The sequence below is a fragment of the Cygnus atratus genome, chromosome 1 (assembly GCF_013377495.2).
Source record: "Cygnus atratus isolate AKBS03 ecotype Queensland, Australia chromosome 1, CAtr_DNAZoo_HiC_assembly, whole genome shotgun sequence".
NCBI lineage: Eukaryota > Metazoa > Chordata > Aves > Anseriformes > Anatidae > Cygnus > Cygnus atratus.
Window position 1 is genome coordinate 172,658,722 of NC_066362.1, and position 144,179 is coordinate 172,802,900.

At 37.7% G+C, this 144,179-nt stretch overlaps 1 protein-coding gene across 4 annotated transcripts; it reads right to left on the minus strand.

Annotated features, from left to right (window-relative positions):
- Positions 1–1,398: 1,398 nt before the first annotated feature.
- On the minus strand, positions 1,399–109,784 carry TDRD3 (tudor domain containing 3). 4 transcript variants are annotated; one of them, XM_035553366.2, is made up of 14 exons: positions 109,599–109,784; positions 68,389–68,473; positions 64,669–64,734; positions 53,888–54,048; positions 51,920–52,061; positions 46,167–46,238; positions 45,427–45,576; positions 44,584–44,724; positions 40,987–41,143; positions 40,489–40,614; positions 26,492–27,330; positions 24,693–24,818; positions 6,143–6,279; positions 1,399–1,645 (listed from the first exon to the last, which is right to left on the minus strand). In XM_035553366.2, the coding sequence occupies exons 1-13, from the start codon at positions 109,637–109,639 to the stop codon at positions 6,160–6,162; spliced, it is 2,226 nt and encodes a 741-aa protein (XP_035409259.1). In that variant the 5' UTR covers positions 109,640–109,784; the 3' UTR covers positions 1,399–1,645; positions 6,143–6,159. The 4 variants fall into 4 exon arrangements, with proteins under 4 accessions (XP_035409259.1, XP_035409261.1, XP_050565241.1 ...); XM_035553368.2 differs by having other exon boundaries at positions 64,669–64,730; positions 109,599–109,624; XM_050709284.1 differs by lacking the exon at positions 109,599–109,784 and adding an exon at positions 109,309–109,429 and having other exon boundaries at positions 64,669–64,730.
- Between the last annotated feature and the right edge of the window lie 34,395 nt (positions 109,785–144,179).

The following is a 144,179-nucleotide window of genomic DNA, read 5'->3' on the forward strand; positions in this document are numbered from 1 at the left end:
TTATGACTGCATAGTTTATGAAACTTGAATAGCTGTTTTAAGTGGTCTTAGCAATAATTCTGGAAGTAAAGCATCCAACATCCAATGTATTAGATCTACAATTTATTTATTTGCTGGTACAATTGTGCAGAACTGACCAGGATGATTCATAGTGTTTGGGAAATGGTCTCTAGCTTAAATGTAACAAACTTTATAAAATTTGTTGTACGTCAACTGGTAGCAAAGAACTTCAACATTGTGCAGCTCATGTTCTAAGCTTTCAAGTTTCTTTGAAATTGTTAATGAGTTGCATTACAATTCTCAAGAAGCTGCATTAAGGCAGCAAAACATTTCCTTCCTTACTATTCTGCAAATATTAATGTGCTTGCTACATCTGACTGCGTTCAGACAGCAATCCATATTACGTACTGAAAATACAATCAATTACATCATCAACGCATAACTTCTTTTCATCCACACAAACAAGTTTCTGTCCAGAGTTTTGTATGAGTACTCAGAAATCCACTAGAATTTATTGTACAATTTATACCACCAACACATGTCTCAGGTAAAACTCTGTCTTTAGAGAAGACAGATTTTTTTTTTTGTCCATCTCAAAACATGTGCCATTTCAATCTTAATTAAGCCATCAAAATAAAGCTTAAAAGGGACTTGCAAGGTATATAGATCTTCTGGTGTTTCTCAGTTAAAGAAATGGTGAAATTTCAACTGTCATAATCACATAAAGATTCAAAGATATAGCTTAGAAGGAAAAGTACAGTTTGACTTTTTTTTTCAAGCGTCAACAATAATTGAGAACAATCTAGTAACATGAAGCAATAAAAGCAGTTTAAAGCTACAGGAAAGTCAAAACCTACTATTCTACAGGTTGCATGTGTATGTATATACATATTTATGTATGAAATATTTATATGCATCTTTCAGTATTTTTTGTTTAAATTACTTTCCTGTACCTTCTAGAATTGTTTCTATCCCCATAACATAAATATTCCTAAAAAGAAAATATTTACCTAAAATTATTTAGAAAATGTCTTTTGAAAGCACTGAGTTTAGCTCCCTTTCAAACTTTTAGTTACACTTCAAAAAAAAAGAGGCAAATTTTTTAATTTTGGCCTTTAGCAAATTTGAAAAAAAAAACAACATAGAAAACAATCAAAACATTCAGAATTTCACTGTACAATAATTAGCTGAAAAATTTTAGCGTTTCACTAATGCTAGCCTAAAAATCTAAATTCAAGGCCCAATCCTGTCTGCTTTTGAGAAAATAGGAATTTTACTTCTACTTCACTAGAAACAGGATTAGAACCAAAATAAATTCAAAATGAATAAAAATAATAATACACTAGTATTACCTTTACTAACGATGGAGGCTCAGTAAAAAGAATACAAGGCAAAGAATAGAATAGTGCACTGTGGTTTTATTGATGGCAGCAATGACAATTTGCTTCTTTCATATGTAAAAAGTATTCAGCTTCATATAACTAAGAACTTTAAAAAAGTCTCCTGTGGTATCAGGTCCAAATTCTTTCTGCTCACACCAGCTTTCTTTGTTCCACCCTGTTGCCTGGAAAAAGCCAGAAGTTCTTCTAGAAGTCTTCAGCAAGTTGAAGCTGCCAGTGAATTTCCCCTCACCAGGAGAAGATTGCTGAACAGGGGAAAGAAAAAAAAAAAACACAACCAATAAGTACAAGAACTCTGCTCTTTGTGCAACATACACTTTACTGCTACTACTTTTTTTCTCCTCCAAAAGGGTATACATCTGCTTTTCTGTACTTACAGAGATATGTATTTAAAAGAATAAGTCATAAGATTGCACTTCAATGCAATACATATATGATCACTATACTACAAGAAGAGAACACTTTCTGGCAATGACTTCTTACAAAAATTCAATTTCTCCATTGGTAAGGACTTTAATACAAATTCCATAGTAAGTTTGAAAAGGTGTAGATTAATCCTGTCACTGCACAAAAGAAGACCAAGAAACAGATAATGACCAAGTACTTATAGGTTCACACTCTTACGTTCTTTCAAGCTCCTCCAAAAGCCTTGACCCTTCAAAAAACACATTTCTGATTACTGTTCCCCTTCTTTTTCATACTATCATGACATTCTACCCAGCAAATATAAGCTCAGGACATATTTTTATTGCTGTTAGACTCTAATTCTTGTATCTTTATTCTCTAGAGAGAATATCTTAACTTACAGACCCGTTAAAACTAGTGTTTGACTAGTTTGACCCGAAACAACCTAGACTGAGTTCAAAGGGTCTCTGATGCAGTGCTCTGATAAAATTTTGAGTTAGTGTCCTCTACCTCACACTGCTGGATATTAATAAACCACTTCTAGGCCAATTGCATCTACAGCGAGGTATTGACCTTAACATGATTACTCTATTGCTCTGCCTTCATAGTAATCACCAAGTCAGGACTTCCCGTAAGTCTGCAGTAATTGTTCTTTATACTTGAAGAACAGCACGGAACAGCACGGTGAGCTTTTCAGAAGGACACAAATTATATTAAAAATAATAATAATAAAAAAACAAAACACTCAGGAATTTAGTATTTGTCAATACTAATTCCAGATTTGCAAGGGCAACTTCAACACCTAAACAAGTATGCTGAAAACTAATCCAGGAAGCAATAAAGCTTTATGTCTGCATTGTTGTACCAGTGCTAATACGCCCTTCCTGTCAAGTGGTGCAACATTGTACAGGTACGTATACAGTTTTGGGGTATGGGATATGAACTACTGTATGAACTTCATGCTTCATCTTTGATATGTCCCTATCATACTCAATACAAACATGGCCATCAGACATTGTTTTTAGAACAGCCTTATTTGCTTTTGAAGACAGGGCACCTTGGCATTTTTAAATGTTAAATATTGCAATATGACAATTTGCAACAAATGATTTATAATATAGTCATCAACAAGAGCTCTTCATCTCTTTTCAGGAAAAATCGTTTAAGTTACTTTACATGATGGAGAGGTATAAGGGATATAAACCCTCTTCTCTCAAGCAGCAGGTCAATGATCTGGTGAAGCATCCTTCAGTGGAAAGCTGTGGTAAGATTATTTCTCACTAAATTCCTTAAAAACTTCCCCTGATAAATCATGTCATCTAACAGGTTATTGAAAACTTGAAATAAAATATATATAGAGAGAGATGCCATGTTCTCAGAAGCTCTTGGGAATACAAAGGAAGAAACCATATAGAAATCCACTTCCAGGAACTGACATTCAACATTTTTGAGCTTTCACATATCATGACGCTGTCATGCAAGTCTAGATAAGCTGAAAACAAATTAGAAAAGGACTATGTTCGATTTTCTGCCTACACTTACAATCAGAGAGAAACTGACTACATCCTCCACTTACTTTTGGCAAAGTTTAATAGATTTTAATTCCTGGTTTCTCTCTAGTTCAGCTGTCTTCAACCACCTCATTAGGTCACGTAATAAATACATTTCTAAGTTCAACTTAGTATAAAATCTATAGCAGCATGAGATGTACTATGGGGAACTGTAAGACATATCTGATAAATATAATCACCACAGTGTCAGGATGAACATTTCCTCACACCACCTTACCTATCAAACAAGGCAAATGACATCAGCTATACTGGACTCTACACAAACTTCAGGAATCAAACCTAGCAGGTGAAAGCTGCTCAGTATCACACAGAAAAAACTTTTAAAAATAACATTGCAATATTTTTACCATCAAAAAGACTGGTGCATTCTTAAACCGAGGGAGAATTTCCATTTTTTGATGCTATTGAGCAATAACCCCAAATGCTGCACTAAGAGAAGGGAACAGGATATTTAGCTGTTCATATATTGTTCATATATTCACTACAGCACTGTGGCAGAGGGTTGGGGTAGAAAAAACAACACATTACAAATCCTTTATAAAATTAAGGTTTGCCTTGACTAGAACTAATATAGGAGCTAACTAACCTTAAGTAGAGACCCCCACCCCTGTCACCACCCAACCCTTTTACAGAAAGCATGTTTTGCCTCTCCATTTTCTTCTTCTGAGTGATCCTAGCATCAAGAATCTAAGACCAATATATTTAATTTCATCTTGTCAACTTCTTTTTGGTGTCAACATCCCATAGCTGTTATATTATTTCATGTTGAACCGCAATTGAGCTTAATACTGGAAATTTCCTAAATACAAACTTATGTCTGATACAGCAGATACTTAAAATAGCTAGATATATCAAATCATTTTAATATAAAATACACAAATATTCTAATTGAATAACTTTTACCCATTTAGAGATAGCTTCCACTTAGTTAAAATGGAAGACAATTCAGTTATTTCAGCCTAGGAAAGCTGCATTTAGTATTTGGATTCAGATGGAATGAAATTTCAATCAAGAAGTAAATTGCATTTTTTCCATAATGAATTGCTGTTTACAGTGATGACTATTTAAGGTACATACAACTCTTTCATATTTGCAGAAGATGAAGTGCATAATATTCCAATAAAGTAAGGCTTACAAAATTAGTCAAAACTTAAGCAAAGGTTAAGCTGCCAGTGATTGCACATTGCATTGGGCTAATAAGCTCGGTTTTTTGGATGACACATTGGTACTAACTGTATCTTGAGTAGAGATTGAAGAAGTAAACAGTCCTGGGCCAAAAGAAGACAGATGAAATGCCTTATCTAATCACCTGAGGAAGAGTGTTTTAAATTTGGATTAAAAAAAAAAAAAAAAAAGAAAATATTTTGAAGTATTCTCAATAACAGATGTACTTTGTAAAGCAAAATAAGTAGTTGCTGAAAATATTTATTTAGCTTTATGACAGCTGCTACTTGTTAACAAACGTTTTTCATTTAACTGACAGTATTTACCATCTGAATCAAACCCCTTTATTTAGAGATGTCTGACAGAAAACAATAGCATTTGAATGGGGTGGAAGACTAAAACGTTTTTCTGTTGTTGTTGCTGTTTTTACACAGCTGGTAGATTTTGATCCTAATCTGCTGTCAGTTTAAATCAGGATCCTGCTGGAACTTTCAAAGCAAGGTGCAAGAAAACCCACACAGAGCAACCTGTGCCTTATAAAAGTTGTTCCCTACTTGTCAACCATTTATTCACTCTTCTTGAGGTACACGAGTTACTATTATTCTCTCTGGATGTCTTTTTTTCCCCTCTCTCCCAACCTGAGCAAAGCCAAACACAGTTTTCCAGATTTACGCTGTACATTTTGAAAACATAAAAATTATTATCTGAAGACAAAAACAACAACAAAAAAGGTTTTGACTGCCCTCTACACTGAGCACATTTCATTAGGCTGATCACACTGACACCCCCCTGCGCTGACATAACTAGTTTAGAACTCAGCTCAGTGCATGCACCTGAATTATTTCTGCACACTTTATAATTATCTCATGACACATTTATTGATAGCGACTGATACACTTATTAAAATAGAAAATTTAAGGATATGTACAAAAATCAGAATATTATCACCTTGACAAGAGTCAAGAGTAAATTTTTCTCCTTATATTGGTAGTACTCCCTCAAATGAAAAAGTTAGGTGAGCATATGATCAAAAAAGTAAAGTCTTATATTATTGCATGTCAGAAATATCAGAAGCTGCAGAGATCAGCAGCACCCATTAAACCAGTTGGAAGTGAAGGAATGGAGAAATGAAACAAACTAAAAAGAGCCTTATAAAAAATAAACCAGCTAGTACCTAAAAAATCAGATGCAAAACAAAGACACTGAAGATGTAAACCAAGTAACATGCATCTTTGCAATGATTTATTAAGAATAGAGTCAATGAACTCTTGAGAATTAAGGTATTAGAAAATCCAGAAGTAAAATGAATGCAGTACAGCATATTTGATTTTTTGTTTGTTTGTTTTTAAATGAGAAAAAAACTTTTTATAGTAATTGAGATCTATATTTGTTTGTATAATGGTAATTACAATAACTTATTTATTCAAGAACACTCATGGTCTACTACCCAGTGCCAAGGGCTGTTATACAAACCAACTACTAGCAAGTTGTAGAAAGTTCTCTCACAAACTTCAGAGACTGAAGAATTAAGTATACAAAAATTCAGATCTACTTTTCTTGAAATCAAAATCCATAAATAAAATGTCATTAGCATATATTTACCTTTTAATTCTTATTAATCAGTTTCTAGCTCTTGGGGGTTGATAAAATTGTTGAGTAGGTCGTGTGGACCGCCTTGGCTGACCATCACCTCCTCTGCGGAATTCTAGAGTTTGCTCATAAGTTTCTTCTTCATCCTCCTGCAGGTAAACAGCATTATTTTAAATAGAAGAGTAGTTAAATGCATTATACATGAGTAGGCATATACATATATACACACACATATGAATGAATGCATACATGCATAGAAACTGCTGCTTCTGTATGGATGATCACTTAATAAAGGAAGTGAATAGTCCCTTTTTATAAACCTAAGAAAGCTAACAAAAACAAAGTGAGTAATCTCAAAATCCAGTCCTCAAGGCAGCCACAGAAGTTTTAAATATTTGCAGAAAAACGGCATATATATTAAAACAAAGTTATTCTCCAGGAGTTATACAGGCAACAAACTCAAGAAGCAAAGTAACATCGGTAACCTGCCAGAGCAAGAGAAATATCAGCTTTCAGGAGTTTAGAAATGTGTGTGAAATGAAAGAAAAGAATAAGGGAACGGAAATGGAAGGAACAAAAATCAGGCAATATGCATTCTACAAACACATATCTGAAACAGCAGATACAAATCTGTGATGCAGTAATAATCAAAAAGCCTACAAGTATACTGGACAGCAATTTAGCCATGAATTTTCTACATGCATCAATAATAAAAATAACCTCTGAATAATGAGACAAGAGGTAACTACATGTTTGCAATATTGCATTCACTCCTGGTTATCTCAGCGCCAGAAAGATACTGACAAATTACAGGGAGTCCAAAAACAATAGAAATAATTAAGAGACCGAAGAACAAGTAGCAAAGAAAGACTAAAACAGACATTTTTTTACTTTAGCCAAGAGATACTGAAAGGAAAAAGATTCCTCTGATGGAGTATTTGAAGGTGGTACAGAGTAAAGAAGATTTTTAAGAGAATCACAATTTCTAACAAAGAGAAATGCAAAAACAAAATTATATGCTGAAAGTAGAAAAAGTGTTATTGAACAGGAAGGAGTATGATTATCAAATGGTTTCTCAGTCATAATTACTTTTTTTTTTTTTTTTTAATTTCTTAAAACTAGCTTCTAGCAGACACCAGGTTCCCTCTAGAACATGGTGCAAGAAATCTATTTCTGGGAAAAGTACTGAGCATACAACTCTTAATTTCCCTTTACTCACAATGTAAGAATGTACAGGAACAGAAACCAAGAATATTTAATGATTGATTATAAATTCTGCAACAATCTCAACACTTAGGAACTGTCATAGAGTGCAACATGCATATAATGAAGAACAAGCAAATCACAGCAGTAAGATATTTCATTACAAGAGGCAAGAAAAAAAAGACATCTACAGCCTAGGTTTCTTTCTTTTGTGAAAAATGAAATCTTACTCAAGAAACAACAGCTCATTCTGAATCAGCTTAAATGTTGATAAACATGCATTTTGAAACTGACAGGTTCACACAACGATATTCTTCGTGATAAGGTCCGCTATTTAAAGGGCTTATCTGTGGTCACAGCTAAATTTCCAGAACAGACACGGCCCTACTAGGGAGAATCTGCAATAACTGTAGAAGAAAAGAGAATTTCGGCACAATCAAATGGGGCATAATCGATTTAAATCTTTTTGTTTCACTGTAGCCAAAGGCTGAGAACGATGGAATTCTGCAATAAAACTTACTTTTCTCAGTGTACCTCTTTTACTGCTTGCAGCACTGTTCCCTCATACGAAGAGGTTCAGAGACACTACTTATCCAAAGGAAATAGAAAAGTAGAGGTCTAACCAAAAAATCCACACATTTTGCAATAGTTAGCCCTAGTACAAACCCTGAGTATATGAAGTAATCTCCCATCATTGACAAGGCAAACAATACTAACATCAACACTTCAAAAGGTAAACTAGGTGCCTGAAGCAATGTCAATACCTCTAGCTCCTTCAGTACACTCAAGAAACTTCAAGAGTTGAGAATAGTTTTCATATTATTTGCCCAAAGCAAACAGCAATTGCAAGTTTTCTTAAAGATTCTTTCCAAAAGCTTCTAACTAAAATAAAAGAGCTTACTCTTCGAGAGTAAAATTGTAAACCATCAACTGCTTGGTATCTGGATTCTCCAGAACTGGAAGACTAATTGACATATACACTACAGAAAAATTAGCAAGCATACTGGTATTTTCAAGAGACTGCAGTGAACCAGACGTAAATTGATCCTTTGTAACCTTGTTAGTCTTAGCTCAAAAAGATCAGAAATTAAATAGTTTAGCGCATAGTGTCTCACCTGTAACAAACAGCCTCTTTCTGAGGGTAAGTATAGCAGAGTAAATATCTACATCAGCAAATCTTCATCAAACTTCACAGACAATGTTGTTGATCCGCTGAACTCAGTAAAATCAGATTAAAACTAGAATTTGTCTTAACATGTGTATTTTCGTATAGTTGTCTTTACATACAGAATGAAAAGCTTCAGATGCATTCCAATTCATGTATCTTCATTAAAAAAGGCAAGAGCAATGTGTGAAATCACATTCACTTTCTTGAGACTACGAATAAAATGAAAACAAGCATTGCAGTAAATCTTACAAGCTAGCAACAGAATGCCTTTCTATTATTCCTTCCTTCTTATGTACTGTTGCTCTCCACAAAGTTACCGAGTCTTGATGAAGTCTGCCATCTTCCTATCAGATGATAATTTGATGTTGCTTGTGTTTTACCTATTCATTTGAACCCTACTGGATCTAAAATTCTCAAAAATAGTATTTGGCCAAACCGTAACTTTATTAAATACTGCTTCTTGTTTTACAATAATTGCATCTCTTCCACCATTTCTCGTTCACTAACCCTCATTCACCACTGATGTTTTATCTCTTTTTATTGCCATTTTAGTTTATTTCCATCTTGCAATTTTTTTCTGGGTCTATGTCCTTTATCTCAATTTAATGCAAAATCTCTCTAACCCATGCTCAAAACTGTCTTCGCTATGCTGGAATAGCATCCAATCTAGGCAAAGCTTAAAGATCACTAATGTTTACTTCCATGTTCCTTCTATTCTCCTACCTAACAATTTCAACCTCTACATATCTTCTGTTACAAATCTGTAGTCACTTAAGTCATACATCTAATTATCAACTCTATTTTTCCAGCCTTAGCTGTTCGTGCTCAGTTTATAAGTTGTTTGTAACTCATTATAAATTATACAATTTCCTACCTCCTTATACATGTAATATCTGGATTACATTTTATAAAGCAAAGGTGGCCACAAACCTCTGATACCGGCCATCTCTTCTGTCAGAAGATTTTCATTCTCCAATTACCAGCAAATGTTTTATACTACTGGCTTTATCCAAAAACTTGTATTTGATTATCTCCATCCTTCAGCTTACATTATTTGTCTAATGTTCTAGGATCAGAGACGGAGTTTTCTAGTACTTGCACAATGGCTACCTAGGGCTACATACCATGAACTGTCACTAAGCTTACAGAATCACAGAATCGTCTAGGTTGGAAGAGACCTCCAAGATCACCGAGTCCAACTTCTGACCTAACACTAACAAGTCCTCCACTAAACCATATCACTAAGCTCTACATCTAAACGTCTTTTAAGGACCTCCAGGGATGGTGACTCAACCAATTCCCTTTCTTTCTGCTTAATTGCAAAAATATGGAAACTGGAAGATTCATAGGAAAAAGCAAATAAAGGTTTACAGTGCAAACAATCAAATGCAGAAAAATTACTGCAGCAACTGGTAAAAATGACATGAGTGGTGGATTTCAGCAATTTTTAGGGATTTAAAATAAGATAGTGAACAAGGAAGCCTAAGTCATTGGGAGTTTCAGCATCTATTCAAAGTTTTGCCATAAGAATCTATTCTTACCATTCCTATTTTAATTACCTCTCGTAAGACAGACAAGAACTTAGTAAGTGTAAAACAGGAATAGCATGCTCAGTGCTTTTACATTGGGCCCATGTATTCCAAAGAGCTTGTACCACCACCATACTTTATCAGCTGAGCTTAGTGAATCAGCAAGTAACTTCAGTCCAGCCAAGTGACTAGCTGCATGCTTTTACATAGACTTCAGTGGATTTCACAGATGCATAACGAAATAAATCCAATATTTAAAATATTTTTAACAGCTAATTTACTTTTAAAATAACACTATTAGAGCAAAGTAAGCTTGCATTTCATAAAAGGCTTTCTCAATGGATTTCCATTGAAAGACTTCCCTACATTAAAAATAACAGTTTAGAAACATATATAATGTGAATACTTATTCCAAGTCAGATCCAAAAAATACTTTTCACATTCCATCTATTTTAATAAGAGTTCAGTGCTTGAATGACTTGTCTTGAATGACTTGTTCTGAACATTTTTGAGAAAGATGAATTTATAGTGATACAAATATAGCAAGTCTGCACTTAGGCTTGGAAAATCATAACCAGAGCAGTTATATTTTAAGTTTTATTATAGCTTGCATAACTTCTGAAAACAATGAATATATGGATGATGGCAAAGAGCATGACAGAAGTCACAGACTTTGACTGCTGCATACTCTGCCCGTGTATATTTAGGATTGCAGTTACAAGTAACAGCTGAGCAGCTCCATCAGTTTGCTACCTAAAAACATGTTTCCTCCATCTATTCCTGCTTACCAACAGAAAATTCTGTTCTGTTCACTGGGCTCTTCTGCTAAAGCATTTCTATTTGTTAATTGATGGAAAAATCTTCCAACAACAAATCGGTGTACTGCTCTCTGTGGGATACTACAGTTGAGCAACAGAGCCTGTGCAAGGATGAATGAAGGAGCAGCACGAGGCCAGGAATCACAAGAGAGAGAAGAGACAGGAGCCAAAGAAAGCATACGACATTTTCTCTTTCAGTAATGTCAAACCACTGTTTCAGTTTAAGCTGTGATTTTAACTTCATCCACATAGTCAGAGCATGGAAAAATTGCGGGAACAATTCAGTAGAACAGTGTTAGTTTCTTTGAAAAATGAACTACTCTTTAATCTGCATTTCAGCTCCCGTCTCCTGGCCCAGATTTTACACTTCTCTCCACTGCTCACTTTGCTGGCAACAGCTTCCTACTGCTGTTAACACACCAAGTGATCTCTTGCTTTGTTAGTTAAATCAATTTCTTAAAAACCTATTTCTTTTGCCTAATCGCAGTGTTGATCTCCTTGAGTATTTTAAGTATTGACTTTGCAGTTTCAAATCAATCAAAAATAGACTGTAAGGTTTTCCAGATATATTAAACAAACAAACAAAAAAGCCACACTAGAACAATAATGAAAAATTCACAAATTTCCTCCAAAAAGCTAAGTTTAATCTTTAAAATTCCAGTTTATTACGTATCTGATATTTGGAAGAAAAAGCATTGTTTGAAGTGCCTATAGTATTCCCATAAACTTCTAATAAGGTTCTACCTGAATATTTAAATGGATTCTTCGAATTCCAGAACTAAGAATGAAATCAGAATTTTGTGAAAAAAAAAATTGTCATTTAATAAACACTTGAAGTTGTATCTTCTTAGAACAGGGGTAGGACAATTCCAAAAATTGCTATCCAGTGAGGTGTGAAAAGTACAAATAAAAGAAATTACCAGTGATGCACATTTTTCAAGGATTTTAACCAAGTACTGAAATCGTGACGAGCATTTTTGAAGTGTCTGTTTCAGAATAATCCAACATATTTGCTCATAATCAATTTTCTTTGCAAGTTATGCTTATTACTTAAAATAACATTTCCTTTTGCAAAGTAATCTTTGAGAGGGATAATCTCTGTCAGCCTGCAGATGTTCACAATTTTTTTTTCCATAGCAACATATCTACATTAGACTGAGCCTATAACCATACTGATTTCTCAGTTAAATTATGAATAAGAAGGACACTTGGGATTCAAGGTTACACTGCCAAACCTGCATAGCAATAACCCCTCATTGCTGTCAGATGCTCAATACACAGTTAGCCCTATTAAAGTGTCTTTAAATGAGTCAGGGTAGCATCACATTTCTGGAAAAACATACTTTTAGTATGCTTACACAGATGGTGTAATACATTACAGTAGTGTATCACTGATGACTGAAACTACATGTAACTAATTGTAAGGATATGGATGTATTTAAATCAAATAATATCTTTTTAGAATGTTGTATGTAGTAATTACCTGACAAAGATTTTTTTAATTAACCTTTTAATTTGGAATATTAACGCGAAGTTGCACAATTATTATTTTTATTTAGCTCCTCCCTGGAGGACTTCAGCATTCTTAAATTAGCCCCCACTATAATTCATATCCTTATAACATAATCATTTTCATCGTACAGAATCCATTGGTTCTACGTTTCAGGATTTTACTTCTCCTAGCAAACATGAGCTGCTCTGATTTCTTAAAAATTAAACAATATTACAGTTTTTAAATTTAAAGGAATTGCAATGGATTGCAAGTAAATTTAGAAGTCAAAATAGGTTGTCCAGGTTTCTAATTAATTTTAAATTATTTTTAAGACCAAAACCATTAACTCTTACTAAAACAGGTACCTTTATATGGCATCTGTGAAAATAAAGTGAGCAGAAGGCAGAGATAATTAGAACAATATCAAACCTGATACTTCTTCATTCTTGAATCAAGAATGAATGTGGAAGAAAAATCACAAGACACATGAAAGGCAATACACATTTCCAAACTCACAAAACCAGAGCAATGACACGTAAGCTAAATACACTCTTCCATCCTTCCCCACTGCCTCCATTGCTATCTTTCTCCATAGGTATATATAGATAGATGTCCAGATATATTTTGCGGAATTGATGAAGAAAGAGCTAAAGTAAGCTCTTTTTCTTCAGTTTTGGATGAGAAAGTTTTTTCTGAATCTGGTATCTAGAATATTCATAGAAAAGCTTAAGGAGAAAAAACCCTGCAGAACATACAGAAAAAGACTCTAAATTATTCAAAAAAGCGCAAAACAAAAATCCGTGCTTTTCCACATTTTTCCTCTCTCCCATGAAGAAAGTACTGCTACAGTATTGACTTCTGGATAGACCCACAGAGCTGGTGAACTGCAGGATATTTAATCAGTAGACTAGCCAAGACCTATTGTAATGTATGGAAACAGTTGCATTATACTAAAAACAGCATCAAGAACCAACACAGAACAGAAAAATTGTAACAAAATGGAAGGATCACGTATAGTGGATGTGTATGGCCTTACAGTACAAATGGATTTTTTTTTTTTTTTAAAGCCATAGACTTATCCTGAATTGGTAGGAATCTGTAATTAAATTAATCTGTTAATTGAATCTATCTATATATTTTTTCCTATTAGTACATGCCCCAGGAAATTTGACTTTGGCCACTTCTGATAATGAAGTGCACCTTCATCAGCAGTAGGGACTACACAGGGCTTCAAAGGTATTTCTTAGCACCTGCAGTGTTCCAGTGGCATTATTTTCTGTCTGTAAAGGACATGCAGGTTACACAATTGTAAAGCATATATAGAGTATACAAATCCTTCTTGCATTGAAAGCCATGAGCCCTTAAGCATCTAGCTCAACAACCCCATAAACACCTAGCTACATATGGGACATTTACACGCATTAGGTAACTAGTACAGATGACATACGTGTCCATAAACACGTATATACTACATATATATATATATATATACATATACAGATTGTAGAATTCCGTAAGTAACTCCGACTCAACTTTTTATGACTCAACTGCTTTTATAAGCAAAACCATCAATAGGTTTTCTGAAACTTTTAGATTTAGTTACACTACAGTAAAATTATACAATATAAGACAGTGGTAACAGAAATAGCAATGTTAAATGTATTACAAAAATTACTGAGAGATTTGCTACAAAATATTACAATAACTTTGGTTTTCCTTAAAGGAATAAAATTGAAGTGCTATATGTTACTGTATGATTTAATAAAATCCTCTTCCCCATTTAAACTGTAATTTTATAATTATTGTTTGTTGTCATTCTATACACAGCCAAAATAATTCCTGCCCATTTACATATACATTTAACCTACTATACTAGGGCTATCTTTCTCTCATCTGCTTCTCAAATTATGTGAGATTTTGATTTACTATACAAATAAAACACTACAATCTACTTTCAAGCTCTGTATAAAACCTTTTATACAGCAAATTCAGTTAAGAGTATTCCTAGCGTGAGAATGGTCAAATTCAAGTTACTGACAAATTCATTAAAAGGAGGTTGACATAATACCATTAAACAATAATAACAACAACATACAAGCCATTTGTTTCCCTTACTTACATTTAGGGAAAGGATCTTTATGAGGGTGTGCCTCAGTCTCCACTTAACACACATAAGCCACAAAATAAGTAAGTTCTAGCTTTGGTACACAAAACTAAAACTACATAAAACATTTTTTTCTTTTTTTCTGCTGCTGAAAATATAAATTGTGACAAAACCAGCTGAGCTTTAAACACAGCTGATTTTCAATACACTGTGGTAGGACAATATACATCCTGAGTCTTGAATCAAGACAAGAAACATGTGATAACCAAATGAAAAAAAAAATCGTAGATTCTTCAGAAAAAAAAATAAAAAATGCAAAACAGATGGGTGGACAAGGAGGAGAATTTACATACTTGGATCTGAGACTGCTAACCGCAACACAACAGTTAACTTGGACTCAGACATCAGAACTTCTTGGTACTTCATTGCTTTTCTTCAACTCTGAAGACAAAGCACTCATTTAGTTTCTAAACAGACTACATTCCCATTACATTTCCATAAAGCTAGGATTGAGTAAACCTGGGGCATGATTATCCTACAGATAATTCCCTAGCTTATCTGTTCCCTTTAAGGGTATCATGCAGGTTATTCAAACTTGCCTTCATTCCCTATGGCATATAAAAATAAATCTGTAACTTGTTGTGAAGTTTGGGCTTATGATGCAAACATTCTTTTCTGCAGGCTGGCATTATGTTCTCAGTAAACAAAACATTAATGAATTTTAAAAGTTCTTTAGAAATACATATTTAAGCCACTCACAACATATCCTAAAAGCAAAATAGAAATACTAACTTCTATTAGTAATAGCTCCTTCACATTGAGCGGTATCAATATAAAACTATGAATGTTCATTTTATTTTTAACAGTTTCTAAAAGAAAAGCAGATACACTGAAGTGATCTCTACTATAGAAAGAACATTCACCCAGCAGACATATCAAATTTTTAGCAATTCAGCAAGAAAAGCCACAAACTGACAAACTGAAAGTGTTTTAAAAAAACAACATGAAATCAGTTAGAGTAACTACTATATGGAGCTGTGTTACTATAATGAGTAACTATGCTAATTTTGGGGCTACAACAGCAAATCAAGTGTCCATTTCCCCCGCTTCTCCTACATACAATGCCTAGCCCTTCCCTCCTCCTTTCCCTTTTTTTTTTTTTTTTTTTTTTTTTTTTAATAAATTATACATCCAGTTTTTCAGAACATCAAGTTGAACTGTGCTCTGGAAAGGTCTATTTTATGCTGGTTACACAGAAACAGACCTAAACATATTGCCAAAAAGAGTACTTGCATAGACTTTCAGCATTCAGTTTCCTTGCACTAAGTGCACTCTTAAACAAAACCACATACTTCTGGAGGGAAAACGAAGCATTTGCTGTACTGCTAAACCTATTTTGGTATGTAAGCAGAAAATTCTGCCAACAAAATTTAGGAAGAAAATGCTAAATGGTAGTATGAGTGATTGTCTATGCTTTTCTGTTGGGGCACAAAACCAGTATCAAAACCCGACCAGAAGGAGATCAGTGAGTTTCAGTGACCTTTTATGCAAACCTTTTCGATTTTCAGCAGATGCTACAGGTAACAGACACTGGTTGCATTACTATTTTATACTGCATTATGTATTTATACTACTTTTTTACACTGCATTATGTATTCTTCTGCATATGAATTTAAAAACAGTTTTCATGGAGCATGCTAAGCATTTCAAGGATTATGTAGTATAAATGTTGGAAGTCTACGTCTCTTAGATGTCAGACATTATTCATAAAAAAAGAAACCTACAATGTAATAACAAAGGCCTTCTCTCTGGTGCTACTATTAGGGAAGATGATAGCTCTGTACCTGCAATGCCATAACCTAGTTCAAGTATCAAAATTTAAGTGTATACTTCTCAATGAGGGTTCAAAACAGCTATAAAACAATGTAATGAATTGCTAACAACTGTAGTAGTACAAAAGCAGTAGCTTTGTAGTAAAAGACTTGAAAAGCTCCTTCCATTCAGTTTATTGAAAAAGTTAAAGGCTGTCCTGATCACAGTCTAGAGAAAAGGCTTTGACATAAGGCTCTCAAGTCTAACAGCTGAACTCTGATGGCCAAAAAAGTTACATTAGGTAAACTAGAAACAACGAATTAATTTGAAATAGTGAAGATTATGAGTGACTGTAACCACTTACCAAGATATGTGATGAATTCTTCATTTCTGTAACTTTCAAATTATACATTTTTAAAATTAAATTATACATTTTTAAGGAAAGCTTTCTATATCAAATAGAAATTAAATTCAGCAGAATTCTACATCCTGTTTTATAAGGTATCAGGTGAAAAATCAAGTCAGTTTTTACACATTTCTTTTTAGTCTATTTTTTTTAAATCTGAAAGAATGGAAATGTTAGAAAGATAAGGAAGGCACAGAATTGAGAAAGGTAATTTAATTACAAAAGCTTCATTCTGAATCACTAGTCTTCTTAGCATGACTTCAAGACTCCTACGCCTTGTTTGCTTTGAGAGTTTCCTTTAAAAATCCCCCAATTACAGTTACCACACAAGAGGTTCAATGATAAAACAAGGTAAGCCTTTCTCATGCTCACACCACGGACAACAGAGTTGCCTCAAACACAGAAAGGAGAAAGTTACATTTGCACTACTAATACATACATAAATACATGTAACTTAAACTGAAGCTAGCATCTAAGGGAATAAGACTAAAATGACTTCTATCTCCTCCTGACTCAGGCTTTTTGTAAAAAAAATAAATAAAAACAAGAGGGAAATGCATATATATATATATATATATGCACAATTAGTCAGTTTTACACTTACAAAAAGACAACTTGACTAATTTAGCAAAGACATTACTTTGTGTAAGTTTAAGCAAATATAACTTCTCTAAAACTTTGAAAATTTAGATATACCAACCAAGTTCTGAGAACACTTTTTTTTTTATTTTTAAGGAAAGTTGTCAGACAAAACCATTTCCTCATCTGCTTATGCTCTTCAGAGATGTTTCAAGAAAATCTGATTAACTTCTGCTATTCTTCAACAACATGAACAATAATATCCAGCTCAGGTATACACACTCATTTAATAATATTTAAAATGTCTCTCTTTGGCATGAAAGAAGCTTGCAAATGACACTATTAACATGAAGAAAAGAAAGTACCACTAGAGTCCCTGTTGTTGTTACAAACCTTACAAAAATTTACCCTACCAGAATAAACCAACAGAAACAGAAAAGCAGAGGAGTAATTCCATATTCTTTTTAAAATTATGCAGAAAAAAAAAAATCACTCTTCTGCAAACAACTGCTTTCACACTCCATGTGTTGTTACATTATGGAAGACTTCTTGTTTACAGATATTATTATGGGTAATGCTTGCAAGTCAAACAAGGAGAAAAAAAATTAAAAAGCCTTGGACGTTAGCCATGTCTGTACAACAAAGCCAGTGCAAACATAATGCTTCAATTCAACATGTACTGTACACAGTATGAGGGAATATGATGTGGAATCATATACACATACTCCACTACTAATTAGGGTTGTCATAGCTTCTCTTCTGCAATACCAAGCCTTTGGTACCATGTCTCTCTTCCCTAGAGAACAATCAGTGAGGAATACTATGCCAATTTCTCCAGTTTCCTCTTTAATTTATATCCTTTGTATTAAGTATTAAAGGTGGACAAACTCAGTACACTGAAACATGAACGAAGCAGGGAAATCAGAAGAGAAACAGACAACAAGTCCAGTCCAGACATTTTTACACATCCAACCTCTTGAACACGCTTCAAGATGCAGAACGGCACTTAAACGGGAAGAACTTGTGTTCAACCTCAACAAATTCAATACAGAGAAAGTCTCAAAATGAGAATGAATTTTTAATCACATGGTAACAGGATCAAACGTAATACTTAAAACAGGTTAAGCCATGCTATCCCACAACAAAACCACAAGTCACTTTGAAAGAAGGTGTTTAGTGAGGAACAGAACAAACAACCTAATGAGCCCATGTGGTGTGGTTTCCAAGTAATCATCGCTGTATGAAGCCACATTCAATAACAAAAGGAAAAAACAGCAGAACAGCGTGATGCTTAAAGTATCCTATTGAAACTATCACAAACGTTTACAGTAACAAACTCCAAAAAGATTGCATCTTTAATCTGATTTGTACAGCTGGCTATTCAAGAGGATAGGTCATAATGAATATGAACTGCTTGAGTGGGTGACTAAGACATATTCTGCAATGCCTGATAAGCATTTGCCTAATGATACAGACGGAAAATTGAAAGCCATTGCTTTATGACCACTTAGTGTAAATTACCTCCACTCAACTGAAATTTGCCTGCTTTTAGTTTATTAAAAACTAAAATTTGCTTCCTTAAAGGTGGTTACGTTTAAGTGTCAGTTATTACATTTCAGCCAAGGGCCAGTAACTTTCAGAGGAGTAGTTAACTTCAGCTGTAATCACCTGTCTGAATTCAGCACAGATACATGAAACTGAAGTCTGAAGAACTATGCACTTTCTCAGAGGATAGAGGTGCTAAAGAAAAATGTGATCGATTTATTACAATAAGTGCTTTCCACAATGCTTGTCTCCAAATTTAAGGCAATATTCTCAATAAGTAAAAAAAAATAATAATAATTTTTAAAGAAGATCGGCTAAGTAATGTTTCATACTCAGAGGACAAAGGCAACTGAAATCACCATATATTACATATATGGAAAATGAGACCCATCACTACAAAAGAACAGCCTAAATCTAAAAATGCTTTAGTAAAGGGGAAAGACAACCCTTTGTGGAAACTAAATCCACAGTAGTAACTTTTTAGATTAAAATGAATTGATAAATATGTTTCACCACTCAGAACAAAGAACAGTCCCAAATCCTCAAAAACAGAGTCTTCATTTGCTTACATTACTTCTATAAGTAATTAGAACTGTAAAATGATTCTAGACACTTTCTTACAGCACAGAAGTCAAACAACTATAAATACAGAATTGTTTTGATGCAACTATTTATGGACAGCTTTTCTACAGTGGTATTAGACTTGGTTAAGTAGACTGCACAGTTCTCTTTGAACAGTCTGGTTTCTACTACAGACAATGAGGATAGATAGAAGCAAGGTAAGAGATCCAACCAAGACACATTTATCTATTGCACCTATTTTATTACTTAAATAGAAAGACTCCCTGCTTGACACAAAACACAATAAAGATCATGGTGTGATTTTAAGATCATCCATGTCGAAGAGCCAGAGCTGCCATAACAGACGGCAATGAATACTTCAAGTCAGTTGTTATTCATGATACTGCAATGGTCATGAACAACACTAGATTCAAAATCTTCATAAAACAGATAGGCAACAGCAGCCAGCAAAAGTCATTTCCAGCTAAGGACACAGCTACCATTAAGCCACCCTTTACCACTTAGTGTCTAGAGGGTGGGTGGTCCAACACCTTCATAATGTTCATACAAGCTTACTTCTTTACTTACCTGAAATGGGGGATGGGTATAAGGTGGTCTTGAATTACAGTTCTTTAAGATTTAGATTCACTTTTTTTAAGGATTTTAAATTTAAGATTTAAGAGAATTTAAACACTGTTAGAAATATTTAGAGCTCTGTGAGGTACAAGACACAACATTACCAAATTTGAGCTCTCAAATAAAACAAAACAGAACAAGATAAAACAAATCAACACAAAGTAAAATAAAATGTCTGCTAGCGTGAATTATCCATAGTTCAAGACTCCCTATTTTCTTTCAACACTTTCCTCATTGGAGAGCCTAAAACAGATGAGCTGAGAAGTGTTTTTTCAGTCTCCACAGAAAACAGATTACAGAAGAACTAGGATTTTACATACCTTAATAATATTTCTTGCCGTATCTCTTTAGGTAGAAATACAGTGCAAGATACAGGAAGAGGAAACTGAGCTAAACTACAGACTTCAATTTATAATTAACATTTTTAAACAAAGAGCTATAAAGAAAAGGCTCCTATGAATTCAACTCTAGCTTGTTTTGAGAAGAACTAGAATAAGGCCATAACATATGTAGGAGGAAAAACTAAAATCTTTATTTCCTTCATACAACAATAGAAAACAAAAAAACATGCAATCAGTGCAAATGGAGGTACAAGGCCTATCAAATCATTAAGGAAATACAGAATGCGAAAGGGAAAGCAAGGACGTGGTTTGGGGAAGAAGTGTCACAAGATTAGTTCTTAGGCTATATACTTTACTTACTAAGGAAAAAATCCTACATAATAGAGAATAAAATTAAGACTTAAGGTTTAAAGTATTATCTTGACTTTATTTAATTTTTTCCACAGAACAGACAATTAAGTCAGAAAGGCCCTTAATGCTTCATGCTTTTCAGTTGTTGGTATAATCTTACATCTTCTGTTGGTATAATCTTACATCTTTTACAAGAAAAAGCAAGCAGTTCTTATTTCTACTATGTTTTCTGGTGATATTTTTGTTGAGATTATAATATTTTCATTAAGTGACCCTTGCTACATCGAGGGAAATAGAAGGTTACAGTACTGTAGCGTTACACACAAGATACTAAAGATACTAAAGAACAGTGGAATCCAAATGTAATTTTGTTACTAAAAATACTATGAATTGCATTCCTTAGACGTATTTTGCAAGCACTAAGAAAAAACAGTTTTAGTGTTCTTATATACAATCATCAATATGGCTATTGAACGTGATTATTGAAAAAAAAAATCCCCACTTTTTGATTTAACTTATGTAAAATGAAGCTTTATTTTCTATGCTTCCAGCAGTCAGAAAGATAAATAGCAGCACACTAGCTGTCAGAGGGACTGAGGCAAGGAGTCAGGGCAAACTTGTGTGATGGACAGTATACAGTCAATTATCTAAGAGTCTTAAGATCACCTAGTAACACTTTTTCCATTAAAGCGGAAAGCTCAGTGTAACGCTGACAATGTCAGGCAAACAGGACCTACATTCAAGAAGGGGAAAACAAAAAAAACCACAAACTTTGTACTAATGCAGTCCAGTTCCATATTATAGAGTCAATGTGAGCAGAGAGCAGAATGTTAACCAGCTAGAGGTGAAGAGGAAGTTATTAAAAATGTAAAGAATTTTCATTAATTCCTTATTTTTGATAGTTATACAGGTTGCCAAAAGTATACTAGAAGCTCAGGATTATTGCTTAAATAATACATCATGTCACAAAAAAAGGGGGGTTGTGATATTTTGGTGGTTCTTTCAAGTGACTAGTTGAGCGTTGTTGTTTTTTTCCCTCTTATCCCACTGATAAACTTCCAACACTTTATTTTTGATTGGTCAAAAATTAAATTCTATATTTGAGTACCAAAAAGTGTGCTGGGAAAAGCAGCAAAGAATCATCTAACACAAAGTCTAAATTTAGGCCAACCCACTAAAGCTTTTCTTTAACAACTCTTTCAAAAAAATCACTCTGAAAATTAGGACATTAGTACTCACATGCATTATATTTCTATGTTAGTAACAACAAGGCTTCAGTACACATGGCTAAGAAGGACTTAGCCCTCTGGAAGTTACCTGGAAGTACTGAAATAAAACTCAGCATAGTAACTCTTAAAAATAGGAGGGGAAAATAATCAGAACAAGGTCATTATTCCTGGTAACGCTGATCAAAGAAGAGTAATTACTGAATTCAGTTTAAAATCTGTTTTGTTCTCTTGTAAAGAGGAAGCGTCAATGTTACTTAAATCTTATGACAAAGAGTTAAGTATTGAGCAGCACAAGAACCTCATTTTGCACTTGTGCGTGCTATCTAGACTTATATATTACCATGAACACTGAAACATGGAAAATTAACCAACAGCATTCAGCTTAAAAGACAACCCGGAGTATCAGAGCTCAACTCCAACGGGTAACTAAAAACCTTAAGTGCAGAACGAGAACTAGAGGTAGCACCTGAACACAGGAAAGTGAAAAAGCAAGATGCTAATTAACTTTCTCCTAGAAAAATCCTACAGCTGCAAGGAACTTTTAGCAAAAAGATGCCAGAAAGAAACCATAAAACTTTTGTTTACTGTGAGGATGTTGGTTGGCATTTATGTTGCATAACTTCAATGACCTAAATTTAGTTGTTTGAACTTAAGCTTTTCATCTAACCTCCCTTGAGAGAAAAAGCCCCTTGAGAATGGTACCTTTTATTTCTGATGAACTAAAAGGCTTTATTTTTTCCCAGCAACAACCGAGGAAGCCTCTAACGAGAACAGGATGCAGCATTACATTAAGACCATGCTATTTCAGTTGCAGAATCCTCTCTCCATGCATTCTCCCACCATCTTGTGTCAGCTTTAACAAACTCTGAAATAAAACAAAGCTGGGGAAAAAGCACTCCATCTGATTCAACTCATCCTGTGGCTACATGACTGATGATAAAATATGGGAGGAGAGGGAATTGGAAGAACAGGTAATTAGCTATCAGCAGAAACAGAAAGAAGGACCACTGCTTCAGGTTGGCACTCCACTCTTAGTTCTACTTAACACAAGGCCATGTTCTCAGACAGAGCTAATTTTCAGAGGGTTAAAGTAAAATAAAAACTATTCCTCAAGATTACCATCAAATACGATGAAAAAAAGCTAACAAGTATCCAGGGCTGCATTAGGCAAAATATTGCCAGCAGGTCAAGGGAGGCGATCCTTCCCCTCAACTTTGCACTGGTGAGCCCCTATCTGGAATGTTATGTCCAGTTCTGGGCTCCTCAGTACAAGAGAGACCTGGATGTATTACAGAGTCCAGCTCAGGACCACCTCAGTGGTGAAGGGACTGGAGCATCTCTCTTGTAAGGAAAGGCAGAAAGAGCTGGGACTGTTCAGTCTGGAGAAGAAAAGACTCAGGGAAGAAGCTCGTCAATATATAAATACCTGAAGGGAGGCTGGAAAGAGAACAGAGCCGGGCTCTTTTCAGTGGTGCCCAGTGCCAGGACAAGAGGCATCCATCACAAACTGGCACACAGGAGGTTCCCTCTGAACGTTAGGCAGCAAGTCTTTACTGTGCATGTCTGAGTGCAGGCACAGGTTGCCCCAGAAAGGTTGTGGAGTCTTCTCCTTGGAAATGTTCAAAAGACAGGTGGGCACAGTCCCGGGCAACCTGCTGTAGGTGTCCCTGTTTGAGCAGGGGGCTTGGACCAGATGACCTACAGAGGTCTCTTCCAACCTCAACCATTCTGTGTGCGTGAGCAAAAGCTTACTAACAACCCAGAAACAGGGTCAAAATATGTACAGTCATATAGTAGGAAGCACTGTATGATTGTAACTCAACTAGTGGGATATAAAGAAATAAAAACATTCATTTCCATAGAGACAGCAAACACATAAGCTGGGAAGAGCTTCAGATACCTATTTAAGTAGAAAAAGGCCATCTCAGAGGCCACATGGGCATCTGAGAGCTACAGGCAACAACACAAGTTAAAAGACCACTGGCAGAAGACAGTAGTTGACTGTTAAGCCTCTGCAGCAGTACTAACATGGCTATATAACCAGAGGTAAGAGCGAAAACAGGCACTGTCAGCTCCTCATCAAGGATTCAACACACAAAATATTAATACTTTCTGTGCAGCTTTTTATAACAGTAAGCAAATAACTATCCACTCCTGTTTCTTTTTTTTTTTAAACCAAGATGTACGTCTATTTCCATGTCATTCACAAATAAAGCCTTTTGAAATTCAACTTCCATAAGGCTAATACATTCTAAACCTTATAAAACAGATTGGAGGTGTACACCTCCACCATAATATTCAGCAAAGAAATTGTTGAAGCAAATAGAATCACGATACAAAATAAAATTGTACAAACAGATGTGTATTTTTAGCCATACATTCACACATAGTAAGAACCTTTTAAAAGACTGTTTCCTAACCTTTACAGAAGAAAATACAATGTACATGAAATGAAACAATAATAATCTTTGTTTAATAGAGTAAGCACAACTTTTAGAGAGAAAATATGCATAAAACTGTTTAGCTGACAGGTCAATTAAGATAGTCATTTTAAAACAATACAACTTAAATTTATTATACACGAAGAATACTAAGTGATAATACACTGATCAGATAGAAGATTCATATAGACAACTAAGAGTTGAGACTTTGTTTGTGTACTCCTCAACTATTTTTCTACACGTGCAATTAGCACTCTTTGCATAAGTAGGCATTCATTTGTGCAGGGTTACGTATTTTGTACAGACTATGCAGTTTATATCTTTGTATACGATTTGTTATCACATACCCATGTGTCTGCATGAACAGGCCTGATGTTGCTGAGAAGCACCTCTTCATAATTTCCATAATCACAGAACTTAACAACTGCAGTTGTCCCAGAAGAATGGAGAGCTTCAATTTCTGCCCGGTAGAACTTAAAAGAGAAATTTTCAAAGGTCATAAAATACTATCTGAAGTACCATAAATAGCCTGAAAACAGCCTTTTCACTTTTACTCTCCCCTCTACTCCCCACCTTGGTCAGCATTAAGTTTTGAGTAATATTTGTACCAGATACTTGTATATTAAACTTTTACATGGCCCATGACTGCAAGGATGGGGGCCATGTATTTAGAGTACTCATTGAAAATATATGCTGCTTATGACATTAGACTGAACATTTAAAAGACTTGTTTTAAAGGACAAATTAATCATTAATAAAAATGATGTTGTATACGTGAAGTGCTACTGTTTTTTTTTTTTACTGTTTTTTTTTAAATGCCTGATAGGCACCTACTTACATAAATGCACTGTACATATTAATATCAATTTTACCACATACTAAAATATGATAAAGTCAGTCCTTCAAAAAGCCTTCATTTTCCAGCACACTATTTCGTTTTTGTGACCTCTGCAAACTGATTTATATAAATATATGAAGATATTCAGTCACTTTATAACTTACTGGACACAAAGAAATCATTATCTCCTAACATGGTTAAACTCAGTACTGTATTTTATCACACTAGTTCAAAACCATCCTAGATGCGAGCAGCAGCATTTATTATACCTATCAACAAAATACTCTAATGCACTGAATACTTTTCAGGCAACACTTTCGTACCTACTTATTTTGCAAGTTTCATGCTTTCCAAAATCTCAACAACTCATCTCTCAGCAATACAAAGTACTTCTCAAAACAGGAAAACATTCCTTAATATACCATTATATTTCACACTAGTCCATCCATCCAAGATATACATTTTTATCTGATAGAGTTAATTCACTATATTTTACCACTACAAAAAATTGTTGCATGTTTTATCTTAGTCATACAAACAAAAGAGAGAAAAAAAAAAAAGAATTTAAAAAAAAAAAGAATTAAAAAGAGAAGATGATGAAAAGAAAGTCTTTTGCCATAAAAGAAAGCTTATTAACTGGAAAAACAGCTGAAGAGGAAGTATTTAAGCTTTTAAAAATTAGTAAAACAGAACTGTTATGCAACATAATTAATTTGTTCCACAAATTCTTCAGCTAAATTCTTCGGTTTACTAGTGATAATAAAAAGCAATCCTTTTGCTGTCTTCTTTCTAAAATGACTGAAACAAAAGAAAGAGTTTTTTTGTTGTTGTTGTTTCTTAACAGTTCCTGCAGACTCTGGTTTTCCCTTGCAGCAGTGAGGGCTGCACACTGACTTATTCTACAAAAAGTTTGCCACACATCTACCATTACAGACTGTTCTGGATAGCAGACCATCTTGGTTTTTGTTCCTTGGAAAATAACATGGACACCTAGATCCATATTCATTCCTTCAAATTTTAGGCACTTGGGTGAAATGCGTTAGTTACAAGCTCAGTCACCACATATGACAGAAACAGTCACCTTGTAGACTACTTAACTTAAGCACTTTCAGGAAATGAATGCAGGCCACCTACCTCATTAAAATAAAACAACAACAACAAAAAACAGAACAGGAAGCTAGCCACAAAGCACAAAACACACCTATGAACAAAACCCCATGTCTTTGTGCTGGTGTGCTAAGTCTCCCCTCAAGTGTCTAAGAAAACATTGAACGTACAATTTGAAGTAGTTATTTCATAAAAGCATACCTTGTTGTCTTCCCAATAAAGAGCGAAACATTCATCCCCAGGTCTCCAGCTTTTTCCATACTCCACGTGAATCGATGGTTCTGTTATTTTCTCTGGTTTGATAGGTCCAGATCTCCTTTTGGGTCCAGTGTTGTAATACAAAATTTTATCATCATAAGATGGAATCGTAGTGGGTCCTGATGATTTGATAGGACCTACTCGTCTTCCTTTCTGATGATGTTCTGTATCTCCATTTGGTACAGCATTAAAATTACCGGTTCTACCAGAGGTTTGGTAATCATTATTCACACCAAAATGTTGCTCACTTTTTACCATAAAGGTTTCGTTATTTATTGTTCGTGCCTTCCTATCGCAAAAGTTTTCAGAATTGTGTATTTGGTTTTCCCTTTTCCCACGTTTCTGGTTATTGTTGTCTGTAGTATCTTGAGCAGCAGAGTTCTCCTTGAGTTCTGTGAAGGACACCCCTTTTCCTATTCTGTTTTGCATGTTGTTATCCCTTTTTTTAAAAGAAATATCACTCTGGTGAGTGGCTATGGGATAACCCAAATCCTTTGGCCTATCATTTCTAGGATAATGTCTGTCACTTTTAACTTTTTCATCTGTCCAATGCTCTAAAGAGCTGTGCCTTTCAGGACCTCTGTTTCTGGGTAACCCCCCACTTTCGAAAGCCTGCCTTGAATTTTGAAAATCTCTTTGAAAACGAGGGGGCTTCTCATTCCTTGGCTGTCTCATATCATTGCGAGGAATATGTCTTGAATGATTTTCTCTGATGCCATTCTGTTCTGTATTCATAACTTTGGGCTGTATTTGATGTGGTGGCTGAAATTGCAATTTTGGTTCTATAAAGAAAAAAAATATTTTAATTATTAATATGTTTCACGTTAGTGTAATTTTAGACCCTAACTGATAAATCAGCAGTAGTATTTAGGAAAGTAAGCAGTATTTAACTTTGTGACACAGAAATGGAATTGTACAGACAAATTTAGCAGACATTTGAACTGTATTTTTTTGTTACTGGAAGACATAAGTACTGCCAAGACAAGTGTGCGTGTGAGTTATTATTAAATGAGTAACAACCACTTCAGAAAGGAAAAATAGAATTCCAAGGCAAAGAAAGGAAGAGGAAGGAAAATGAGGGAGAAAAAAAAGAAAGAAATACTTCTCATCTGAATTGAAATTTTCTGTAAAAATAACTTGTTAACAGCTATTCAGCATTAAAGGCAAGAAATAGAAGTGATGAAACGTACACAGCAGACAACCTAGAGATAATGGGAATAGTAACAAAGCCCAGAACTGTGACGACCCTGATCAATGAGCCATAGCAGGAACCGCTCAAGTGTTACCTTCAAGAGAGTCAGCCAGAACTCTAACTGATGATAAGGAAAACATAATTATCATGGACCTTATGAGAAAGAGCAAACTTTTCACTGGATGTTGGGCAGGACAGGAGGGAGGTGAGCAGGATAGAAAGATCATGGAGCTCTGTGAAGCTTTTTTTTTTTTTTTTTGGCAAATGGGGAACTTTTTGAGACATTTAAGGAAAGAGTCAAAGAATCTAAGAGGAACATGTATGAGAAAGGCATGAGATAAAACTGGACAGTTTTAAGTATAAGCAGGCTCCTGGTCGATATGCTCACAGGGCCAACTCCTGCACCTCATCACTGTAACATGTCTAATCTCCTTAATAAATTCTAACAATCTCCTGTGTAACTGAGCTCTCTGAATGGACATATTTTGGATCTGCCAGTGAACTTGAGACAGATAAGCTAGTAAATGGCACAAGAGAGACCTGGCAGCTGAATACCAGGGAGACTGTGGGTCTCTAGGCCATCCACCAGACAGACCATGGATCTGGACTCAGACACTGGACAGATCTATGTAAGTAGTTGTGTAACCCCCTACAAACTTCAGGCTGGACAAGACAGCAAGTTGGACAACAGGCCTCTGAGCTGGATACCAGAGACCATGGGTCTGGGGGCCAGGAGAGACCCACGTAAGTGTGTGCATGCAGGTGGCTGGGTGTGAGGCCCGCCAGCAGACTTTAGGCCTGACTGAAAGGGAACATAAGCCCATGAGAGTGACTCATATTTGTATTTGAGCACTTTGGGGTCATGTGGGTGCCTGTAAAGGTGTTGTTTTCTTATCTGTGTTGATCTATTTGCAGTCGGCCATGTGTGTATTGCGTGTATGAGCCTGGTGTGCGTGTGGGGGCTTGGTGGGATGATGCATTCAGGTGATTTGCTGTCTGAGTGCTCCTATCTGAAGGAAAATAGGAGCTTCAATTTGCAGGTTACTACTAGAAACAGCGAAAGCTGATACCTGACAACAAATGCATCTATTCTGATAATTACTTGCTATACAATAACAATACAAAGAAAAATGTATTTTTTTTTAAAGCTGACAGTCCTAAGCATCGTATTATTAAAAGCTCACAGAAATACTAGCAGTTTAGTTGAATAAATAATTGGCTAACATGACAGAATCTAGTTTTATATTCACTTACACACAATTTATCAGGTGATATCTTAACTTTGATGACAAAAAGATTTGATTAAAACAATTTAAAATTAAGTTTAAGTGATGTAAGCATAAAATACGTTTAGCACGACTACAATCCTGATAAAAATAAACTGCAAAATTTGACATCGAAACCTGTGGGTTTTTTTACATATGCATATGTAAATTTTTATATTACTCAAAAAACAAGAGCTTGGTAAAAGTTCAATTTCTTTTAAAATTAAAAGATTATTTTTTAAATCTTGAAGCACTTAAAATGTTGTTTTTTGTTTTTAAGAATAAATCCTTCCTTATAAGTTTAAAAGTCTCTCTCTTATCTATCCTTGACAAGCGGAACATGAAAATATTGTTTTTTTGTTTGATTTCTACCTGCGATTTTTCTGTAAGTATCACTGTTTAACTTTCCCACTTCTGTATAATACACAGAAATCTTCTCAATTGAATTTCTTCTAGAAAGTTTTCTCTTCCTAATTAATTCACAAGTCTCCATTCATGACTTTCTTAATTTACACCTCTTGGTATAAATTGGTAGTAAAATCCTTGCGCTTCCACTCTTCCTATTTTCAGCTTAAGCAGCAGTCACTAACTTTCATGTGTATTCCTAATGTTAATTACAGATTAAACGACTGAACTGCTTGATGACTTCTGAGTGCCTACTGCTTCACAGACACTCAGAACAAAGCAGCAGACACTAAGAAGTCATCAAACGCTCAAGTACTCATGGCTTTCCAATGCCATGAATGTTACTGCTGGTACACACCATTAAAGAAAAAAGTATATAAAATTCTAAAATGCTTCATTATAAATCTTACTGTTTAATATCATACAATATGAAATTCATTAAACAAAGTCACTGGCACAAGGAAAAGTTGTTCCAACAATCATGTAGAAATAGACTGAAGACTGGTTTGGACATTTTAATATTTTGCTGGTTGGCATGATTTTAGAATTTAAATCTTTCATCTTCAAACTTTGATTGCTTTCTCAATTAAGAAGCATTTTCTGCTTCTTCTGAGGTGTTCACCTCAGACAGCACCTAGCACATACAACGACTACTTACAATTGCAAGGCAATCACAAAGCATGCAGGGCAGTTATTATCATACTTCCAGCTTTTCCTCAAGGCATTAACTATACACATATTCTGTTGTAGCTGGAAAAAAATCCCTGAAATTTCTGTTTAATTTCACAGCATCTAGCAAGCAATTTTAGCTATTGTCTAACCACCTTAACAAAACTTCGTAGTCTTACTAGCCACCAAAAAATCTGGATATAGTAGATCTCTGAACAGCACTTTGATTCAATGTAGTGTGAAATTGCCTCCTCAAAATGGCCAGTTGAATGACAGAGGAACATTTAGGATATTTGCCAATTTCCAATAAAAAGTAACAACCATTCTCAGATGAGACCATATTTTGTCTTTAGAAAAGCAACAATCTTCATAATTTAAAAAGTAGTAATTCAGAACTCAAATGCTATTTCCTACTTAACAATAATTACTTGCAAAATAGAACTTTAAGAAACAAGTTTAATTTAAAGTTATGACCCGCTTCCACAAAGAAGCATGATTTAAAAGTTTAACAGTTACAAAAAAAAAAAAGCAACGTAGTTAATGGTTGACATGAATAGCTCCACACAGAATTAAGTAGATACTCGAAGACTTCATATAATCTGTTTTTCAGGCAACAGAAATTTTAGCAGCATGTTAATGTTACTGATTTATTTAACAGCAGCAAATTTCTAACATATTAATTGCAAGTAAACAGTAGGACTAGTGGACATTCAAATTAGTTATTGATATCCAACATAATGTGATCATGATACAAAAACAACAAGTTTACTTTAAAGCGTCTGATTTTTCAGTTGCAGAATGTTTTTTTTTAAATAATATGGAAAAATTCAAATAATATTAAATGTTAGTCACCTGGAAAAAGATTAGACAATTTCATAACAGGGAACACATGCATCTTTTTTCTAGGCCTACTTACTGTGACATGTGAAAGCTGCTCACAGAACACTTGACATTTTCCTACTCTAACTTCCAGATACATAAAATCTGATGTCTTCTATGAAGATTCAGCTATTGTGGTAAAAATGCACTAGCTTCCCACTGGGCTACATCATACACAGCAGTCCTGAATTACCAGGACATGCTAATCTATCACTTAACATTCAAAAGTAATCCGTCTACAAACAAAAACTGTCAAATGACAGTAAGCATTACTTGGTCAATAGCAGTCAATGAAAAAGCCTCAAGATAAAAATATTACAGGTTCTTCACAAAGACGGGCTGTCTGACCAAGTAGGTCTGACTAAGTAACTGAAAAGAATCTCAGGGATTCTAGAAGAAGTGAAGTGATAAATGAAATTATTCAGAGATCGTCTCTGCTAGTAGCAGCAGCTGATTTTCACAGCATAGCTGAGGTTGGACCTTGAGAGGTCCTCTGGTTCAACCCCCTGCTCAAGCAGGGACACCTAGAGGCACTTGCGCAGGACCACATCCAGATGGCTTTTTAGATCTCCAAGGAGAGAGAATCCACAACTTCCCTGGGCAACCTGTGGCAGTGCTCAGTCACTCCCACAGCAGTGTTTCTTGATGTTTAGAGGAAACCTCCTGTGTTTCAGTTTGTGCTCATAGCCTCTTGTCCTGTCACTGAGCACCACCGAAAGGAAGAGCCTGGCTCCATCTTCTTTGCAAGCCTCCTTCAGGGATTTATATACTTTGATGAGACTCCCCTCCTCTTCTTTAGGCTGAAAAGTCCCAGCTCTCTCAGCCTGTTCTTGCCCCACCTCCACCAAACTATTAGCCGAAGTTCCCAGAAAGTTCCTACAGAGCAGTAACAAACACATTAATTCGGCATTTGACAAGATTTGGTCTGCTATCCCATGAAAGAGGGAGATGCCTCAGCACTGTCATTATCATTATAACCTGCAGTTGGGGGAAGTGGTCTGGAAGAATTCCATTTCAAAATTAATAACAAAGCTTTTGTCTTCTCTTGGGTAGTTTTAATTTACCCAGGGGAAATGGTAGCAGTCATCTTAAAACTGTCACTCAGTTATTTTACTCATTTTAGCATTTACACATGATGATTTATATGTGAAGACTGCACAGAGCCATCACATTCTCTCGCCTACAAGCAACCAGCAGGACCTGCTGCAGTTGGAAACCCTCAGCCAATGCAATTTAAACAACACCACCCCATGTACAATGGGTTTTCAGAAGTATGCTTTCCTGTAGCTCTCTCTTGTGGATTTTCTCATGTTTAATAAAGTGGTTAAACTCAAAGACAGCAGCCTTTCCCACACCAGTGGCAATTATTTGGGTTTCTTCTTCCAATGGGAATTCTACTTTTATGCACACCTTTATGAAAGCATATCTTTAAGACACTTACTCCCAGAGCAAGTTTTACCTCAAATCAGCCAAAAGGTTCAAAAATTAGAGGAAAATTAATAACATATTAATATATTAACCCTAATGTATTAACACTACATTAATGTATTAACCCTAATGACACACCTCATGTCAATTATGACACCTTATGTAAACTCCAATTTACTCAAGAGTTTTGTCAAATCACATAAAGATCAATATTTTTTCTAAAAAACACTATTTGGAAGCATATAAAGCATAGTGGAATAAAGTATGGAAAAGATTGTTGAAATTAGATAAGATATGCCAGCCCAAAATTGTCTGAAAAATTAAGTTACCATACTAAAAGCCAAACCAAACCAAACAAAAAAAACTATGTACTATACATCCTGGTTTATCTCAAGCAAAACACTTAAGTAGGAAAAGAACAGAAATTCTAGTTCAGAAGTACAGAAACGCCTTTAGCCTTTGGAGAACTCGGGGGCTGGATCCCCAAGTGTTTGAGTGCATGTCTTGCTGCTTGTGACAAATGCTCACTCTCCACTAGTCGTATTTCCTCTGAGACACCTCTGAGCAAATGGTTAAGAATAATATGAGACAGTAAAAAATCTGTGCCAAAAATCTGTTATAAACCCTCCTATATGGTCAGCACCTCCTTTGTCATGCATCTCCTGCAGACAACACTGGTGGCCAAGAACATAAGGGTAACTGCAGCTAAATTAGGTGGGATGCTCAGATCCGGTGTAAGGCAAGAGCCCATGGGGTAGTGATGTTACACAACATCATTCAAACCACTAAAAAGTATTGTCTGCAATTACAGAATGCATATCTGAAGAAGAGAGCTGATAAATGAGTTTGCTTGGAAAAGAGAAAAAGCAGTCTGGAAGAATAAGGCCTTTAATGAGAAACTAGGAAAGCTCAATCCATACAGAGCTAACACAACTGATGGATAACATACAAGTCAATTATGTTTTATAAATGCCTATTAGGAAAACAAATTTTGAAAGCTCTCTGTAACAAGAAAGGCGTATTATTATACGACAGTTAGAAGCTAAGCACAGAAAAATCAGATTAGAAAAAAGATTGATTTTCTCTTTCTAAATGCTGATCTTAATTGCCAAAGCAATTAACCTTGGAATAAAATTATTCCACCACCTTTAAATCCCAACTGCATGTTTAAATTTGTATTTCAGTCAAAGCCTGTTGCCGCAAGAAACAGAGACTACAGCCTATGACTTGCTCCCACCTCCTAAAGAGTCCTTATTAAAAGAATAGACAGACGTGCCACCTCTAGCTTGCTTTTTCTGTCATCTCATTATTATTTGCTGCACAGGAGATTCATTTTAACAGCACGAGCATGAAACATCCACACCAAGCATAGCATGTCCCTTGGGAAGACTGTGCAGAATTGCCTCTTCAATCTGAAACTGAAAATGTTTTGGCCTGGGTCAATGATATGACCAAAAACATTATGTTTATCACTAACTATACCAACTAATGATAAAAAATAATTTCAAAATTAATCTTTTCTTGAATCACTCAAAGGTGTAGGTGTGTCTGCCATAAGTTTCTTTTGTGACTTGGTTTTTAGCAGGCAGAAACACCAGCTTGTTCTCTGTCCTCAAGAACCAAAGAAAGATACAGTATTAAAAATATGCCTGGTCCTCAACACTTTGTCCAGTCTTCCTTAATTCTACAGTCAGAGCTCTTGGCACTGTTTTGCTCCGCCTGAAATTCCCGTGTTTACCTATTTAAGCTGGCAGAGATGGATGAACTGTTCCTTGTAACCAACGAAAAACAGGAAGAAGATTAATGGAAAAATCTTTGTGTTCAGTAGCAGAAATAATTTAAGTACACGCAAAGAAAGCTGGTTTCCAGCAATTTGGTCTACCTTTTTTTTTAAAATCTCTCACAGTCATCAGGTTTCTCTGTCCACACAAAACTCAAGCTAGTTAACTTCAACACAAAGTTTTTCACAGGTGGCACCAATCACCCAGTTAAAAATAAATAATTAGATCTGCAGTAGAAGAAGCTTTTTTTAAAGAATTCCTTGCATTTCACTTAAATGAAGCATGTTTCCTAAATACTATGTTTTACAATTAATAAATTAGCAGATCATGCAAGAGTCAGACATTTAATTGTAGCTTTTGACAGCTACAATAGCTTAAAAATAATATTTCTGTAAAAAAATGGGAAGACATCAAAAACACAGGATATCAGAGTGCAAAAGATCAAATACACCTTATTTTAACTAATTCGTGCAGGTTAAATAAGCAAGCAAAATACAAAACTATTTTGATTTATAAGTATTTTTCTGCTTGGTCTAAATCCAAGTAGGCAAAACTACCAAATCAATTATAACAAATCGAGCAACTGGTTTGCAGTATCTGCTCACAAACAGAAGCACCTAGCTTGGTTACTGATAATTCAGAAGTGATTTTAGAAATTCTCAACAATGAGCAGGAAGTACTGAGGTTTCAGATGAAATTAGAAACGCAAGGTAAGAAAAGTACAGAGAGAAGCACAGAGAAGATCAAATCAATCCTCTCCGTGCTTGAAAAGAAACCATTCTTCTTTTTAGACAATTTCTCTCTAGATCAAATAAGCCATTTTTGAAGAAAACATGGTACAGCATAGAACTAAAAATATTTATCCCAGTTCAGGAAAACTGCCTTTTGTTTTTGCTTCTGTACAGACACTCAATCAGTTAGAAGGAACTTAAATCCGCCTGAAAGATACAGAAGCCTAACACCTGTGATGATGATAAACGTGGCCATTCCAGGTAATCATATGCTCCTGAACATATGCTTTAGTGTAATGGTAGTAGTGCACACCCACATACAAAAGCACTGTCCCTAAACAAAGAACCTCTATCAACATCTAAAAAACAAACTGGGCTTTTAGAGACCATATTGGACAGCAACACACCAGAAATACTGCAGAACAATTAACTTTTTAACTTCAGTGGAAGTTGTATGACAGTGTATAAACACAGCAAAACCTGCCTGCCTGGGCCTTCCTTAGCACAGCTGCTTTGCAGAAAATCAACAAAGGGACCCCATTCCTGGCAATGTAATGTTACATGTTAAGTTGTTTCTAGCAGTTCCTCCAAGGCATCTTCTACTACTATTACTTTTTTAATACCAAGGAAAGATTGAATCCCAGAATGGTTTGGGCTGAAAGGGACTTTAAAGATCATCTAATTCCAAACTCCCTGCCACGGGCAGGGACAACAAAGATACATGTCTCTACTGCTAACTTACAGGATCAAATGAAATGAAAAAGCAGCTAGCAATATACACGCCCTATTTTCTGCAAATGCTTGGACACTCACTGCATGAAGAAAGAATTCAGAGTGGTATAATCACCCCAGATATATATCAGGACACCGCACACGCTTAATGCTCATGTCATCTCAGCTTGGAAGGAACTATTTAAAAATTTAAATAAGATTATTTTCAATGACAACAGAGGCATAAAAATGGCAGAGAAGTAATATGTTCAATAAATGGTTTTCTAAGAAATGTTTGAATTCAAACTACACCGGTTTTCCTCAGACTTGGCAAAGAAAAATAGGGCTTCTGAAACAAAAAAACACCTGTAATTCAGCACATGCCGATGCTTTTCTTGAAAAATCCATTTGAAGGTCAGTCTGCAAGATAAATTAAAATCTGGCATAAAAACAGGGGATTACTCCTATGGGATTCACACACTCAGTAAGGAAAATAAAAACTGACCAAATGAAACTGAGCAACCAGCATACAGCCCAATGGCTTCCAAATAACAGGAAGAAAATTGATTGTTATTTCTTCAGAAAGGAAAAAAGGCTTTTTTCAAAAATAATCAGAACATGTTTTAAACTTCAAAAATGGTATCAAGTTTTTTTTTTTTTTTTTTTTTTTTCGGAACAGCATGACCTCAGGAGAAGGACACCACATAAAAAAAAATTATAATTCATAAAATGCTTTTTACAAGTGTTTAAAAAAAACCCTGCATGCCATGTTACAAAATGTGTTACATTTTTGGCAAGTGAGCTTGAAGTCTAAGAAGTTTCCGCAGAATTATATTTTTCTTCCTACAATGTTTATGAAAACATCTTATTTTTAGTTAAGAGGAAAAAATTACACAAAAGTAGAGTGTATTTATGCTTAAAACACATAAATGGAGATTATAAACCAAAGTATGTATGCTACTGTAGGCATTTTTTCTAATCAAAACCGACTATGCTTTAATACACCACAGAACATAGCCTACATATGTGCCAAATCCAAGAATCATAACACTGCTAAGCAAATACTATCAGTCAGCAATATCATTTTAAAACAAGCAATTCACTCCTTTCATAGTTCTTGCTAAAATACTATTACTTACTTACGTTAAATTACTGACAATAAGAAAGGCTTACAATCCACAGGGATTATATCTATTATTTTTCCTTTAAATGTCTTCAGTCACACATAAAAGCCTTCTCTCAAAATATCTTCTCTCTAATCTCTTGGATAAGATAAACACAAAACTTATCCAAGGAAAATCAATTTGTGTAATGAGAAAGAAAAAATACTACCACTGTTTCTATTTCTATTCATTGTAGAAATCTAATTCATCTTTGGTAAACAAAATGACTTGCCAAAAACAGATCTCAAGGCTAATTCCCCATACATGCTTTTGAAAATGTGATCACGTCAGTCTACACAGCTTCAAGTTTTCATTTCGAACTCAATAATTATTCTTAAATACAAATACACAATTAATAACTAACCATAAATTCACTGCTGTACAAAAAGATGAATATTTTACACATTTACTACAAAACAAATTCAACACATTCAACAAAAAGTTCTCTGATTCAACTAACCAAAGCAGTGATGTTGTGCTTGTCTTTCAGGTGCAGCTGCCTACTGATTTTATGGCTGTTCATGCTTTTTGCAGCAAATCTCAAACACGGCAACATTTCAGTAATTTGCATCCACACTAAATGGAAAAGCCATTTCACATACAAATTAAGTGCCTCTTTCAGTGTACATGCAACCTTATTAACTTTAATCAGTGTATATACCTTAGAGAAAAAATATTTCTACTGGTAAATTACAAAAAATGTCTTTTACTTATAAATTGTAGCCATACAGTCTCGGCCACAGAGATTACAGATGGCTCCAAATCAATCTACCAAAGAGCACCATTCATTTCTAAAAAGATTATATAAACTTCCGTTTCATTTAAACTTTTCTTTTGACTTGTGAACATATTTTTCATTTGAAGAATTTCCAAGCTCTAGGAAAAGCTTCCTTGCTTCAGGAGTTCTGAATCTTTTTATGTTTCCACTATAGTACTAGTGCCAGATTAAGAGCAGGTACAGAAAACTGATTCATTATTGCTATTATTTTAAAATCAATAGCACAGGTCAAATTTCTACTCAAAGAGAATCCGTATTGTTTGATTTACCAAAAAAAGCAGAACTCAGATCTTCATTTGCAAATCAACAATGGTCTCATGCTAGAAGTATGTCAGCAGAACTCTCTTAAGATATATATTGGGAACTGCAGCAACAAGCCTGTCAATATACTCAAGTATGTTTCAGCATCGACATGTAACTGTTCTTGTTCCTTTTCCTTGTTTGTAGTTTTCTGCGTACATTTAACAGCTAACAGCTTTAAACTTTACATCAAAAATTTAACATCAACATCTCTAAACTCAAAACATCTGTTGTCCACTCTACCTTTGATATCATACATATCTACAATAACTGCACTTGTATATATACTTTTATATACACACACCTACATATATACCTATATACTTTCAAAAGTCAGTTGGATAAATTAATGCTTCATAAATTCACTGGTTTCCTCTCAGAATTCAGCAATTCCTCTGTCCAATACTAATTAAGTATCCACCAGCTGGCCCTGTATAAGACTAGATTACTTTTTTATGTATTTGTTATTACAGAGTTACTTGTCCTTCATCATAACTTCTGCAAATTCCAATATATCGTGTCATTTCTTTTCATACAGAAGTCACGCCTTGCCAGAAAATACTGGAGATACTGGTGAAAAGCAGCAGTATGCCCCTTTTAAAAAGGCAATATATGACATTTGATATTTGATATTTAAAAAGGCAATATTTGACATTTGAGTGAAAGCACTTCTAAATCTATGGTTTAAGAAACCAGAAATCCATACAGAAATGTTTCAACAGCTGTGAAGACTAAGCTAGTTGAATCGGACCTGAAGGCTGAATTTCCCTAAATATTTAATATATTCCGTCCATACTGATTTTATCATGCTCTCATCCTTTAAGGACATTAAGTGCCTCTGCTTATCCTCTCACAATTTTAACAGCCTTTAATAAGTAAGATGGTTTTGACTGCATGCACTTCATTTTCAGTTATTGACAGAATGCTTGCTGTATACAGCCTGGCTTCTTCCAGAAAAAAAGGCAACTAACAGCTTTAAATTACAAGTAGATGAAAAGACAATATAGGAAGTCCATTAATATTATCAATGGCCATTTAGAAGTTCCCAGGTAGAATACAGCTCTTACTAATTTTTTTCATTAGAATTGGAAACATGACTTAGGCGAGTTGGAAGATAAAGTTATTACATTGACATTTACTGTATATCTGTCATTTATAAAATTCTGCCATTTTTGCTAACATTTCTCACGTCTGTGTCGTTAACTATTTCTGAAATTTTGAATCACCTCTTAAACATTACATCTTGCCCATTCATCAGATGTAGGGAAAAACAGGAACAGATATTACGCATTTTTAAAGAAATCTTCTAGGACAGTATTCAAAAAATGAATTATGAATCACTACAATTAGAAAATAGAACTAAAAAGTGTTTCCACCATTACATATTTTCTTTTTCAGTTTTTCCATGACCACCACCTTTTGTTCAGTTTTCATCTTCTTTTACTACAAGCCTATTTTCCACTTTTTTTTTAATCCAGTGAAAGTAAACAAAGCATTATTAACAGACAACAAAGACTATATCAGAACTCAATTTGAAATTATTATATATAAATGCTGAGACTCCCTAAGTAATCTCCTTCATTAGAAAACTACGGTTCATACAAAATAATACAACATTTATTTCACTCTTTAGGAAAGAGTTATTTGATAGGGAGAAAAAAATTACAACTCCATCACAAAACTTCATGTTAAATAATGGAAGCAGACGTTTTCATTTCACACTGCCTACTGAAACATCTCCAAAGCCATACACAAAATAACAAATTATCTCCTTTTATTACTCAGTTTACTGTGAGTTGTACTTTAATATTACAGCAGCCTCTAGAGACCTCAAGAGGTATGAAAATTCAGCTTTTTTTCTTGTAATGCATCTGTCTGTTAAAGCTTCCAAAGTATAGAACAATTTAGACATAAACAGACATCCTGATTCATAGACTACATTCGTGTATGGCTTCTTAAGAAGGAAAAGGACATTAAAGTAAAAGCCCAGGTCTTCTGCACTAAATCTTAGACATTATTTGGCTTCCTTCTTTCTATATTCCTTCCTTTTCTTCAGTCTCTACGGTTATTAAGCATGAAAACCATGAGAAAATGGCTGCTTAATATTTTAATAGCAAAAAGGTGGAGTTTTGTTTTCTTTGATTGTCAGACAGAGGGAATACAAAAACAATTGAGCTTACTACTATTACTGAACTCTAAACTGAGTGCCACACAGAATGTGTTGTTTATAAGCTCAGGAAGGAAGACTGGTGTTACCAGTTTTTCCTTTAAGTTTGAACACAAAGAAAAGCCCATTAAAGCTGCAAGTGCCTTCATCAAATTCAATTTGATAAATGGGATTCATCCCACCTAATTTCAAAATTACTAACTTCTAAGCATCTAAGCCTGAAACAAATAGCTTAGATGATTACTTGTTTTACTTTTGGCTTTTGACAGCCAAGAGAGAAATACGAACTACCACAGCGGAATTTATTTGACCTTTTCTCAAAGGAGAGGAAAAGCTCTCTAGCACTCTGGTTTTTACTACTGACTGTGGCAGAATTTCTAGGAGCCACCTTCTAAATGACCAAGTTAGAAAAAAGAATGCCACCAACTCTGCCCAATATTAGTTCCAGATGCATCAATTTCAATAACTTACCCTCTACTGTTAGAGTACCCATTTTGGATTCTAAGAAATCAAACAATGTGCTTGGCGCAGACGGTCTGGCGTTTCCTAGATCTTCTTCATCTTCAGGTCTTATTCGGCCTCGGCCCTTTCCTTTACCTGTAAGGGTCAAAACAAGTTATTTGGGGGGTGAGGGAGGAGGAAAAAAAAAATGTATCTACACTTTTTAAAATTATTATACTTAAATTATAAAATGTCTGTATTCCCTATCTTAAAAACAAAACTATCACTGACAAAATAGATGCAGATAGATGCAGATATTTAAATCTGTGATTTCAAATTCAAAGATTTTGAAAAGGACATAATACATAACTCTTTTTTAAGTATTTTCTCTCAGGTTTGCAATGCATTCTAACTTGCAGGAGAACAAATATGTAAATATACCTTATATAACTACATTAGTAATGCACTGTAAACAAATTCTTTTGCTCATGAACACTTTGTTTTGAAGCATTTCTTTTCAAGTTATACCTCTAGGTGGTGGTCCCTGAAGGGGTTTCTGTTTGCTACTGTTCAGAAGAAAATTTAATGCTGCCTCTAGATTGTTACTGTTATCCATAAGTGCCTGTCTTGCTGCTTCTTTGCTGAAACCCATCTCTGTTATGTGTTTTAGAGCCTTTTCATCCACCTGGAAAGACACACACAAATTATCATATATTACAACAGAGACTCTACAAAAACACTAGATTTGACTTTAGTCTTACATTAATGGAAACACTTTTTCATATTTCATTGATAAACTTTTCAGATTTACACATGATATTCACAGACAAGCTCTCCTAGTTCTAAAAAACCAGCTAGTAGAGATTTTTTTTCACTGATTTGTGTTTAATTCACTGACTTTTTGGTTGTATATTAGGTGGTGTCAAGCAGAAATTCCTCTTTTGTACTTCTTTCTTCACTGTACAAATTTTACGTTCTTCAATCCATGTGAAAGGAATCTCTCAAAGCAATACTAGTATAAAAACTAGACTTCAGTGAGCCAGGAGATAACAACTCAAATAACTGTCAAAACTACATTTTACTATCCAAAAATTACTGTAAATGAGCAAGACATGACTTTGCAGAGCTTGGGTAAAATCCTTATATGCTTGGCTATGTACCCTTCATCCTCCAATGCTTTCATGTACCCTTCTTAATTCCCAAATTTAACGATATTCTTTGATCAAATGTCCGCAGATTGAATAACTGAATGAATAGCAATTAAAAAGGTCTTTAAAGTCCAGTGGACTAAAACATGGTATCAATGTCTACACAGAATCATCATCCCACTTGAATTCAACTTTCAGTTGCCTAAATAACATCTTATTTTTAATAATAGAGTATAATGCTTCCTCATCTGGGTCATTCTGCAAGACTTCTCTGCATGGGAACAAGGGTCCAAGAGAGATAATTACTGGTGCTACTGCATCAACAAGCCTGCTTCACTCTTCTCCCTCTTGCAGTTAAGTGATTGCTTTGAACAAGGAAAGAACTTCTAGCTTACTCTGTATCACCTCCTTTCAGTAGTGGAAATTCTGTACACGACAGCTATATTCATCAAAAACCAGCAAGAAACAAGGACCTGTGAATACAGTACCTGTACTATCAGCAGTGGATAAAAAAAAAAATTTTGAATAGGTTACAGCTTGAAACCCAAAGGAAAGACAACTTCTCAAATACAAAGAGTTTTTGTGAAAGGAGGTTATATCTGAACTATCCTTGGATGTCAAAAACTTTCCCTTCAACTCCATTTACACAGTACAGATCTTGCAGGTTCTCTTATACAAAACTGAAAAGGCAAAGAAAATTATAGGACATACCCTATTTGTAGTACAATTAAGAGAGGAGGAGGATTGACCTGCACAATTTACTGTTTAGAAAGAAAAAGCAGAAACTACTTATTTGGTTCTTGTTTTGTAAATAAAGATACAGTGCTTCAGGTTTCTCATAAGGTAATGCAGATGGAATAGAAACCTTTATTCTTTCTAGATAACACGCAAGTCAACAATTTATATAAAGACAACAATCAAACCGATTTGGTATCGCGATTCTAAAGAGATAGAACAGATCCATTATCAACTGTTTTAAGCTCTAAACTCATTTATAACTGAAGGTGGTTTTCTAACTAGACTTAGTGGGTTCATATCTGCTTCTTCTAAACAGCATCAAGATATGTTAAATGATAATATTAAGTTTCCATAAGTTGGAAGTACAGCCATATTACAGTTCAAAGTAAGGCAAATTTCTTGCAGTTCACAGAAACAAACAAACAAACAAAAACAGAAAACAATATTTTAAACATAAGTATTGCCCAATTTAACTGGGATGGTGTATTTGGTTTAAACTGCAAGGTTTTGGTAATGGGAGGCCACAGAATCCTGAAGCTGTCCCATGTTAGACAAGAGCCAGCTTCAGCCCGCTCCAAAAGCTGGGACTTGCTGCTGGCTGGAGCTAAGCCTATTAGCCACACTGGTTGCACCTCTGTGAGAACATATTTAAGAAAGGGTGAAAATGGTTGTGCAACAGCAGCTCAGAGAGAAGACTGAGAAAATGTAGAGAGAACCAGCCCTGCAGACCCCAAGGTCAGTGCAGCAGGAGGGTAGGAGACCCTCCAGGCATGCAGCAGAAGTTCCCCTGCGGCCTGTGGAGAGGCCCCTGGTGGAGCAGGCTGTCCCCGTGCAGCCCATGGGTTTCCCACTGCTCTAGCCTGTTAGCAATACGTAATTACATTAATCTCCCCTATGCCATGTCTGTTTTGCCTGTGACGATAATTGCTGAGTTATTGCCCTGTCCTTATCTCAACCGTTGAGCCCTTTCCATCCTATTTTCTCCCCCTTTCCTTTTGAGGAGGGGGAGTGAGAGAGTGGTTATGGGGGAGCTCAGCTGACGAGCTGAGGAAAACCACCACAGGGTGGTGTTTGTTTTTAAATATTATTTTTTTTAGGTAGACACAATTGTCAAGAATGACAAGGTATATATTAGGTAGAGGGATGACTAAATGAAGCCTCGAGGTCCATGTTTCTACAATTCTATATATGCCTATATATTTCTGAGCACGGTGCTGAAAGTATCGCTGCTAGAAGCTCTCCTTGTTGCAAGGAGATGGCACCTATGACACGATCAAAATTAGAACAGATAGTTAATGTTCCTAATTGTCTTTTGGCTGTTAGATCTTTGGTAAAAGTGAGTAAAGTGGAAAACATTTAACAACAAATAGCTGAAATTTATTGTCAATATTATAATACTAGTTTACTGAATTATTATCTTGCGAAACATCTTTCAGTCAGTCTGCTTTCATCACTCAAATCAGAATCATTCATTGTTATTGTGTGCTTACAAATCTCTATCCTGAGTTTTTTATAACAAAGACTTCTTCCATCAAACTTTCAGATTGCTGAAAATAAACTTCCATGACTGCCAACCTTATACCCAATTAATTCAATGCAGTGAATCAAAAGAACTCTTCACATTTAGCATAAAGTTATGAAATACACTGGAATGTGGTATTTTAAATTAGGAGGAACAGTTCAGGTTCTCCAATGGTAACCCACTTTACTCAAAATATAACATCATTTGTGACTACATCAGCATGGCATATTGTCACTAGAAAAGTATTTCTAGTTGGTATTTTAAATATCACAAGTACCATGTAGTTTTCTCAATGTCAAATGAATGGATTCTTAAAATAAATATTAAATTAATTCAGAAGAAAATCTGCACTAAAATATCATTGGACATGTTGAAATCAAAGGATTAAAGTCTTCCTGCCTAAAACAAATTAATAAATGTTGACATGAAAAACTGTTGAGCTTATTTCAAGAAGAAAATAAAACTAGACTGCAATGATCTATACCACACATAGTACTACTCTTCTTTTGTGAGGTTTTAATTTTTACTGGATAATAGGACATTAAAATTTTACAAAAACCACATTGAACCTCATACCCATCTCAGTAAGGTACAAAAGCATGCTAACTTCAAAATAAATTCAAATGAAAGCCCTTTATAAAAGGGTCTTTTATTTCTGTTAGTTTTGTTTTTTAATCATATGCATGTTTAAAGTTACTATTAAATCTTACACCTTACCAGTTCTCTGTAGACTCCTTCATTCTTTCCCTCAGGTTTTGTTATCTTCTCTTTCTGGAACAGCTCCCTGTTTCGATTCCCTCCAGCATTCACACTGAGATTACTTCTGCTACTACCACCACCTCCTCCAAATGTCTTGGTCTTTAGATAAGCATAAAAATAACATTTCAGTAAACCGAACTTATGAAAATAAGCCTTAATATTTAGCTAGTACAAGAACTGCAGTAAATTTGAAGCAGCTGTATTTTTTATGATTATGCTTTGCATCAACAAATAAAGCACTTAGACACACAAAAAATGATGAATTTATTAAGTAGGACTTCAACTTTTTTTCTGTTTTGACCAAATGAGGCTGTAAAACATGTATATAATTCTAGTTTTTATGAGTTACCAAGCAAATCATAATTTCCATTTCCTAAAATGGAAAACCAACAGGGGGCATAAAAACCAGACACATTTGAAGAAAACTTCCTAGCTGTTTTACCAGGCTGAACAGAAAGAACCATGGGGTTTTCAGAAATGAAAAAAGTAAATGAATATTAGTAACCTCTACTTCCCACTTTGATCTTGTTAGCTGAATAGCAAAAAATCATTTTAATAGGGCTATCAAATCAAAAGTATAGCTACAATAAAACATTATGATGCATTTATTAGCTTTATTCAAATAAAAATATACTCAACAATCCAAAAGAACTCTCCATTTTTGATTCATATTTTCAAGAAAATACATTAACAGAATTTTAAGAAGGCAAACATCAGAAAGTATTTGTCAGTTAAGAGAGTTAAACTAACAAGAAAAGATCAATTACAGGAAGTAAAATGCTGCAACACATGCATTCTAACCTCCTTGCTCTTTGCTACTTCTGCAATGGCAGCTGTTCTCTGCTTTTCAAATTCATCGTTGTCAGCAGCAGGTTTTACAGTATTTGTCATTTGCAGAGTCTTTCTGCGATCAAGCTCTCTACTGTCGACTTGCACATGAGACACACATTTCTGGTAACACAAAATAAAGATTTAATTAACTGTTCTGTCTACTTTCATTTGCAGAAAAAAAAAAACAAACAACAAAGTAATGCTAGCACAGGTTTAAAGAATACAATCACAAACACGTACACTCAGAGCTAGCTATAGCTACCTTTTCTGCAAGCAACTCTGGTCCACCAGAGATGCCAAAAAGAATCACTTGTACACTTCCAGCTTATTTCATGATGTAGCTAATATGATTCTCGTAAATACCTTTGTCATTTAAGAGTATATATTGGTGCCTTCAAGACATTGCAGGAAAAATCAGAGTTCCCATACAACAAAATTTTAAGTTTGAAATTGAGAGAAAAATATTAAATATAAATTGGCATAATGAAATGACAAGATCAAAACCTACGCCCTCCCACCCACCACCTCTTCTTTAAACAGTCTTTTTTTGTATCCAGATCATCATGATCTAAATGTGCTTTGACAGTCTATATTTAAATGGAACTACCTCTCCCTAGATATCATAATACAGATTTTTTATGAAATTTTTTATGAGTTATCATGGCTGTAACTTGTAGGTTACAGCTGAATGACAAAGAAATATACTATACCTGCCCAAAAGGCACAAAAGGGGGAGGGCCACCTTCCGTTCCAATATTACTCCTATTGTGTTTTGCTAAACTCTGTAAAAGAAAATTGTTGCATCAGTCATGGAAACAGAACACTGTGCCAAGTTGGACACTCCATATGGCCTTAAGAAAAGTAGAGTACACGTGTTAAATTGATTAGCAGTTCTTCAGATCCAACAAAAAAAACGTAACAGTAAGCATAATCATCATTAATATTTATGGAATTGAAATGCTCTAAACAGCTAGTCAGCAATTGCTAATCTAGACCTGAAAAAAAAACCAAGCACTCTCAAATAATATAAATAGTTAGTCAACAACAAAAATGAAATGGATTTGTAAGACACTGCTTTAAAATATCTGCTCACAGTCAATGAGCTGTTTCTCTTTCTTTACAAACCCTGACAACAGCAACAACCTGCACAAGAATGAAATTCATTGGAACTGACACTATGGTGTGTGTTAGTTATTTCATACTAAACAGATATATTTGGGTCAGAACTCGATAAAGGGAAGCTAGGCCCTTAATGATGTTAAAAGGACTTTAAAATATATTTTGCATAATGCATTGATCTTCATTTCTTATTACCCTTTTTGTTTTTACTGTTTTGTGTGTGTGTGTTAAAACACTGTGACAGTCATGTATGATTGCATACATCACTATAATACATATTTTAAACTTAACTCTATATGTAGGAGTTACTTATACGTATTTATTAGAATTACTTATACGTATTTATTATCCTGATGTAAAATTGATTTAACTCCATCACAAAACTGCAGTATAAATGCATATATGCTTTTAGCCATTATACTATCATATATTGTCAGGGAATTTCAAAAAAATACCTAAGATATTAATTCGGCTAAGGTTTTACTAAGCTAAGGCTTTCGGTCCACTCTTTTGAAGTTACTCACTTTTATTCCATAAGCAAAGAACATTTTTGAAGTCATCTATGATCATTAAACGTATCCAAGGGTAAAAACAAAATAAGTAAACAAACACACTTTTCTTCACACCCTACAGCAAAAAAAGTTGATAAAATATTCAATAAATTATTCAAAACAAAGCACTTGAAAGTGCAAAAATCATAAATTTTTGCTGCTTTAGCACCAGTTCACTTAAAAGTGCCTTCTTCAAATTATGAGCTAAGCAAGGGCTGATCACTGGAGCACACACGTACATTCCTGTTGCTGCTAACTGAAGTCACCCAGTACAACAGTCATTTATTTCATGGGCAAGCTGGTTCCTCGGGGAGGTATTCTAGGTGAAGGGTAAAAAACGCCTCTATAGCCAAGCTTGTTCCCATGTGACTGAGCATAAAACATGGCACTTCATGCAGGATTCATTTCACCCAGCTTTTCACAGCATCTACAACGTAAATGTCTGTATCTGAGTCAGTGACATCAGGTTCTTTTTAGAGCCAAAGGCAAACAAGGACTGCTAAGGAATTATGTCACCCCTCAGATACATGACGCCTTAAAACCTGCCTGTTCTTCCCTACTAACTGTAAAATGACTTTAGGGTGACTACATCCAATAGACATCTTACATTACAGACATCATCTGAGGTTAGCATCATGCATGCTGTCCTTACAACATGAGGCACTAAAGTCTGGCTCCATAGAAACAGATGTTATTCTGTTAATCCCTGAAGCCACTGGTGCTAGAACAATACCAAAGGAGAAAAAACACTATCAGCTGGCCCTTCAAATGGGGTTTGAACAACCTAATTACCCCCAGAACACTGAAAACACTATGAAGGAATGATTATTTGGAATTCTCATTTAAAGAAGTCCATGGAGCATTGTCTTGTATTTCTAAATAATCAAGAAAAAAGATTACAAGGTAACCATTTCATTTACTCCTTCCTTATTTATTTACTGCCACTTCAACGGTGACACTTAAAAAAATGAAAGGAATTTAAAGGCAATAATTACCTTACAACAAATTTTATTGCTACAAAGAATACAACACTTATTCCACTTGAACTGCATTTGTTGTGTGATGACACTGCATTCATTCTGTATACACAGTATTTGTAATGCAAGTCTGTTATTACTAAAGTCTGATTCCTCCCCAAAGCAATTTCAAATATCATCCTGAATGGAACAAAATGGTAATGCAACTATAAGCTAACAGGCAGGTATCAGGGCAATAATTTAATACTGGACAAATAATTTTAATCCCAAAGCTTTATAAAATTATTTGACTTAATAGCACTAATTTTTAAAGCAAGTATAAATAAACTTATTTATTTCATCTTCTACACAAGAAGCCCAATTAACGCTCCTCAGACATCATAGTGGAGAGACAGAAATTGATTTGAAAACAAGGAATTTGAAATAGTTGCACAAATACAAGTTTTCCGTCTTTTTATGCAAACACTGTTCAGTATTTCATTTAATCCTGACTGGCATGATTAGACAAGGAGTGGCAACGTCCTTGCTCAAATATCTTTGAGAGCTGACAGTCTTGCTTACTGTCAACCATTCTTTTCTGTAAAGCTTTCTGAACAGGAAACATCAAGTTCATGGGGAAAGTGCTACCAAAGTAGCATCTGGCTTCTATAGACTTGTTTCAGCCCTATCTGTCTAGTTGTCAGCCTGGATATAGACCTAGAACTATGATTTGCAGTAGCCATGGTTCACCTGTCCAAACTGATTTCTCGTTACCCATAGCTTTGCGGCTGACATGGTCACATTCTTGCTGCAAACTTGACCACATGCTGTGAGCTGTTCAGGGAGAAGAAGAAATTGAAAATCTAGCAAACTCTCTGCAGCTTCCTGGGGAAGCGGAGATGGAGGTGCTGGTCTCTGAACCCACGTAACCAAGGACAGGATGCAGGGGAATGGCACAGAGCTGCACCAGGGGAGGTTCAGACTGGGCATTAGGAAAAATTCCTTTACCAAGAGGGTGGTCAAACACTGGAACAGGCTTCCTAGAGAGGTGCTTGATGCCCCACACCTGTCAGCGTGAAAATGCCCTCACTAACATGCTTTTAACTTCTGGTTAGTCCTGAAGTGGTCAGGCGGATGGACTGGATCTTTGTAGGGCCCTTCCAACTGACCTGTTCTCTTCTATTCAAACTGCAAAATGGAACCAGAGAACTCAGGGGAGAGCAATAGGCAATAATTAAATTCCTGTATCATATCTAAAAGAAAATCAGTGAAAACAAACTCTTTTAAACATATCACATAAAGCCAACCTAAGCAGCTAACAAGTGCTGAAAGTTGCCCTTATCAGCACTACGGTTATAAAATGGTTTGCTTTACTGTAAGCAGAAACTGTTCTGTAGTTATTTCTTGACATTGATTTCAAAAACTAATTAGTATTTACAGAACAATGTTTCTTTGTTGAAACACAGGTAGAATAAACACAAGAACTGACTTTCCAAAACTCACTAGTAAAACAAACATGAAAACAGATTGTTTAAAGTATCACTAATAAAGCTAGCTGATTCTGTAGAGCATTCTCTTTCCAATTAGTTGATATTCTTAAGAACATGTAAGATCTGTTTGTGTCCCTTTTTTCAACCTTGTAACTTAATGCTTTTATCTGGAAAGAAAACTTACAAGGTTTATAGTAAATATGAACAAAAATGATAATGAGATGGTTCTGTTTCTGGTCCCAGAACCCTTTTTTAATCAAGCAGGCAGTTTCATTTAAATCCAGGATTTTTTTTTTCCTTTTTAAATATTGTCAATGATAAAAGCACAAAAAGAATGCCAAGCACACTCTCCATTCTTGTTGGTTCTGTAACTCATGTTCAAATTAATTTTGGCCCAGTTTGCTCGTATCTATAAAATGCAAACCAACATCAAAGAAGGCTAGCCATAACAAAAAAGTGTGCCAAACTTAGCATCAGCAACAATAAAAGTACTTTGCAGAGAAACAATCTTTGCAAGAAGCTACTCTTTGTTTCATACACATGGACATAATACAGGTCTGTGTCTCTTTGTAGTAGTAATAGATGCAGCAAGATTTTGGGGCTATTTGTAGCAGGGTCACAACTTCTTGTCCTAGGCACTTCCACTTATTTGTGAGGAAGTCCAAGTAATTTTCCTGCAGCAACATTAGTTCCATCAGGACAGCGACCATGCCAAAACAAAGTAAAGGAACTTACAAGTATTTGTGCTTTGCTGACGGACTTTTAAATTCATGTAATCACAGTTTTAACCTAAAGCACTGCTGAAATCTTCAGTATAGGTTACTAACTTCAATACTTTCCATAAAACTATGGAAATTTTTTTGCCTCAAAAATTTGCAATTACAACCTACAGATTGTATAAGGCATCATTCTCTAACATTTTGGTACCAAAGCCACAGTTTTGGTGTCATACTGGGAAGTGACCAACCATTAGGGAAGTAACCAAACATAGTCTAGTAGACAACGCCAAGTTGGGAGGGAGTGTTGATCTGCTCAAGGGTAGGAGGACTCTACAGAGGGATCTGGATAGACTGGAACAATGGGCTGAGGCCAACTGCATGAGGTTCAACAAGGCCAAGTGCCAGGTCCTGCACCTGGGGCACAACAACCCCATGCAATGCTTCTGGCTGAGGGAAGAGTGCCTGGAAAGCTGCCCAGCAGAAAGGGACCTGGGGGGTATTGGTCGGCAGCCAATCAGAGAGTGGTCTGGGTTGGAAGGGACCTTATAGGTCATCTAATTCCAGCCCCCTTGCCATGGGCAGGGACACCTCCCACTAGATCAGGTTGCCCAGGGCCCCAGCCAACCTGGCCTCAAACACTTCCAAGGATGGGGCATCCACAGTTTCTGTGGGCAACCTGTTCCAGTGCCTCACCGACCTCATAGTAAAGAAAGCCAGCTGAGTATGAGCCAGCAGTGTGCTCAGATGGCCAAGAAGGCCAACAGAATCCTTGCTTGTATCAGTGTGGCAAGCAAGAGTAGGGAAGAGATTGTCCCTTTGTATTCGAGATGCAGCCTCACCAGAGCTGAGTAATGTGTTCAGATTTGTGCCCCTCACTACAGGGAGGACATTGAGGTGCAGGAGTGTGTCAAGAAAAGGGCAGCAAAGCTGGTGAACGGTCTACAGAACAAGTGTTATGAGGAGCAGCTGAGGGAGCAGGGGTTGTTTAGCTTGGAGAAAAGGAGACTCAGGGAAGACCTCATCAATCCCTACAACTACCTCAAAGGAGGTTGTAGTGGGCTGGGGGTTGGTCGCTTCTCACAAACAAGAAGAGGTGATATGAGGGGAAATGGCTTCAAGTTGCACCAGGGAAGGTTAAGGTTAGATACTAGGAAAATTTTATTCACTGAAAGGGCTGTGGGGCATTGTAACAGGCTGCTCAGGGAAGTGGTTGAGTCACCATCCCTGGAGTTAGTTAGAAGACCTGTAGATGTGATGCTTAGGGACATGGTTTAGTGGTACACTTGGCAGTGCTAGGTTAAAGGTTGGACTAGATGATCCTTGCGGTCTTTTCCAACCTAAATGATTCTATGATTACTGCACTGAAATACATTCAATATGGTTAACAAAAGTTTTCTGCCCCTGCAGACTAAAAAAGCAATCAGTTGCCATGCAAAAATAACTTTTAATTTCATTTGCAACAATATATTGATCTATTTACACATATTTGGCTTCATCCTTAAAAATACTTGGACAGTAAAGTTCTAAAAGCTTCTTGTGGAAAAGTTCACAGCTGACACATTACATTTAATGATATAAAGCATAATTTGCATCCGGTAAAACAAGCATTTCCAGTGGTGTTACCTCACCCTTTGCAATTCCCACTTTTCTATAAGATGCTCCACTTCACCTCCGAGAACTGCAGTGTTACTGTCATCCAACAGCAAGAATCCATTTCTCACTTCAACAATTCCTGAAAGCTTAATTTTTGTTCCAGGTGGAGTGTTCAAGCTACAAGCAGAAACAAAACCAAGTATTTCACATATGTTTATTAATATTTTGCCACCAAAAAGAACACACACAAAACTATTCCTATTATACTTTCAACATTGTCATATTTCATAATAAACAATTAGCATCAAAAACCTTTGCAATAACTCCTTCAATAGGCACAGTAGTTTTCAACAGCTTTTTCGGAACACTTCCCATTCATTACACAAAGATGCCATATTGCAAATTAGATTCTAACAGAGATGAATGTTTGCAAATTGTCTGTTTGGTTAAAATCCAATTTAACAGTACCAAGCTAAGGATGTGATTTGTCTAGACTAACAGAAGATGTCTCAAAGTCAGTTGTCTAAGAATAAGTTCCTCATCCTAAGACTCATTTATAGTTAATAAACAGAGGTTTTCCAGATGGTTAATCATCTCGTTTGTTTTAGACATTTAACTTAGGAGAAAACAAGCAACAGTTGAGAAAGATGCCTTCTATACATTGCTAACAGCCAGGACTGTTCCAGAATATAAAAACCATGCACCTTGTGGTGCTTCTTCTCTCATTACTCTATGATTTAAAAGCAGATGGATGCTCTCTGTGGTCAGCTCCCACAAGAAGGTACCTATCTTCTTCTCATTTGAATCTACCCTATAAAAAAAACAGCAGATGCATAAAGGAATCATGCATCTCCAACTCATAACTGAAAGATTTGACAAGCAGCACAATGTGGAAACAATTATTTTTACAGTAAGAAACAAAAGAGGACAGAGTGTTACAACCTTTCAAATAAGAAATAATAACCTCTTTAAAATATGCTAAAGCTATCATTGCAGTCACAGAACCATACCACATGGTAAGGAACATTCACAGAGAAGTCAGACAATTTTAGCGCTAGTAACTTAACCCTTAGCACTATTAATGGATTTTCTGTATTGTTCTGATAGAAGCAAAGAAAATAAGATCAGAAAAGACAAGAAAACAAGAACTTATGACACTACTACAGAAAGTAATGAGTTGTGACACTGGAGATTTTATCTGAACTTTCAAATTATGTCTTTTACTGATTGTTGGTCTTGTGTGTATTGTGCGCTCTGGAATCTAACACAGGACTCTGTTTGCCTTCCTTTTCTGCTCTTTTTATATTCACATTGGGATATGATATTCCAAGTTGTGAGGGCTCAAGCTAAAATTAAAATATCATCAAGTGCTCTACTTTTAGATCATCTTCACTCTAAACTGCAAGCTGTCTCCTACTCAGAATGAGCTGCTTAACAATCAAAGACAACATTTAAAAATGAAGTACAAAAGGTCTATGTCTAGCAGAGATAGACAGAGGAAGAAGATGCTTTTTAAATAGAAAGTCATCTGGAATGAAGAGCAAAGCATGCTGTTACTCCAGAGACTACACACTGGAGATTATTTTCAATATCTTAATGACTAAACAGACGAGAAATCCCCATGTTCAGCTGTAATTAGCTCTTTTGTCCTTCATTTTTAACTTAAGAAAAAATTACTAATTCAGTACAAGTTATAGCCTTGTCCGTGGTAGAGCAGCACTAATTGCATGAGGTTAGGTGTGTCAGGGCTGTGACATTCTCATTATCAAGTCAGACAAAAAAATCGACAAAAAAAAAAAAAGATTTGGCTCAGGTTTGCACGCACACAAAAGCCTGCTTGCCTTGTTAAGCCTGACTCAACAGATGGCTGCAAAAATCCTCTTCGGCATAAAGAGCATTGTAAATTACATTCATATACACTTCTGCATGCTACTTTAAAGTTCTCCCATATTTACAAAATCTGAGAAGGAAATGAGAATAAACCAAAGAGTAAAGTTGCCCACCTTATTTTTGACATACTACTGTATTCTATAGCTATGCAGCTTGTGTGTCCATCAGTCATCTGTAAACGTAACATTCTGGGAGCAGCCTGAGACTCTTCATTATCCTTTGGTGCAGCAACGTTGCGTATTTTCTGTATTTGCAGAACACACGGCCCTTCCAGCTATACATGCAAAACAGAAAAGACAAAAATATTAACACCTTGAAGCAAGCACACTAATATTTAGATACACTAACAGATGCCCCCAGGCAAAGCAAAGTGTAATGTAATTAGGTAGTTACATTCAATTTCTATCACTCACATACAGTATGTTCTAAAACATGACAAAAATGGCTTTTTCAGAGAAACAGCTGTAATGATGCTTCATACATCTCTAAAATATAGACTATGGAAAAGAAGTGAAAGATTTGGAGTGAGGGTACGAAAGAAAAAACAAAGACTTCGAATACTGTATTTGTGGTGGAGGATTTCTATAAAAACTGCAGAGGTTATGGTCATCTGGAATCTACTTAAACTTGAAGATTTTGTATAATTTCTTTCAATAACTGAATGTTTGAAGGAGATAGTATAAACAACAGTATTTTCAGTTATTTCTGTCCGAGTCTTATTTCTGACAGTAACAGTTAAATGACCAATCCTGTTTCTCATATGAATGGAGCTTTCTTTCCCCTTGATTTCAACAGAAGCACAACTGGATAATTTAATGTATAATAGGAAAGCAAGTCCCCCTCAATCAACTGACTTCAAAAAAGGAGCCACAAAGAGATAACGATGAATATTTTTCTCTTCTAGAATTTTTGTACAGAAAGACTATTTCTATAGTAGTGAATGACACACCGCCACACTCAAATTGCTTCAACGCATTAAGCCTAGCTTATTACAAATTAAAACTTTTTTTTTTTTTTTAAAACAACATACAATGTTTTCAAAGTACAAATGAAGAAGCGTTAGTTATGTGAGAAGCACTCCTAGTTGACCACAACAAGATCTGGTACTCAGCTGAACAGTAACTTCATTATGATTGCAATTTCTCTCATAAACGTTAAGTAAATTTTAGTTCTGGGCATGTGTTTTTGTTTTTAAATAACTGTTTGATAGACCCCTTACAATTCTGGAGCACAAAGAAATTAGAGCTAGGCTAACTATGAATATATATGCAAATAGATTCAGGTTTTCTTATACACTGTATCAAGCATGCATTACAATAAAGCACAGCTGCACATTTGTCGAGCTTAGACAATAGCGTCTGCTTCTTTAACAATGAAAATTACATGTTACTTCAAAGAAACAGGTGCAAAAGAAGAATAGAAGAATGGTACTCTTAAGTAACTACACTATATTAACAACCTATTTGTTTATATAGACTAATCAGGTTCTTAGAGCTTCCCTGTCTCAATTCAGCTCAGTTTCCCTCTCACCACATAAAACGACCATATAGTGATAGCAGAAGAAGTCCATCTTCCTGCAGAAGGAGGACTACCATCACAAAATTCCAAGTGAATCCAGAAGACCTATGCCAGTAGTCTTTGCATGGACTACTTCAAAGAATCACTTTAACCCACCACATAAAAATCCTCTTAACTTGGCCAAGTTACAAAGACACATGAAGGCAATGTTAATATTTAAGTTTCCAAGTAGCTGTTCTCACTGAGCACAATGAAGAGTCACATCAAATCCAATAATAGCAAGACTCTGTAGGTACCGTTTTTACATTCAAGAGAGTTCATCAACCCAAAGCTAAAAGCTCTCTAGACCACTCTGCAGTGCTTGCTCACAGCTCCTTCAAGCCACAGGTTTCACACTGCTCTCTTTGCACTTTTTTAAGATGAAAATCATTAGATTCTGGTAAAATAACCATGTTGCACAATCCCAAAGAAAGAGCAAACTACAACTGTACTATCTGGAACCTAAGAATGAAGGCATTACCTAAATGATAATACGGGATTACATAATCACAGAATCATCTAGGTTGGAAGAGACCTCCAAGATCACCGAGTCCAATCTCTGACCTAACACTAACAAGTCCTCCACTAAACCGTATCACTAAGCTCTACATCTAAACGTCTTTTAAAGACCTCCAGGGATGGTGACTCAACCACTTCCCTGGGCAGCCCATTCCAATGCCTAACAACCCTTTCGGTAAAGAAGTTCTTCCTAATATCCAACCTAAAACTCCCCTGGTGCAACTTTAGCCCATCCCTCATCCTATCACTGGGCACATGGGAGAATAGACCAATCCCCACCTCGCTACAGCCTCCTTTAAGGTACCTGTAGAGTGCGATAAGGTCACCCCTGAGCCTCCTCTTCTCCTAGCTGAACAATCCCAGCTCCCTCAGCCGCTCCTCGTAAGACTTGTTCTCCAGACCCCTCACCAGCTTGGTTGCCCTTCTCTGGACATGCTCCAGCACCTCAATGTCCTTCTTGTAGCAAGGGGCCCAAAACTGAACAGAGTACTCGAGGTGCGGCCTCACCAGAGCCGAGTACAGGGGCACAATCACTTCCCTAGTCCTGCTGGCCACACTGCTTCTTATACAAGCCAGGATGCTGTTGGCCTTCTTGGCCACCTGAGCACACTGCTGGCTCATATTCAGCCGACTATCAACCAGGTCCTTCTCTGCCAGGCAGCTTTCCAACCACTCACCTCCCAGCCTGTAGCGCTGCTTGGGGTTGTTGCGCCCCAGGTGAAGGACCCGGCACTTGGCCTTGTTGAACTTCATACAGTTGACCTCAGCCCATTGGTCCAGCCTATCCAGACCCTCCTGCAGAGCCTTCCTACCCTCGAGCAGATCGACACACGCACTTAGCTTGGTGTCATCTGCAAACTTACTGAGGGTGCACTCGATCCCCTCATCCAGATCATCGATAAAGATATTAAAGAGAACTGGCCCTAGTACTGAGCCCTGGGGGACTCCACTAGTGACCGGCCTCCAACTGGATTTAACTCCATTCACCAGAACTCTTTGGGCCCGGCTACCCAACCAGTTTCTAACCCAACGAAGCATACGCCAGTCCAAGTCATGAGCAGCCAGTTTCTTGAGGAGAATGTTGTGGGAAATACTGTCAAAAGCCTTACTGAAATCAAGGTATACCAGGTCCACAGCCCTTCCCTCATCCACTAATGTGACAAAGCGTGTCACTTTGTCATAGAAGGAGAAAGATTGTATACAAGATTGTATACAAGAAAACAGTTGCTCCAGAAGTATTTGCTAACTGGACAAGCAACTGCACACATATTAATGAATAATCTTAGTTTTTCAATGTGAAAAGTACAGTATCATCTTATACAATATAATATATAGTATTGTGCTACATAATGACATTATAATATTCATACTGAAAGTTTAAAATTTATTTATGTGAAAACTACTGGATAAATCAGAACTCTTGACCTTGAAACGGAAGAATGAGACAAAAGGTAGTGACTGGAAGTTGAGGTTTAATGAATTCAAAGGCAGAAGTAAGGCACATATGTTATCAAGTGATAATGAATTTCCGGAGTAAGCTACTTTTTTCTATAACACTATTTTAAAATACTTTTAAAATTTTATAACTAAAATTTATTTTAAATTTGTGCCAATCTGGAATGTGAAAGATGATAGAATTACTTTGTTCACAGCCCTTTTCAGCTTCCTGACTTCAGTACATCACCCTTCTCTTTGATGTCTTTTACAGACTTTACTAATGTGTTTCTTTTTCACTCTACTGAGACTTTAAGCGAAGTATTTGTCAAAATCATTCAAGTGTAGATTTTTAAGACCACCTTCATAATTTCAAAATGAAGTGCATCTAATTTACTCATAACATAATTTACTCATATTTAGTTAACTCATAGGCTTCTTCAATACGAAGAAATATATTTAAGTACTTCACATTGTGTTCAGAAAAAAGAGTCTGTAATGTTAACTATACACTCCGACTGGACGGGGCTAGTACATCAACCACTGGATATACTATGTAGAACAAATCAAAAGCCCTTCCAGCAAATCCCGAAAGTCACTAAAACTATTTAACACCAGTGGTCTTCAAACAGTACTTACACTTGCCACAGGGTCAGCAAGTTAAGACACTGCTGCACACAAACAGGATGGCAGCAATTATCCTTACAACAAGAGATGTTCCAGATCAAGCTAGAACCAGAAGCATACTAACTTGCCAAAGTACTGTGATCAAGGTTGAAAATCTTCTAATAAATCAGTCCCTTCTGATCTCAAAGTTACAGAGGTAAAATCTGAAACAATTCCCAATAGCTACCTAATGATTTTTAGTAATATAACAACTAGACTATAACGTACTGTTTTCAAGATACCACCTGCCTAGAGGCATTGCTTTGACGCACTTAACCTCATCTGAAAACACAAGTCAACCTTTCACAAGGACTTCGCTATATCTATTATATCTAGCATTATCTACTTTTTCTCAAAAATACAGGTGGAATCATGCCTCTTTAAAGCTCCTGAAATAGGCAATAGGAGCTAAGAACACAATCAAAACATTGAAAAGGCGAAGAGTTCAAGCATGAGAGCTTACCTAAAGCTGCTAAATAGCTCTCTCTAGACAGACTATCACTCAGTTCGATCTGTCAGCATCACTGCATGCACAGCCACAAGTACCTAAGCCTGTCAAAATCATCTCAATTATAAAAGATCGATGAAAAATTCATTTTTGACATATGCAGCTTCAAACACAGAGCAATCACTCTCAATGGAAGCTAAATACAAGCACCTCAAGACTGAAGCTTTTTAATGCAGATCAGTTGTAATTGGAACAGCAAATTCAATCGTGCCTTAAACAAAATAAAAGAGGCTGTAGGAAACCATGACATCCACAATCAAAGAGATGGTAGAAGGCAACTGAGCACTGTTAGCTATACTAATGTACTGGCAGAAATTGGGAAGCACATGAGTAGCTTTAAACAGTAATTAAAATAGGTAGCAAGTTATGTTCTAACTGCTTACCATCAGCCTGTCAGTACTTGGAAAGCATTTCTCTGATGTCAGAAATGAAATCCTTTCTGAACACTCGTGGAATGAATGTTTCAATTGTAATGGAGCATACATACTCAAAACGAAGCTATACCCTAAATGTAACATCACTACTAAAATGTACATTATAACTTGTTATAACAGACCTCCTTGCATCTTCATTACATTAAAAGTACTCCACATACATTCATGGCATACAGTCATCCGGATGGAAATACGAGGGTTCAGCCTTCTTAAATCCTATGCAAATGTGGCCATCTTGTGGTTAATGGTGGTTATATGCATTTTTAAGGCCATGCAAAACAGATATAAATGAGTGAATAAAAGATTTTTGTGTATCAGTGACTAAAGTTGACAATCACCTATATAGTCAATTGCCCGTATCGTTTCACATTTAGACTCTATTCTGTCTTTTATGAAAATATTTGCCTATTGTCTTAATGCTACAAAACAAAGTTATTTTCCATGCAAGATGGAAAATATATGTTCTCAAGATACAGATACACAATACTGATTCTAGTTTTGGATAGGAGGAACAACAAAAACGTGTAATTTTTCTTCCCTCCTGAAGCAACTCTGAACCACAGGTACCTTCTACTGAGAGATTACACAAGTACTTTTACGCATCTCAAACTAGGCAGCAGCACTTATTAAGTAGTCAGATTTGCCTAACTTTACTAAATGAAAAAACTGTACCATTAGGAAAGCAAAGATCAGTGTACTATCTACTAGTTTGTGCTAAAAGCTATAGAAAAGTCATTCCCAGACTTTTTCTTTACAGTCCATACTTCTTTTCTAAAGCTGGAGGACTACCTTTCTCCAGCAAAAGGTTTATGGAGTTTTTTTTCTAGAATAACCATCTAAAAGCTATGATTTTAATAAAAAACAGTTGATTGAAGTAAGACCAAACTAAATTTTAGTAAAAGTTCACACACAGGAAGTCCAATCTCCTTAGCACTGTCAACAGAAGCAGATAAGTTTGGAATTTAAGAAATAATAAAACAAAAATGAATGTGTGCCACAATTTTCCTTCATCCCATTTCCTCTGGCTTCTCAAAACCCCTGCCACTGTTGCCACGAGTTATTCACAAGGAAAAAAAAAAAAAGCTCTTTCCCACTGTTTGTATTTTTACTCTTTACGACTGAAAATGAAAGGAATAGATACACACTGACTTCTCTCAATTACCTAACTATATGGGAAATAGAAGTACCTTGAATCAAGCAAACTTTCATTTTAAAAAATTTGGATTGGATTGGATTCCTGCAGCACTCAATCCTACTATCCAGTCTTCCATCCCCATCAACGGTAAGACAACCCCCTGCAGAAATATATCAAGCTCCATTCACTAACAACGACAGCTGCCTTTAAAAAAAAAGTAACAATTACTACAGGGAAAAAATGTTCCAGAATATTATTGCTCTGATTATTAAGCATTTTTTTTTCTCCCCAGTTTTTAATTTAGACTTCTTGACAACTAGTTTAAATCAATTTTTCCACCGAAAACTCTCTTCCAATTTAAACTAATCTTACTCCTCTTTTATTACTTCCTTCTTTTTGATGTGCTTACACACTCTGTTCCTCCCCCGATTCCAAGTTTGCTGCCTGGAAACATACATTCCTTTCCACTTCCCGCTTATCCTAGTAATACTCCCTTGTACTCACAGTATCTGAATTTTACCTTTCTCAAAAACAATGACCAAAATCATACAGTCATCAACTGCAACAGAACCTCAGCAATGTCTTCCCAGATCTAGAGGTGTCTCAAAACACATCTTAATTCCACTTTCCTTTTCGCAGCTGCATTGCACTGTTTACAGGCAGCAGCAACTTCTATAACCAAGTTTCTCTCCTCTGCATTGACTCCCAAGTGAGAGAGTTCTAAGCCTACAGCAGGACTGTCAGTCCCCAAATACGTGATTTCACATTTTATACATGCAACTTTTGCTTACTCAGACACAGTAATCACAACTTTCATACACCTTCCCTATTTTGCCACAGAAGTTAGAATATCCATACTGAAAATGGAGACAAACTATCAAGCTAGAAAAAAAAAATTATCATTTATCTCCTTATTACATCTTTAATTTAAGAGCCTCTTTTATATTGAAATCCGTGAGTCTGGATTTAAAATCACTGAAATCACATCATTACTCTCCCTAATCATTACTTCCCTTTTATCACATTTTTATTTTTCAGTGGACAATTTTAGTTCTGAACATACACTGGATAACCTTAAATTAAAAGCCTGTTGATCTACAAATTAGTTGCTTATCCACTAGCTCAGTAAGTCAACATAAATCAATCAATAACCACTCTTCCCCCCCCACACACACTCATCTTTTAAAATACACTAAATTTTTCACAAATCAGCACAACATCTCCAAGCATAAAGGTCACACTTGTAAGTTTTCCCTACAATCTAACAAAAAATGCATAATTTCCAACATCTTTTCCAAGAACAGCACTCTAAGTCTTGTCATCCAAGTGCAGTAACTTGCTTTTTACATTGCGATCTGAACCACTCCAAAAGACAAGATCAAAAAAACACTATTTCCAGTATTTCCTATGTCTGCAACACACTTAAAATTGTTTGTTCAGTCAAAACTGCTAATCTAAAAAAGTTCATTCTTGTATTTCTTACTGGAATTCTAAAAGAGCAACATTAAGTGAAGAGACCTTTTATCAATGTGCCATCCAACATTTGGAGCTCTGGACAATGTACATAAGTACATGAACTTTAAATTCTTTTTTCACTGGTCCGATGACTACAAGACACCATACACATTTCCTACCTTGAATAGCCACAGAAATGATTTTACAATAAACTAATATCAAGCCTTTGTTTTCTGTTAGTAATTAAATTGCATAGGTGTCATAGCCCTCCTACCCTCAAGCAAATCAGCACTCCCACCCAGCTTGGTGTTATCAGCAAACTTACTGAGAGTGCACTTCATCCCCTCATCCAGATCACTGAAAAAGATACTAAGCAGAATAGCACCCAGTGCTGAGCCCTGGGGAAACTGTTAGTGACCGGCCTCCAGCTGGATTTAACTCCATTCACAACAACACTTTGGGCCTGGCCACCCAGACAGTTTTTTACCCAGTGAAGAGTACAACCATCCAAGCCATGAGCAGTCAGCTTCTCCAGAAGGATGCTGTAGGAAACTGTGTCAAAAGCTTTACTAAAGTCTAGACAAACAACATCCACAGCGTATTCCTCATCTACTAAGCATGTCACCTTTTGCCATAGAAGGAGATCAGGTACATCAAGCAAGACCTGCCTTTCATAAACCTATGTTGTCTGGGCCTGAACACCTGGTTGACATGTATGTGCTGTGTGATGGTACTCAGGATGATCTGCTCCATAACCTCTACTGGCACTAAAATGGAGAAGTTACTAGGTATATTCTCAAGTTAACAGCTGAACAACTACCTCTAAAGAAACCCAACAGTAATGCAACAAACCTCTGAAAACAAAACAAAACAAAAAAACACTATCAAAAACACTTTCAACTGAAACCATGTTTCAACAGCAAAACTAACTACGGCAAGCATGATCGTGCACCCAACAATACTTGGAGAATTACATTTATCATAGAATGGTTTGGGTTGGAAGGGACCTTAAAGATTATCTAGATCCAGCTCCCTTGCCATGGGCAGGGACACCTCCCACCACACCAGATTGCTCCAAGCCCCATCCAGCCTGGCCTTGAACACTTCCAGGGGTGGGGCATCCACAACTTCTCTCAGCAGCCTGTTCCAGTGCATCACCACCCTCATAGTAAAGAATTTTATCCTCGTATTAACTAAATCTGCCCTTTTTTAGCTTAAAACTGTTACCCCGGTACTATCACAACACCTCATAGTAAAGAGACCTTGCCCATCTTTCTTATGCCCCCCTATAGGTACTGGAAGGCCACTGCAAGGTCTCCCTGGTGCCTTCTTTTCTCCAGGTTGAACAACCCCAACTCACTCCCTCAGCCTGTCTTCATAGGAGTGCTCCAGCCCCGCTATCATTCTTGACTCCTCTGGACTCATTACTAGGCCCATGTCCTATAGGACATACCTAATATGTCTATGTCCTTCTTATGCTGAGGGTCCCAGAGCTGAACCCAGTACCCTAGGAGGAGTCTCATAAAAGCAGAGTAGAGAAGGACAATCACCTCCCTCGAACTGCTGGCCACGCTTCTTTTGATGCAGCCCAGGATGCAGTTGGCTTTCTGGGCTGCAAGCACACATGTTCTTCAGCAACCAATGCCCCCAGGTCTTTCTCCTCTGGGCTGCTGTCAATCCATTCTCAACCCAACATGTGTTTGCACCTGGGATTGCCCTGACCCAGGTACAGAGCCTTGCACTTGGCCTTGTTGAAGTATTTAACCAAATATGCTTAGATTTTGTCAATATTACATGATCTGAAGTGCAAAATTCAGTAATACTCAATTAAGCAACTGCAAAATAAACAGTGTAAAAACAGATGACAAGAAGTACTTTGTTTGTTTTCCATACTTCGAAAACAGAATGCTGAAGGGGAAGAAAAATATTCAAATCATAGATATAGGAAAAAGAATAGATTTTTTTTTCCTTTTCCTAGGTGGAAAAAAAAAGCTTTAAGCACTGAAATAACTTTAACTGTACGTTACTCGAAAACATAAAGTGGTAATCTATCAAAATTAATTCATAAACTAACACCTTGCAAAAAAAAGTTTTTGAAGTAGCACTTGCAAAAACAGTTCCACATAGTAAGAAATAAAATTAATAATACTTCTTCCAGAAAGTTGCTTTAATAAGTAATGGGTTTCATGCGTGGACTGCTGTCTGGCTAACCACTATGAACTATCGCCCAAGAATGGTATCTCTGAAGTGGGCTTTTCGTAGCTGACAATGATATTCCTCTGTTTTTGTTGTTACAGAAGCTTGTGGTACATCAGTCACCACCCCATTCGGACAACAGCATCAGCAGAAATAAATCCAAACAGCTCTTAAACAGCCTCTCTCATCAATCTTGCTTTCTCAAAAGAATGCTGCCTTGATTTATTGCTATAGTGAATTTCAACTGTAACGAAATATGTTTCTCAAGAACTTTCACATCAAAAATACAGATCATCAATATTGGGAAATTAGGGATAATGATTTGAATAGAGAACTACCTCTAGCTTTAAAATAAAAACTCCTTCATTCAACTCTCTTAAATGAAGAAAACAGGGAGGGCATACCAGTGAGGTCAAATTCAATTTTTATCTAAACATACAGTATACATGTCAAAAATCTGGCATATCTAAACTTCGAATATAATACTATCCTGTGGAATATAAAGCATTGCATCATCTGACATGGTTTATCCACATAACCCGTGAGCTGCACAACCACAGGTACATGACAAAGTTTATAACCTTAATCGTGTTTATCTGTGGATACTGTGAAGTATCAACATTTAGCATTATGTATCATAATTACACAACTATTTTCCTTTATTCCTAACCTGCTTTGCTGCACTCACAAGAATAAAGAAGAAAAAAAACTTTTGATACTACGTCAAGATCAAAGAGGTTAAACTGTTTCTGAGTGATAAGGAAGTTGTTAGGATCATTCATGTTTATTTAAGCATTTCAAAGTTCAGAAGTAAAAAGTCTTCATTATAAAGCATAGTGAGCAAACTAATGTAAATATATTTATTCTATAATGTACTCAAATACTGGCTTCATTTGTATGTTGAATAATGACAAAAACAGACTAACGCAGTGCAGAAGTCTGTCATCGCACAGAAATCACAACAAAAAAAGTGAAATTAATATTGTCTACCTTTTCCACCTTTCCACCATTGATGTCACTGGGGAGGAATTTCTTGCCAATAGTTCTTAAATCTGTCTGAAATTAACAGAGAAGACAAGAGAATATTAACCTAAAATATCCCATTTCAAAAAAAAATAATATCATAAAAAGCAAAAAGTGCATTTCTTCTATACTCCCAATCACTTGTACAGTATTAAAAAAGTCCCTCTAACCCTCCATATAAGATGAAAAAAAATCAACTACTTAAAGTAATTTTCAACACATTTTCAAAGACAGTTAAAAATGCTTTTAATCATTGAAAAGAAATGACTAAGTAATGCTTATTTATTAGACTCAACTCTGATGTTTAATACAGGCAAACTTCTTCCCTCTTCATCTGGCACTTAAGAGAAAAGCGTTTTTAATTTTTGTGTTTTTACACATACAAATCCATCATAAAAGGTTGGGAACATTTCTGCAATTAAACCTAGAGTAAAAGTCTACGTCACATTTCTATTAAATGCCTTTCAACTTAAATGTCTGTCTGATTATTTCTTTTGGAAGTGAGGTAAACAGCTACATGACATTATTCAGCAACTATGCAACACCGCTGTTGATGGTATTTAACTGAAGAACTCATATGATCAAAGGAATAAATCTTTACAAAAACACCTTCCCCTAACCACAGGTTGGACAAGCATATCAATCAGGATGATGCATGACAAAAGGATAGCCTGGATGGCTTATATGTGGAGCATGTTAAAATAGGAAATGGAATAAAAACTAATTAAACTTTACACATCAAGTTTTTGCAGAGGGACCTGGACAGGTTGGATCGATGGGCAGAGGCCAGTGGGATGAGGTTCAACATGGCTAAGTGTTGGGTCCTGCACTTTGACCATGACAGCCCCATGCAACACTACAGGCTTGGTGCAGAGTGGCTCAAAAGCTGTGCAGAGGAAAAGGATCTGGAGGTGTTGGTCAATGCTTGCTTGAACATGAGCCGACAGTGTGCCCAGGTGGCCAAGAAGACCAACAACATCCTGGCTTGTATCGGGAATAGTGTAGCCAACAGGACCAGGGAGGAGATTGTCCCCCTGTACTCAGCTCTGGTGAGGCCACATCTCGAGCACTGTGTTCAGCTTTGGGCCCCTCACTACAAGAAGGACACTGAGGCCCTGGAGCATGTCCAGAGCAGGGCTACAAAACTGGTGAAGGACCTGGAACACAAGTCATATGAGGAGCGGCTGAGGGAACTGGGGTTGCTTAGTCTGGAGAAGAGGAGGCTCAGGGGAGACCTTATTGCTCTCTACAACTGCCTGAAAGGAAGGTGTGGGGAGCTGGGGGCGGCTTCTTCCCACAGGTAACTAACTAGTGATAGGACCAGAGGGAATTGCCTCAAGTGGTGCCAGGGGAGGTTCAGGTTGGAAATTAGGACATATTTCTTCTCAGAAAGAGCAGTCAGGCATTGGAACAGGTTGCCCAGGGAGGTGGTGTCATCACTGTCCCTGGGGGTGTTTAAGGAAAAGGTTGGACGTGGCGCTTATGGACATGGTCTAGTGGGTGATATTAGTGGTAGGGGGGATGGTTGGACCAGATGATCTTGGAGGTCTCTTCCAACTTTAATGATTCTATGGTGCACTTACATTTGTTAAGACTAAAAAAGACAAAAAAAAAAAAAAAAACAGTAGTGCAGACTAAAACACTTATGTTTTCTAAACTCCTTGAAATAAGCCTGTTTAAAACAGAACATGCCACTGCAGATTCCTGTATTGAAGCTAAAACCCTCCTTATTTATTCAGGTCACAAATGCTTCCTTCAAAAGAAGAAGGGCTAAGCAGAATTACTACCAGAACTTATACTAACTTGCCGTTAACAAATGCCGATGAACTGCTGTATCTAGAACTGAGTAGCACTACATTTTAGCATGTAAAATGCTGCAAACTAGTGCTTCCTTCCATTTTTTTGGCTGAGCAACACTGGCATCCTGTACAGAGTAAAAATAATTGTAGGGATGCTCTGCAGATATTCAGAGTGAATACACTAAAAGAGTGGATAGATGTTCAAATTGTTTTCTATTGCAAAACATAGCCATAGAGCGATAAAAAAGCACATTTGGTTTTCAATCTGAGCCCACATGATGAAACCAATCTGTCATCTGTCAGTTATTTATCTCTGAATAGCACACAAACTTCTATAAACTGTTCTGCAATGTTCCGTATCCATACAATTGACAAGTCTCCAGCAAGATGCTTTGCAACCACAGCAGCAGGAAGGGGAAACACTTCAAGTCTGCTGCAAGATCTTATACAAAATAAAAGCATTTGAAGAACTGAAGGCAAGTTTATGTCCATTTCATACTTATTTCAGCAGTTCACAAGAACACCTAAGTTGGCTTCTTTCTTGGTTTCTTTAGTCCAAAATTACTCTAACAGTTAATGAGAGGTGTCAGTTTTTGAGAGATGGAAACTAAACTCACTTTTATCCTGTCTTTCAAGCCACACCACTTTTCCCTAACTTACCCAAGAGGCAACTTAATCTTCTGGGCATCAAAACAACTGACAATAAAAAAAAATTGATAACCAACTAAACTGGCTTTGAATATTTGCATAGCATTTCTATTTTATTTTGATTATCCATCAAACAAGCTGGAAATGCACTACATATCTGTGAATTTCCTTGTCAGCAGAAATAATTACGACTGTCCTGGTTTCAGGTAGGACAGAGTTAATTTTCCTCCTAGTAGCTGGCAGGGTGCTATGTTTTGGATTAGGATGAGAAGAGCACTGATAACATGCTGATGTTTTAATTGTTGTAGAGCAGTGCTTACACCAAGCCAAGGACGTTTCAGCTTCTCGCTCTGTCCTGCTAGCGAGCAGGCTGGGGGTGCAGCAGGAGCTGGGAGGGGACAGACCCAGGACAGCTGACCCAAACTGGCCAAAGGGGTATTCCATACCATCTGACGTCATGCTAAACAATATATAGGGGTGGCTAGCCGGGGTGCGGGGCCAGCTGCTCGGGGATAGGCTGGGCATCGGTCAACGGGTGGTGAGCAATTGCATTGTGCATCACTTATTTCGTACACATTATTACTATTAATACTATTATTATTATTATTATTATTGTTATTATTTCTTCCTGTCTTAATAAACTGTCTTTATCTCAACTCACAGGCTTCACTTTCCCGTTTCTCTCCCCCATCCCGGAGAGGGAGGGGGGAGGGTGAGCGAACGACTGTGTGGTGTTTGGCTGCCAGCCGGGCTAAACCACAACAACGACCAATCCAGATTTCTATAGTAAACCAAGCAACTGTTTATAGTTACATAAAAACGTACACATCGCATGCTTTAAAGAACAGCATGCCCAGAAGTCAAACTAAGGATGTTTTACTCATCCCAACAAACTAATAGTTTGCACTATAATTTCATGCCCATATCTATACACAGCAGTTCTGATTTTGTTATTGCTTGCACTTTGACTTTAGATTTAAATTTGAAACAAAAATATTTTCCTACTACAAATTATGTTCATTTTTCTCCCCCCAGGTTTCACAGTTTGGAATAGGGGTCATATCCACATAAAATTAAGAAATAATTCATATATGCCAGGAGGGAGGAAGGCACCTTGTCCTTTACATAAATCACACAGACAACTGTATATTTAATTAGCCTCACACACTTATACCTGACCCATTAGATACATTGTTTTTAGCACAATTTGTCAGAAAAAAAGTTCACAATCATAACTTACATTAAGGGCAACTAGGATAATGTCATTTGTATTGACTTTTTCAGATGAACTTATACAAGCTTCGATTCCTTCATCTGAAAGATACCTGTTAAAGAAGAATATATATATATATTAGAATATCACATTATTTATATAATAGTCAAACATTTGTTCTGCAGGTAAAGATTATTTTTAGCTTCTATTTTCTATGCTAGTGAAGCATAACTTAAACAAATACTTAGAAAAAGACTTCATGTAGTCAATTCCTTTACACTGAGGTAAGATTAAGAGATTCATTTTTTCTTTTCACAAAATAACAGCAACCATCTTCCACACACACCCACACCCCAGATTACAGGAGCCTGGTTTAAAAAAAAAAAAAAAAAAAAAAATCAACCACTTGGGCATTACTCGGTATGATAGTGACATATTCATGCATTTTTAAGGGAAAAAAAAATTACCAAGCAAAAAACAAAACAAACAAAAAAAAAGAAACAAACCACATCTGTTTCTAAAGAGCAAGATGATACAGTTAAATGCTCAAAGGCTGGGCAATACAACACCACCATCCAACACAATTAATAAATAAAATTTATTCATCTGAAAACTAAGGAAGTTAATCCATTGCAACAGGATTTGGCTAATAAATTCAAAAGGGCTGACCTATTATGACTTCCAAAAACACTTAGCAAAAGATGTTTTTAGCTTAACTTGAGTGGTCAGAAATTGTGATATTTGTTATTTATCTTGCCTCATTTATTTCATGCCCCTGTTTTCATTCTTAGGTAGCTGGCTGTTTTCTCTGCAGAGTGTTTAGTTTTCCTTTAAACATCACAGCAATCATTCAATAATTGATAATTGCTAGATACTGAACCTGAAACACAGTACTTGCCCAAAAAATATTCGCATACTAACTACCTAACAAGAAACCACCGTTCCCAAAGAAAAACACAGGATGTATGAAAGAAAGCTTAATATGCTTTAATAAATATTAAAAATATGCACTCCGAAGTACTTCAAGAAATAATTCAAGAAAACAACATCCAGGTGTAACATATAACTATAATATAAACATGTGAAGGAAGAATCGATAGACCTTTTTAGTTCTAGCCCAGATAACATGAACAGCTCCAGCCCTGACAGCGTTGCCAGACTAATTAATGATCCCAGCTGAGCTCTAACCCAGACACCTGAGAGGAACTAGCTGTTCCCGTCAGACACTGACATCTAGCAAATCCTGGGAGAACAGAATACCACCCAAAAAAAAAAAAAAGGCACTAAAGAGGGAGGGGGGAGAGAAAAAAAAAACACGCATATATAAAACAATGTGAAAGAAACAATCTGATTTTTCATATAGAAGGCACACACTTGAGAATAATAAGGTGCAGGATTTGTTAGCCTGCATAGGAACACAGGATTTCTCAGCAGTGTCTCGGATCTCGCGTACTGCCGCCTGGGAAGACATGAAGTGGCAATTCCTACCTGGGATTGGCAGATGGACCTCATTAGCTGGAGTCAGCGTACAGTGGAACACAATTCCCACTCTGCCAGGGGGAAACTACAACAGGTACGTCCTATAGGGAGGACCCCATAAACCACAGTGGAAGCCTTGAGTAATTACAACAGACTTCTAGAAAGAGAAATATCATAAAAGCTACAAGTTTACCTCCTGTTATCTTCAGTACAAAGTTGAATATCAGCTGTACCAGGGTGGGAATACAAAACCCATGAGCTGAATTCAAGACAAGATGTGGAAACATTCCTCCTCCTCTGCAAATTAAGTAATTCTTCAGTTCTGCTGAAACTAGCAGAACTGCAATTCTGTTATGAGCTACAGTCTAGTACTTAGATGTAGGCACTAACATTTTCCAGCAAGAAAAAAATATATTTTTAGCGAGTAAACAACAATCTGACCCAGAATTAAATTTTCCTGAGATAGGATAAAATTGATTACTTCTGCCATCATAAAATTCGCTGCTGAGTCATGTTGCAATTTCTCACTTCAAAGTGAACACTGAAACAGAGCTGATAAAATCCCACTCTGCTTTAGTCCAAATTTTCAGTTTATAACTTAGCAGTTAGTTTGTCTCATTACTTCAGAGGGCTTTTTTGAGCCAGGAAAGACAAAAACACACACAGAGCAGAAAAGGCCTTTCATTTTTGACTTACACTAGTTTAAGCAACAACATTTTGGAGACGCATTGCCCACACCTGACTGAAATCTCCATCAGAGTTACAAGAGGCACCAGCCTATAACCAAATGCTATTTGGGGACATCTGCTACCTTGATAAAGCAAGCACAACAGCTTTTCAGCAAAAGCATGATTTAAAACCACAATTTTTAAAATAGTCTTAAAAAAAAAATAAAACAAGCTCTCTCTGTAACCATCGGGGGGGGGGAGGTCAGGAGCAAAATTACTTTCAAGAAGAAACATCAAATCAATAATTATCTCTGCAAAACTATGTTGAAGAACTTCAACAGGCAAAGTACAAAATTTCTGAACAGGTAACTTTTCACGTGTTGCTTCTGTCCAACAGGGACATAAAAGTGCAGATATCACCAGAAATAAATGGTCAGGAACTGGGTAGGGAACAAACCGTAACCAGAAAGGTTGTACACCCTCAGTAACCAAAACATACATTTCTCCTACCTTGACAGAAGTCTGGAACTAGGGTATGCCAAGACAATCTTTCCTGCTTTGCCCTAGGAACTCTTTTATGGACTGCTTTATACAGGCAGTACTCCAAATGCATGTCTAGATTTTCTTCAACTTTTTTGCAGAAAGTTCTTACTTAAAAAATAAAAGAATTTGTTCTCCCTACCATCTGTTTTATCTCCTGTAAGAACTACCTAAGTTTTAGTCTTGAATATTTCCTGCTACAGGTGCACAAATTATTTCATTTAAGAGAAAATAAATAAAAGCAGTATTTCTAATAAGTTTTTATTTTAAAATAGATGCAGTTGTACAAGGAAATATACATCCATATCTCTCAAGTATGAAAAGGGAGTTACGACAGGCAAAATTAGCTCTTCAGTAGGCATAATCCTCAAAACATATGGATTATAAAGTCTGAAATTCTTTTTCCAGGCTCCAGAGGAAAGAGAGTTCCCTTTTCAATCTGCTCTTAATGTGCTGTGATGGGTATGTGATGGGTAACGTTCTTAATGGGTATGTAATGTGCTGTAGGTAGGACCTTTACAGCAAAAGGTCACTTGATCTTTTTGTTCTCTCTGTAATAGAAAGGAAGAAAATCTGAACCTGAACCGAACCAAAAATCAGATAAAAACTCCTCAGGAGTCAAACAGAACAGCCCTGGAGCTCAGTGCCTCATTGCCTGCACTCACGTTACCTGTTCTGCACATTTTGCAAAATACCACGACCTGCCACAACCCCAGATAATGCAAGGCGAACGACGAAGTGATCCTATTACACTAACCCAACGCATTTCTACTGCCCAGGGCCGGGAGGCAATCCTAATCCGTCCATGAACTAGCTCACCCCCCTGGAACCTGCTGGTGAACTCGGTGCCCTGGCTAATCCCTGCTCTGCACACCTCCATCCCAAACTGCTGCTTCTCCCTTTGCTTTGAAAAGGAAGGGGGCACCGGGAACAATCTGGCACATGAACGTTGCTGGCACCACCACCAAGTTCCCCTTTGGATTTCCTCTGAAGAAGCATTTCAGAATTACACACTTTTGCTTAAGGAGAAGGAGCAGATAAAAGAACAGTGAAATAAATGACTGCGAAGTGTGGAGTGAAAAAAGCAAAGTGCCACAAAGCCCTTTAGGAAGTAAAAGGCTAGCCAGCAGCTGGCCACTGACATCTTCTCACACTGACAGCAAGGAGATAAATTATTTCCTTCACTTGCAATGCAGATAACACTATCCTGGGTGATCAGACTGAAAGGCTTAAAAGGAGCCAACTAGCTTCCAGCTGGCAGCTTGATTTTTGGCTCTATCCACCACTCTTAAACAACCTTACGCTACTCTATTTTTGAGGAAATTGTATTCGTGGGTGTGTACACACCCGTAAATCACTGAGTTTTTAAGGAACTGGTAACAGTAATAGCATAAATTGCAACAACTTTTGGTTTCTAAGGAAAAAGTACTCACTAGGCTTGTACAGCCTCCGAAGTTATAAACTGAAGTAATGCAGACAATTGTATTGATTTCAAAGGAATTGTGCCAAGTAATGCCGTATGAGTCACACAGGGATTCTGTGGCTTTCAAACGTTAATACATATTAAAAAATAAGAAATAAAATCAGTTTACAATCAAATGGGCTCCAAGCTGCTTCATACGGCTGAGATGTTTACCCGGGGATCATTCTCTTGGGAAAGGAGACCAGAAGAGAGAGGAAACACGGCAGGGAGAGGAAAATAAATGCTTCTACTGCAATTCTTCCACATTATGTTTGCTGAAACCCGAGGGATATTTGTCTCACGTATTCCTCCCCCACACATCCAGCTCGGCTCATCTGAGACATGTAGCAGTGCAATCCTCTTAGCAACAGCTTTCGTCGGAAGAGCATCTCCTTTTTAAACTAAAAGCACCTGTTCTTACACCTCGGGATGAGCACTGCGCCGACAGGATTATTAAACAAGCCATTCATAGTGAATCAGCGTTTTCCATGTGAACCATTCACATATAAACCCAAATCTGCAATTTTTCTGTCAAAACGTTCACTATAAGCTCCTATAAAAAAAAAAAAGTTTCAGTAATTCTCCCTAACGCACAGTAAAACATATTCCCACCACTCCTTCGTTCCAAGCATGGTATCACCCTAACAGCCCCCTTTCTTTCCTATGTTACAAACATCCATTCTCCTTTTTGATATTTCCCATTTTTGGGGGCTGTGATTCTGCAGTACCAGTCGCAACTGCATCTCTAGATATCTCATTTTATCCTCTGCTTTATTTCATCAGGAACAAATCACACCTGACACGCCCTGCACAGACAGATTTGTTACGGCTACACTATTACCACCTGCATAAAAACAATCCCTAGCATCAAGTAAGATGCATTTTCGTTTGCCTGCTCTATACTGCTGGATCAAGTACCCTCTGTGCCCACAAAAGTTTTAGAATGTTTAATTTCAAAGCTTTATTTTAGAATTAAATCCACCTGGTATACAACTTTCCTAATGCAAAAGCAGCTTTCTTGAAATGCTGGTTTTGCTATTTGCAATTCACAGTTCATGGGCAACCAAAAATCTTCAGCTACCTTCAATCCTTTTCCTGTACTGCATTACAGAGGATTTCTAGAAAAGTGTATTTTTCTCCTATCATCTCTACAATTAATGCTTTATTACAGGAGAAATTTATTTGTTTCCCTAAAGAAAGTAAGGGAAAATAACATCAATAAACATGCTGTATAAAATTCACATATTTCAGATTCACTCCTCTTCATAAAACTACTGTGACATTAGCAGAAAATGCAAACTGCCTTACCAATATTTCTTGTAATTCTGTCAAACACATGAAACAATCCCGAAGTTTCATTATATGTAAATGTAACATTGCTATTTTCTGTGTGTGTACACAAAAATCAGAATGCTCCTTCCATTGCTTCCCACAGAAAACAGATTTATACAATCATGCCACCTACAAGGTAATCTTTTAAACCAAAAATATTTGTAGAGAGCATTCATATTTCTGGTACTTAGCACCACGAAGGATGAGAGAACAATTTTCACAAAGAGAAGTGCAATTTAATGCACTTGTGGGAGACCACCACTGGGTGCCACTATTGCTCCACAGCAGAACACTATCCTTTACACTAGCTATTTTAAATTTGTAGTACTCTTTTGATAGGGTTTCAAAATGTTCTGCTGAATTTTGGTTGTATAAAGGAATTAGACCACAGTACTATAAATTTTATTGAGGGACTATCATTAAAGCTGTTTTAAAAAAATACAGAACACATTTTAAAACATTATTATGCTAAACATGAAAATCAGATTTAAAAATAAGGCTTCTTCTTGCCCTATAACCTGCATAACAACACTGGGAAAGCAACTAACATTTTTCTTTCTTTAAATAAAACGCTCAGAAGTTGAAAGGATGGCATAGTATTATGCAAACTACCAGTGAAAATAAAACAGAACTTAAAAGGTGAAGAACAGGGAAGGTTTGAAAGGGTTCAAACATCCTGCAAAAATCAGGGCCGACTGCTGCTTTATCCGCAAGGCAAACGTCTGTCAGTAATGACAAATAACCTCCGCTGTAGTGTCAGTGGCATTCCTGGCAATTTTACGATTACTATTCAGACACCCAAGAAAGTGACGTTTTCCCAACATCTAACCCTGCTGCATCGCCTGCTGTTCCTTCTTGTTTTCTCCACAACTGTGGGGAAAAGACTATGCCATTCCTTTCATTCAAAGATCATGTCAAAAGACTTATTCCCCCCCTTTCATTGCTCTGTATCTTGTGCGTACACAGATGATCATAGCTAGCCAGGCGTATTTTTATTCTCCCATCACTCCTCCCACTTGTTAATATTACTTTGAGTTCTAACCCTGATCACTAACAGCTTTGCATTCCTAAGGAGCTTTATCTTGTGTTTAAGCCCAGAGCGTCACGCTCCATCATCCAGGTACTTAATGACAGTATTAAATAAAACCTGACCTAGAAGACGCCTCTTATTTTGGCAGTGAACCATCCTGTAGCCATTCTTTCTAGTCTGGTCCATGCAGTTTCATAGCTGCCTTATAGGAACTTAATCTAGATTGTTTCCCTGTTTTACTCCTTAAAGATAAAAAGAAAAAAAGTCAGAAAAGACTGTATTATATCACTAATAAAAAACCAACATCATTTTAAGTATTTGCTATCATAATTCCACTTATTTACATCATCTAGAAAGTTGAGAATTACAGAAGTTTGGTTGCAATTAGATCAGCATTTAGATGAAGAGACACCAAGTCTATTTTTAAAATATTACTGACATACATAAAACTGCTGCAGAGCCAAGACAGCACTTGAGTTCCCCGTGCAACTAACCATGCCTCCAAGCTCCCTACCTTTTCACTCTTGGGCTTGTACTGCTTTTTTAAGTGCTGTTTCCAACTCTCCAACCCAGGTCAAGCTGAAACCCCAGCAAGGCATTCAAAAGAAATGCATTCCCAACCTCCAGTCCTCACACACACATTTAGCTGACAAAATTTAAGGCCTAAACCTCCCTCCTATGCATGTGACACTTTATTTTAAATTAAAACATCAGCTATGAAAGTCCATTTATTATTAGAACTTAAAAATAGAAGAGTTGCTTTGGGTTTGTTTTTTGTTGTTGTTGTTTAGTTGTTTTGTTTTTTGGATGGTTTTTGGTTTTAAACATCATCTAGTAAGAGCAAAATGTCTGTCACTGGTGTCCCCTGCCCTTCCTTTCCTCATGTAGGGAAGCAAGCACAAGTCAATTACCTTGGAGTAAAACCTATTTTGTCGGTGAAACTGTGACCTAAAGAAAGCCTAGCAAATGCTCGAACCCCAAGGAAAGAAAAAAATAAATAAAATAACCAAAGTGCATTAAGCTATATCAATATTGTAACTTCATCCTAGGGTTGCTCCAGCCTGGAGGGCTGGATAAAGACCAGGATTAAAAAAAAAAAAAAAAAAAGATAAAGACCAACAGCTTCAGATCCTTACAGTCCTAAACACAGGCAATACCAGTCACCCTCACTAACCCAGCTTTCTATCCATTTCCAAAAGACAAGGACTAATTTTATACAAAAGATTCATCAACCACTGACAGTTTCAGAATTATTCTGGAATACGATGGACATGCAACGACCAAAACATTAGTCCATCAGCAGGTTGGCCTGACAAGTCCATCACTCCCCTCACACCGCCCCAGACCCACACACAATTCCTCTTTTTCATTAGTGGCACATGTATTTTCCCCTGACAGCCTCCCTAAAATTGCTGTTCCAGAAGTGAAGTACAAAAAACAAGTTTCAGCACACACTACTGCATCCAGGTCTGGTGCACCCAGCACAAGAAGGATGTGGATCTGTTAGAGCAGGTCCAGAAGAGGGCCACAAACATGATCAGAGGGCTGGAGCACCACTCCTATGAAGAAAGGCTGAGACAGCTGGGGATGTTCAGCCTGGAGAAGAGAAGTCTCTGGGGATACCTCATTGCAGACTTTCAGTACTTAAAGAGGACTTATAAAAAGAATGGAGGACTCTTCACTTGGGTAGACAATGACAGGCCAAAGGAGAATGGTCTTAAACTGAAAGAGGGTAGGTTTAAATTAGACATTAGGAGGAAATTCTTTACTCAGAGGGTGGTGAGGCACTGGTACAGGTTGCCCAGAGAAGCTGTGGATGCCCCATCCCTGGAGGTGTTCAAGGCCAGGCTGGATGGGGCCTTGGCCAACCTGATCTAGTGGGTGGAATCCTTGCCTATGGCAGGGGGGTTGGAGTTAGATGGTCTTTAAGGTCCCTTCCAACCCATTCTGTGATTCTTCCACAACAGAGAACACACACCTTAAAACACTTTAACACTTGCATTAGCGAAGTATTTATAATAGTACCTCCCAGTGTCCTGTCTGTGGCACTATTCTTTTCCCACGTCTGTTTTCTTCTCTGAAATTACTACTGCAGGGAATGCAATTTGATTTCTTAAGACATAAATTCAAAATTCTGTTATGAGACTGGCACGATATTTTTCACAAGCATTTCACAACAGAAAAGTTAACTTAACTTTGTGGTTTATTGAAACGTAGAACTAAGCATCACCTTCGTTACCCATCACGAATCACACAACCATCAAAAACCCCAGATTCTCTCCTCTTTCCCATGTGTCATTTATTTCATACACCACATCTTGGATAAACCGCGTAAACAAAACTGAAGACCAGAATCAACTCTTCTTTTTTAACTTCAGTTATCAACAGGCAAACACAAAATAACCACGTGTAAAGCCCTGAGCAAGAGTCGGGGATGGCAGAAGCCAGAGCACGTCGCATCACCCCGTTCTGCAAGGGGCCGGACTCAGTGTGCCCGCTGCTCTTCTCCGGGAAACCCACCAGAAAGGGGTACACGGGTACGGTGAGCCCCACGTGAGCAGACACGAGGCTACAAGCAGGATCCTCTCTGACAGGCGTGTGCAGCTGCTGGATTTACTTCCCTATGCTTCCAAAAAGTTCCGATCAGACGGCCTTCAGTGAATGCTGCAATGCTCATCTCTTGTAACCGGCATTTGTATGCGGGGGAAAATCGAAGAGCTGAGGAATCACTGAAGCACAGGATAAAAATGACAAAGTTGCCTGATATGCATGTGGTAACTTTTAACAAACGTTATGACTGCGCTTTCAAGGTATTATTTGTGATATACTGAAAGTGCTGTTAATGCAATTTTCAAGTATACACAAAAGTAACTGCCCTCAAGGCTTATATAAACTTAAGTAAACAGCTACTTTATTTTCAGCTCTGTAACAATAGCAAAAGCTATTGAGCAATACTTTGACAGTTGGTTTACATTAAAAATAACCCAACACCATATAAACGTTTCATATTAAACATGTAAAAACCCGAAGCACTTTGTAGGAATTAGGGAATTAAGTAGACTGAAAGGATGAAAAACAACGGGATTTTCCCCCAAATCAAGAATTGGGGATGAAAAACAAAGGAATTTCCTTCCCCCCCAACCACCAGCTGCTTAGTATCAGCCTAGAAGGAACTTTTGCCTCTCTCACACAAGCGTGTTTCCATTTATTCAGCCCCTCATGAACGCAGGAGACAGAGAGCATAACTTTCTTTACTGGAAGTAACAAACCCCGTGCCCCAACCCAGAGGAAACCATCAGTCACAGCACAACGCAGACACAGAAATCACTTACTTCCCCACCACGTAGGTAGGGCTGGGAGTGTCTGGGTCACGCTGGGAGCTTGTTCCGCTCCTGTGGCTGCGCACTGGCTTTTTATTACAAAGACTACACGGCACAGAGAAGAGCTATACACATTTTTAGATAGCTACGTACAGAATCTCATAGATACAGAAAATGTTACTATCAATTTCAAGAAACAGCCAAGAGCTCAGGAAAAAAAAAATACTGAAGATACTATCAAAAATTAAACTGTGGAAAATAAACATTTCATGATGAAAAATGTGCTTCATGTTTTTGCGGCTTCCCAGAGAGCTTCATTCCAATGCCGTTATTACTGATGGCTTGGGCAAAACAGTGAAGTGGCAGTGAATTTTACATGTAAAAAACAAACTAGCAGGCATGCTTCAAAGGAAAACGGAGGTTAATTATGCCAACCACACAAACAAAAAGAAGTCAGCAGAAAGAGTGATCAAAAAAATATTCTGGAGGATTAATTTGATAAACGGTAACAACAACAAAATAAGCATAAAATAATAATAAAATAAAATAATAAAAATAAATATTATATTAATAAATAATATTATATTAATAAATAATATTATATTAATAAATAATATTATATTAATAAATAATAATAATAAAAGGCATAAAATAATAATAAAATAAGCATAAAATAATTTCCAAAGCAGATGCAATAAGCTTGACAGATGACAAGGCTGGTAAGTGACTGACACGCAAAAGGAACGATCAAGAAAGCAAGCTGTAATACACAGGCTGAACATTTCTCTGTATTTCTAAACTAAATCTCTACAACTGAGACTTGGAAGGTTTCCAAACTAAAGTTATTGTTGAAATACATATCTAAGCAAATTGATATTACAATAGGAAAGGTTTTAGAACAACAGCAGCAGTAACAAAACTGTTTGCCCATGAGCTCAACAAGAGCCCAAATACGAACTGCTGACCTTTTTAAATCAACACCTGTTCCACAAGAACAGAAAACAGTAAAAACACCACACAGTGTTTTTGAAAGGAGCAATCACTTTTAATCCTAGAAATTAGAGACCCTTGTGTGCAAACCTGCATACACCATACAGAAGACTAGAATTTGTAGGCCTGTGAGCACATGGGTGAAGATCTGAGCACATGGGTGAAGATCTTCCCTCTTGCAGAGGGAAGATGTTCCCCACACAGCTGTTACATACACCTCTGGGCAGGATGAAGAAAGCGAGCAGGAGGGCAAGGCGGCAGGGAAGAGGAGAAGGAAAGACTGCTGTTGAGACAGCTTTTGATAGGATTCTTCACCAAAAGCTCTTAAAGAAATTGTATGGTTAAGCCAGAAGAAGAAAGAATCCTCTGCCAAGTACTGAAGTACAGGAAAGGAAGGGTATAAATGCAATGGGCTCTGCTCTTGAGCATTAATTAATGAGATATATCACATCTCATATATGTGTGTCAGATCAGGTATCTGCACTGTGTACCGCAACTGTTAAGACACAGGACAAGATAACAAGGTGATGATATATGATGATTTTAGAGAGTTGTAGAAGGCACCAAAATCTAAAGCTCACTGCCCTCTATGACCACACAAGAAGGTGTCAGGAGGATTTCAACATTAGTAAGTGACAAATATTGTCCATAGAGAAGAAAACAACTGTACCACCACATGCACAGTACTGAGCTCTACCTCAGTTATCAATAATGAAAATGACAGAGTCCTGTAGTTATTTTCTGGACACTAACTTACAGCTCAGTAGCAGCCCAAAGCACACAAAGCACAATAGGATCTATTTCCAAATCAACACAAGACACAATAGTAGAAAACCACACTAATCCAACCAGAATTAAGTGGCTGTACATAACTTAGTTACATAATTTAGTTACAGATGTTGCAGAAAATAGTGAGTTATTTAATTTTCAACGCAAACGGCCACCACAGGTCACAAAGTGCAGCACAGGAACAGGTTCCCTGGAGTGGCTGCAAGCCCCTTGGACCTGCTGAACACACAGCGAGGTAAAGTTACAGCTGACCTGATCTACGGTCTTACTCAGATCAAAAGCTTGAAGGAAGATGACTTTAAGGATCCCTTCCAATCAACCCATTATCTCAAGAACCCAATCCAATTAGCAAGTGTACCTGAATGCTGCATTTTAATATGCAAACATCGTGTTGGTTGTAAATGGGAATGGCACTAAACTACTCAGGGGTGGGTAGTTCAGACTAGATATCAGGAAAATTTCATTACTGTGAGGATACTCAGACACTGCAACAGGGTTCCTAGGGAGGTGGTTGAAGCCCCATGCTTGCCAGTGTTCAAGAGGCATTTGGAAAATGCCCTCAGTAATATGCTTTAACTTTTGGTTAGCCTTGAAGAGGTCAGGCAGTTGGACTAGCTGATCTTTGTTGGCCCCTTCCAGCTGAGCTATTCTAACTCTAACTCCAAATAATCTAAAATTACGCTGCCTTCAGTTAAAGCATTTTACTCTCATTTCAGTGTATGTTTTGTTTTGATATATAATTGCTTTTATTTTCATTGCTTTAAATTCAACTCTAAATACACCACTATTTCACAGATATTGATGTTGGACCTTTAGATCAGCAGGTTTCCTTCCCTCCCCCCACCCCCATTTTTTCTTTCATACCTTGGAGCAAAAGCTATTTAGCTTCTTTACGTTAATTTGGTAATCCTTTTAGCAAATAATTAAAATACACACTTTACATTTAAGTAAAAGAGAAAGTAAAGGTCAGTTGCTGACCCTGGTACAAAGAGATAAAGATACCAGAATGCATCCAGCACTTATGCACAGGAGGTCTTCTGCCTTTTCCCTGGAGAGCACGAAGTGCTCTACCTGAAGCTCTGCCGAGGCAAAGGTTCAAAACTTACTGAACTGACTTGAACTGTCTTCAAAACTTATAAAGGTGTGACAACATGCTATCCTGCTTCACTGACATTTGTGAGACGCACAGCAGAGTTGATAGGTATGTGTAACCAAGCCGATTACAGGGCTCAGCATTCCATAAAAAGCCAGACAAGAATTAAACGAGACCAGATCTGAACTTGGACAATAGAACTAATCAAGTAGTAATTTACTGTATAGGAAGCTAGTATGTATTTTCATCAACTAATGACTTGGGAAAGAATTGAGAATCAATAATGGTTCCAATACTGAAACTGACCTGCAAGAAACTATCACATAAATAAATGTAGGCAATTGAATCTTGGTGTTACTGATATTGATTTTTTTTTTTTTTTTAAATCAGTCACAACTACTACAACTTCTAAATGTTAAAGAACTACTTTTAAGAATCTGAATACAATTTTGCAATTGATATTTTTTCTGGGCTGTATGTTTGGTTTGTTTAAAGGCTGCTTTCCTCAACATCCAGGAGGGACATGGCAATTTGTTCCAATCTAGCACCACCATCAAAAGCTAAAATCCTACCACCGCTGAGTTGACTAAATGACAGAAGTCCACAGTTTGGTGACAGCGCAGCCCCCATCACTAAAATCACCCTCTCAGATGGCTTTAATTGAAAAAGTTGACCAGACAGAAAAGCTAAGAACGCTTTTACCTACAGAAGCCATTCTCTTCTTCAATACAAGCACAGAAGAAAGCAAAAAAATTTAGTGAGGATACGGAGAAATGCGGTAGCAAGTTCATCACATATTACCAGCAAGATTTAAAATACAAAAAAAAAAAAAAAAAAAAAAAAAAAACACTTCATTTGGGCATAAAATAACATGAATTGTAAGTCATTGCCTTGCTGTCAAATTTTGGGTTGCATCTTAAGCATTTTTTTGTCGATATATTTTGTCAGTAGTTCCAGAACCACCTTGGTTATTTTGTTTTTAAATCAATTTAGTACTGTTTCTCTTTTCTCAAACTGATGTTACAGCCTTCTAAATTTATGTCATTTATAACCATGTTTTTCTAGATTATGAAATGAAGGTAAATACAGCAATTATAGTGTTTATGCTAAATTATTATTGCAAGGTACAAAGTGAGGCTGCAATGCTTCTGGCATTCCACTGCACAAAAAAGCCAAGTCTACCAGAAAACAACTTGTTCTCTGCCAAAATAAATGGAAACATTTTAAAAAACTTGATCAGGAAACATAACAGCAAAACATATTCCATTAGCCATACCAAAACTAAGACAAAACGAAAGCAGATCCAACACAAACGCAAACATGAGTTAACTACCAATTTTTCTCCCTCATAAAATAATGGTTAAAATATTTGTTATTTCTTAAGTCTATGAATTGTTTTTGGAAATACTCCCTAATCACTGAAATCATATTTTCTACCACCTTCTTTTGGACCTCAAAATTAATACTATATTATTAATATATTTGAACATCAAAACTATTTCAAAAAATGCAAAACCTTTTATGTTTTGAGATTTCACCTTATCAATGTCAGTAAAAGCAAGGATCTCCACAGAAACTCTCCCCTTTCTTGCCTGCTCATTTATTTTGTTCATTTGTTTTAACAATGACATAAGCATAGCCGTTATTTCTCAATACTTTTATTTAACCCATAAGGATTACAAGGTTCATCATCAGCATACATAGAACTTTTAACAAGGAAAGGGCTATTTTTAATTTCTTTCTCTTCCCTATCTTTCTGCTCCTCCCTGCGGACCTAAACAGTCCTTATTCTCAAACCAGAAGACTGCAGAAAAACTAAGTAGATCTGGTGTAATAACAATAACACACAACAAGGCAAATAAGATACCTTGGTTTTATGATCGAGGTATGGCACGACAGCTTTCAAATTGGCAGTTCACAATAATATTCCCGAAGAGAAAAACACAGGATATAATTATGTTTTCTTGAAAGCACACAGTTCTCCATGATAATGTAGTAGTATTACACTTGTATATATGGGATTTATGCCCTTGCCTATAAAACGTCACCAAAGCACAGAACAGCTGAGGTTAGAAGGGACCTTCAGAAGTCCACTGCTCCAACCCCACTCAAGCAGGGACCCCCACAGCAGTGTGCCCAGCACCACATCCAGGCAGCTTTTGAAGATCCCCAAGGAGGAGACCCCACAGCCTGTCTGAACAGCCTGGGCTCCCTTCAGGGATTTACGGACATTGACAAGATCCCCCTGAGCCTCCTCTTCTCCAGGCTGAGCAGACCCAGCTCTCTCAGCCACTCCTCACAGAAGAGGTGCTCCAGACCCTCCGTCATCTGGGTGGCCCTACATGGGATGCTTTCCAGCACATCCACGTCTCTCTTGTACTGGGGGGCCAGAACTGGACGTGGCACTCCAAATGCAGCCTCACCTATGCTGACTAGAGGGGAAGGATCACCTCTTTACCTGCTGGCATTACTCTGCCAAATGCAGCCAAAAATATCATCAGCCTTCTTAGCAGCAAGGGCACACTGCTGACTCACGTTCAATTTGGTGCCTACCAGGGAGGACCCCCAGGCCCTTTTTCAGAGCTGCGTTCCAGCTGCCCCCACAGCACACCATCATTTATCTACTCAACACTATTTTTATCCTCAATATTGGTCTCTCGTGTCCCACATTAACTGTAAAAGCAGAACCAAATTACCCAACTATACTTTGCAGGAGTAGGCGCAGCAGCCAGGCGAACGTCCCTTGAGCACCCCTTGCCTCTTCCAGCTCTTAAAGCATTAGAGACAGCTGGGAGAAGAGAACAAAGCTTTTAGGTATTAGAAGACTTGGGTTTCCTGCGCTTCCCTCTTTAAACCATATGACCCCAACCCTTTTAGCCTTTCCCTAGAAGGTCATGGTGTTTTTTCATTCTCTACTCAGTCTTCTTTTTCCTTGCTTCACCTTCTCCTCACCCACACATCTTTTTCATGAAGTGCTGCACCCAAGCTGGGCACTAACTCCAGCCCTGAACAAAATGAAAGAACATTTTGAGGCATCTATTAACACAACATCTGATTAACAGCCAGAACAGTTGCCTGCTATACCCTATTCGACAGCATGATACTACATCATACTGTGTATGCTGTGTAATGAATAACGGGAAATATATATATATATATATATATGTATTTCTTTTTTTTCCTCTGGAGAACTGCTATTTACAAATCCTGTTACGCAGTTGATTATCCTACACTCACACAAAGTAACTTATAAACAATTGTGCCTGCTATATATAAGCCACACTTGCCAAAAAAATAAGAAAGAAATATTACGCATACAGGACAAAACAGTGTTTTTTTCTTGTCACAACTTGTCATGCCTCGTTCTTAAATTTGTGTTTGCTGTTGCTTGCCATCTGATTACATTTGCTTATGAAACCACTGAAAAATTATCAAACTGTTTACAGAACATAATGTTCGCCTGTTATACAATTCTCATTTTCGCATAGAAAAAATCTGAAGAGGCAGTAACAATGGCTAAAGCTTATGAATCCTTGCTACCACCAGATTTACAAAAGCATCAAGTATTAATCATTCGGTTTTACATATAGTGAAAAGAAGGCATTTCACAGGTAATCTTGTTATCCAACTTTCAGCCAACAATTTTAACCTAATCCTTCAACATGGATGAAGATAATCCAGATAAATAAAATCGAAGACACGAAATGAGAAAGGAGAAACACTTCAAATAATAAGACCCCTACCTCACCCTGTAGTACAGAAGTATCACAAGGAACAGGATGAGATAATGAATTGTCTTCTGGAAAAAAGCCTATTTCTCACCACTAATTCAAGTGGATTTAGAGGGGAGAAGAAAGAAAAACGCTTTACTAACTTTTCTCTTAAAAGACTCGTCCTACAGTTCAGATTTAGGAAAGCATTTGGTCACCCGACCCTCCCCTACATAGTAATTGCTAATGGCTGGACCACTGGTCTATCTTGAGAGCTGGCCTTCATGTACAGCACCTGATGGTTAACTGATGCGAGCTTACAGGAGGCTCTGCAGTGTTTGCAGGTCTCCCACGACATCCTGGATCACAGGTCACAACATCCTTCACTTGAAGTTTGTCAGTTATCACTCAGGTCATATATCAGATGAAAGCAAACTGGCATGACCTGTAACTCCTTAATGCACATGACAAAAAGAGGATTTACTTTCTTCGAGGGCAGTTTCTCAGTGACATTACCTCAAAGTGGGGAAGCTTCTTGGCAACAACTGCTAGAGACGTGAACTACACAGCTTGCGTGCCAGCCACCTAATACAGGCAGAATATTCCTATAAATAGGCCAGATTTGTTCCACACAGACAGCGTGTGCTTATTTGAGGTGGGTTACAAAGGTTAACCCACACACAGCTTGGCAGCAGAACTCGACGCAGGCTATTCTTGTTGCAGGATGGCAGCCAAGTGGTTGCTGGCAGCATCTTACAACAAAATTATTGCTATGACGAATTCAGGTAGCTGAGCCAGTACAATAGAGAAGAATAAATGTGTCTTTCCCAGGAGAAAAAGAAGGAAAAAAGAAACCATGCCTATCTGTTGCAGTGAAATTCAGGGCAAAGATTATCTGGAACCTCTCAGTGGCAGGTCCAATTTTTTCTGTGGAGACATAGCATGCTTTGCCATCAAATTAGCAGCTTACAGTTAGTTCAAGCAGCTACAGCCACCTTTATCTCCAAAAGGTAAATTAATTCCCTTCCTCCATTTAACAAAGCATTGTATTTGTGCTATAAAATATCTTAGCTTGTGAAAGCACTTTTGTAAGCTCGTTAGGCAATTCAGCACGTTTCCCCAAGCCCAGCCCCTACGAACTCCCAGGAGCTGACTGATTTTCACTGGAAAGTCAGGACTTATCTATACTTCTTAAAAGACATTTGTCAAGCTTTGTATCAAGGTGAATTAAAAACATTGGCTCTAACCTGCCCTCCTACAGCTCAAGAAGAGAAATGCTCACTTGTTAGCCTGAGCTGTGTTACAGTAAAGAACTACTTCTCATCCTACTATAGCACAAAGGGAATACACTAAAGCAAGTTAGTTTCCAGCATACCGTAACAGCTCTGCATTGCTGGAGATATGCTCCTGTATGCTGAAGTTTATCCCCTTCTGTTCAGGGTATGCCATGGCAAAACATTTCAGAACACCACTTCCCAATTTCACACACAGGCGCAGTGTTCTTGAATATTTATCTGATTCCTGGAACCAAGGCACGCTAAGCAAAGGTATACTCGCATTTGAGAGGTTCAATGTATACAAGAAAAACTTTGCAGATGAATCTGAACTACCACACCCTAGAAGGAATTCACACAATCAATACCAAAAACTCACAGACATGAAGGAGAACCTTCTTTATAAATCAGCTACCCAACCTCCAAGTCTCAGGCTTGATCTTCAAAGAAAGACTGCCCCTGCTCCTGTCTTTTCCTCCCTCTGCCTCCTGGGTGCTAAATTCCCTTCTCTCTCCAAAGACCTGAAGTATAAATAAAAGCTTAGCTGCTGATCCAACAACAACTGAAGCTACATTGATCTGTGTTTACCGCACATTTTGCTCATTGTTAAAAACTAATGGAAGGATTTGCAGCCCAAAGGATTGTTCACTTTCTCCTAACTCATTACCTCTTCCTGTAAACCTTGCTTCCTTCTTTTACCCTTGGCCCATCTCTAATAACAGTAACTAGCTACAGTAACACTGCTACTACAGATAAAAACACTTTACTTTCAAAGAGTCCTCTGGATAACACTATGGATACACCGTAGGCTTTGTTTTTACACCCATCACCTCTTTCCAAACAGATTGTTGCAGTACTTTTAAATGTACATTACCTTTATCCTCCTACAAAATTGTTGTTTCCTCCCCGAGCTGCAGACTATGAATGGTAATAGTGAATCAAAGCCAAATGGCTCATTGCAAGTAAACGAACAAGGAAATTTAGCTGCTCGTCGGTTCTTTCCTAACTTGGAAAAACATCTTTGGGTTAACAGAGACATGGTGATCCCTGAATTGGAAGCCAATGCCACGAAGAGCAATCATTCACAGTAACTCACTGAGCTGGAATTTCATTTTCTTCCACAGTTCATGCATCTTGACAGGAAACACATGCATGACAGCTACTGTTAATACAGATAAAAGGGTAAAGACAAAATATAAGGTTTCAGAGCATTCAAAAAAAACAGAAATTACAGAAGATGAAGGAAAAAAAAAGATCTGGCTTTTCTTTCAAGACTTACACTGGATTGGATCTAAAACCAAGATAAATTATTAGGCAGCAAAAGGCCCTTACAGTAACTGACAGCCTGGAAGAAGAGTTTTCAAAGACAGTCCTTTCTTTGAGAAGGAACATATAGCATACAACAAATTCGATTCCTCAAAACAACAACAAAGAAACAAACACCACACAGGCATTTCTCAGAAAAAAAAAAAAAAAAATTGGCAATTTAATTCAAGCCAACTCTTACCTTCACCTGAGCTCCCCTTGAAATATTCCACATATGGCAAAAAGAGACAACTGGGTGTCCTACCAACAGTGCAGCATTTAAGAGTCCTCAACTAAACTTCTCAGACTCTCATACTGGTATTTTAATATTATGAAATATAACTTTCAGTTTTACATCCAGCATTCAATATGAAATACAAGCCATTTTAATATGGTTGTAGCTGTGATCATTTTCAACCAATGCTCTGATTTATTATAGAATTTAGAGGGGAAAAAAAAGATTTTTGCTGCTTGATGTGACCCTATTGTGTCACATCTGTCACAAGCCCAGTTCAGGTAACACCCTGAAGTTTTTGGCATCACTGTTTTATATTCCTACACACAGAGGTCAAAATAGAAACTGTTGTCAAAGTATTTGCTCCATTACAATCCAGATGACTTACAATCTCAGGATTTATGAACTCGAGGTTATGCAGCATCATTCCTATTTTCACTAGCAATCTGATTATTTTCTGAGGTGATCGCACCCACAGCATACCTTTTCTCTACAAGCTGCACATCCAGAAGGTTTACCATTTCAATTCCGCCACCTTAATTAGGAAGTAAAACTTTCACATCTAGCTTAGCCTTAAATTGTCTTGTGTAAGTACAGGAGAAAAACTATAAACATAATTTAATGTAAGATTTTTTTCACTAAGTAGTGGAAAATGAACTGCAATGCATTAAAACAAGTATTTACTTCATTTGCAATTAAATATTCCTATATTTCTGCTGTTATCGATAAACAAAGTAACATCTGTCAAGTCACAGCACAGTGAGCTCCAAAAACTTCAGCCCCAAGCTGTTACTCTCCAAGTCAAAATACATCAGCATTGTAACAAGATACACTGCATGGTTTTAGATATGAGAGAAGCCTATGTCTGAAAAAAAAAGTTATATTTTCTTTCTTTAAAACTATTTTTTAGTTTTAGAAATTTCCTATTAAAAAAAAAAAAAAAAACATCATTTATGAGCCAATGTTAATAAAGAAATCATGCAAAAATTTTCAGTTCAGGTTGAAGATTTTATTTTTCCCCAGAGAACTAGGGGCACTCAAATGCTTCACAAATCCGCCAAAAATTAAGCTCTTCCAGTAACAGGGATCTTGAAACCTTCATTCAGTCAACTTAGTACCACCTGGGACACTGACAGCTTCCAGTTCGGATGTGTGCCGGGCTCCTGTAAGCCTCGTGCTGTACCTGCCAGGTAGCAGAGCCTCTGCCACAGCTGCCATCTATAAAGGAGTGATAAAAACATTTTTCTGCCTCATAAAAACACCGAAGGGGAGATTGAATTTGAAGTGGGAAGTGTTTCGAAGCAGAAGGTGGATATTTGGATGAGCGATTTTGTAGTCTTTTTAATCCATGTCTAAATGTGGAAAGCAACACAGGTATTACACCTCCTGTGCAGAAATACTGCAAGGACCACACACACAGAACACACTCCTTCCCTTCCTCTGCCATCTTCTTCCGCACCCTCCAAGGCACAAGAAAGAGAGTGTTGATTTTATATACAGTGATTTATTACATCTGTTGCTATAATTAAAAACATAATTAAAAAGCAAAACCAATTAATATTGTCTACCACAGTCCAAAAATAAATAAATAAAAATCACTGGGCTGTGTTACACATCCACCTTAGCTATAGCCTAAACAAGCCAGACACCAAATGCTCCTTTAAAAATGGCTCAGGTGACGAGGAACATTTTACAAACTGCCAGGGACCCTCTGAACTGGGCCCTAAGAACCAGAGGGTGAAGCAAACATCAGCAACTCATCCAGAGCATCAGAGGCACCCAGAAAGGGCTGACGTACGCTTAGAAAAAATATATACTGTGTGTGTATATATATATACATATATATATATATATATACACACACATTGCTTCAGGTTTCTAACTATGGAACCTGCAACCACACCAGAGCCATCCAAAAAACTCTGATGAGATTCAGTGACCCCAGCTGCAGGGGCCAGGCAAGCTGTTTGAAGCCGAACGAGGTACTCCCTGCTCCATTTGCAGTCCCCACAGCAATTTATCTTTCTTACCTTGGGCACCTGGCTTAGAAGGAGATGAATGGCCTTTTGGAGGTAATTATTTCTGTAAATTTAATGGAGACTTAAGAGCAACCTGCTCAGTACAGGCATCTAATTTTTAGATAACCGAGTTTGGACAGATAATTGAACTTCATGTCTGCTGTTGGAGCGTAACTCCTAACTACGCACTCTTTACAACAGGCATCAAGAGCTCAACTTTCTGAAGCAGAGCCTAAGATTTACCCAATATATGAAGGCAACTGCAAGTAAGCCTTTCGGTTTGTCAGAAAACAAGATACAGTTTACAAAACAGGAAGAATCTTAGCACTAGGAAAAAAAGAAATTATTTGCCCAGAAATAACAATTAAAAGAATTAAAAGTGTGTATACATATATATACACACACACACACACACACACATAACCTAAGTCTTCTGAGAATCCCAGCAAATCCACTCCTGTTCTCCGAACATGAAAAAAAAAAAAAAAGTCCTTCTGTTAGGAGGAGCTACACTCTTCTTTCCTACTCTCTTCTCTAATAGGAAGATGGAAAGTGCTACTCCACAGACAGCCTTGTAGAGGACGTGCCCAGGAAGGTATTGAATCATTTTACTGTCCTACACTCTGACGACTGGACCTGTTGCCTCACGAGAATGATATGGATTTATCTGGACAATTCCAGCTGCTTCAAACACTAAGTTACCTTTACACCTACAGCACCAAGTGCTGCGATAGATTCACGAAGCATGCCAAAGTCAGACGGCATGAAGTGAGAATGTCTGAGTTATGTCGCTTCTGGAGATCATCACCTCCAAGCACACACGCTACAGCAGCTCTCACAGCCAACAGGACGACAACAGCCATAAAGTGCTCACATAGTCCAGCCCAGAATATTTTACTGTCAGCAAGTACAGTAACAAAAAAAAGTCTCACTATGACAAATCAGCATTCCTGAATGCTGATCATCTATTATTATGACTGTTTTTTTTTTTCCTCCTGTTTGTTGCTTCTTAAAATGCCTAAAAGAAGAAAAAGTAAAGATACAAAACATGCAGTCTCTCACCTGTCATTTTCAAACGAACATGAAACTTCAGGTCAGTATCGACCTTTAAGATCCAGACTCAGGGAGTGATTCAGTAATTGTTATGAATTTTAATTACATATTCACAGGATTACAGTTTTAGACAACGGACCTTATATGCAAGAAACGCATAAATGAAGCAAACCAAAGCACGTCTTTTTCAATAAAAAATGGAGAAATGTACATATCTTTTTGCATTGTTACCCTGAAAATTGAGGGACTTCAAAATAACACTTGCACAGCTCAGTAAAAGCTCTCAAATTGCCCTACCAAAACTATTATTCCCCTATACCAAATACTTAACTGACAGTACAGCTTTCATTTTTATTTTTACTTCCTCAAAAAATGAGCAACATCATAAGATTTGTAACAACAGGAACAGCACAGCAAAGTTAATCCTGTGTTCAGTACTGGAGTGGTTCTGAAACAGCAGTTGTGAAAGTTTCAACGAAGACACTTCTAAGCACGGTGACAGTAGCATCTGTTCCATACGAAAACTTCTACTGGTAACTAATCTGTAAATGTTAGTAGAAGGTATAACTTATCTTGTTTTGATTCCTTCATCACCAAACCTCATCCTCCTGCATGAGATTGGGTTTTCTGCTCCTATGCTGCTTCCAGAGCAATCCAAACAAAACAAACAAGCGAGCAATCCCCACTCCTCCTCCACTCCAAGCAAAAAAACAGTTTAAAAGAAAAAAAGCTCTCCTCAAACAGATGAGACTTTACTAAATGACTGCCTCAAAACTGAGATACACTAGAGATGAAAAAACATAACAGCTGAATAATGCACATAACTGTAATGCCTCTGAACTTCTGCGAATGCAGGTGTTTGTTTTCAGCAAAAATTGCTACTATTTTTTTCACTGAAGAGATGTCAACCTGAACTTCTATTTTGCCTAACTCAAGTTTACAGCAAATGGCATGCAGCCAGTTAATAGTAGCAATAATGTAAAGCCTCTCTTACTTCTCTCAAGTCAACGTTATAACCATACTTTCACATCTAGACAGAAAACTCAGGAATAGAAAAATAAAGTTCTTAATAACACACAGATATAATATATACAGATATAATGACAAAACTATGTATTACTTCACAAAAAATATATTAAAAATGCAGTAGGTTTTCAAAGACAATACCAGAAAAGAAAGAAAACCAAACATTAAGGTCAAACTTAGTCTTTTTTTTGTCATTCATGGAATGGTAATGTTTCCACAGGACCTCACACACACACACACACTTCACTTCGGGCAAAGGCAATACCATAATCTGCACTCTTACTTTTAACAGCTGCTATTTGTACTCCAAACTAAATACAAAATTATGCTCCCCCTAAGCTTTTTTATTATTATTACTGTTAGGGTTTCAGAAAATTCATTTGAAAAATATTAAATAATTAAACCTGTCTTCAAGTGCTTCTGTGAGGTGAGATGACATTACCTTCCCTTCATGATACAGAATTAAGCGCAGCAAGATTTTGGCTAAAAGTATCAAAAATAAACATTAGCTTTAAATGCCCTGCTTGAAACTAACTCCTTCTCTGAGGAAACAGTATTTTGCTCTGAATTTGGAAACATGCATTGAATGTACAATAGCCCCAAGCTCCACACATCTGAAAATATGGACTCTAGCTCTCCTTGCAGCCCTGCTTGGATCCATCCCTACGCAGAATTAACACCCTCTCACTTCCCACCCAGCCTTCTGTACCTGATGCTCATCAGTCTCCTCTCAATCACTGTCCACAATTAAGGAGATTGTCAGCAAAGTGATATAGAGGGACTCAATAACAGTTAGTGGGAGGCAGGCAAAAAATATACCTTCCTAAGTATGTTCAGAGAATATACTTGCAGGCAGGTTGGCATCTGGCTCTATTTGGGCAACATGTAGTATTAGTTTCATAATGTCAAATACACGTTATAAAGTTTCCTCAGAACCTTAGAGGTTCAAAAAATGTTTTCTATAAACCAGGACTCTAACTCACACCAGACACAGAAAATTATTTTTATGCAATCAACTAAAAGATTGTATGCAAGATATTTCCCTTCTCCCCTCTTCATACTTGATCGATAAGCTGTAAATACCTACCCAAGCAACACAGTAAGGGATTGTCTTCCTGTACACTCACTGTGCTTACCCTTTATGCTCAAGTACTAGTCTTTACAGATTTCCTTAAGGATCTACACAATTTCTCCTCAAAACTAAAATATGTTCCTCATGAGAACAAGTCTTGAGTCCATCTCCAAAGAGGACTGCCCCCATCTCTTTGGCATTACAGATAACCCTTTGAAAGATCGCGAGTCGCTTCCTGCACTTGGGAAGGCTATTACTCCATTACCCTCTGTTAATTTCTCAGTGGTAAACGGTTTGACAAGAAATTTGACTTTCAGGTTCTTAAGACTGTTCAAATAGCCAAATCACACAGAGCACTTATCTCAAGACTGCTTTGTCCATAAACAAGTGTTCAAAGAACCTGCTTTCTTTCCAGAACCAGACACCATCTTGTTTTTCCACAAGCAGCACCAACTCCTCACTATTACAGAGTGTCCAAAGGAGGGCAAAGATGGTGAAGGGTCTGAAAGGGAAGACGTATGAGGAGTGGCTGAGGTTCCTTGGTTTGTTCAGCCTGGAGAAGAGGAGACTGAGGGGAGGCTTCATGGCGGCCTGGAGCTCCCTCATGAGGAGAAGCACTGTGTGCTGCTCCTAGGACACAATTTCAATGGATTAACTGAACTGCAACTCTATTTTCTGGAGGTAACATGACAATACATAAGCAAAACTTATGCAATAATAAATACAAGCGTATTCACAGCTCCACCTGTGTTTACCAGTGAGGTGAGATGTGGTAACTTGTGAGCAAGCCACGGTGTGGGGGGTGTTGTACAAGGAGTAACACCTGAGATTTTCTACCTGAGATGCCCAGCTCCAGCCATCAGTAACATCTACTTACTGCAGCTTTCCTTTGACTAAAAAAATCTCTTTAAACTGCTCGTAAGACTGAACACTGCAAGCTTTGGTACAAAGAAATGTAAAGGGCCATGAGAAGTGACATATAAGGACGAACAGCAAAGCTAGAAGAAACTGAAAAAAAAAAAAAACACGCCCTACAGAAGACTACTTTTTGCTGATATCATTTCAAACGAGGCCATTCAGTTGTCTTCTGAAGCCCTGTGCTCTTTCAACAGTATTCAGAAAGGATATCTAAAAAGAATGGAACAACGCTAAGCCTTTATTGTAGTAAATACGTAAGCAGCCATTTTGTCAGAAAACCTGTTGCTTTTTTTTTTTTTTTTTTAAATGTTTTCCTCTCCTTTTCTCCCTTTTTATTGCTTTTCCTCTTCTTGCTTTAGAGCTATTTGACTGGAGTTAATATGCCTGCAAATGTAGAAATGTGGTGACAGGACACCCATGTTCTTGTTAGCTTTTCAGCATATTGCAGATTAAATGAAACTTAAAATTAATCCTAGTTCTTCATGAACACTCACCCCCCTCCCATCACCTACTTCAGATTCCGCTTTTTCTACAAGTTTTACAGACAGTTAAATTCCAATCTACTTCCATCCGAAGTGTTAAAAGCTAAACACTGTAGTATGCACCTGCTGTGATGTCTGCCACATAAGAGATGGGTAGTAGCAAGAAAAATCTAGTGGAGCAAGATAAAGAGAGCAGTTAAGTTCCTAACTTCTGCTTTCTGATTCCCAGGAAGGGAACAACATGACTAACTGAGAGCTAGGACAAGTAGCTGTGCCTCCTCGTACAGAGCGGGGAAAATGTAAAGTTTGCAAAGCAACATTTAACACCCTCGTCTTAATTATTTTTAAGACATTGCCTCAGTCAAGACAAGATGCACTAGAACTACTGTTTTCTATGAAGAGAATCTTCTTCCAAATTATTCTCTTATGCTTTGCAGGATAATTATCTGCCAATAACACTATACACTGTAAGAGAAGCACACCTACCTCTTAGCCATTACTGTTTTGGACAAATTCTGATAAAATCCTTTCGCACCCGCTGAAATTTTATCTTTCAAGACATAAAACGCTTTTTATGTCTCAGAAGCCTTTCAAGAAATAGTCCCTCCCAAGCTGTCTTGAATGGCAAGCCTAGTTTCTGCTCTTAAAACCATGAAGGGAATTTAAAAAAAAAAAACACTTTGCTTTAGCTGCACATTTTCCTAGCAAAGAATAACTTTAGTGGATAATGGTACAATGAATAACATGGTGCACAAAACTTAGAACTCAAATCATAGCACTGCATGAACACTAGCACCTCTACTGTTTCACTGCTAGCTATCTGAGCCTTTGTAAATTCCTTCTGTTGAAGTTGCTTCAAATGTTAAAATACACACAGAGACAAAGGGGGGGAAAAAAACAACAGACTGACTCACTAACCCTAAGAGGTAATTTACCTGAGATGCTGAGGCAACTCCCAAGGAAGTTTGATTATTTACAAAAAGTGGAATGGCAACAAAGAAGAAAGTATTTCTAGAGTAGTAGACCGAGCACTGTCCCAGAATACATGGTTCAAATCCCCAGGGCCTGAGCTGTTATCAATTTCACCTATTCCAAAACACTATCTGTTGAACTAATAAGCATAGGGAAGGAACAGATACTTTTGCCAAATTTATCCTCCCTCCTTTTGTATTCAGTGCTTTAAAAAAGCAAACACTTCTCATGTGAAGTCTAGTTTCTTCATGTTCATTTTATTGAACAAACCAAAAAGTTTTTTAAATGCAGTTGAATTCAATTGCCCCTAGAAAACGATGATTATATATTCACGGAGTCTGTCCAGCAGCCCTGTCACACTGACAAATGCAAATCAGGCAGGCAAATTTCAGCCAAATTTGAGAGAAGCAGAGGTGTCAGGCACCAAGTTCCCTGAAGTTTCACAGAAATCGGATGCCGGGTAGAAGTAAGACGTAGAAAAATCAGTAGTTGGACTGTGGAAAAGGGAAATAGAACTTGGCTCTCATCCACTTCGAGCAGCAGCAATCAACTGGTCAACTAAAGCACCTGCCTAGCTCCAAAACAGCCATAACACGTTGATGCTTGCCAGAGGGGTATGTGAGAGGAAGCCAAACATATTTTGGGTTAGGACAGGTGAAAAGGAATCAAAGTCATGATAGTACACAGGCATTAGAGAGCACCAAGGACACTGCAGCAAGCAGTCACAAGAGGCAATGGAGAAAGTTCATAATGAGTTTAGTTTTAGGAGTGGAGGGCACAAGGCTGAAGAAAAACCATCAGATGACCGTAACTCTCAAAAGCTTATTTTCAGCTTGCTTTTCATTTCATCGATCAAGCCAAGTAATCATTTGGCACTATGACTCAAAACTGGAATAATTACTTACTGTAATATGTAATTTACTTAAAGTTTATGCCATAAAACTCTGATTGATAGTGAAATCAAGTGTGTGGTACATTTAGGAAGTAACTTTTTTTATTTTTAAAATATTAATTTAAAATATTTTATTTTTAAAATTAATTTATAGTAATATTAAGCTAAACGGTACACAGTGAAATATACATCTGTATTCTGTAGAAAAACACGTCATGGTATATGATGGGGTCAGGACTTGAATGGATGCAGACAGACAAGCAAGAGCCAACCGAGATAAGGCATCTCAAGAAACAACTGCCTTCCTGCTGAGAACAAGCAACTGATCACACTTTTCATCTGCTGAGAAGTAAAACAGGCGTATTGTCTTCACAGGGAGAGGTAGCATGATACAGCTAAATCTTACTCCGCATGTTTAACATACCACCAAGTCTCACAAAAGCCTGTATAAGCCAAGCCCTGCATCTTGTAATTGCAAATGACTGTTCACACTCCTGCACTCACTCTTCTGTCAAGGCTCATATACCCAAGGGGCTAAAAGGCACCACACAATCAAAAGCCACACACTTGTAATTTTGAAATTTGCATGTAATTTACCATGCGTTACATTTAGCTAAATAAGCTGTAAATTAACTTTTTTTTGGTGGGAAGAGGGGGGAGTAAAAAATACCACTTCTGTATCACATTACGTTTTCACAGACACTTCATACTTTCCTCTGTAATGATAAAGATTTAATAATATACATCTGCAATGTACCTGCCTTCATTTTCTTCTTTCTCCGTCTTCTTTAGATCACTTATTTTCCTAAACTCTCCCTGCTTTCAGGATCCTGTTTTCTGTCCACCCTTCTTTATTTGACATGCACAAATTGGATCAAACATACAAAACACCTTTCTTTTGAAGATTTACTACACAGAATAGGCTTCTTCATTGTGAAAAAGACTGAAGAAGGGATTTAGCTTATTTATATGGCCACAAGTAATATTAAGAAGATAAAAAGCAATTAGTTATTCACTGTCTCTAAATTAGCAAGAGGGAAATCCAGCAAATTTAAGAAAAGGGTTCTTCATACAACATATGAAATATTCTGTGGTTACGAAAATTTTACATGGGTTCAAGACCATACCACACAGATTCATCCAGAAGAAATACATCAAAACCTATTTAGCAGAAAGGAAACACCTCTCTGAGGAAATTGCTGAACATCCAACAGCTAAAAGCTGGGAAGACATTCCGAGGAATTATCTCTGCGTATCTGTCACACTCTCAGGCTCCTCTATAGGCAACAGTTACTGGGCATGACTGGAGCCACAATATTGGGACAGACTTTGATTAACACAGCAAAGGACAGCACAAGATCGTCAGCTCCAGAAACTGAGCAAGGAATAACGTGCGTGGGAACAGAACAATTTACGTTTCTTGGATCTGTAGCAAAGTTAGCTCAAAATGCTACTTCTGCACAAAATGAAGAGATTGTTCAACTTTTGTATTAGTCTCGAGTTCATAAATCTGATAAATCAGAAGTTTAAGTAGCTGCCAGACCAAAAAAGGCATTCCAGTAATGGTTCAAATTAAGTACTTACATTCTACACATCGCATTTTCTATAATGAAGTAGTACATCAGTTCTTTCATTACACATTACCATAGCTTAAGCTTGTATAAGCATGTCAAAACTACATTAAACAGTGCACAGTCTAAAACAGATAGATGTACAATGCTTTTCATCGGGAAACATGACCATTTTTTTTCCCCCTTTAGGGGAGTTGGGCACAGGGGAATGATCTGCTGGTAAAAATACGAGTAGATAAGAAGCATCACCACAGCAGTTCCTTGGCCAAGAGGTTCATGACAAAGCTCAAAGATGAGCACTGAGCCGTATCTCTTGCAACAGCTAAGGTGGAGGAACAGCTGGACAAAAAGCAGGTCATGATGAACAAAAATTTGACCATGAATCAGTGTGCCCATACAGTGGTTAAAGACTAAAAACATACTGGGGTGTATTAGATTTTGCAGCCAGCTAATCGAGAGTTGTGATTGTTCCCCTCCTCCCAGCACAAAGGAACATCCAAAATACTGTACCCAGTTTCAGGGGTCTCTATTATGAGAGAAGACCCAAAACTGAAGACAGGCCACTGAGATGTTTTGGGGGCTGGAGGACATGTCAAAGGAGGAGAATCTGTGAGAGCTTTTTTTTTTTTTTTTTTAAATGTTCGTTCAGCCTGGAGAAGTGCAGGCCAAAGGAGGCTCTAACTTTTCCCCCCCATTACCTGAAAGCAGCTTAAGGAGACAAAGCCAATTCCAAGAAGCATGGAGTGAAATGACAGCATCCAAGAGAGAGACACTTAAACCCATGAAATTCCCACTAGACATAGGGGAGAAAAAAAAAATCTTTCCAAAGAGTGGCTATGCAGAGGAGCAGACCAATTTGCAGGTATTCAAAGCTCAGCTGGACAACACCTTTAGCAAGCAGATCCAACAAGGAGTCAGTCCTGCTCTGAGCAAGGGATGGGACTGGGATGACCTCTTCAGAGGCCTCTTCCAAACTGGTTGGTTGGTTTGCTTTGTTTTTTATATTTTGAGTATCTCAAAAGAAAGTAAAACCTGACACCTCTATACAAAGTAATTCCCTAAAATGCTTTCTCCAACCAATACTTTGTAAATTTTTTCCAGTAATGATACTTAAAAGTTAATGATACTGAGACTGGAATAAGTAACATACAGTATTCATGCATATGAGTAACAAAAGACTATATTTTTAAGTAGTTCAAATATAATTTTGATCATATTTAATCGCCTAATTTAGCTTATCAACAGTACTCATGAAGGAAACAATTAATATTTCTCAATTCAAGCTGTAAAATCTCACTTTATTACCAGAGAAAAACAGCACTGAACCATAAAACTACAAAATGAAAATTGGAAACATTATTAATTGGTATTTTGTTATTAAAGCACGTCTTCCATATCAGAGTTAAAGAGCTGGACTACTTCTGCTCGAAGACACTTCGTATTAATTTCAGACATAATAGAAGCTTAACATCCCCAGTGTCTGCTGACTCACAAAGCAAGTTGCTAAGCAAATGCCTCCAGCTGTATTTGAAATATTTAAAACAGGATTTTATCACCAACCCAGAGTCCCCAAGAATAGCTGCTGTAGGGGGGAACTGTTCTAACAAAACTGGTTCTAGTGCACTAACTAAAAAACAGAACTTTTGAAGACACCCCACTCACATCCCTCCCTCCTAAACATCAAAACAGACAACAAATGACATTACGATCTGCTGAAAAGACAAGGATGAAAGATGAATACTCATCGCTGAGACAAAGAAGTGTATTTATAACTGAAATTGCCAAGCAGAAAATAATTTTTTACAGATGTGGTCATTGATGCTTAAAATACAGATATACCTATTAGAAATATTGCATAATTTTAACTCAGCTTATCACATGTTTCTGCATACAGGTAATTTTTTAACCAGGCAGAAGTGGCAAGTCTCTTTTTATTCTACTTTATGACAGCCATTTCTATAGACCCTTAAAGCTAGATTTATAGTACATTTACCAAAAAAAAAATCACTCAAGATATGTATAGAGATGCATACTTGTGCAACGTACAAGAACACAGTAAAACTTTGTTTACAATCAACTCTTTGAAAAGCTTGAAGAGCGGCAGCAGATTGGTAAACGTAGCCTTGTTAACAACGATCGAAGAACGTAACTGCCTACAGCTACAGATTCATATATTTCTAGAACTGAAAAACACTACTGCACCCATTAAAGGGCTTCCAAAACTATTTCTGAGTTTCACTTTATCAGCTGCATGAACAGCACTGTTTAACCACCGACTTCCAACTATACGTCTGTAGAAGATCAGCCAAATTACTGCAAAACAAAAGTCAGTACTCATACCTGCAGTTTGAACATATAGACAGACGCACACTTTCCCTCACTGGCAGTATTTTTTTATTAAAATGCTTCTAGCTACAGCAGCAAAGTTTTACTAGAGCGCTTTTTTTTCAAAGTTAATAAGAATAAACCAGACTGGTTTAGCTTTTGAGTATCAGGTAAATATTAAGTATACAACTTGATACATCTACTTCCTTCAGTTACTCGGATTTTCATAGTTATAAAAAAAAATATATATTTTGGACCAAAAAATAGAAAAAGCAGCATAGACAGCAATCAATTGAAAAATTGCAGAGGAACTTAGGAAGTACTTGCCACAAGGCAGAATCCCAAGTTGTTTCTTTGACTAGCTGAACTGCAACTCTCCAGACTATCAATAATTACATAAGTGTATTACACAGATTTATATCCGTATGTTATATGGCTGTTACATCTGAATTAAATACCACACCAGTGAAGAGGTTTTGAAAACCAAGAATCATGACTGTGCTCATTATCCAGTCTGTTTTCAAGGAGCACGTGTTTGATGGATCATATTTTTTTACATAAGCGCCCTCTCAGCATTCCCAAGCAGCTCATCACTTCAGCAGAAAACGTAACTCATTCAGATATCACTGCCATGCACAGCATCAGAACCAGACCTCTGGAAACCACCCACCTTCCCTCCAGTTCCTTCAACAACTTTCTTCCTCTCTCCCCTCCAAATAACAGCTAAACAAAAATCTCAGCATGTGCAACACTTTCATCTATAAAACAGAACATGTTCTAAGAAGTTGGGAAATGTAATGCTTCATTAGTATTACTATTCTAAAAAGTAATTACGAATTTAATACCTCTGCACTGCATTTAAAGCAATCTTGGATGCAGGATCTCAATTTAACAAATAAAAAAGTTATCTCCCAGCAAACTCACACTATCCTGATGCCTTTGGAAGCCTCCCCCATCCCCACCATACAACAGCCCCAACAGTAATTATGGCAACATCACCAAAAAGAAAGAAGTGTAAACGTGCTTCCATAATAAATGGTGTTTCAATTTCTATTTTTCTATGAAGAAATAATACATAACAAGATGACCTAGCTGTTTAAAGTAGTATTTTCCCCATTCGGTATATTGCCATCGATACCAGGGTTAAATAAGTGACTTTGTATTTTCACAAAATGTGGAAATAATGTTATTAATGCATTTGGTAAGGAACCTGGACAGTACGCACTTCTAGCCTGTGCTTTAATGACATATCCTGATTTACATCTATTAAACTATTTAAATATGGAGGTAACTATATACTGCATTTTGCAACAGTAAAAGAATGTAACAGAGTAAAACTTCAGCAGATTCCCCCCAAAAAATGTTAACGTGAGTCAATACAACTACTTAATCAAAGACAGATTTAGTGATAAGTGTACACACAGTTATCTGGCAGTAATGGTGGTAGTACAAAAACGTCAATCCTAAATCTTGAGATTAAATCTAGAGATTTTACCAAGTAACATACAGAGACATGTCCAAGATAACCTCGCTAACCCCAAAGCTGGCTAAGATAACCTTTTAGCAAGTGGCACTGCTCTGACGTGGTGGATCCTACAAACAGTCCCTGCAGCCAGAAAGCACTGGACAAGAGCTCTCGCACGCTTTGCTCCTTGAGGAGATCAGACCCTCCATCATTTGTAACGGACCAAGGCAATTTGACATACAAAACACACAGTGTAAAGAGGGCTGTCTTTCTTTCTCTAATGATTTTTTTTTTTCTTCTCCTGAGATACAAGCTGTGAATACTGTTTCTCACTCATATTTCCCCAGGAAAAAGTTGGCAGCCACCCCGAAGCGTTAAACTGAACACAAATATCCTAAGGCTGGGCCGGTGCCAACGACACAGCTGACAGCGCACCGGGAGTATCTTGAAACTGTCTGAACACACATGGCTTTTTCTCTTCTGGCTTTCCTCAACAGCTTTTTTCCAGACGTGACACAACAGGAGACGCTCCTGGCAGTTCCTAGAGCACTGTATGAGGCAAACAGCAGGAGAGGAAAAGCCGATCTTGACCACGCTCCCCAAGCAGCGCGCTCTGCCAGAGACGCGATGTCAGCATGCGGCTCTCTAACTCAGAACAAGCCTTCTCGTGCTGTCAGTGTCATTACTCCTAATACCTATGCTAAATTTCTCAAAGTGAAGCTCTCAAAACAATCCCATTGCAAGAATGCCCATCACGCTTCAATTACTTGCCAGTGATGCAAAGATCATTTAAGACAGCAACTTCCTTTTTCCCTTAGGAGCACAAAGCAGCTCCACTGAAGGTTGTATATCAGTCCTAGAGCTGCCCAGTCTTCCTAAATTCTGACACCTCACAACTACACATTATATTAAATACATGCAATCTGATTAGAAACACTCACATACTATTCATCTCCCCCAGAGAGCCTTTCCATCAGCAGTATTAGAATTAACTTTATTGGAATTAAACATCCTCCTTTTGCTCTAAAGAAGTAGAAAATGTACTACTCTTGAAAACAGGAACAACATGAACAGCTTGGAGAATCAGCTAAATTTATTTTAATTATATTATTGCAACTATCACAGAACAAACAAACCATGAAGCAACAACTAATTGTACAGGATATTTAAAATCCAACATTTCTAAGCATTATTCTACCTGTTGAATTAAGCTTTGGGAGAGCTGCATATCTCTATGTACTCCTCCATGTATTGTTTACATTAAGCCATATTTTATCCAGCAGTGACACTTATGTAAAATATGCAAATATAAAACCCCACTGAACATCGGTTTGTTCATGGTCCGAATGACAGCACCACCTCACCCCGAAATGGGCAGCTACCCTCCCAACAGCTCGCTGCTTGGGAGTCTGGGATCTGGGAGGTGTGAGCACACAGAAACTGCACAGAGCAAACCCAGAGGTCTCAAGTCTCAGAACATGCTTTCTGGAAAGAAATTCTTTGCACAGGGCTTTCTCCCGAGACCTGCTTCATCTATACCAAATACCTAGTCCAGATGCCTCAAATTTCCGCTTTCTGACCAATAATTTTAATCTCCAGGAACATCCAAGTTTAAAACACCCCTACCTTAACTTATGCCTGGATTGTAATAGGTACTGACCATCAGGAAAATGCTGGCCTCCTGAACACGCTGCTACTTCCATTAACTGACTGTTACATTAGGAAGTATATTTGCGTTTCTTGGGAGGAAGGGGTAGGGGAATAAATAAATAAAACAATAAGCTTCCTGGTATTCCAGCCTGCCTAAGTCTTTCTGCCAAATGCCTACCAAAATGATCATTTTATGTATTCAACTTATGGTATACTTAGAGTATACAGTATATACTTACAGTATACTAAAAATCAGATTTGTGAGAGGGAAGAGGGAAATCAGCCCCCAGTAGTAGTTGTGTAACAAGCTCCACCCATTTACCCTGTTTAAGTGCTGATAGCAATTAGCTTATCAGTAGACTAACTGATAAAAAAAATATTACAAAACTGAGCCGACATTTCAGTCTCTGGGATAACGTGCACTGTTTCACGTTAGGTCAAAGAGCATGTGGACAAAGAGGCAGGAAGAAGGAAACTACTACAAGTCAAACCCTGTAGGTGACATTGGCCTAATGAAGTATCTGCACCTCAAAAAGAAAGCAAAGCCTATGAATTTACATGACTACGTCATTTCTGAAATGAGACTAAATACACGTTATCTCCAAAGTCTCCAAAACGGAGACAAGCCTACATGCCCCTACAGAAAGCATTCATGGGAGAGAATCAACCTTAGATACACTATACCAAAAAAAAGCAAGGCCACTAAAAAGGTGGGTGTTGAAACTGTCCATCACAACTTCCACCTTTAAAGTTGTTCCATGTAAACTAAACTTTTTCTTCCCCCTCTACTGTGAGCCCTTTACTCAACAAATAGCAATATTCTTCACTCCTAAATTGCAACAGTTCTGTAAGTCAAGGACATCTTATGCGAGTGCTTCAGCTTCTTAGCAGACTCTTCAGAGGAGCCAGCAGATAAAGGCTACATTCCCAAAAAGGATGCATAAATTGATTTGAGATCTGGCACATCAAGGTGACAGGAGAGGCTCTCCCAGCAGCTAATAAAATCCTGGAGGCTGACTTGCAGTAAGACAGCAGAAATCACAACGGAGACAGGGTGCAAAGGGGACTGCCACACTTGCTTTGGCTTCTCTGTCCTGTTTCTCAAGGTCCCGCTCATGTGTCTCAAAACTCCCACTTCCTCCTTCCCACACTTCCAGTCAAGAGGAGAAAAACCTTTCCTCAGTAAGACTACAGCGTAAAAAACACTTACCTACAACAGAAAAGTAAGAACAGAAATGGTGCTCGTACTTAACCAGTCTAGGTTTAACGCAGCTCCCCTTCCTGAAGGGTGGCCAGAGGCAGATGATTCAGGTAAAGAACATAGAACAGCAAGTATCTGGAAGTGCTCTGAGTAATTCCTAGCTTCCAGCTATTTTAGAGCTAGTAGATAAGCTCCACCCCAGAGTTCCACTTTCAGTGCATCTATCCCTACCTGATTTTGTCAAATTCATATTTTCACAGAATTGAAGGGGTTGGAAGGGACCTCAAGAGATCATCGGGTCCAACCCCCTGCCAAAGCAGGTTCCTTAGAGCAGGCTGCCCAGGTAGGCATCCAGACGTGCCTTGAATATGTCCAGAGAAGGAGACTCAACAACCTCCCCAGGCAGCCTGTTCCAGTGCTCCGTCCCCCTCACTGTGAAGAAGTTCTTTCGCATGTTGGTGCGGAACTTGCTGTGCTCTATCTTGTGGCCATTACCCCTTGTCCTGTCCCCACAAACCACTGAGAAGAGGTTGGCCAAATCCCTCTGTCATCTTAACCCACTTGTATTTTTTTGTATTTTATAATATAGTATGTATTTCTATATTTTAACTCACTCACATCTTTCTGCTCCTAACTATCATGTGCCAATTCCATTCCACAATTTAATTACACACTGCTTGAGAAGCTACTTCAATTTTCATCAACTAGCACATTTAATTCACTGGGTGGCCTAATTCTTGTGTTAAGAAAAATAGATGTCTTGCTTTCTATTCATCATTTCTGTATGCTCTGCAGATTTCTCAGACCCGTCACCTCTCCCCTTATTGTTCTGTTTTTCAGACTAAAGATCTCCATCTTCCCAGCACAGAGGACCTTCCACACCTCGCATTTACTTTTTCACTGTCTACAAAGCTTCTGCTCTGCTGGGACAATTACATTAGTGCATACTGCTAAAAATTAGGACACGCTATTCATATACATAAGGACTTAACAGTTATTTTATTCTTTGTGAAAAATTCCTAACAGCTTTCTTTGCACTGTTTTTTAACCATTAATAATAGCCATATACCAGTTTCTTGGAAAAGCTTGTAAGATTACATCCAATATCACTCATTTGTTACCACTTAACAGCTTCTTTAAAAGGAGTTTCTCATCTCGTTTCCCTTAACAGAAAGTACAACACTGGACTTGTTCTGCTCCTCCAGATTGTCAATGACATCAAGAATTCAGTTTATATCTACCCATTATTCCTGATCGAGAAAGAATCAAACCGATCACACCAGCCAGTAAGGGATACACGTGAATGACAAAAACAAAAAATGCAAAATTGCAGCAGTGCAGCACTTTACTTTGCACTGGCACTTCGAGCTTTCACAGTACCAACCCAAGCTCATAAAAACATACACCACTACAAGGATGTTAAGAAACCCAAAACAGAGACATCTCCCCTGTGAATCATTGTTATCTGTGTGTGTAAGGGACATCTTCTACCCAGGCTGAGCTTGCTCCATATGCAGGGACCAAATTCAGCCATGCCTGTCAAAGGAGCTTCAGTGGAACAGCAAAACAACGTGTAGGAAAAGCAGATTGCCTTGCAGGATCCGGGAACCAAATACTTCCCCAAATTCCTGCTGCGCTCTTAGAAAGAAGAGTCAGATTGTTCCTGCAGGCATTCCCTACCTTTACTTCAGAGCTTGGATCATATCGTGATTAGTCCTATAAGGAAAGGGTTGCAACAAACTTAAATCTACTGTTGTGCTGCATGCAGCACATTACTTGCTGAAATAGATGAAAGTCAATTTAAAGTAGCTCAGCATACACCAACTACACAGCTTTCATTTGCAAAACACATAAAACCAAAATTACACTGATCGAAGTTTTCTCACGGACTGCTGAACGTTACTCTTTTGTTTCCAAACAACCAATACAATTCTGATTCTTCTTCGTCTCTGGAAATAACTTTTTATAGTCAGAACACTCTTTACATAACTTTGAAAAATATAAGAAGTTTTACAAGACTGTTTCTGCCATAGACTTACTAATTTTTACACTGCAATAAAAATAATCTGTACTACTCAACAAGCAACTGTACATTTAGCTGTACTAAGAAATTCTTTAGCTATCCAGTTCGCATGTCTTGCTCTCCCACATTCAGAGAGCATTCACCAGACCTGAGACCACGGGCAGCTAAACCTGCTGTAGGGCACAACATACTGTTTGTTTTCAAAAACATATTGGCATTTTCATGTAATAAATTCAAAAGTTCTGTGAAGATCTGGGACACTGAAGAAGTTCTGGGCTGTCATCTTCTCTTATGAAGTGAAACCTGGGTGACTTCTAAAGGCAAACAAAAAGTGTTGTTGCAAGCCAGAGAGAAGTGTTCTGTGATTCATGGTTTACATAAGGAGTGTGTACTCCGCAGTTCTTTTGGACTCCACGGCTAGTAAGAAAAATGGATTCTATAACTCTGTTCCATTTAGGCCTATATTTTAATGGGAACATTGGAAAATTGGTTCCAAAACTCATGAACAGAACTGTAACAATATAAGAAGGCAACTTTCTCTGCATGTCTGATAATTTAAAAAAAAAAAAAAAAAAGTTAGAACTTCTTGTTCCAAGGCTGATTAACTTTTCCACTGCAAAGTAGTACAAACACACCTTATCTCAGCTCTAAAGTTGGAGCCAGTATCACATCCCGAGATGCAGCACCCAAGGTAGTGTGCAAGGAAAAGTAGCCCCCAAAAATGTACAAGTCTAAAGACCGCTACAAGGACGTCTTCTCTTCAGGGAAACAGCTCTGTATGCACACTACAGGGACCTTTTACCCACTTTCATGGAACACTACCACAAAGTAAATAAATAAGTAAACTTTAAAAAATTAAAAAAAAAAACAAAAAAAAAACTGCATTAGCTACCTTAGCTAGCACTCTTACATCTACTATGTAGGGAAAGTTCATCTCTCAAAAGCTTAAAAAGCATAACTAATATACTGAAACAAACTGAAAAGGTGAACATTACAAATTTCCAGGCCATTTTACAGTGGATGACTCTTTAACAACAGCTACTTGAAATACAGATAGATATAAATAACACATAAAATACATAATAAATAAATATATACATATAATGCTATCTTAACTACATTTTGTTAATGCTTTATTTGAAAAATTACTTTGTATTCAGAGTTACAACAAAAAAACTAATTGCAGAAATTCACACGAACGTGTCTAGGTCAACTTTTCTTACCTTTAAGGTTCTAAGAAAGTTATGTTAAAATCTAGTTGGAATAGGCCGTATCTTAAAAACTAGAAGATTTGCAACTTTGGAAGAACAATAGTTTGCTTTGTTGGAACACCAAGTGGTGCTGCAGTAGTTTAAGTGTGGACAGAATTCAATGTATAAGCCTAGCTTCACTTTTGTACTAGAAAACATACCACTTTGACACAAGTGGACAGCAACACTAATAATCGGTTTGGAACTGAATGTGATTCAACCACCCGTGTAATCAAGCGTAGTGAGAAATACACTGCATTAAATACCACAATTGAAGGCTTGGTCATACATGTGTTAAATTACTTTATGGTCTACTAATAAATAAGAGGATAGAAAAGTCAAATGCATAAGTGCAACAGCAGAACAGTGAAGCGCGTGGATGCCTAGGTTATTTTTTGAAGGACATGAACACTTTGCTGAAGATTTATGAAGCATTATTTCCTTTTCCACTCCTCAAAAGTGTAAGCATTCATGCTGCCCTTCCCAATCCAAGTAGGCCAAGGCATAACTCCAGTGGGCCTGAGTATCAGCCCACTACTGCCCGATCATATTTCTGTCGCTGTCTTTGGATCACACCTGGCAGCACTGCAAGAATAACAAGTGTTTATTGCCATTCAACAGAATATGTCCCAAGGACAAAGGCAAACACTGCGGAGTAACAGAGTTTCAGGGGCACCTCATATTTTGGACTGCCAATCCCTAACAGCAGCTTACCAATGGCCCTCATTTAACTGACAAAGTAGTAAAACATCTAAGAACTGAAAACTGTGAGATAAAATTTTGGATGTATAATAGAAAGCAAGAAAAGAAAAATCACGAAAATAAAAGTTTCTTTTACGGAAGCTTTCTCCTTTTTGAAGAGCAGTAAGTATGGAAGAGAAGAGGTGTGCGCGTCAAGTTACAGCTAACACTTCCCTTTAATAAAGCTAATCTTATGAAAGTTAGCATGAATACTTTTGGTTCTTTCAACTCGTCAACAGGCAGGAATCACAGGATTGTGTACTCTAGAACTGCTTAGATCAGTATTTTTGAAACACGATACACTCGTCCAGATCTAAAGACACTAGTTTTCTCAGCCTGGTTAGTATTATCACAAAGCAACGCTGTAGAAACTACCTAAACCACACGATGCTGTTTTAATGCTTTATGTGTTAGCCATAAATGAAAGCACAATCCGACAAAACCATTAAGTTAAACGTCACAGTACAAACCCACAAAATGCCGTTGGAAGTAACGACATTTCTCTTTAAATTAAGAAGTTTTTCCTCAATTATAGCCAAAGTAAGTTGTGTTGCGCCTTGGTAGTCAACAACGAGCTTTTGTTTTGAGAACGATTTGCAAGTAGTTAAGGAGACAAAGTGGTGACTAATAAGGGAACTACACTGATCAATTAAAAAATAAATAAATCCGCTTCTAGTCAATAATGCCAAAAAACCTCCAGGCTAGCAAACAAGATGTAGAGATAGCACTATTTGGACTCATTGAAGCGCGATCTTCCAAAGCACACAAAACGTTCAACTCGGGACTAACTGGAAAAAAAGAAAACCTGGCTTCAAGCCTCAAGTGTTTGACTCCACTCGTCCAATCTTATTGACCAGCACAGGGGTAATTAAAAGGAACATCACCACCCCAAAGCCCCAGCCTTCAGTCAGGAGGGTGCAGACCCGGGGAAGGGCAGGCAGCAGGGGCACATCCCGGAGCAAAAAGCCCCTGCCAGCCGTGCTGTGAGCTGTGCACACACCGGCCCGGCCCTAGCTGGCCCCAAAGGACGACAACAGAGGCCCAAAGGGCCCCACACACACCCGTGGGGCGCCGCCGGGACACTGGGGGCTGCGGCTGGGACACGGTGGGCTGGAGCTGGGAGGGAGGGCGGACGTCGAGCGCTTCACGACGCGAGTCGAGACACAAAAGAAGCGAGCCCCACCACCCCCAAAATAAATAAATAAATAAATAAAACAACACCACAGCCCACGCCGCTGTAGCGAGTTACGCCTCAAAAGCGAACAAGCAACGGAGGGACCGGGAGCCCGGCGCTGTGCCCGGGACGGCAGGGGCCGGCCCCCGCGACATGGCGGCGGACGCCCCCACTTACCAGCCCAATTCTCCGAGCGCCGCCCTCGCCCTGTCGGCCATGGCGCCTCCCTCCCGGCCTGCCTGCCTGCTCGGTGCCGGCGGGGCGGGCAGGGCCCGCTCGGTTTCCCCCCCGCCCCTCGGCCCGCTCCGGGCACCCGGCCCGGCCGGCTCTTGGGCTGGGGAGGGCGATGGAGGAAAGGGAGGGGAGGGGAAAGGGGGAAAAAAAAAAAAAAAAAAAAAAAAAAAAAAAAAAAAAAAAAAAGGGGGGGGGGGGAGGAAGGAAGGGGCGGAGGCGGCGCAGGCAGCGACGAACAAAGCCCGCGACCGGCACCAGTCCCGCTCTACACCCCCGTGTGGCCGCTATGGGGAGGAGGGAGTGTGCCTGGAAGCTGCTGCTGCCATGGCGGGGAAGGGAAGAGCTGAGGGTACACCAGGAGGAGGAGGAGGAGGAGGAGGAGGAGGAGGAGGAGGAGGAGGAGGAGATGGCGGCGGGGCCCTGCCCGCTGTGGGGCTCTAGCATGTGGTACCGGCCGCCCCGGGTCCCTTGGTCCGGAGCCTTTGTCCCGGAGCCGCTCCATACGGCCCCTGCTCGGGTTTTGTGTGGGGAAGGGGGTGGCCAGGGCCCTCCTTCCACTCTAGTGGGAAGAGTATAAGTAAATACATGTAGTGCTAAGTGCTGTGTAGGAAGAGTCCCCTCGATGTCCTCAGGGTCGATGGTGGGGGTGAGAAGTTTTTGGGGCAACAAGATGTAAAAGGCTGTTCCTACGTTTGTGTCTCTCTTAATATTTTGCCCTGAAATGAGCATGGAATTTTGTGGTCTGCCTTTTCTAATGGGTTTGTTTAAAAATGCAGCACTGTTTCATCTTTGCTGTTGTATGTAACACGTTACTTCAGGCTACTTCAGTAATGGACAAAAAGTGTTGTGTTTCTTTTCTTTACCTATGTGCTCTAGCATTCAAAGAAATAACCAAAGGAATGAATATGAGCAGGTCATGAGTTAAGAAAATGCCTACCCTAATCTTGATCCTCAAGGTTTCTGCCTGTAGGTGAGTGCAGCTGCCTTTTAAAAGGCCATGAAAACTATTGTTAATCAGTCATGTCTACGCACTTCCGTAACCAGACAGTGTTAAATGTTAATTCTTTTGTACTGTACAGCAGTTTCAAAACTTAGGAACCAACTTTGTGTATTGAAGGTGTACATTCCTTCATGGGTCATTCTTATCCTTGGGATGTTGCAAGTTTTTTTCATCATCTTTGAATCAAAGCTTGCTGGTTGTTTTTGTTTGTTTGTTTTGATCCACCTGAAAGCCTGGCGCTGCCATACTGACTAGCAATCACTCAGAAGATTTACATGTCACAAGCTGTGACTTCTGCTGTACTGACCAACACTATTCTCTCCTGTACACTTTGTCCTTGTTCATATTGCATTGAATTGTCCTATGTAATGTACAGATATATACTCTGGGACAAAGGTTTTGTTGCCAACACATACGTTGTCCTGCATGGCTGCTGTTTTTTAAGAAGTTACACTTTTTTTTTAATCAGTTACAAAAATCTTGGTGCAGAAAAAGAAAACAAAACCTATGTTGTTCAGATTAATCTGAGCAATTTCTTATGTTGTACATATAACTCTTGAAGATGTTCTGATCTGGAGCCTTAGCAGAAAGAATATCCTCTAGCCCTCTAATCAGTTTCTACTTAAAGTAGACTGACACATACTTCTTTTCTAGCAAAATCTCAAAACAATGAGTATCGCACTCATGGAAATTTCAATCCACATGCTGGTCATTTAAAAAAAAAAAAAAAAAAGAGGAAATACTAATTAGGAAACTGCAACAACACATTTTTGATGCAAGTGCATAGCAATCACCAAAGCCGTCTACGCAGATCTGAGTAAACTGAGCCAACCCGGACAGTCATATTGTTTATGGATTGAATAACCATATGACTTCAGGATTTTTAAAGTTTATGCAGTCCCATGTCATGGCAAGACTCCAGGTGAACAAGAGCTTCCAAAGTAGTAATACCAAGGAGAACTAAAACAAGAGCCCTGAAATATACCTACTGTGTGCCTGTACCAAAGACGTTCTTAAATTAGTAGGCCGACATCAAGAAAGTCACTCTGAAATGTTAGTGGCTGACTCACACCCTTAATTCCAGCAGTCTTGCACGATGAACAGTAGTAGCTGCTGACATGGAAAAGTAGCAGCAGCAGATAGGTGGAATGGTAGTGCCAGTTCAGTCACTTATCATGCAAAATAAATGGAAATAAAAGAACCTCTCATTTAGACTTTGACCTGGCTGCACATGAAATGACCAAGAAAAGGTTGTAAACTTTGTTGTAGCTCAAAAAGGGGTGCGTGTAGAGCCAATTAGTAAGGGATGGAGTATGACCTAGGAGAAGATAATGAGAATTACAGACTTTATGCATTACCTTGTATTAGTTTAAGACATGGAACCTTTTGCTAACTTAAATCTTCACTGAAATCACCAGGTAATTATACTGGTGATTTACACCAGCAGATGGCTATCTGTTGCACCTCATGGCACAAAAAGCCATCTATAAAGAAAATGCAGTAACCAACGTTGTTCTTCATCAAGGTGTATAGGCATCCATTCTCACAAATTCATTATATGCAAGATGATATATAAATATATATACATACACACATCTTTTGTACATGAGAAGTTCCCATTAGTGCATGTTTCTCTGCGAGCAGAGGGCACTGCCCAATCTTCGCTATTTCTAGTTGCTGATAGCTGTGCTGCAATGTGAGGTAAATAATTAGGTCCACTCTAAAACAGAAGGTGATACAATGCCTGCCAGGCTGACAGAAAGCTGCAAATGGGAGGGATAAGACCCTCTGTAACAACTGTTCATGATAAAACATTCTTAGAGTAGACCTCTGTATCCATCTGTCGCCTTTTGAATAAATGAGATTGCTGAAAGTAATGAATGTCAGACTACTTGGGGCTGTACAGAGACTGAGCCTAGACTCCAGCACACCTGCAAGGGGCTCTGTGCCTACATAGCTTTCCCAGAAAAATACAACATTGCAACATTCTTTACAAAATTCACATAGACTCCTTATGTCCAAAGTATAATGTAGTTCGATATACTTCACTGAAGTTGAAAAGCTCATTCCAGTTTCTCATTCCAAGCATCTGTTTCAAGTGTTAGCCGTTGAAAACTGTGAGGTTAAAAGGCAAGGTCTGTGATGAACAAATAACACTGCTAAATTTACACATAAAACTTCAAAATTATTTGTGGTACAAAATCACTTTTTATAGTATCTTTGAAAAAAGAGTAATTTTTAGTCACTGTGATGGCTTGCATAAATGCACCCACATGCCTAACTGGTTGACAGTTGCATTTAAGAATGCTTTGTGTGTAAATCAGCTATGTTAAATTTAAGAAATGCCTCAACCAGTTCTCAGAATGAAACAGGGAAGTGTCGTGGAGCAGAGGGCTGGCAGCTTCTCAAGAGAAGGCAAACCAGGAACAAAGCATGCTAACAGGACATGCAGGAGCAGCAACCTCGCCATAAGGAACCAGTGGCAAGTCGAGGTCAGGATCTGGGCCAGAGATGGTGTTCAGGGTCAGACACAGCCCAGTGGTGACCCATCATGGCCACCACAACAAGGCAGGTCCAAGCTTGTGCCAGGAAGCCCAGCTGGTGGGTCTGAGTCCAGGTCCAGACTGAGGAGCTACAAGACCAAGCGCAGACCTCGCTGCAACACAGCTGCAATGTAGCCCAAGCTGGCACACCCCCAGCTTAAAAGTAGTCCCCAAGGGAAAGAAAGGGCAGGGCCTTGCTTTTGGCTTCTTCACAACAGCTCTTACTGGCACTGAAGCCAACCTTGGACTCCGCCAGGTAGACTCCTTGGCTCAGCCAACAAAACTCCCAAAAGGGGGATGTGCTCCAGGCCCTGAGAACTAGTCAGTTCTGCAGCTGTGTTAATGTTGGAACCGGTCTGAGGAGCAACTTTTATCTTCATGTATCTCTGAACACGGGTTTCTCAATTTTTTTTATGCAGAAACAGGCTTAATAGTAAAAGTATTCTGAATCATCCAAAACCAGGGTGTGAGACATAACAACTTATTCTGATACGTCTTTTACAAAGGGGTTCAGCTTACGAGGAAAACTGGAGAAATATCTGTATTAGTCTTCTTCAAAGAAATAAAATGCATCTAGTACTTTATATCTTCAAAGTGCTATACATGAAGTTATTTATATTTTAATACGGCCTTCCTAAATCAATACAATTGTTTCATTAAGTTTTAGATGTATTAAATTTACCGTTTAGATATTATAAGTGTTCAAGGTATGACATGGCTATTTAAAGAGGTAGAGTGGTAAATGGGGAACGACATTATCTAATATGTCTTCTTAGTACTGCTAACTGCAAGTATGCAACGATGTCCAATAATGTAATGTAAGACCAAAGTAGGTTAGTGACCCCTCACCTGTGCTGTGCTCTGCCTCTAAACCATACATAATTATGCAGTACAACTTGCTTTTCTCTATTATATTCATATTATTAACCAACAAGGTGTAAAGTATCACTACTTAGAATCATAGAATCACTTAATGTTGTATGAGTATCACACTGCTTGCATATCTTGTATTTAGCTGCCTTATTTATTAGAAATATAGGAGGCTAAGAGGAGAAGTTGAATTTAGGCAGCAACTAGCTCCTGTTGTTTACTTTAGCAAAAAGTAACTAGATCCTGTGATTTCTTCACAAAGTCCACAATGTGTGCATCGTGGGATACAGTGACAGATGGAGGTAGCCCCTCTTCTGTAGTACCAGCTAATGACAGGCATGTAAAGATGTGCCTAAAAGGCAATACCTTCTGACTGCTGCCCATGTGATCCACAACAACTTGATCTATGACAAAGATGTTATTTCCACAGTGGTCTGTAATTGTAAGTACATAAAAGGTTTGATCTGCTTGAGAACCTCCTTTAGGGCAGTGGAGAGGCAGAGAACAGACAGAACTAGCACGTAGGGCAAGACAACAAGAGCTAGGTGGCCAGTTTTTGTATCAACCCTACAGGTTCCCTTCCGTAGCTTGATTCATCCTGGCTACCTCCATCTCCTGCCAGCTCAAGCCCTGCTCACTTTGGTTCAGCAGCACGCTCACAGAAGTGGGGAGCTGAAGCTAATCACTATGCCTGCCAGAAATGGGCAAGAGCTGAAACCAGTGACATTGCACGGGTTTGGCATCACGCACCCCAACCTTGTGTGCTGAAACCACCAGTGGGATGGAAACCCTGAACACCGGCTTCTATGGGAGGCTCCCACAAGGACAATAATGCCAGTTTGGTCTCAATTTTTATTTCATCTTTTGCACAGTATGCTTTCTTCATTGCATTATATAAAGCTCCTTTTACTGAACACACGAGCAGACAATCCCAACCCTGGATATGTAGCCCAAAGTAACTGGGCCCTGAAGGTAAATGGCCTTCACTTCATGTCACTGTACTTCTAGGAGTGTGCTGGGGTTATGGAGCTGTTTCTCATACTGTTTTCATGAGCCAGGAGAAAATATGCCTTTTTATTGTTATTATTTTCCTTTCTCTGAAAAACCTGCCCTGGGCCATAGCTTAAAAGGAGTTTGGAAGCGTATTTAACCTTAGAGGGATTCTAGATGGCCCTGGTAAACAAAAGTGACAGTCTCTCAGTGTCCTGTGATGGGCCAGTCTAAACTGATTTGGCTGCAGTCAGAAGGATCAGCTTTACTGCATGCATTGTCGCTGTGCTTCAACCAAAATAAGCAGGGCTGCTTGTGAATGTTTTATCTTTTTTGTCTGAATGGGAAGGGCGGTAGTCAGCACTCAGGCAATATGCTTATTTTTCTGTCATGAACTTCCCCAAGTTGTAGACAAGTAGTAAAGAGGGCTAGTTACTACAAGTGTTTCTCACTGGGGAGGTGTTTGCTGCGGGTGAGTAGCCAACCCTGACCGGTGTGTCTCAAGACAGTCAAGGGTCTGTCATCTGTTACGGCAACTGGAGAAGGAATTGACGTTTCAGAGAGTAAAGAGAAGAAGGGAAAATTACATAAGTAATTTTATTACATAAAAATAAAAAAAAAATACATAATTATATAATTATATAATAATAATAAAATAATAATAATAATAAAAAATAATAATAATAAAAAAAATTACATAAGTAATGATTTTTTAATAGGGGAGAGTGAGGAGAGAGGCTTGGAAAAGAGCAGGTTGAAGCGATGCAGCGGAACAGAAAGAGATGAAGAGCAGGCACATCTTGAAGCCTGGAAATTGTTAAGAATTACAAAGTCTTGGATATAATACCACCACCTATAGCCAGAGACTGTGTAGCGAGGGTGGTGTTGCAAGGACAGAGAACTTTCACTAAGGCCACAGCTAACATTTTTGTCAGGTGGCTGTAATTGATTTTGCCATCTGACTGCCTGCTCCTGGACCCTTTCAGTTTGAACACACTCGCCACTTTCTCCTGCAAGTCACTAAATGCATGCAGGCTACGGTGATCTTGAAGGTACAGTCCATGCTGGTATTATGTCAGTCTTAAATACAGCATCATTGCTGTCAAAAGGCAATTATCAAGGCACTGTGGTTGTCAGGATAAGGCCATTTATATATGGCATAATGATGCTATTGCTAAGTCTATGCATGGCTGCTTGTCAAAACTTGGATGGTTCTGATCTGAATGTTAGTGCAGACAAGGCACTGCAATGATCACAAGGGTACAACGGATCACTGAGTACAGCAGAATGTAATCTCATATAATTATGACACTGGCAAGCCCCCTCAGAGGGCCAGCAGAAGGGCTTGTGTTTGTCAGTGATGCTGGCACAGCTCAACCTACTGGTCCTCTGGACACTGAATTGGTAAATAGCCAGGGAGCAGAGGATCAAACAGCATATGGCTTCGCAGACTTTCATCGGGCTGCAGTAAACATCCCAGCCCCTAACAGCTGTGCCTCATCTCTAACAAGATTACCTTTAAGAGACTGATACCTTCTGGACTGAATGGAAATCTGAAAATAAGCGTGCTGCTGTCAAGGCTCTGTGTGCATTGAGAGGCTCTGCAGCCTCTTCCCTCCTCCTAGGGCTTTGGCTGTCTGTGCTCCAGTCCAGCTCTGAGAACGTGCAGCTGTAGCCTTGGATCAGGCTGCTGGGAAAAGAGCAGTGTGAGATGGAGCCTCGTGGGGGCCTCCTGCCCTTTGCTTGCAAACTGCACTGAAACTCAGGCCTACATCCTTGAGATGCCCCTGAGGTATGCCTGTGTCTGGCCATGTGCCTTGCTGATTCTGAACCAATGATTTGACTTCCTGGCTTGACCTTGTCCCCACTTTATCGCTGTTTAGTAGATTATCATGTTTAGTAGTCTTGAATATTGGCTGACCCTGACCACCAGCATGGTACCTGCTGTGCGATTGTGCCCTTCTTGGTGGGATCACTGCCCTACCTCACTGTCACCCTCAGCTCCCAGCTTGCCTTCCCGTGTGGGGCAGCCCATGCATGCTGCTTCCTGACAGCTACCTCCCCAGAGCTGTGAACTCTGTTCCATCAAGAAATGTGTCCCACCAGCAGTCAGTTCATGTCTGAAATAGGTATACGTGTAAACTGAACAAAGCTCAGTAACAATGGAGATATTGCTGAAGGCTGACTGCTACCCATGCAGTCTCTCAAGGTGGCAATAGTGCCCTCCATTAGAAGGAGTGTAGGTAAGGAATCTCTGCAGACTTCTGCTTTCTTCATGATTTCCCTGCCCTTTAAGTTGAATTTGTCATAGTTTATCTCACTGAAACTAAAGTAATGGGCAGAACCACTGAGCAGAACCTGGGCAGAACCACTGAGGAAGGGCTGCGTGGTGAAATCACAGCACACATATGGAAGAGATGAGTTAAGGAAAGCACTTAGAGCGCTGTTCCAGGCATGCCAAAAGCCTCATGGGATAGGTGTCATGCGAGAGGGTACCTCACACAGTGTTCAGGTAGCTCTCAGGGTGACGTAAAATACCTGTGGTGTGGGCATGGATGGAAGACCTTAGAGTTGCATTCCACCCCCACTGATGTCCTTGTTAAAGCCAAGCCAATTCCTCTTAGGGTGGGGCAGCAAAACCCAAACACTGCAAATGGTAGAAGCCCATAGTGATAGAACCTAGTGCAGGCCCAGGCACCATTATCCTGCATAGTACACTAACGGGATATGGCCTTCATTTTTAACATAGATTAAATCGTATATTGCAGACGCACGGAGAAGCAGTGACTACCTATTATGTGGCAATATATATGGCTGTACAGTAACTCTGTATATTGGTTTTGTTAATATTACTACTAAAAACATAAAGTTTAAATTTTTTATATCCACAATACCACAGAAGACATCATCTCGCTCTATGATCGGTTTGGGGCATAAATGGTCCAGCAATCTGTATCAGCACTTAATTGCAAGGTGGGAGAAGAAGACCAAATAAATAAATATTGTTTTCTCATGGAAATCTAAGAAGGTTATTTTCAGATCATAAAAGATTCACTCTGTAGTTTTCCTCAAGTGCCGTCATATGTTTGTGCTTGAGGAAAAGCAAGCTATTGGAAATCTATGCCAGGCTCCAGCTAAGCAGTTGACTTTCTATCCTTGATTGAATACACACTAAACAGGCAAGAATGTTTTCGTGTTATTTCCTGGCAGTGAAAATATACTGCGTCATGTATCTTTCCTATTCAGATGTGGAAGCTTTTGCCTACCACTGCTTTTTTCCCTGTAGTCTGTGGTCCCAAATCAGCACAGTTTGGAAAAATAACTAAATTTCTTAACAGCTTTCAAGAAGCAGCAAAATCAACTTCTGCGACACTTATAACAATCAAATGCAATAACTAGGCAAGCTATTTGCTGACCTTCACTTATGAATGATTCAGTTCCTTTCTCTTGTGATTCTGCTTTTATTTATATATCTTTTCTGTCTCTGTTGATTTTAGTTACTATTCTGCCCTCAGTGTTCCTTGTTTCCCGCCTGTTAGCAAACACAAGAAACAAAGAGAATCTGAAAGAATAAGCAGATCTTTATAGTATTTTTTTAATCTTCTTTCAACAGAGAACTGTGCCCTATATTGTGAATAACTGCAGAATTATGAAGGGATAGAATCATCCTTAAAGCTGCCTTACATATTTTAGGTTATTAAAAGCAACATATTATTTTTCCAGCTATATGTTTCAGATAACTTTTAGGTTAAATTCTACTGTTCTCGGAGGTAAAGAATGAAAAGGAGCAGAAATGCTGGAGCCCTGAGCAACTTCGCATTATTCACAAGTATACACTTTGAACTTCCTTGGCTTCAATATACAACTCCATGCAACTCCATAAAAGAGATAAAAGGGGGATAAAAGAGAAAGGAAGAGCTTCGAAGACAGAAAAAGCTGCACAGCCTCAAATCTGCATCTGCAAGTGGGCTCCCACTGCCACAACTGTTTTAAAAGCCATATCTCCCTTAATTCTGTACAAAGGTTCAGTTTTTCCTCAGCCTACAGAAAACAAACAAAACAAAACAAAAAATGATTCAGTTCAGAAGCAAATACATGTGCTAATTCAGCAACTACTCTATGCAGAATCCAACAGATGAGAGCCTGGGGGACACAAGTATGCTCCAGAAAGCACAGTGCTGTCTGGGAAATAAGTGAACCATTGAGAACTGGCACTCACCATGAAAAATGAGCAAAAGGAAGAAAGAAAAAAAAAAAAGAAGAAGAGAAGGGGAAAAAAGGGAGAAATGAGAGATCAGAACAAAAATTTCTAGAGGAAGATAATAAAAATTGAGAGAATAAAGAAAATATGACAATAACTGGGCCACAGCCTAGAGCAAAGATTTGGGCTACATGTGTCAATGGGAATTCAGTCCAGTAAAATAAGATGCAATGAATCAGAATAATTTGTTATCATGAAAAAATAACATGTCACATAATGCTGCTAGTAAGCAAACCAAAGTAAACACAACATACAAATATACAGATAGGTCATTAATGACTCCCTTCTTTCTCCTGGTACCAATTGCCTTTCAGCATGGAGGGGGAATACAGATTTTATAAGTTTGTATTTTTCCCTCATCTGCCTGCAAAGGCAGAAATAATCAGTACTCTGTTCCACCCCCTATAAAATTCACTGAGGCATTCCTTTAATTATGCTTATAAATGCTTATGCTTGTGGGGCTACAGTGTGAACCAGGCGCCTGGCTGGAATAAGGGGAGCTGGAGAGAAGAGATGCTGAGGTTTTTATTTTAAAACAGATCTCTTTTCTGATCTGATTCACATTGCAGTCCTGCAACCACTTGTGTTGACATAGGGGTAGAAATTAATTAAGTCAGCACTGATGTTGAAGACAGTATATCATCAGATCATTGCCTCTTTGGAGAAAACAAACCCATTATTTGTGGAGCAGTGCAGCTGCAAATTAGAGGTGTGAGGAGAACGCATAACTGAGGGGCATATGAAAGGCAAATGTGAGAGGGACAGGAAATGTGTGTGTGGGAAAGGCATGTGAAAAACAATAGGGGGAGAGGGAGAACAGGGTTAAAATGTGGTATGGATGCCTTGGCCAACTCACTGACAATTTTTGTAGAGCCTAATTAAAACTTTCCAATTTTGCTAGGTTTGTCAATTTTCAAATTTTCTGCAATTACTGCTGTAACTGAGACTTCTCAGGTTTACATCAGCAGCTATGCAGGCATGGGACTACCATACTTTTATCACTAAAATTGAAACAGTTGTTTCCCATTAAAGCACAAAAAGCAAAGCAGCAGAGCAGAATCTACCAGCAGTTTTTTATCTATGCCAGTGCTTGCAACCACCTTCACTTAGCCCTATAAACAGGGTAGCCTGCTGTTAACAAATATCGCCTGAAGTAAAACACTAAACCATCTAAAAGAACCTTTTATACCTATTTTACATATTTATTTCCAAACATCTCCTAACAGTTGCAGTTAATGCATTAAGGTGCCCAATCCCTACTGGCTGTGCAAATCATTCTTTCCCATTTACGCCAGCAGTATTACCATGGTTACATTATGAGAATGTCTTAACCTGGCAGGTGGCTTATCAAAATGCCTAGTACCTAGGCAAGCCTGGTAAACAATCTCTATTTTTCCATCAAACAAATTAGTGTATCACATGCTCTGTTGTCCAGATCATGGTGCAGAGCGTTTGTTTCTTTGTTTCTGGGTTAAAAAAAATAAAAATAGAATGCAATTCTCTTAATTTTACCACTTACTCATTGCAAAATTGCTAATGAATCATTTCCTTAAAATGCAGTTTCCTCTACTCGCACTTTGATATATCTAAAAATCTTTGTAAAGTCAACAACAGTAACAATAACAAAGCTTTCTGAAACCCACAAAAAGCCAATGTAAGGTTTATGTTTATAACTGCAGTTAAGGATGGATTTTAAATCTGAAAAGATCCCACACCAGCTGAAGGCTGGCTGGCTTTTACTTGTGTGAGAGGATTATTTGGAAGATGCAAAGCTCTGTATTATTGTTTTTTAACTGATGTTTTCAAAGATAAGTTCCTGAAGCTTTGCATATAGATTCAGATGTAAACAGTTGTGGTTGACAATACCAGAATTATTTTGTCATGGAAGTTAGAATATTTGGCTACTAGGTATCCAGACAAGTCATTCACATACAAATAGCAAAACATTCCACAGAACTTGAAGCAACGTGCCATCCTGAGAGGACAAAGAATCAGGAATATAGAAATAAAAGTGAAAACAGAACGTTTTTAGCATTTGGCTAAAAACTGCTAGCAGTTTTTTGGATTGATGCTACTGGCCATTGCAAATCATGGCCTAATACAAAGCCTTAGTAGCTCAGTTATTTTAGCTATAATTCTGAAGATGTTGTAATTGGCCCAAGTCCTACATGCAAAAGCTTGCTTATATTTTTGTTGTCTGGCTTTTAGTGAGGTGAAATGATAAGGAGCAGAGAGAATTTTCATTCTTAACACTTTCACACTGTTTGCCAAGACGTACTTTCTTACCTGAATATACGTCAACCTAGTAGCTTAAATACAAGTACCTAAAGTATATCACCCTGAAGCGTGTGGATGTTTCATAGATTCATTCATATCACTGCCCCATACATTTTCTGTTTCACCGCAGAAAATACCAATCTGTTGTGTTTCTCAGCTTATGGGCACCTCTCCTGGCTCCTACTGACTCCTCTGCCACATTGGTGAAGCTTCTTTCCTCCAGCCTTTGTACCGTTGCATTCAAGTTCGGAGACTCTGAAGTGTCGAGTCACTTAAAAGTGACTCCAGGAACTTTTTGCAATAGAGAAGAAAGCTGAAAACCTTCAGTATTTAAATAGAAATGTAAGTTTCAAGTGTAGTATAAATGCTTCGGATCTCTTAACCTTATTCATCAATTAACATAGCTGCAACAGCTGGGTTTTGATCCATATTTTCAGAGAACAGTAATGCTGCTGATACAGCATTTCCAGTTCCATCAGAGGAATACTGAAGCGGTTTTCAGAACATAATTTAAAAAGTACTCAGTTGACAGGATGTTTCTTCAGGGAACCATTGATCGCATTCTCAACTTGCAACAGAAACAGTCTTCATTTTAATTTCAATATCAGCAATGCCTTAAGTGACGATCACAGCTAACCCATTTTAATGACAACCCTGAATGTTTAGAAACTGTAGCTATTCAATATACTTCTGTGCAGAGAAACAAGAACAGATGGATACTTCCTTAACACCTGCTGCTGTGGGAGTCTTTTGAAACACTTGCAAGTAAGAAATTATTGCCGCTATAAAATGTCTCTCCGTTTTATTTGTTTAGAAGATTTCTATAGAGCACACATACAATTTATTTTAGGTTTCTGAAGTTAGGTTGTACTTTTGGAAAGCTAAGGAAGTATCACTTACTGAAGGAAAGCTTATTTCTATGCCTCATAAAAAGAGGTTTTAGGATATTAAATTGAAGATTTACTGCAATCTGTTGTGTAAGCAGGCCAAGAGATGTGGATAGTATGCTACTACAGGAGTGCTAGAATAGCTCCAGGGACTAAGAGCCCAGTACTGCAAAGCACAAGGAGTTCCAGTGAACAAGAGAAAGCTTTCTAGGGGAAATCAGAGAAAACTGAAACTTTTTTTTTGCCTCAACAACACACATTGCAGAAAGATGAAGTGCAGAGATTTTTGCTCATAATTGTCTTAATGGCCTTCCTCGGGTGATTTAAATTTTCCTTTGTTTCCACATGTAGCCAAAAGGAGCAAGACAAATTATTTCATAGGTTTGGAAAGCTCTGCTCTCTCCATTCTCTTCTGAAGTTATATGCATTGTTTTGTTTTGCCTTTTTTTTTTTTTTTGTGGGGGGTGTTTTTTGCTTAATGGAATCTCATATGCAATAGATTAAAGAAATAAAAATGTAAATTCTAAGGATCTGAAAGTAAAATGTGATTAGGAATTTTTATCTACCTAGATTATTTAATGAGTTTCATTTTCATTATGATTAAGAAATGGCCAAAAATAGCCCTAAAAACTGGTTACTTTAAATATTTTTTTTAAAAAAGTTTGACTTTTTTCCAAAATGAAAAGAACATATTTTTTTCCTGTCATCTTTTGGCATAGGTGTTTCAGAAATAAATGCAGGTGATTGGGAATTTGGAAAATGGAGAGCATATCTAACATAGAAGTAAGGTATTTCTTCCAACCAGCCATTGAGGATTAACCATTAGCACATCACTCTGGTTCTACTTTACAAATCCACAGAGTTAAAAACTGAAATAAATACACTGGCAATTTACTCTGAGCTCTTGCATAATAGAGGTCATAATACCTCACCCAGTAATTCCTGACCTATAATTTCAGACTGGGCTGGAGGACACCTTTGGGAAAGATACACAATCATAATTTAAAGGCTTCACATAGCGGCAAACTCATTAATTCCCAAAGTAAGTTGTTTTCATTGTAAATTGCAATCATGCTAACATTATCTACATTATTTTAGCTTGAATTGATATGTTTGTCTTCAACCACACAATTTTTATGTTATCTTATTGATTCGTGAGTTCTGTGATCTAAGTCTCTTCCCAATGTACATCCTGATAGACTATGATCAAATAATCAGTGACTTTCCTGTTGGATAAACTTATTAAATGAAGCTCATTAACTTAGCTTCTGGCTTTAAGGTATGTTTTCCAAACTTTGCCCAATTAAAAAGATTCAGAAGAAACCTACAAGTACTGTTTGCTCTATATAAGAGTAGACAGAAGAAAATAATGATTTCTTACTCATCTCTACACTAATGCCATATATAAGCATACAAATACACTTTTCTGTTTTCTTGGTAATTTATCTAAGGATCACAGCAATTACTTCAGACACTTCAAATATAAGGTTGTCCTGACAGTTTACATGCATCTAGGATAAATCTTGTAATTTGTTTTGGCTTCTTTGGCTCCTGAACACATAGATAAGTTTGCTGTATGTCTAGGATGTGAATTCCAAGAGATAAACACTAGACAGTGTTTAATGTACAAGTTTAGATAAATTGTTTATCTACTCTGGGTGATTAGGACCTGAAGTACATGACTTATGAGAAGAAGCTTAAAAGAACTGGGTTTGTTTAGCCTTGAGAAAGCTAGGGGGAAATTGTCTACAGATGTCCAGCAATTGGGTGTAGGGAAAATAAAGGTGGACTCACCTTGAGGGTACACAGTGAAAAGGCAAGATGCAATGGACACAAGCTGCTGGAAAGGAAATTCTGATAAAATATTAGGAAAAAAGATTACTCACATTGAGAGTAGCCAGACACTGGAACAGGTTGCCCAGGGAGGCTGGGGAATCTGCACCCTTAGAAATACTCTTGACTGGGCAAGGCCCTGAGCAACCTGCCAGACTTACTCCAAATGGTGGGATGGACCAGGTTACTTCCAGAGAGAGGTTCCTTCCAGTCTAAGTGATTCTGACTCTGAGTAATTAATTAGCTCTACTCTTCTTATTCCCTGGTGAAACTGAAGTGATAGTGTAATTTAGGTGTGAAATGCAGGCCTTTCTCTGTAGACCTTATGCAATATCTGACAGCAGGAATGAAGACTTTTACCAGATTCACACACATAAATGGCTATTTTAGGGACAACAGATGAATATCTGTCTCATCCATCCATTGTACTTCTCTTGGACATCCCTTTCTCTCCTGCATGAATTGTACTGCTTCACTTTACAGCACAACCTGGTATGGTAAACTAGCATCTATTTCAGTTTTTCATGAAAGACCAGTATACAAGGTTCCTCATATATACCATGCTGTAATTTCCAGCTGTGGAGTAGTAGCTACTGCATAAAACACTGACTACTTCTTGCAGCAGGTGGGATGGTTGAGATGGGGGAAGCACTGGCCAAAGCAAAGGGAGCACTGGCCAAAGCAATTTTTTAATCAGGTGCTTTCTTCTTTGCTTTCATTGCCACTAAAAATGGTACAAAAAGTTATATTCTTGATACAACTACAAGATGTGCCAAAGCTAAATGCTGTTGAGCTTGCTTACCGGACATGATAAGCAATGCAATGTATATAATAAAGTTAACAACTTAATTTGTACCTGTTGTGATCAAATGAATCATTCTATTATCTTTACTTAACATTCTTTTACACCCAGTTAAACTCATCCAGTGAAATACACATACATAAGAATTAGGCCTTTGATATGATCAGTAAATTAAATTAACTTGACTCCAGGAAGAAAAAGATAAGAAAATGCCTGTCCTTACAAGAAAGGTCACAAACAAAGAATAGGAAGAGTACACACTTAAAAAATCCAGAACAGAAAGAAATAATGGCTTGAAGAATATGGAACCTGCTTTTTCTTTAAATTTCTGTCTTTCTGATAGAAATCTTTTTACTTGACACTTTACTGTATTCCAGATTTAGGTCACTTTCTGGTTATATATTATGACTTAATACACCTAAAATGTGGCATGTTTATTGCATAGAAACCAAACATACTGTACTGCAGCAGCAAGAAACAAATAAACAAATTTAATGGATTAAACTGCAGCTAAATATGCTGTTATGTTGTAAATATGTACATCTTCCTCCCCTTTTTCCTCTTCAGTTTGAGGCTCACATCAAATTCACATCCTTATATTGACAGGAGAAAAAAACCTCTGAAGTCAATACTTAAAACATTAGGAAAAGAAAAAAAAAAAACGTAAGATGAAAATATGAATGTATTCTGTGGGTTAGTCACCTACAACTCTAGACACGAAAAGTCTTTTGTCCTGGGGTGACAGCCTGGGAAGTGGTTGTTTTTCTAGAATATATCTTTTGCTTTAAGGAGTATGTTTCCCTCTGCTAGTTACTGCAAGTTCAAATATAATTGAGGAGTTCAATGTAAAAAATTAATCTCAGGAACAGAGCTTTTTACACCTTGTCTTTCCAAAAGCAAGTGTTTTTAGCTTATCTTTCTCAAAGCATGGGCTATAACACGATCTACTCAAACAACTTGGAATACTTAAATGGTGTGGATATATCCAGGGAGGGTATGGATAAGTCAAAGTTAGGCAACTCAACTGGAAAAAGAAACATTTCTGCCAAGGAGGAAATACCCAGTAAGACTGTCACTACAGAGAGGTTTGTCAAGTTAATTCCTTTGAAATATATCTGCTTCAAAAATAAAAGAAAGAAACAAACAAAAATTTTCCATACACTTTTTGAGTGTATGCACGATTCACCTGCCAGCATCCAGTTTGAGTAAAAGACATCGACTTAAACAGTGTCTTTTCAAGTTTTTCTGTAGACTGTCTCACTGTTTCAGACTACAAGTTTGTTTTGCTTTAACTATGTAAGATAATTTGTTTTCTCAGCCTTTGAATCTTGGCAGATGATAAAGTGATCACGCCCAAACAACAGTACCTGGAGCTTTCTTTTGCTACCACATCTCACCCACAACTTCTAACAGCCTCATTCAGTGACTCACTTGCCCTATTGCTCTAAAATTTCTCTTTCTCTTGAGAGCAGGGAATAGCAATAGTTTCATCTTTGGTTATTCATCAGAGTGCCTTTTGCAAGTGTGTTGCTACTCATCTGATTCATCTCCATTTTCTTAATCGAAAACTGAGAGCTTTGCTCATACAATGCATAATAGTATGTGGGCTTGCCTTTCAACCATATTTGTCTGATAAAATGTATTTACAAGTAGTTATATCGAAAACTCTGCAGCCATAACCGGATTTGGAACTGCAGTACAATTGAAAGTATGAAATGCGTTTGTATGTGTGTCTGTGAGTGTGTGTATGTACTTCTCCCTGTCTTCTCAAACAATAATTTAAATATAAAACTGTGAGTGTTATTTATATATCTACTCAAAGCTCTAGAGTAATTACTCTACAGTTTAAAAAAAAAAAAGAGAGAGAGGGAGGGAGGAAGGGAGGGAGGAAGGGAGGGAGGGAGGGAGGGAGGGAGAGATGCAAATGTTATAAATCTTGCTTTATGTTTGGGACTGTACTAAACATAATTTGCCAGAAAGCTGCATCTTGTGTTTGCATAGTGTTTATCAGCCTTCACTATTTATAACAGATGGAACTAGGGCATTTTGAATGTTTCTATTAAACAGTAAATGACACTGCAGCATAAACACAATATTGCAGAAGTTTGGTCTTGCAAATTAAATTCTACGACCTGGAAGATAGCTTCCAAATTTAAAATCATCTTATCTTCTGTTCTGTAGAATATAACCATAGCACAATCCATACTCACTTGCTCGGAGATGGCAACGTTATTGCTGCATACTCTGAAACACAGGAAAAGGAGCCATCTCATCACTCTCTGCAACTTCCTGAGGAGGGGAAATGGAGAAGAAGGTGCCAATCTCTCCTTAGTCATGCTGGAAATGGCACAAAGCTGCACCTGAGGAGGTTCAAACTAGATATTAGGAAAATGTTTGTTACTGTGAGGGTGGTCAAACACTGGAACAGGCTTTCTTGAGAGGTGGTTGATGCCCCTGCCTCTCAGTGTTCAAGAGGTATGTGGATAATGCCCTCAGTAATATGCTTTAAATTTTGTTTAGCCCTGAAGAGATCAGGCAGTTGGACTAGATGGTCTTTGTAGGCCCCTTCCAGATGAACTATTCTATAACAATGATAATCCTACAAGGGTCATTGCATGGATTTCATAAGGCACTATCACTTATGAAAATAAATAAATGGCCAGTCAACAAAGAAAATTTCTCCTGGCAGGTAAAGAAACCTCAGTCTGATTGTGATATTCATGCACCACCACCTTTCTGGTCAAAATATTTTTCCAAACTGATTTTAAGTCAATAGACATAATAACAACTCTGCTGCAGGGCACGGCTGGGCCCAGCAGTCAAAATGGGAGCACCTGAGGAAAAACATGTTCAAGAAAGGATGAAACGACACAGAAGCAAAGAGAGGAATGAGGAAAAAAGCATGAGAAACAATCCTGCAAACACCAAGGTCAAAGAAGGAGGGGAGGATGTGCTGCAGGCACTGGAACAGAGATTCCCCTGTGGCCTGTGGAGAGACTAGGAAGTGGAGGAGAGGAAAATGACAGAGGGAGCAGCAGAGAGAAGCTGTTATGGTCTGACCACAGGTCCCCATCTCCCCTCATGGCTCGGGGGGCTAACAGGAGTGGAGGACTGAAACAGAGACTGGGAAGGGGCAGGCTGGAAATGTGTTGCTTTTGTGTTTGTCTTATTGTTTCTCACTATCCAAATACACTCTAATTGGCAATAAACAAAATTAATCTTCCCCAAGATGAGATTCTTTTGCCCATGAAGGTAATTAGTGAGTGATCTCACAGTTTCTTGACCCATGAGCTTTTTCATTCTCCCTGTGTCCCACTGAGGAGGGAGAGTGTGAGAGCAGTTGGGTGGGCATTTGGCTCTCAGTCAGGGTTAACCTGCCACACCAGTGCATCATCTCTGGAGGCTTTTTAATCAAATGAATCCTTTGAAAATATCACAGTTATCAAAAATATGTGCAGGAATGTTTGTATTCTCGAGCTAAGCCTATGACAGATTTCCTTTGCCACTTTTGTAAAACTGGACACTCCAGCAAAAGATACATCTTATCTCTACTCTAAACCCTATAATTTTTTAATTTCCCAAAGGTTATCCTCAGTAGTTTTCCTCATTTCTCATATTCCATTACAGGGCTTGGGTAGAAATGAATCCCATTACCCAGAATAATTTTTTTTAAAATAGTTCGTGCTCTCAGTACACATTCAATCTATAAGATGTATGCATAAGGTAGCATTTATCAAGATGTGAATACATAACCACAGTAACATTAATATCTTGTCCTTAAGTCCCTGAAACATTGCTGGAGCTTCACACTTGCTAAGCAGGGTTAAGGCAGTCTTCTGTAGCTTCCTGCAGCTCAGGCACTCTGCCATTATCACCTCAAATCAAGCGTGGTTGTAGACACAGCTTCACCCACATTTCTGACAATTCAACATATCAGATAGTGATAAATTTAAATGTTGCTCTTAGCTTTTTATAGCAAATATATAAAACACAATATGGTTGAACTTTGATACTAATATAAACTATGTCACTATAAACACGAGAAATATCACAAGTTATATTAGACATTTCAACAACACCTAGCTCAAGTATCTTTAAACCTTCTAAAATATTTACAGTATCTGGAAGTGATTCTAATGGATCTGAAGCACTTGCAGTGTTCAGTCAAGTGGACTGTCCACGTATCTGAATAATTTTTAAGTGACTGCTCAGCTGCTTCTTGCTATTCTGAAGACAGATTCACCCCAGACATATCTCAAATCTCTTCTTGTATTTGATGTCTGAGGCTCTTAAAGTAATTGCAGTGGAATTTTGTGTCTCCATTCTATTCTGTTCTCACCAGATGACCAGAAAAAGATCCATATATCTGTACCTTGTTCTTTTGGCTTGGAGACAAGACAGTGTATAGGTGGCAGGTATATAAAATATTTATCACACAAAAAATGAGACGTGGAAGCTGTAATTCCTTTAAATTTTGTCTCTGTTACTGCTTTCTCAGACATCTGCCCATTACACAAGACTTTGTGCCTGCATTCTCCCACAAAAAAAAAACAAACCTCTTCCATCCATAAAATTGAAATTCCTTATTGGCCATATATGTGACCTGTGTTTTAATTAGTGACACATAATAATTTCAGCAATCAGATATATAAAGCAGTTTAACAGATTTTTAGTTTTGTCTGGAGTGAAGAATTGTCTCCAAAAAACTTTCATCCAATTTCAGAATAACATTAAACAAATCTGGCAACTGAAAATATGCAAGGTTTTTGTTTTTTTTTTTTTTGGTTATTATTAAAACAATTGGGTTTTATACTTTTGAAATTGCATGTGGCTGTTTCTAAGATATTGTTAAAACATGGTTCTTCTATACTCATGATAGTGGTACACATTGAAATTAAAGTCAAAAAGTTCATCACGATATTAAAAAATAAGTTACAGTTTGTAGCAGAGTTTATTCCAAAAGGCTCTGATTTTTGGATTAGAGCCTTCATTATTGTCTTTATATTTCAAATTTAAGAATTTATTTTTGCCTCTGGGAGCCTTTTCTTTCTAAAATTTGGCATGACATAACTCTAATATTATTATTAATCTGTATTATACACATTCAAGCCTATTGCTCCCACTGCCCCAAATACCATAAAAACTCAGGGAGTTAAATATATTGACTGCAAAACTTAAATTAAATGTTTTCTTCACAACTCACTGTTATACTGGAAACTGAATGGCTTATAACTATCTTGTCTTTAACTGATACAGGATTCTGAATTTTAAACAGCTGGTGGGGTTAGTGCAGCCAGCTATCTCATTCAAGCCAAACAATGAAACAGATTTCTGGTTGTTTTTACTAACAGCAGACAGCAATGGAAACTTGCATCCAAAGTTTAGACTAAGTGGTAGTACACGTCCCAAGCTGATGTTATTACGCATGCATGTGTATACACGAGGAGGAACAAGAAAATATTTGAAAGCACAGGAAACAACAGTAGAATTAATTGCTGCAGAAGGCAGACAAACCCAAACCAGAGAACTTGGAGTAAAATGGTATCAGGTAAAAGATATGCAAAGAAACTCTCTTCCATTTCTTACTTTCTACCATATTCACGAAAAGAGGTTTTCAAATTCATTTTTATAAAATAAACAGCATTACAGCACAGACATACCTGATTGTAAAATCAATTTCAGTAGTAAAAACAATCTAACAATTCTGAAACTGCTTAACTTCTCAAGCTACATTTATACTGAATCGTGTCTTTCTATTCTTCTTCTTATAAACCAGGGGGAGGGAGGCAGAGGAGTGCTATTTCCAAAGTGTTATAGCTTGTGTATTACAAATTGAAGGAAAAAAAATATATATATCTGTGAGGCAGTGAGGGGTTATTTTGCATTTCATTTAAAGCCAAAGCATATAGTTTGTAACTTAAAAGTAAATAGATCTATATTTAAATGATATATTTTTCTTATGGAGTGATTTGCTACAGGCAAAACAGCAATACCAATTTGTCATAAGGAAGCCATTATTCCATGCATGCATAAATGGAATACTTCTCAGTTAGCATTATCTTGATCATTCAGTGATAAATCTATTCCTTCTTACATGATTAATTGTAACTGCTATAATTACTCCTGTCAGAGATAAAGAAATAGTACGTTTCATATTAAAAAAAAAAAAAAAAAAAAAAAAAACATCACCAGAACCCAAGCTCCTAATAGTAAAACATGAAGTGTTCGGGGTATTCTGCTAGAACGTATGGGCAAATCCTTATTCCTTTATCTCGAGGTTGCTTGTATTTTTAATCTACCACGGTCTAATGTAAAGTGCATATGGTTTTCAGGAATCTGGTCTGGAAATCAGAGATCTGTTTCCTCTAGAATGACTGCCTTAACCATAAACCTTTGTTTCAGCTTTGCTTGTCCATTCTTTGACGTGATCTTGTATGCATACCTATACAATGGTACATTAGTCATGATTGACCATATCTAAAAATCAGAGTATATTTAAGGGATTTAGGTGTTCAAATGAATGCCTCTCTACACAGGCATTGTGATAGGGCATGAAATGACAGGCAGGAACACAATCCCCCAAAATTGAGTGCCTAAAGGATTAGACCAAGGTAGAATGGATTGCTTTCTGGAAAATATATCTGAGTTTTAGCCTGATGTAAAAATAATTTAGGTAGACTGGATTCCTTCTGTTTTGATCACATCATCATCTCTCAAATGCAGCTGTTGATGTACGCAGCTTCTTCTGATTTGTTGTACATTAACAGCAGCCACAGTGCCCCAAAACAGCCAGGGGATGAGCCGTGCATCTTAGAGTTGTGGAGGCAATTTAACACTCCTGGAGTACACCTAATCCATCTTTTGCAAAAGGTCTTTTCTGTGTAGTCTGGCTGTGTGGCAGCCACAGCAAACAATTGCAGTACAGGAAAATAATACTGAGACATGAGTATCCAAAGGTGAACAAGACTTGGATTTTCCACTTGACTTGGCATATGGACACCACAGAGCACTGGACATGCTTCACCAACACCTCTGTGCTTCCCCTGGCTGGTAGGAAACAGCTCTCACATTTCCCTTTGGAAAAAAAAAGAAAAAGCCACTAACTCCCAAGGATGATGAGACTGAGAGAGAATTCCACTGCAGCTCCCAAGGGAACAGCTCCCAAGGATGATGAGAATCAGATAAATCAATGTCTCTTTACTGCTGTTCTGTCTAGTTAGTAGTACAACTTTGCTCATCAGAGGCACTGAGGTGTCATGTTCAATCAGTGGTGAAAGGTAGGAAGCTTGTTTAGGTCTTCTGAGGTCTTTTGGAGTTACCCACCTCCAGGCCAGGCCTTTACTTCCTAAATGTCACAAAAAAGCAAAAGAAGTGGTCTAAATCCAGCCCTAAGTGTCACTGACAGTGAAACTGAGACTTCTGCACCACAACACTGCCCGGGAATATGGCACTCAGGCTCAAATTATCATGCACTTTTGAGTACTCTTACACAGAAATTAACTGTGTCCAGCAAGTAAAAATTTGGTTTCTCTCCTATTGTAAATTATTACAAGCTTTTTTGAAGGGTCCAAAACTTAAAGTTTGATCTCCAATGCAAGATTATAGTGCAAATAAAGCCCAGAGATATTCTCTCTGAAGATAAACACATTTCAAAGAATGCAAAGTGAAAACATTCCAAACATGCAATTACATAAACTATTTTATTTTGTAACACAACTCAGTAAAATATTAAATTTTTAATGTTACTTTACTATAGAATATGCAAATTAACAGTTACAAGTCTACATTTTCCAACAATAGATGGCACTAGTAAATCCTGCATTGGCAACATTAAATAATGTTTTAGTGTTTTAATATATGCAAAACTAATCATAACTGCCTAAATAATATAGGGTGATCAACTCTGCTCTAAAACATTTATACAGATTTTTTCAGACCAAAACAAGGAGTTACGATAGCAGGAGCAATATTTCAAAAATATTTTACTACTTGCAATGATTTATCAGAACTGGGAAGTAGGAAAACATTCCACTCTCAAGTACATTGGTGGAAATCACAATTTTCAATGCCACCGAATAAGAAGAGGATTCTGTTTATTAGCATCCATAAAGCTTGTTGTATACTTACACGGGAGCAGTACAATTATTTTTAGCTTTCAATTAAAAATTAGCAAAATAATTTTAGATATAAATTTCCCTTAGAACAGTGCAAAAGTCACTTAGAGATGGACACAAAGTCTGCAGATGTTTCTTAGTGCAACAGCATCATGTCTACTTCTTCAGGAGTTATCCTTCAGGAGAGGAGGAACTGCATGGATTTTTCAGCCTCAAGAGCTAGTTATCACAAGGTGTACTGCAAAAATACCAGTCTGCCTAAGAATGCTGCTGTAGCAGATGAGGGATCTACACTATGACATGCACCCCTCAGCATGGCCCTAGGTTAGATAACCAGATTTTTTTTTTAGCAACCACAGAAGGCCACTAATCTTTGTACAAGATGTTATCTGTGTTCTTCAGCAAGATGAAGGTAGGATTGAAATCAGCTGATTAGCAGCAGGTGAGAAAAGACTAGGCACAGGATTTATAAATCTGAGCCAGCAAACAGAGCACAGAGGACAATGGCAGATAAGAATTCACGTATTAGTAAGTCATACTTGTGTCTGTGGCTTCCGCAATAGCTCTTTATTAGCACGTGGGTTGCTGAAATGTCTTCAGCAGAACAAAAGAAAAGGAGGAGGGGTGAGGGAAGAAATACAGACTTCACATCAAAGTGAGAGTGCTAGCTCTCTGGGTATTCAGGCCGATGCAGCAGAGGTGTAAGAAAAACATGGGGATGACTGACCTCTGTCTAAGATGAGATAGCTCACTCCAGTCAATCTGCCATCAAATGTCTTCTTTATTACAGACCAGCATCAGTTTAGATCTTGATAGTTATTATGCATCATTATAACAAAAACTTTTTTTTTTTTAAAGACTTTAGGCAATAAAGTGCACGACTTCAGAAACAGGAAAAGGAGTGAGGTAGCAGTGTTTGTTTTGGTATTCATGGTAACAACAGTTTCATAAATTTACTATCAAAGTTACTTTTGCCATTATCCTCCCACTCACCCTGTTGTACATCACTCCTGAGTAACTGCTGATTGTCCCTGAGAGGGAAGCACCATCGGGCAAGTCAGGAAGACCTGTACACAACTCTGAAACACAGTCCTCCTTCTCCCAGTAACATGGAGAACTCATTGCACTTACTGCGGCAAACATCCAAGTTTCACGCAAGGTTGAACTTTAGATGTCGTTGGCATGTTTGTAACAGCCAGGCTTAATCAGTCCCATTGTTTGGAAAAATTGGCCCTAAACAGAAATAACCATTCAATTTCTCATTTAATATCTTCATTTTTAATTGGCTTGTTGCATTCTTTATATGCATTGGAATCCTAGTACACTAGCTCCTGTGGGAAAATAGCACTCAGCAATTTGAAGCTGTTAGCTGCCTTGAACATAGGGGATCTGATTCTCATTTATGTTACAGTCGCTTTATATTGCTCTGACAGTAAATTGCATTTACACTCAGTAAATGAACAACCAGAGTAGTATAAAGTAACTTCAGCATGAATGAGAATTAGGCCCAAAGCCTTCCTAAGTTTTTATAGCAACACTATTATTCATCTCAATTGGTGAGATAGGAATTGATTGACAAGCAACTTAGCAACACGGTATTACCTAGTTTGGAAGGAGAATTGAGCTAGGGATTAGAAAACCCCAATTCAGCGAAGGATATCAGACTGGCTATTAAAAGTCTTAAGTCCAACAAAACACTAAGGCCAGGTGGTTTCAACATACATTTTTACAATCAGCTAGGTATAAAAGATGAAATAGCTCCCCTGCTAGTTAAAGTATTTCAAAATTATTTACAGATGGGAATTAATGTTAATGAGTCATACAGCTAACTCTCTGCATACCATCCTGAAAATTTACTGCCCTCAAGTTTAGTCCCAGTCAGTACACCAGAAAGGTTCATCTTTTGGAAATGAAAATAGATTTTCCTTGTTTTACCATGTAAAACTAACCATTTCAATTTCACATCTAAGAGGTTTACACAGAAGTAGAGTAATAAGGGACAGAGGTAATAACAGAAATGTCCTCAACGTGAAGGTTATTTTAATTGTAAATTCCCATGGCTGGAAGATTTACTCATAAAATATAGCATAGAGTAGAAGTGTATTATAGAGAGGAATGATATTAAAGATACATGCAAGAGTGGTTCAGGGGAATATAGAGCTCTTTATCTCTAGGTGAATGGCTCACAGCCATATTAGGTGAAAATGCAAATTTTACCATTTTGGCAATTGTTCATTTACTTTGATTAAATGATTTACATTAATCCATTTGGTTCCTCTGAGGCAGTCACCCCCATGACCAAAGCTTTAGTGAGCCACCTAGCTCCACGTGTGGGCAAAAGACTGAGAATACTCTGTTCTTTTTACCTGGACATATTTATCCATTTTTGTCCAAACAGAACTGAGTGGTATAAGCCAACTGTGAATTTTTAATGAACACTAAAGGAAAGAGAAAATTCCCCCTGTGGACTTTAGCTTAGCCAATGCAGTTGACAGAACTATGATCTCACAAGGATATTTTATTGCCCATGTCTCCTAAAGGTATATTGGTTTAGATCTTTTCAACTGAATGCATGCAAAGGAAGGAGAAATCAAATGTATTCTGTAGCTATTCATCAAAGACTGGATAATGTTCCTGACCCTTCAAAAAAGCCATGGATTTGAAGTGGGGGATGGAGTAAAAAATATCCTTATTTTCAGAGGATCAATCCAAGCAATAAACTTGACTAACAAATTAGTAATTTGGGTATTTTATTACACAAAGAAAAGATGAGAATTTATTTTTAAATTGTCTTTAGAATGGGCTGGATATCTGAAGAGTAAAATGAACGCCATCCCTGGAAGTGTTCAAGGCCAGGTTGGATAGGACTTTGGGCAACCTGATCTGGTGGGAGGTGTCCCTGCCCATGGCAGGGGGTTGGAACCGGGTGATCATTAAGGGTCCTTTGCAACCCAAACCATTCTGTGGTTCTGAGATCATTGTGATGCTTCTTGACACAGAGCCAAACTCAGATCAAGGTCATAAGCAAGTGGTGGTATTTCAACATCTTCCTTTCTATTTGTTTCCACGATACAGGAAAATACGCACCCCAGTCTTGGGCTGCTCTCCAGAAACTCAAAGAATACAGTGACCTAACTCAACACATGGATTTTGAGATGGAGGAGAGTGATTGGAGTGTATCTACAAAACCAGTTGTGATGCAACGTCATCACGTTCAACAGAATGCAACATATTTATTCCTCTAATAACAGAACTGTTTAAATGTAAATATACAGTGTTTTTGTGTGCACACACATACAAATATATTTGTTTATATATGCATGGAAAAGCTTTTCAATAACCTTGCCTCTAAGCTGGTTTTGTTTAGAAAAATACACTGACAAAATCTTAAGGACAAGAAGAAATGCCTTAGCATCCTTTCAGCTTTTTTTTTTTTTTCCCCACTGTCACTCACAAAGGGTTTTTTACTTCTGTGGATGGATCACCCCTACCACTCCCAAGCCACCAGGTAAAGATTAATATGAACCTACATCACGACAGAGGAACTTGGTTTAGCATTTGTAAATGTAGCCTATGTTAAATTAATGCATTTTTTTTCTGTGTACATAGTTAAAACTACGCTTTTGTCTCACTAATCAACACAGATAAAGTCAAATGGAATCTGAACAAACAGATTTAGATTTCTCTCCTCCCCACAGATAAAAATCTCACTGATCACACTTCCTTAAGAGATTCATTTCTCTTAGGTACCACTAGCTTATCATTAGATCTCATTTCTCTCTTCCTTTAAACAGCAGACAAATTAACTATATTCCTTTATCAAGGTCCTTTCAATTGCTCATCTTACATATAGGGATAATCCAAAATGAATGAGACCTAGAATAAATTTCTGTTATTAGCCATATATAGTTACAGACAAATGCTACTTTAAAAAATAGAAAATAATTTAAAAAAAAAGACTGCATTCTGGATCTGGGTAGCAATACTGGTTAATGTAGCATTGTCTGCATTTCCTGCATTTCAACTTGACTTTAATTACAATTGTTTGCTAGATAATAACAACTGACCCAACCACTTCTGTATACAAAGGAACTACTATCGGATACCTTATTTTAACTGTCTGGATTTAGAGTTAGGTGAAGGCAGATAAAGCTTCTGTAGAGACCATTAAATGATTGACCTTTAGCTTAGATGAGAGAAAACAAAATGAAAAATACTCAAGTGTACAGAGAAACAGATGCTTAAAATACCTCTTCAGAAAAGGAAAGAGGTTTTCTTCTGGTCATTTCTTGACATTTCCAATCATTCAGTTATTCTCTTTGGCTTTTCAAACACTTCTTCAGCCTACTGAAATCTCCAGTTTTGAAAGAAGTTTGATACTCTCTAATACCAGCCAGACATAGGTTTTATTTCTTATAGAACCAGCAGTACCTCAAGTACACAAAATAACAAAAGGCCATTACTGAAGGAAACTGAAGTTGCTTTTGGAGGAAACTCCTCATCATGAGAATTGATGGCAGCTATGCTCAGTAATAGGCTTCTACCATTTCCATGCTTTGTGCATGGGCTGCTAAATGACTGAAGGCAAAACTACAGGAGGTGCCAGTAAGTACTAAACAGCACTGTTGTAGCAATTATTGGTCCAAATTAGCAAAGCTCAGCTAACAGCTGATTCACTTGTGTTAGTAATAGAGAGAGTTACTAAAAAGCCTTGGGCAATTCTCTAAAACCTCTCTAAATCCAAAATGTGAAACATAATTCCTTACAGCAACAGCCATGCACAGAGCCTGTCATCAAATGGCACTAACTGCAAGGAACTGTGCATGCATAACCTCCTGCAAACAATAAATCAAGGCAAATTCCTCAGAGGTATACACAAACAATAGCTATCATTAATGCTTACTGCCCAAGTTAATGATAACAAACTTATGCTAACTCTTCAGGAAAAGTCCATTTCCACTTTTAGATTTTCAGTGCACACCAGCTTCAATATCCAAACTGCACATAGCACTGAAATCCTTCAGACTCCAGAGCATCTGCTGAGACCTAGTTCATCAGAACGTTCCTTTGTATAAAAACACAGTAAACTGGAAGGTAGCCATTCAGGGGAAAAAAAAAAAATCTTGAGTATACGTCACTTCATGAATCATAGAGAAGAGGAAGAAGGGAGGAAAAGGCATTAATAGTCTTGACCACTTTGAGGGCTGTGAGCAACCAGGGGCTAATTCTGTACACACAAATTTCAGGGTCCACAGAAGTAGAAGAATGAAGCCAACAAAGCAGTAACTTTTCAAAACTGAGAGAAAACTTTTCAACATAAGAGTTCAGACTGCACTGTGATGAATCAAACACTGTCATACCACTAGCCCCTCAAATATTGTTTATATTTCATCAGAGGAAATTTCAGCCCAAACCCTTTATATTAACTAATCCTGTCTACTGATCCCTTCATTTGCTCTGAAATCTTTTTCTCTTTTCAACAGACAGATGTTTCCTTCCTCTCAGTTCCTTTCTTTTTGAACATTTTCATTGGAAGGATGAGAAATAACTGATATACAAATACTACAGCTGATATTACTTTCAGTCTTGACATGTTAAAACAGATGCCATTTGAAATAACAAATTAGTGTGTAAAGTTTTCATTTTTACACATTAAAAGTAATTTAGACAACAAATATAAAGGCTTAACAAATATATTAAGACTAAAAGATCATTACTTATTAAACTAAACAGAGGTAATAAAAGAAACATATCAAAAATAGTGTGAATAAAATCAGCAAGTTGGTGGTGATTTATTTCAGTTCCTATTACCAAATTAATAGAACTAGGAATCAGTTATGAAGCTGAGACAAGAAAAGAAATGCTTTTCACTGGTCTTGCATTATGAAAGAAATTAGTGTTGTACTTTAAAATAACTTTTCTTCCCAGTTTTTCCATACTAATAGGGATTTTATTCTGTCAATAAAAAAAAAAAAAAAGCATTAAATTGTAATGACTGCTTTCATGGAGTTATCCTTGGGCTGAATATTCTTAAAGAAGAACAGAGACTAAGTAGGCTACTTGAACTACAGTTTCACTACTGTTTTCCCTTTGCCTTAAATATTGTAATTGTTAATTATTATTGCTCTTGTTCTTACTTTCCCTATTGCAAACAATAACCTAACAACTAAACAGGATTGTTTAGTGCAAGAGGTTTCTATGCAAAATAGTTGCTCAAAAAACAACAACAAACAAACAAACATGAAAAAAACCATCACTTCTGTAACTTTGGCAACACTTGCAAACATAAAAGACCAATCTGGGAACTCGTTTTAAGGTTTCACAGACTGTTATCAGAACTGTTTTTCTACAAACACATTCATTCTTTATAGAATGAATACACTGGCATAACAAGAAAGCAGTACTCCTTAAGATAAAGTAAGGAAAAAGTAAAAAATAAACAGAAAGATACAATTTCACTTCTTGGTCTTGGGATCTTTGATTTATGCAGGTTTGTCATACAATAGCTAATGCAGTAGCTTGCTTAAATACTCACACGTATCTGATAGAAATTAACATCTGTCTAGCTGGCATAGCCAGGTGCCTCAGTTTTTGCCTCCTCTTGCGCAAAACCGAGTATCTAAGATAAAGGAAGGACACTTCATTTATACCTTTTAGTTAACAGGTTACATGTTATGTATGACTTCGTTCACCCCGGAAATGATTCTCCTGTATTCAGTCTTTGATAAAATCTCTGGACTTCTTAAATATCGGGTTAAATGTTTTATTTTTAATATTGGGTGCATGCCCTACATACAGTTAAAATAATCCAGTCATTTCCCAATTGATCTCAGACTTCAGGGTTGAGACTGCTGTGGTCACTCAGCCACACAGGAAAAAAGTCACTCTTCCATCTATCAGTAAGGTAAGCTCCCAAAGTGTTACAGACAAATACTTCATTACCTGGGACACGAAAAAACTTGGATATCCAAACTAATCATAGTCCCCCAAAACATAAATTGTAAGGAATACAGTGTAGAGATACAGAAGAATCACCACAGGAGTTATTCAGCATCCACCATGAGATAGAGCTATGAACAGAACAGATTCGGTCTCCATGCTGTGCTCTCTAGCACCCTCTGATCAACATTTTCTGGCATGCAGCCCCAAATCCAAGCTGGCTCTGCGTGCCCCCTAAGTGCTGCTGAGGAAGTTAATAAACCTCCTGGAATTCACTGCACTGGGAGGAATAATGCAAAGACATGAGGGTAGCTGTATGGTGCTCAGCAGGGTGCTGGGACTGAGCCCGAGGAAATGAGCCCAGCTGGTTCTGCTGAGGACCAGCTAATTGCCTCTGAAACATGCACCCCAGGACTCATGGTTCACTATAAGGAGCAGGCTCCAGCTTGCAGGAGTCATTAATTGATCATTCAGCCATGGAGAAGTAGCTAAAACTGCTTTGGACTTACTAGTGCTGACCCTGGAGGCAGAGTAGTTGTGATCATGCAGCACTGTGCCTGACCCAATAGGCCCTGCAGATCTGAATGAGATCTGCAAGGAATCAGCTGTATTGCTCTTCTCTCTGTATCAGGGTAACTCACCAGCTGGATATTCACCCTTAATAATCAAGGGTTACACGCAAATCCTAGGCAGAAGAGGTGGTATGAGTCTACCTTCTCTTAACAAGTAAGCCATATTTCAACCACTTTTTAAAAATGACTAATGACCTTATGAACACCCTATAATCACACTCATTCATCTTTTCACCAGCAGATGTCAGGTCATACATTCTTACATGAGGGGAAATTAGAGAAATGTGTTATAAGATCTCATCAAGAGGTATTTTTGTGATCTGCTCAGTAATTTTTAGCCTAAGCAGAAAGTGCTTCTACATCTTCTTTCACTAAATTCTATTTAACATCAGATAATTCCACTTAAATGTAAATTATTTCTTTAACAGACGGCGTTTTCCCCATTCCTCATGGTTCCTCAGCAGTTGCATTTACTGCAGCTGCTGGTAGTAAGTTTGAACACTGGCAGCAGTATTTCAACAAAAAGATAATTGTCTGCCAGATACCTCTTCCCTACTTTCTTTTTTGCTTTTTTCTTATTTAAGAGGATGGGAATTTAGTAGTTTCCTCCATGCCTCTTGGTTCCAGCTGTAGACCACCTGCTGGAGGTTATTACAACTCCACCATCACATCTATGACATTTTTTTTTCCTAATTTATTCAAATTTAACTATTTCTGATGAATTCTTCCTTAAAAATTGTGACTCTGGCTCACGATATAAGTTATTATTACCATATTTGCCATCTCACTGACATGAAATTCAAATAATTGTATTATGATCAGAAACATGAAATGGATTTCATTTTGCAGAAAGTTGACATTTCAGCCAGGACAGATGTCTGTTATACTGATTTATTTGATTAGGACAAAATACTGTGAAACATTTTTCCATTATGATACTCATCTGCAAGAGAAGGTTTCTTATTTATGTATGAGTAGAGTGAAAGTGCTTTGACCTAGGAATGAAGAAACTTCCTTCTCTCCTCTTTATATTGCTATTTTATATTTCTGTGTATCTCTGAATGCTCATTAGGTAGCAAGACTTGAGACTTTTCCTTAGCAAGCTGGCAAATATCCTCCTCTTCAGCATAAAGTAGCACTTCAACACTAACTCTTAGCTAGTTATTTTGGCAGAGCAGGATAGACTCCCTTTCTCTTGTATGGCAAACTTGAGCTTCACTTGCTCAGGCAGAGTCCTCTTTGAATGAATATAGCAAACAAGAATTTGGTAATTCTCTAGGAGTGCTGAACAGAATTCAAACTCTTGATGGCCTGTTGTACTGCGTTTATGTGGCAAGGTTTTGGTAGTGAGGGCTGCAGGGGTGGCTTCTGTGAGAAGAATCCAGAAGCTGCCCCATGTTAGATAAGGGTCTGTTTCAGCTGGCTCAAAAGGGAGCCAGCAGCTAGAGCCTAGCCATAAAACAATGTTGTTTGTGCCTCTGTGAGAGCACATTTAAGAACAGGGAAAATAATAATAATAATAAAAATTAAAAAAAAACACCTGCTGGGCAACAGCAACTGGGAGAACGGAGTGAGAACAAGCCCTGCAGACCCCAAGGTCAGTGCAGAAGGAGGGCAGGAGGTGCTCCAGGCACAGAGCAGAAGTTCCCCTGAGGCCTGTGGAGAGGCCCCTGGTGGAGCAGGCTGTCCCCCTGCAGCCCATGGGTCCCACATGGAGCAGATCTCCACGCTGCAGCCCGTGGAGGAGCCCCCGGTGGAGCAGGTGGAGGTGGCCTGGAGGAGGCTGCGGCCCATGGAGCGCCCCCGCAGGAGCAGGCCCCGGGACAGAGCTGCAGCCCGTGGAGAGGAGCCCACGCAGGAGCAGGGGGTCTGGGGGGAGCTGCTGCCAGTGGGGGACCTGTGCTGGAGCAGTTTGCTCCTGACGGATGGACGCCGTGGTACAGAGCCATGTTGGAGCAGTTCTTGAAGAGCTGCTGCCTGTGGGCAGCCCCCGCAGGCTCAGTTTGGGAAGGACGGCATCCCGTGGGAGGGACACCACATGGAGCAGGGGCAGGGAGTGACTGTGAAGGAGCAGTGAGTTTGTTTTGCCTGTGACAATAATTGTTAAGTGATCTCCCTGTCCTTATCTCAACCCTTACGCCCTTTCTATTGTATTTTCTCCCCCTTTCCCTTTAAGGAGGGAGAGTGAGAGAGTGGTGTTGCGGTTTGGCTGCCTAGCTAAGCAAAACTACCACACCTGTAATAATTTATTTTCTTTTATTTTCATCTTTTTTTTTTTTCCCCTCCAGTTTTCTTTCAGAAAAAAAAAAAAAAAAGGCGTTACTGAATTTATGTCTCTATTGGTATATGACTTCTAATTAAAAAGTAGAATCTTTCAGTTATGGCATCACATGCTAAGAATAGACGCTTAGCTTCTTTGTCATTGGGGGACATATTTTTGGATCTCATTTATAAACTTCACTCTAACTTTTATAAACTTTCCTCACTTGATTAAAAAGTTTTATCACATTAATGGCAATATTGAAAGTTGTGAAACATATATGGTGTCTTGGTATTTGAATAACAAAGCAAACATTTTGAATCCCTGTCTGCCTTCCATTCAAGGATATATTTATCTGTTTACAAAACCTTCACAAATCTCTGTGGGATTACAAGAGTATCACATTAAAATAAATAAATAAACACACAAACCATGCTCTTCCATTTTGTTTTTGTTCTTTCTGATTTTTAAAACACCTTGTAAGTGTGTGGAGTGGGTTACCCTCGCTTGGCTGCCAGACCTCCACCCAGCCACTCTCACTCTCTCCCCTTCATAAACAGGACAGGGGAAGAATTAAGATGGACAAGGTTGTGGGTTGAGGTAAAGACAGTTTAATGAGAAAACCAAAAAATGCACATGTAAATAAAGCAGTTTGGGTCAGCTGTCCCAGCTGTGTCCCCTCCCAACCTCTTACTCACCCCCAGCCTTTGTCAGGGTGGATTGCAGAGACAGCTTGCTGCTTGGCAAGGTCTGCTCAGCAATAGCCAAAACATCTGTATGTTTCAGCCACAAGTACAAAACACAGAAACATATGGACTTAACTCCATCCCGGCCATACCCAGCCATACAACGAGCTTCTGCCTGATCTCTGTGGATATGGAATCTCTTTCAGTACTTCCTAAAAGATCTGATGTTCCAAGTTAACCAAGACTGGGGAACATTAAATACCTGCAACTGGATTTTTTTATTCACTATGCCATGAGGTATAAATTACTTCATTAAAAAAAAAGCCATATATTTTAAGCAATATAGTCTAAAAATGAAGATTTAAAAAAATTCCTCAAGCCAGGATTGTTTGCAAATGATATTTTTTGTATCTAGAGCTCTTCATGCATTGTAGGAATTCAGATTGTACAATCATGTGTCAAAGATAACCATTAAAAACCATAGCATATT

Bases quoted from the DNA above. Each gene is read 5' to 3' on its own strand.
- TDRD3 (XM_035553366.2), bottom strand. From the start codon at position 109,639: ATGGCCGACAGGGCGAGGGCGGCGCTCGGAGAATTGGGCTG. The intron at 46,239-51,919 runs GTGAGGTAACAC...TTTCTTTTACAG, and splicing joins AAAAGTGGGAATTGCAAAGG to AGTTTAGCAAAACACAATAG. The intron at 40,615-40,986 runs GTATAACTTGAA...TGACCCTTACAG, and splicing joins TCAGGGACCACCACCTAGAG to GTAAAGGAAAGGGCCGAGGC.